This window comes from Schistocerca serialis, chromosome 3 (genome assembly GCF_023864345.2).
Source record: "Schistocerca serialis cubense isolate TAMUIC-IGC-003099 chromosome 3, iqSchSeri2.2, whole genome shotgun sequence".
In the NCBI taxonomy this organism is placed as follows: Eukaryota; Metazoa; Arthropoda; class Insecta; order Orthoptera; family Acrididae; genus Schistocerca; species Schistocerca serialis.
In genome coordinates, this window is record NC_064640.1 from 448,215,472 (window position 1) to 448,359,650 (window position 144,179).

Genomic DNA, 144,179 nt, shown 5'->3' on the forward strand with positions numbered 1-144,179 from the left:
TACTATCATACGATTTTGTGTGTGTGTGTGTGTGTGTGTGTGTGTGTGTGTGTGTGTGTGTGTGTGTGTGTGTGTGTGTGTGTGTGTGTGTGTGTTTGTAAGGTACCAAACTGCTTACGTCATCGGGTCATCGGTCCCTAGACTAACACACAACTTAAACTAACTTATACTAAGAACACACACACACACACACACACACACACACACACACACACACACACACAATAACTCACACATGCCCGAGGGAGAACTCGTATCTCCGGCGGGAGTGGCACCGCAGTCCGTGACACGACGCGTCAAACCTTGCGGCCACTCCGCGCGGCTTACCATTTAGTCTCCACTAAACTGTGTTGTTAGTATTTTGTTTATATGTTATAGATTTCGACAGCAGACCGGTATTCAAAATAGACTGTGCAGCGTTCCTACTGTCAGCTTTATTGTTTTGCTATGAGGTTCAAAATAGTTCAAATGGCTCTGAGCACTATGGGACTTACCATCTGAGGTCATCAGTCCCCTATAACTTAGAACTACTTAAACCTAACTAACCTAAGGACATCACACACATCCATGCCCGAGGCAGGAGTCGAACCTGCGACCGTAGCGGTCGCGCGATTCCAAACTGAAGCGCCTAGACCCGCTCGTCCACGCAGGCCGGCTTTGCTATGAGGAATATAGAGGATTCTCATACTGTTCACTCTTCACTCAGCTCTGTTATTTGTTTATTTCTTTTTAATTTTTTTATTTACTATCGATTCCAAAGCACTGCGTTCACCTGCAGGTACTATAGCTGTTTGAGAGGTGTGATATACATATGAAATATATACACGTAACTTGCTCCAGTGTTCTTTGTTGTAGAAAGTATGGGACTGCCACATAAGAAGCACATATACTTGCAGTGGTATAACACATCTGTCACAGAGCTATAGTGTCCGAAGATGAACACGTAATGGCTTCAGAATAGACAGTAAATAGAAAAATGACACTTAGGTTGGAGAGTAAATAATATAAGAATACTTTTTATTGTCAACATATTAATTTCTCTCCCTGCCCCACGAACCTCAGTCCGTATTTGACCACGTCAAGCAGCCTCCTCCACAGCGGTCTGCACTTGCCACCTTCTTCTCATGCTATAAGTATCTGAAGTTACTTGGCCACCTCGACACTTCTTTTCGGTCTCCTGAAGGGTCTTCGTCCCTCAGATTTGTTGTCTGACACTTCTCTCAATCTTAATCCCTCTTGTATTCTATGGACTTGGCCGGCCTATCTCAGTCTCTCTATCCTGGCTTCCGCAACAATATGTGGTTCATTATACTTATCCACGAGCTCCTTGTGCTTCCTTCTTCTCCATTTTCCACCATCAAAGAATGGTCCAAATATCTTCTGTGAATTTTATTGCTAAAAACCCCTATCTTTCTCCCTGTATATACACTGGTGTCCAGAATTAAAGCAACAAACCGCTATTTGTCCGTCCTGTTTCTAATTCACTACACAATTATGCAAACTATCAAGACGTGTCCGTGCGATCGTGTTCTGCGGGAAAGATGGCATTCCTGTCAACGAACAACTACGTCAGTGATGATGTCAGGGCACCTACCAACGGGGCAGTGTTTGCCGGTAAGCCCCATATCCACAATCGCTGTGTATACAATCACAGATTGGGCAGTATGGCACAGAGAAGACGCCTACCACACTCTTCGCAATGGAGGGCCATAGGAAGAATGGAAGCTGGACAGTCGTAAACTGATGTGGTCCGGTGGCTTAATGTGAATCTTTCTGTTGCTTCTAGGATGTGGTGACAATTTATAGAGGCCAAAAACTGTATCACAAAGATCATAGCAGGGCCGACCATCTGTAACGTCAGAAAGAGAGGATAATTATCTACCTGTAACGGCACGACGGTACCGCCTTAGTACAGCACAGCGACTGGCATCTGAACTCTCAGCATCCACTGGACGTGTTGTATCGAGGCAGACCGTATACAGAAGGCTTCGGCAGAGTGGCCTTTATTGTCGAGTTCTGGTGTGTGTACCTCTGACGCGTCTTCACAGAAGGAAACGTCTTGAGTGGAGTCCTCAACATGCAACCTGGACGCTCGAACGCTGGGCCAATGTTCTTTTCACGAATGAGACCCGATTTGGTCCGGAAAGTGATTCTCGGCAGATTCGCAACTGGAGAAAAGATGGTACACGATTTCGGGACCCAAACATTGTCGTAATGGACCGATATCGAGAGTGATCTCCAATGGTGTGGGCAAGGACTGTGTTGACAACACCTCTTCATGAAACTATACTGGTGAATGGGCAAGGTTTAACTGCTGTCAGGTATCGTAACGAGATCTTGGAACCTTATGTGCGGTTGTTGTGAGTTGCTGTGGGCCCAGATTTCGTATTGATGAACGATAATGCGCGACCACATAGAGCACGGGAGGCTGTTTTCTTGCAAACGGAAGATATTGCACGCATGGCGTGGCCTTCTCACTCTCCCGATTTGAGTGATGTAGAGCATGTCTGGAATACACTAGGAAGACGGACTGCATCACGTAAGCGTCCATCAACCACTCTCCAAGACTCGCGAGCAATTCTGCGGGAAGAATGGGTGTTATTGCCCCAAAATGATATTGATGACATCATTCACAGCATGGCCCGTTGTTGTGCCAGAGGTAGTCACACCCTATACTGAGCACATTAACCGGTTGTCAAATGGCTCTGAGCACTATGAGACTTAACATCTGTGGTCATCTGTCCCCTAGAACTTAGAACTACTTAAACCTAACTAACCTAAGGACATCACACACATCCATGCCCGAGGCAGGATTCGAACCTGCGACCATAGCAGCCGCGCGGTTCCGGGGTACGCGCCTAGAACCGCTAGACCACCGCGGCCGGCTAACCGGTTGGCGGAACGTGTGTACAGATACGTTAAGTTGGAAAAAAAGAGAATTTTTTTCTACTATTATGCGTGTTGCAGTTGTTTACATTCTATATTGTTTACACTGTTTCTACTTTACTGTCACCTGTTTATACTATTTTGTGGCAAAATAAACGCAACCTTGCAAAATTTTCGTTTGCTGCTTTTATTTTGGACACAAATGTACCTCTGTTCTCCATATTTCTGCCCCCTTTAGTAGCACTGGTCTAAGTATGGTTTTATATATCTATAGTTAGGTTTCTTTTGAAAAATGTTGGATGACAGTAATTTATAATGTTACTTTAAATCCGTCTTGATTGAAATTTTTTTTTTTATTATTCATATGACCGGTTTCGGTTCATTCAGAACCATCTTCAGATCTGTAAAAATAATTATACTAATTTACTATTTCACGAAAGCAAATCTTTTTCATCCTATCTTATCAACATCAAATGTACCAGAACGTACCTGATATTTAAGTTACAGGAGTAACCCGTCCAATTCAGCAACTTTCACATGCTACGTCACATAAAATTGGTTGGCAGAGTGCACGTCATTTATATTAATTATAACACTATTACCGACAGGTGGCGTCTGGTACATTTGTTACATTCCATTTGCACATACTGTATTCAGTAGATCTTTTTTATATTAAAAATATTTAATTAAAATATGTAGATGTCAAAGCTAAAATGTGTACTTGTCAGGATTAAAAAACAGTAAAATTATCATTTTTATACGATCTAACAGGCATAGGGCGATTTATATATCTATGGTGCTGGTGTGAACTTGTTTTCTTCTACGGTCTGCTTCCGTGGTTCCCGCCACTTTGGTGTTGTGCCGCGGTCCGCTCAGTCGTCTGCTGTCCATCGCCGGGGGCAAGAGGGCCGCACAGGAGGGCCCCGTCAACGACGCCAGGCGTTGCACGCGTCTTCCGGCTTTTCAAGTTTTCTTTCATTATCTTTGTCCTAATATGCAAGAACTTCGTAATGTATCCCGAAGCCTGACGTGGCACAAACTTTGCAAAAACAGACATAATGTCTTATGGGATAACAGCAATCAGTAATTTGTTGAGTGAATATGCCGCTCTGGATGGCGCTTTTATCTTCGCTTCTATTTCTTGTTCATCATTTCTGTTATTTACTACAACCCCCAGATATTTAAACTTTCTTGCTTCATCAAACACGTGTTTACCAATCAGCATGGTTAGCCACCTTTGTTTCGTAATTTCTTTCTACCCTCATGAATGTTGTTTTTTCGTCATTTACCTCTAATCCAACTTTCTTTGCTTTCTGAAATAACTTTCTTGCCAGTATTTTCAGGTCATGTATATTACCAGTGATTAATGATACATCACCTGCAAAGGCCAATATATTCATTTTTATTCCTATGTTAATACCCTCTCCTGCTTCGCAAGCTGCATCCTGTGCTTCCTGCATTATTATGTTGAACAAGAGACAGTAGGAATGTCGCACGGTCTACTTCGAATACCGGTTCTGTAAATTTATCCAACAACGATGCTGCCTTCCTTCCAACGATTCGCATTTAACTTCCCTCAGCAGCTCTACTATAATACAGTTACCTTTTTACGATGCTAGCAGCGCATCTCAGAATTCCCCAGACGCCTCCTGTCAGGGTTTGTTGATAGCGATACAAAATATTCAGACAGTACTACAGAATAGTTCGCACGTGTATGGCGAATGACGTTTCCTTAATAGAAGCTATGAGCTTTCGCTCTGCTTATTCTGTGTTTTCGTTCGTGCAGTTTCGACTGCAGCCCTTAATAATTAAACAATGTGATCGCACCAAACGTTTGCTACTCATGTCGTTATCTGCTACAATAAGATTTGTTTCTCTTAGTTATACACTTTGCCTTACATTCAGTCACACTTAAAAAAAGATGTCACTTACGATAGCATAGCCAACGAACAAACTGCGACTCTGTTTACCTCACCTGTTAAATAGTTTTGTATGAAATTGGCACTGTACCATCAGCGTAAACAAATTAGTCTTCAGTCACACATCACAAAATTCGTGGAATAGTCACAGATCCTAAAAAGTACCTCATACAAATAGCTACTGACTACCTTGGCACATTAGGGCAGAGAGCATAATTTCTTGGCCTGTCATAGAACTGACACTGATATGATAGACATTGTACTTTATTTTGTTATGTTATGAAAACGTGAAACAGAAAATGCTCTGGGAATCACTAAAGGAAATGGCAGTTCCAGCAAATCTGATATCGTGACTTCAATCATTATACAAAAATAATAAAAGAAGACTCTGTGTTGTAAGAAATGAGAAGGAACCTACCGATAATAATCAAAGAATTATAAAGAGTTTGCACTGTTCCCCTCCCATTTAAGTGTTTATGTAGATGTAGACATCGAATTTGTCTCTCAAAACCGGTATATACTATTAAGCGACACATTAAGAAGTGACAGTTTTAATTTCATGACGCTGCTTTCTGCTGATGGTCGTCTTATAATAGGTAAATCTGAAGAAGATATCATATAGCTGTACATAAGTTGAATGAAATTGCCACTAAACGTGGAACTCGAAAGATAAAACGAAAGTAGTGGCATTTCAAGGGTTCCAACCCATAAGAGCCAAGTCTGTCATATATGGAAAAATAATTGTACAAGTAAGAGTTTAAATATCTAAGAGGAATTTTAAATTTTCCAAATCAGCTGATGTAGAGCTAAAATTGGCCACATTCAGAGAGTTCTGTGGAAGCGTTCATTAAAACGTAACATACGGAAAGAAAATTTAATTAAACCCTACAGAATAATAGCCTTGCCTTTGCTACTGTATGGCAATGAATGTTGAACCCTGACATCCGATCAGTTACGACAAATCGAATAATGAGAGATTAAGTTAATCCGCTTTGTAGTTGAATGCTCATTACTGGACCATAAAAGAAATACGGATATTGGACAGGAACTAAATGTAGAACCCATTACAAATATAAATGAAATACAGACGGAAACTGAAAGACAGTCCAATGTATGTCCAGTACTAGGGTAACTAAAACTGCAGAGCTGTATAAGCAAACAGGAAAGAAAAACGTTGGCCATCTATTGAAGAAATGACATAAACAATGCTGAGGTGGAAATGGCAAAAATATCTAATTCTTAAAAACAATTATAACGATGATGATGACGTTGGTAGAGGCACAGTAACGTTAGATTAGCGTGGACCTGGTGTTAAGAGCAGATTTTTGGTAATGGGAATTCGTACAAACGGTTGGTCCATAAGACTCCCTGACGTCGAGGTAATTAGAGACTGATCAAGGAATTTGCTTGAACACAGATGGGGTAGAAAATCGACCGTGACCTTCGCAATCATATCGGCAAATGAATTAAGAGATTTATGGTAACTACGGGTAAACTACATCTCAACGTGTGGATGGAATTGGAGTCACATCCTTTCTTGCACCATCGCTCTCAGTATAACACATTTAGTTACTTTCTTTGTTTTTAGTGATGATGGTTTCTGTTTTTAATGTGTTGCGACCAGTGTCCTGTATAGTCTGACATACGCATTGTAAATTATATGCAACCAAAGCAAAGCTGTGCTTTATGGCCCAGACGTGTCAGTCACGACCGATCGACTGCCTCTGGTAATCATTTGGATGCACTATTGAGGGGCATGGTGTTAGCAACAGGGCTCCCGGCCGTTGCCACCTTTCTTGACTTTGGAGCCACTACTTCTCAACCAAATGGTTCCTCGGTCGGCATCACTAGGCTGAGTGTACCCCGTTGCTGTCCTCCCAGCAACAAAAAAATCAGACTGTACAGGGAATCGAACCCAGCTCTTCTGAATAGCGTTTTCTTTTTTTGGACGTCGAAGTTGACCGTTGATTCCTTTACTCTGTTTGTTCATTACAGAGGTCTGTTCGCCCTCTGACCGAACACGCTAAGCTAGCTTGCCGGCACCACTGAGCTAGAGGTGGCCGTGGACGATATTCAGTCCTTATAGCTGAAGAGGATTTGAAATGTATTTATTGCTTTACACTGAATGCAGACGTTTGGCCTGGGATGGCTGTATGTTTCGACTGCACCGGAGACGAAAAAAGGTCCCGCACGACAGGAGTCTCGTACGCGTGAGAGTGGCTGCTAATAAAAACAACGGACTATTGAAGGGGTACCAGAAAGTACGACCAACCTGTCTATAGGACATGGAATGACACACGTGAGGCCAACAGCAACGTCATCTTGTGGTGCTCGTAGTATCAACATCACAACATACCACTGAGAGCAGCGATTACGAGTACCTTTCATATTAGGCTGTAGTAAGATGAGAGCGATGTGTACGAGAAACGCCACAGTTTTTCAGTGTAACGTAGCGTAAAATTACCACTGGCACTCCTAGCAATTTGCACAATGAACAAAATAGTGGAACGTTATGCCTTGCATATCGTTCTGTGCATTGTATGTGTTCTCTGATATACAAGAAACAACAGCATCTCTTTAAAGTTCAAACAGTGCGATTAAACTGTCATAATATTAAGATATTTCTAATGAAAGGATAAGTTGGATGTGAATAGAAAATGGCCGGACTCGTAAAAATCACGGTGTAACGTCCCGTCAGCGAAGATTTCATTAGAGATTGTGCTCTTGCTCGAAATGGAGAAAGAAATCGGCCGCATCCCTTTCAAAGGAATCATCCCAGCATTCGTCTTAAGCGATATATGGAAACCACGGGAAATCTGAGCCTGGATGGCCGAACAGAGAAATGAGTACTGGAATCTCAGTCCCTGTAGTGTCTTAGCGCTGCAAAACCTCGCTCGGTGCCGCACTTGGAAGGACATTTGTAATGAACTACGGAGGGTTATCCTAGCATTATGTGAGACTTTGTGTTTTACTGAAACAATGATGTAAATATAAACGGTTTAAAGTATAGGCTCATTTACACATGACGATAGACATTTACTGGTATTAGAGTGTAATATTCGTAGAACTTCGCCGACATTTGGCATGGACAATTCAATGAATATTACGTTAGCATAGCGCAATTAGGCATGTATGCCATCATCCGAACATACCCTTCAAAAGGATACTGGTTAATCGTTGACGGGATGCTAAACCATAATCTTCTTTTCTGTTGATGGAAGGAAATCTTTCTACGGAACAATCCGTTATTGATTTAGATAAACTAAGTCACGAAGATCAGCCAGTGTAATGAAGATGTATACACTGGAGCTAAATGCGATCATATTTTGTCAAATTTATTTTTATTAGTTTATCATTTAAGCACTACACAAGAATGCATCCTAGCTGAGTGAACACTATTGCCCTCGTAGATACAATGTGGAACATTTATAGCTGATTTTACTGTGTCGCAGTCATTGTCGGCTCTTTCGTGTTACCCAATTAGACATACCAACATCACCAATTGCTAAGCCAGAGTTCATCCTCGGTTAAATGTTAGTCATGCATCTCTTTTGTCATTCTTGCGAAATATTCGTTGCTGTGGTTTTAACTTACCTTCGAAAGAACAAATTAATCGTAGCTTTGACACACATACTGTCACTCATCTGTCTGTCCGAAGCTTCAAGAGACCTTTTCCTTCGTGACTGTGTAGATATACGTCTCTCTCGTCATAACAGCTATAAATCAAGTTACAATAATTCATTAGCAAGAAACTGATGTTATCTTTTTCATCATCTAAATTCCGAAAGCCACCATAGCAGTATATGCTGAAGAGGATATAGATAACCAGTATGAATTTATTCCATTTCAGTTCCATGCACAGGTATTCCGTGGCAAGGACTGTTGATAAGCTCTCGTTTGAGAAAGTAATCCGTTTATTGATGAGTCCTGGAATTTTATAGCGTTTACTAATAGGTTTAGACGTTTAACACTAGCATTGTCGACTGGAGAATAAGATGATAGGAATATGCGTGAACTACCACACCGTCAGTTCACAGGGAAGAGCAGAGAAAGAAAAACAACTTAAGGAGATGAATGTCACAATAAAATATGTACAATGGCTAGCTTATGATAATTTGTTCCACTTTCACTGTAGGAGCAGTGTCTAGTTTCAAATCCTATCTTTTACATTCAAATGTCTTGCAGCATATCACCATTGGGCAAGAAGATAACAGTAAAAAAATGATATTAGCTGAAGGAAGGAAGGAAGAAAATCACACTTTGACTTCCTGTCGATTTCAAGGTCATTAGAAGCGAAACGCAAATTCGAATTGAATAATGATAGGGAAGGAAATCGGCCATGGACTCAATTAGGGAACCAATCCAACATTTACCTCAAGTTACTTAAGCTATTTAGGGAAACCCCAGAGAAACTGAAGCAGGATTATTGGTACCCAATTTGAATCTCACTCTACCTGAACATGAATATTTTGTGTTAACTTCGATACTACGTCGGTCCGTGTATTCAGTGACATACGGTACAACAACATGAAGTGAAATGGCGCAAAAGGAACTCATCGAAAAATATTGTAATCAATACATAGATGTGGTGACTCTAAATGGTTAAAAAGAAAACTAAAAAGCAAGTCACTGAGCAACAAACTTACGATAATACTTCTACTCAAGTTCTACACTGCGCAACGGAATTAAAGGATCACTTATTTGAAACCTCGTAATTCCTACTCGTTGGGAAGCTTAAGTTTGAAATTTGGCTCAAAGGTGCGTACAACCTTTCTCTGTAATGGTGCTAAAGTGTGGAGTCCAGTGACATCACCCTCGAGATCGACGACGCTGCAAACGGCAGGGTGTTGACACATGTAAAACAGAGGCCACATCTCAGAAATATATGTTTTATGTATTGTCCTGCCAATGGTCACTGAAAAACTTGAGTTAGAACAACTATGTACAGTGGTTTACGGGCTATCACGGAGTACACAAGTCTTACTGTTTGTTTGATTTTAGAAAGGGTTCCAATACCCGAAACCGCTCATCAATTAAGTAAAAAGGAACTGAATTTAGCAAGTTTGGCTGTTTTCTGCATCAAACTAGTTAAGACAGTTGCTGCATGTCATTAACCCGTCATGCTGTAAATTCAAAAATTCTACAGTTTGGTTTGGCAGTGCAGAGTATACATGAGTTTAAGTTGTACCCTGCTGTGAAGTTACATAAGCTTACCAAAGGACAGGTTCCGACATAAAACAAATTTTACATTCACAGAATACCGAAACGAGTAAACAAGACGAAAATGTAACACGGACACACAGTTAGTGTGTTGTAAGTGTTCATTACACCACGCTGGCAGACATTGCATCCATGTCTAAGATAGTTGCTCCAGCACTCTTGTAGGAACAGAAACAATTCAGCGCATTTCTCATTTTCTTATCAGCGTCCCGATAGAAATTGTTCTCATCCATTCTGATTTCTGTTTCATTAATTACAGAACACCAATATGTAGGAGCATGGGACAATGTTTTGACTTTATCAAACATTGTTGTGTTTATTTGTAATACTGTGCTCAGCAGCTGCGAAGTTCTCAAGTTCTCGATTTTTTAGTGTGCCTCTGGTGTTCTGTACTGCCGTTGGTAACTTTACGGAGAGACTGACTCAAGCACCCGCTTCTGCACTCACGAGAGATCTTATAAATTTCAGGGATCCTGTCACCGAGACGGTCCTTAACGCGTCCTTTATCTTCTTGGTTTGTGGTAAAATAGGACCCTGCCTAGTTTCCTAGACATAGCACCGCAGAAATAAAGAAGTACAGCTGTTTGTGAGAAGGGCCACCTTCATTCCGAAAAAAAATCTTCTCAATACGTATTCAGAGAGATATAAAGTTAGCGCTGTCCAAGAAATGAAAACACGGAAATTTTGAACAATCAAATGGTGAGCTATCTGTTCTGCTTCTTCCTTTATGCAGTGAGAAGATTTGATTGCTGAGTTTTATTGGTGATCTAGAATTAATAACTGCATTAATTTAAATAGCCATCAGGGATCACCATTACCTTGGAATATACTGGCGAATTGTTCGAATTCTTGATCAATTACGAATTTGTCGAAGTGATAAAGTCAACTTTTAATGCTATAGTAGAAAAACTGTATTTCGAAGCGTTCAACATAAATGTACCGATGTTAATAAACATGCGTTAATCCTGCATGGGATTAGCTAACTTTGTTTTCCATAGAAACTTAGATTCTATCTCTCTTCATGTTCAAAACATTAATGACAGAATAATTGTCAGTACCACAAAGGGTTAGACATAATGTGGAGTACGAGGAAGTTTTAATTATCATCTTGAGAAAATGGAAAAATCATACTCCGTCGTCCTCCCGCATGCGAGTCCAGTGTGCTAACCACTGCGCCACATCGCTCGGTTTGTTTCTTCGGTACTGGTAAGTGGTACGATAACATTAAAATCCGAATTTTAGAGGCTGCAGACTCACATCATTATGGAAAGATAAGTGCTGGCATCATCATTCACAGACAGCAATATTTTTCCATGTAGAATGACAGCACCACCTGGTACCAATTACTGAGACCACCGACGCCATTCGAGACCTCGATATGGCCCCTCGAATCATTACAGAACCTCGAAACAGGTTTCGCAGTTGGAAGAAATCAGTCTGTCGTACGCTGTTCCTAATACTCTTCATGAGTATAGACGTCGCCCAGAAGGGAACCATATGGTAGTTGGCTTTCCGGGCCCCCTCACATGCTTTCGTTGGTAGATTCTCCAGGTTTCATTCTCCTTGCACAATGAAACCTCTTCTGTGTATTTACATGGTTTTCAAGAACTATATGCTTGATATTTAATGTATACAGCCCCGTTGCATTACACTCGTCGACAGTAACTATACCCATTTTAACATCAGTGGGCTATGGAGCAGTTATCCGAGGTTACAGCTCTTTTTGATGTTCTTCAGTTCCTCTCACTAAGGACAGTTCTTCTTGCACTACTGTGGTTAGCGGTGAAGTTCCCCTAGAACTTTGTACACCGTAATGACACTAATTACATCACTTCTAGGGAGAACTAGTAAATTTATGACAGCTTTCAAGACGCATAAACTACTGGGCACAATTTTTCCTTAGCTGAAGCTTCTAAGCTTCCATTTGTTTGTAGATCAAATAAAAGCAAACGTATCACAGACGAACTGGTTGGTCAGAAACACGGTACCAGTGGTGTTATTATACAAGAGAAAACGAAAGGCAGCGTCAGTGTGTTACATGTAAGTCCAAAATAGGGTATTTATCTCTGTATGTTCATGTTACTTTAACCAACCCCTACATACTTTTGCAGAAGAGGACTGGCAAGAACGGGATGACTCCAACGGCTTTCAACGACGTCGTTGTGACGACCGACGTACGGAGTCGCTGTTCCGCAAACAAAACAAGTATTTCTGGGAATATACTGCGACAAAGAGTGGTCCCCCGAACGAAGAAGACAAAGATAAGAGGATCGGTGCGGCTACAGGTTTTACTGCAGGAGGGGGAGGGAGAAACGCTGTGTCGAAACTGAAGATACGGATCTTGGAGCAGAGCTGCGGACGGCGTGTGACCCGACTGGGAATGGGCGGGGTGTGCCGACTGCACAGACGCCGGCCGCCGCCGCAGCACCTGTTGCGAGCTAAGACGGGCCAGCTGCACCGACCTTCAAACCCACTTTTAGGTTTATACACTTTTCCTAAACCGGTTAAGGTGGAACACCCACACCAAATTGTTACTCCATTCTTCTAAAATCCGAAACTGTGCTACGTCTGTGATAAGCGTCGTTGTCAGGCGCGGATTTAGGGTTCGCTTTTGAGGAGGGAGGGGTGTCACGGCTTGTTACTGGCTTACCCTCCTAATATAAGGTGTCATCACCACCACTTCTAAAGTGAAACAGATGCCTGGAATTTTCATAATAACAACATAGTTAACATAATGACAATTTGTAATAATTTGTTTATATCAGTAATTAGTACGCTGCTTTAAAATAATCTGCTGGAAATTAAAATCTACAGACATACATTCGTCCGAAAATTTTATATTTACGTATGTCATGCAGATGATTTAGGAATTACAATAGCTACAAACTCTTACAGCTTTGATCTTTCATAACGACATAAATTACGTAATATACAAATCAGAGTGGGCCCTCACCATTAATAATATTCACTTATCACTACGATTCTGAACACAATTACAAGACTATGGCTATGAGGACGTGTAATTTGGAGGGGGTGGGTGAGGCTGTAACTTTCAACCGTTTCCACCTATGTTTGGCAAAGTCAGTCTTTGAGTTATTTTTTCTTTGTGCAGGGTCTTTCCCCTTTTGTCTTGTCCCGCTCAACACACTGTGGTTTCGTGGCTGTACACTGTCGCCTCATAACCTGTGCTGGATGTGCTGCTGGTAGCAAGTATTGTCAGCTTGTGAATGGGTGTCCTTACCTAGCTGGTATGTCTAGTGCAGGCGATCAACCCACATTATCGTGGGTGCAGGCTAGCAATAGGGAAGTATCCTGAGAACATCATTTTTCTATCCTACTATACGTAAGTAGAACGCACTTTACGATGACTCACACTGGTCTTGAAGCAGATACCGGTGGAGTAAACAGGCAGTTCCTGGAGTCAATGACGCGGGAGTTCATGAAGTGAATATCTAACCAGAAGCAAAGTCCACAGCGCAGAGTAAGACATCGTAAACGCGCGCTGTCTCGGGGGCGATTCGTAAACACGGAAAAGATCAATCATTCTATAAATGTCACACATCGAAGGCTTCCGCGAAGAGCGAGAACTGCTGGGCAAGTACGAAGGGGCGGTATTTGTGGACTCCGTCGCGTCAGTGGATGGGCCCACGTGACATGGCTGCAGCACCCTTCACGGCACGGGAACAAGCCGCGGCCGTGGTGTGAAGTTCGAGTATCTCTCACATTTCCTCGATTCCGTTACTCGGGCTGTGACTTAGACTCCCCTTCACTCGGCACTTGTTCGTTGTCGATTGGACGTTGAACAAACATTCTTATTTCCTTCTTCCACTGGTGTGACGTCGATTCGGGAAATGCTACCACTTCCACTTACACTCCAGAAAAAGGTATCAGCTTCACGGAAACAAGAAGCTGCATCAGTAAAATAGGTACAATGACATGCTACAAAGGGCAGCCAAATGGAAATAATACAGATGGAAAAGTAAGTAAACTGTTTATTATTTCAAAATTAATCGCTATAACTGTTAATAAATTTATCCCACTGTGGGTCAAGACGGTCAACACTTTCACGGAAAATGGTTGCAGTTGCCTACGGAGCTACGCACCTCTTGGTCGGAAGCCAATCCAAGGCCACGAATGTCTCTCTTCACGGTTCTTAAGCATAAAAATCGCGTGGGAGAGATCAGGACTTTATGGAGCTTGTGTAAGGGCTTCCCAGCGAAGCGTCTGCTGCGTAATCGAAAGAATATTGTCAACTTGGGGCGCACCCACGTTCTTTGTACAGTTGCGACCTCTCCCCTTTAGAGTTCCATATCCGTTTTCATTTGACCGCCACTTACAGGTACGGTTCCCAGTGGTATGCCAGCTGAGGAGACCAAGTGTGCTGACGCAGTGCGTTAGATACTGTGTAAGTGGCCCGGTTGGTACACTAACAATAACAATAATAATAATAATAATAATAATAATAATAATAATAATAATAATACGGCATTACACTACACTTCGACAGCTGATAAGAATTCAATGCGTTCACTCCCTCCACAGGACAGAAAGGGTAAACATTTAGATCATTGTTGTATGGTACCATTTCCACTAACCTTGTAGCAGTTTCCCTCTCTGTGTTACTTTCATGGTCATCATGCGGCAACTCCGCGCTGGTTAGCCGCGCGGTTTAAGGTGCCTTGCCATGGTTCGCGCGGAACCCCCGTTGGAGGTTGGAGTCCTCCCTCGGGCATGGGTGTGCGTGTTGTCCTTAGCGTACGTAAGGATAAGTTAGATTAATTAGGGTGTAAGCCTAGAGACTGATGACCTCAGCAGTTTGGTCCCATAGTCCTTATCACAAATGTCCAATTTTTTTACTGCACCAGTTCTTAGGGCTGTTCACGTATGGAGCGCCGGATGAATGACTGTTCAAACGCCTCCGAGAGCGCTGTACTTAATTTAATCCTGTCCTATCGATCCCTACGGGAGCGCAGAGTATGGGGTTATAGTATATCCCTAGATATAAAGATCTTCTTGAAAACTTGTAAGTCGGCTTTCTCGGAAGAGTTTACGCCTGTCTTCCAGTGTCTGATAGTTCAGTATCTTCAGCATCTCCGTGACACTCTCCGACGGGTCAAACAAACACATGACGATTCATGCTACCCTTCTCTGTATACATTCAGTATGCACTGTTAGTAGTACCTGCTACCAGATCCGGCTGGCCGGGTTGGCAGAGCGGTTCTAGGCGCTACAGTCTGGAACCTCGAGACCGCTACGGTCGCAGGTTCGAATCCTGCCCCTGGCATGGATGTGTGTGATGTCCTTAGGTTAGTTAGGTTTAAGTAGTTCTAAGTTCTAGGGGACTGATGACCTCAGAAGTTAAGTTCCATGGTGTTCAGAGCTATTTGAACCATTTTGCCACCGGTTCTACACACTGGAAATATTCTAGGACGGGTCGCACGAGTGTTTTTCCATTTCCATTGTAGAATGATTGCGTTTCCCTAACATTCTACCAGTCATCCGAAGTCCGCCACCTGATTTATCTATGACTGAGCCTATGTAATCGTTTCATTTCATATCCCTACAATTTTTTGTAGCCAGGTATTTGTATGAATTAACTCATTCCAGTTCTGACTCGTTGATATTGTAATCACACGATACTACATTTTCTTGCTTTGCGAAGTGTGCGATTTTACAATCCTGAACATTTAAAGCAAATTGTCAATCTCTGCATCATTTTGAAGCCTTGTTAAGATTCAACTGAATATTTGTGCAGCTTTTCTCAGAGTGTACGTCATTATAGATAACTGCATAATGCGTAAAACATTTGCGGTTACTTTTAACACTGCCTACAAGGACATAAATACACTCCTGGAAATGGAAAAAAGAACACATTGACACCGGTGTGTCAGACTCACCATACTTGCTCCGGACACTGCAAGAGGGCTGTACAAGCAATGATCACACGCACGGCACAGCGGACACACCAGGAACAGCGGTGTTGGCCGTCGAATGGCGCTAGCTGCGCAGCATTTGTGCACCGCCGCCGTCAGTGTCAGCCAGTTTGCCGTGGCATACGGAGCTCCATCGCAGTCTTTAACACTGGTAGCATGCCGCGACAGCGTGGACGTGAACCGTATGTGCAGTTGACGGACTTTGAGCGAGGGCGTATAGTGGGCATGCGGGAGGCCGGGTGGACGTACCGCCGAATTGCTCAACACGTGGGGCGTGAGGTCTCCACAGTACATCGATGTTGTCGCCAGTGGTCGGCGGAAGGTGCACGTGCCCGTCGACCTGGGAGCGGACCGCAGCGACGCACGGATGCACGCCAAGACCGTAGGATCCTACGCAGTGCCGTAGGGGACCACACCGCCACTTCCCAGCAAATTAGGGACACTGTTGCTCCTGGGGTATCGGCGAGGACCATTCGCAACCGTCTCCATGAAGCTGGGCTACGGTCCCGCACACCGTTAGGCCGTCTTCCGCTCACGCCCCAACATCATGCAGCCCGCCTCCAGTGGTGTCGCGACAGGCGTGAATGGAGGGACGAATGGAGACGTGTCGTCTTCAGCGATGAGAGTCGCTTCTGCCTTGGTGCCAATGATGGTCGTATGCGTGTTTGGCGCCGTGCAGGTGAGCGCCACAATCAGGACTGCATACGACCGAGGCACACAGGGCCAACACCCTGCATCATGGTGTGGGGAGCGATCTCCTACACTGGCCGTACACCACTGGTGATCGTCGAGGGGACACTGAATAGTGCACGGTACATCGAAACCGTCATCGAACCCATCGTTCTACCATTCCTAGACCGGCAAGGGAACTTGCTGTTCCAACAGGACAATGCACGTCCGCATGTATCCCGTGCCACCCAACGTGCTCTAGAAGGTGTAAGTCAACTACCCTGGCCAGCAAGATCTCCGGATCTGTCCCCCATTGAGCATGTTTGGGACTGGATGAAGCGTCGTCTCACGCGGTCTGCACGTCCAGCATGAACGCTGGTCCAACTGAGGCGCCAGGTGGAAATGGCATGGCAAGCCGTTCCACAGGACTACATCCAGCATCTCTACGATCGTCTCCATGGGAGAATAGCAGCCTGGATTGCTGCGAAAGGTGGATATACACTGTACCAGTGCCGACATTGTGCATGCTCTGTTGCCTGTGTCTATGTGCCTGTGATTCTGTCAGTGTGATCATGTGATGTATCTGACCCCAGGAATGTGTCAATAAAGTTTCCCCTTCCTGGGACAATGAATTCACGGTGTTCTTATTTCAATTTCCAGGAGTGTATACAACATGAACAGCAAGTTTCCCAAGACACATCCTTGCAGCACATCTGAAGCTACTTCTACATCTGTCGTTGACTCTCCATTCAAGATAAAATTCAGCGTCCTCCAAACCAAGAAATCCTCAATTTAGTCGCAAATTTCGTTTCATATTCCATACGATCGTACCTTAGATGACAAGCGGAGTTGGGGTACGGAGGAGTAGCACTGAGTCAAATGCTTTTTGGAAGTCAAGAAATATTGCATCCACCTGACTGCCTTGATCCATGGCTTTCAGGATGTCATATGAGGAAATTGTGAGATGTTTCATATGTTTTCATATGCTGGCTGACACGGATGAGGTCATTCCGTACGAGAAACCTATTCTTCTTTACGTTTGAGAGAAGAATATGTCTTAAGATTCCACAACATGCGATGTCAAGGGTATTGGACGGCAATTCTGTAGGTCATTTCTGATATTCTTGGTGTAGACAGATGTGAAGGGCGCTTTTTTCCAGCTGCTGGACACGGTTTTTTTGATTGAGCGATCTTCAGTAGATTATGGTTAAAAGAATGGTTAACTCAGACCCAAATTCCGTGTAGAATCTGACAAGAATTCCATGGAGCCCACTAGATTTGTTCCATTTCAGCGATTTCGGCACACCACTGACGCAATACACGATGTGATCAAAAGTATCCGGACGTCCCCAAAAACATACGTTTTTCATATTAGGTGCATTGTGCTGCACGCTGCTGCCAGGTGCTCCATATCAGCGACCCCAGTAGTCATTAGACATCGTGGGTGAGCAGAATGGGGAGCTCCACGGAACTCACGGACTTCGACCGTGGTCAGGTGATTTGGTTTCACTTGTGTCACACGACCGTACACGAGATTTCCACACTCCTAAACATCCCTAGGTCCACTGTTTCCGATGTGATAGTGAAATGGAAACGTGAAATGACAAGTACAGCACAAAAACGTACAGGCCGACCTCGTCTGTTGACTGACAGAGACCGCCGACAGTTGAAGAGGGTCGTAATGTGTAATAGGCAGTCATCTATCCAGACCATCATACAGCAGTTGCAAACTGCATCAGGATCCACTGCAAGTACTATGACAGTTAGGCGGGAGGCGAGAAAACTTGGATTTCATGGTCGAGCTGCTGCTCATAAGCCACACATCACCCCAGTAAATGCCAAACGACGTCTCGCTTGGTGTAAGGAGCATAAACATTGGACAGCTGAACGATGGAAAAACGTTGCGTGGAGTGACGATTCACGGTACACAATGTGGCGATCCGATGGCAGGATGTGGGTATGGCGAATGCCCGGTGAACTCCATCTGCCAACGTGTGTAAAATTCGGATTGGTCGTGTGTGGTCATGGAGGGGGCTTGCACCCCTTGCTGTTTTGCGTGGCAATATCACAGCACAGGCCTACACTGATGTTTTAAGCACCTCCTTGTTTCCCACTGTTGAAGAGCAATTCGGAGATGGCGATTGCATCTTTCAACACGATCAAGCACTTGTTCATAATGAACGGCCTGTGGCGGAATGGCTGTACGACAATAACATCCCTGTAATGGACTGGCCTGCACAGAGTCCTGACCTGAATCCTAAAGAACACCTTTTTTTGATGTTTTGGAACGCTGACTTCATGCCAGGCCTCACCGACCGACATCGATACCTCTCCTCAGTGCAGCAATCCGTGGAGAATGGGCTGCTATTCCCCAAGAAACCTTCCAACACCTGATTGAACGTATGTCTGAGAGAGTGGAAGTTGTCATCAAGGCTAAGAGTGGGCCAACACCATAATGAATTCCAGCAATACCGATGGAGGGTGCTACGAACTTGTAGATCATTTTCAGCCAGGTGTCCGGATAATTTTGATCACATAGTGTATCTACAGGGTGTAAAAAAAGCTACATATATAACATTTTAAAGCGTTTGGGGGAGGTAAAGAGAGAGAATATTTTATGTGGCAGAAATGTCACAGGTGCACCATTTACCCATAAGATTTTGATACTAGTGATGTTCAGAGACGCTGTTCAAACTTCTGCGCGATGAATATTGTGTTAGAGATATTGCTGAAAATTTCTTCCGTTTGTTTGTTTTAATACACAAGCGGCATCTGAGGGGTATTTATTGTTTACATCGCTCAAATCTACCAGATGATTCACAAATAATGGTTGCAGATTCAATTAAATAGACAACCAACCGATATGTAGTGTCTGTCTGTGTCTGGTGCATAAACGGTTCATCTCGTCCCACAAACAGGTATCCTCAGGGGTGAGGTTGGAAGAACGTGGGATCACAGTGTTGGCCTACCACTCCTAATCCCCAACTGTTGGGGCTCACTAATTGTTGAGTGAGCCCCAAGGACTTCACCCTACTGTCAGACTGTGACGTCTCTTCTGCCATGTCAAGTTTTCTTCCGAATGCGCAGTTTAAAAAACTGTATTTGTTGCTCCGGATTGCCATCACTGCAATGTTTTCCACTATGTTGTCTTTCATGAACTCGCAGTTCGGTATTTTAGGCTTTCTTATAATTGCGTGATCGACTCTGTCTAGTAAGTCTATCCGTAACTTTCAGTCAACTATCACAATAGTCAAAGAAATAATTTTCAATGTATCACCTGACAAAAGTACTTATTTCGGTGATTTATGTGTGCTCAATTTAAGTACGTTGTGTGCTTCAGCAAAATTTTCCAGTAACATCATTTGAAGGTTATATAACAGTAGTTCACTTCCCTTGCAACACTGTTATACTGTTGAAATAGAACGATGATAACATGATCAAAACAAGTTTATGCTTTGCAGACTGAAGCACTTCACGAACACTGTTAATATTGTCATTGAGTGCTACTTTATTGAATGTATTAATTTTACCACTGTTCACGAGTTTGCATGCATAATTCAATCAGAATAATTCGACTATAAGATATTCTGACATAGAGGCACACTATACAGTGACCTCCACTGAATTTTTATATTTTTTAATTTTTAATTGTTAATTTCTAAATGTTTATTTGCGTAACAGATTTTTTAATGTCTTTTCATTTGATGTAACATGACTGCAGTGAAATGTTAGTGAGAGGATCGGTGACATGGTAACTTTCATCTTGACCACTGAAATTTCTGCGTCTCTATTTTGATGCAGTATTCTGATGCATCTTCTACTCTGAAGAAGTATTCTGCTACACATGGGTACAGTAGCTACGTGTTACCTTCAAGATCATGGTTAACACCGCTTGAGTGTGTCGATATTTTCTTGACATTAATTTGTCGGTAAATGATTAAATGAAAGAAGAGACCTACGATTATTCTTTTTGAGATACAACTCATTTCCAGGCTGTTTTACGGTACCAGCTATTACATTATTACCATTAACTGCACCATATTTTTTCACTAAATTCAACTCTTTGTTGAATATAAAATTTGTTCCATAAATCTCCTATTCAGTTGTCACACCTACATTGTGCTCTCATAATTAATACAAAAATTGTTAATTATTTCAATATTTTTACAGTAATCATTTCAATATCTCTGCAGCACTCTCATACCTTTCGTCGCCATTCACTCTTACTTCAGCCAGTCTGGACGTCTTGCGCTGCTCTACTGTGTTGTGGCGCTACCCTGGCGCCCCCTCCTACGGTTCAGCGTCCCTGTGTCGTACGCTATGCTTTTCACTGAAGGCACGACGTGTTTCATGCGATTTGACTCTTCCAAACAATTTCCTTTCTTATAAGTGCTTTTTATCACCAAACTGGTGCGTCCCCGGTAGCTGAGCGGTCGTCGGCACGGTAACTCAGCGCGTTCGGTCAGAGGGCTAGCTGCAAAAAAAAAAAAAAGTTCAAATGTGTATGAAATCTTATGGGACTTAACCGCTGAGGTCACCAGTCCCTAAGCTTACACACTACTTAACTTAAATTATCCTAAGGACAAACATACACACACACCCATGCCCGAGGGAGGACACGAACCTCCGCCGGAACCAGCCGCACAGTCCAGGTTAGCTGCCCTCTGTAATAAAAAAAACTGAGTTCACCGATCAACAACGAACTAAAACGAGTGTCTTACGACGTCCACCTTGAGCCGATACAACGAACGGAAGCGAACAAAATGAGATAAAAAAAAAGTGGTCAGCGTGGCAGAGTGTCAATTGTAAGGGCCCGGGTTAATTCCCGGCTGGGTCGCAGGTTTTCTCCGCTCAGAGATTGGGTGTTGCGTTGTCCTACTCATCATCATTTCATCCCCATAGACGTGCAAGTGGTCGATGTGGCGTCAAATCGAAAGATTTGCACCCAGCGAACGGTCTACCCGACGGGAAGCCCTAGTCACACGATATTTACATTTTCTTGTCACCAAACTGCTACATACACTATCCAGTCATATTAATGTGATCACCTTTCAAAAACCTGAGTAACCACATTTTGCAGTGTGGACCGGTGCGACATGTGCAGGAGAAGAGTCAGTAATGTTCTGGAAGGTATCGACAGGGACATGGTGCCATGCAGATTCCAGTGCTTTGCGCTAGGTTTCACGGTTGAAGAACAGTGGCATGAATAACGTGATCAAGTTGATTCCACACATTCTCGATTGACTTTAAATGTGGTGCTCTTCGAAGCGCACTCATACACTGCGATCTGCGTAAAACGTTGAACTGTCCTGCTGGCAAGGCAACCTTGCCGAGCCCCCCAGGCGATCCACAACTCTTTTGTGGATACGTGCGTAGCAAGCACGGGACCCCGAGCTAATGTGGCCTTCCTTCCTTTCCAGGCTGCATACCTTCCCTTTCCGCATCCTTCCCCATCCCCCATCTTCGCCCCCCCCCCTCACCTCTGGCTCTTTCCTTTCCTTTCTCCCCCTCTGGGAGTATGGTTTGTGCCTACGTCCAGAGACGGACGCTTGTAAATGTACCGCATTCTTCGCCTTCCTTGCTTGTATGTCTTCATCCTTCCTTTGTCCTGCGGTCCTGCGGCAGCGGTCCACTAGTATACACTCCTGGAAATTGAAATAAGAACACCGTGAATTCATTGTCCCAGGAAGGGGAAACTTTATTGACACATTCCTGGGGTCAGATACATCACATGATCACACTGACAGAACCACAGGCACATAGACACAGGAAACAGAGCATGCACAATGTCGGCACTAGTACAGTGTATATCCACCTTTCGCAGCAATGCAGGCTGCTATTCTCCCATGGAGACGATCGTAGAGATGCTGGATGTAGTCCTGTGGAACGGCTTGCCATGCCATTTCCACCTGGCGCCTCAGTTGGACCAGCGTTCTTGCTGGACGTGCAGACCGCGTGAGACGACGCTTCATCCAGTCCCAAACATGCTCAATGGGGGACAGATCCGGAGATCTTGCTGGCCAGGGTAGTTGACTTACACCTTCTAGAGCACGTTGGGTGGCACGGGATACATGCGGACGTGCATTGTCCTGTTGGAACAGCAAGTTCCCTTGCCGGTCTAGGAATGGTAGAACGATGGGTTCGATGACGGTTTGGATGTACCGTGCACTATTCAGTGTCCCCTCGACGATCACCAGTGGTGTACGGCCAGTGTAGGAGATCGCTCCCCACACCATGATGCCAGGTGTTGGCCCTGTGTGCCTCGGTCGTATGCAGGCCTGATTGTGGCGCTCACCTGCACGGCGCCAAACACGCATACGACCATCATTGGCACCAAGGCAGAAGCGACTCTCATCGCTGAAGACGACACGTCTCCATTCGTCCCTCCATTCACGCCTGTCGCGACACCACTGGAGGCGGGCTGCACGATGCTGGGGCGTGAGCGGAAGACGGCCTAACGGTGTGCGGGACCGTAGCCCAGCTTCATGGAGACGGTTGCGAATGGTCCTCGCCGATACCCCAGGAGCAACAGTGTCCCTAACTTGCTGGGATGTGGCGGTGCGGTCCCCTACGGCACTGCGTAGGATCCTACGGTCTTGGCGTGCATCCGTGCGTCGCTGCGGTCCAGTCCCAGGTCGACGGGCACGTGCACCTTCCGCCGACCACTGGCGACAACATCGATGTACTGTGGAGACCTCACGCCCCATATGTTGAGCAATTCGGCGGTACGTCCACCCGACCTCCCGCATGCCCACTATACGCCCTCGCTCAAAGTCCGTCAACTGCACATACGGTTCACGTCCACGCTGTCGCGGCGTGCTACCAGTGTTAAAGACTGCGATGGAGCTCCGTATGCCACGGCAAACTGGCTGACACTGACGGCGGCGGTGCACAAATGCTGCGCAGCTAGCGCCATTCGACGGCCAACACCGCGGTTCGTGGTGTGTCCGCTGTGCCGTGCGTGTGATCATTGCTTGTACAGCCCTCTCGCAGTGTCCGGAGCAAGTATGGTGGTTCTGACACACCGGTGTCAATGTGTTCTTTTTTCCAATTCCAGGAGTGTATTATGCTGTAGTCTCTCTTCAAAGTGTCTTTACAATGACTATACACGATGGAGAGTTCCTCCTGTCACGACCTGTTCTAGTAGGTACATTGTATGAAGTGCATGGTCAACAATTTTAAATCTGAGCCCAGTTTTCTTTTACGTGCTCCTCCGCAGAAATAAATAATTCTAGTTCCTTGTTGAGATAAGGTACTTCTGCTTCTTTATCTAGTTTTCTGAACATATAAAACCTGCTTTATGTTTTAGTAGATCTTCACAATTTCTTAATCATAGTTGCTACAACTACGACATAGTAATTGGCACCAGTTTCAATGTGGACGTCTTCAAAGAGATCAGCTCTATTTTTTGCTATTAGATCCATCATATTTTCATGATGACTGGGATTCTGAACCACCTGTTGTAGGTAGTTCTCAGATCTGGCATTTAGTTAGGTTTTGGAGGATATCTTGTGACGTCCACCGCTTGAAAAAACCGTACTTTTTTCAGTTGACCGATATATGATTAAAATTTTCTGTGATGATTGCGGTATGATCAAGGAACTTAGCTTTTACTTAGCTTAGGTTTTCTGTAAAATTTTCGCTTACATCTGGAGGTGAGTCTGATGGTCTACAAATGGATCTTGTACTGAGTCTTTCCCAAACAATGTCGCATGCAGTTTCAGTTTCTATCTCTGTGGGTTTGAGTTTCTTGCCCAATGTGACAAATACTCCACGTCCATTTACTAACAGCGCATCCTTTCGATGTACACTTAGATTTTCCCGAGGAATCTCACTCTTAACAATTTCAGGTTTTAGCCAGCTTTCAGTACGTTGTGTTATGCGAGCTGTACTGCCCTTAGGACGACCTTCCAAATATGGCGCGTTGTTGCGAATGCTTCGGCAATTAATCACTAGAATTTTATGCACGGAAATGGAAGACAGTATGCTGCTTGATATTTTATTTTCGTATTTAAACCTATTTCGGCTTTATTGCCTCCACCAGTACATAACCTTATATACTAAAATAAAATATCAAGCAGCATACTGTCTTACAATTCTCTGCATAGTGTCCTGCTGTGATATAATGTATGCAGCAGGTCCTACAATAAAGAAACTCCAGGATTTTAATACTCTTGCCTGTGATGGGACATTTCTTCGGATTTTTTACTGACACTTCTGGATCCAGGCTGGACCAAACCTGAAAAAAAGCTGACGCGCATTCCATACACTCTCAGCTACCTGGGTAGCGGCCTATGATGTGTAGTGAACACCCGATCCATTCTGGGACCCTACCGTTCTTGACCTTATTGCTCAAGCTCAAGAAGCTGCAGCTTAGCTTGTCACAACCTTATAATTTCCTCGTTCAGTCTTTTCACTCAACACAGAAGCCCCCCCCCAGGGGGTCCACAACTCTTTTGTGGAAACGTGCATGGCGAGCACGGGCCCCGAGCCATTGCAGCCTTCTTTCTCTCCAGGGCTGCATTTCCTTTCCCTGCCCCTCCTTTCCCCTCCATGCTCCTTTCCCCTTGCCCTCTCCTCTCCCTCTATTGGTGTCCTTGCTTACATTGGCCCCCGCTATCCTCCTGGTTCTGTTGGTTTTACACTCCGACTTTGTTGCATAATCATCTCTTCCTTTTGGCATTCCTTGCTCCCCCTCTGTGGTTTGACCTCCATTACAAAATTTCTCCTCCGTAGTGTGCGCCATTTGGAGAAGAGCACCTTACCTAGTGTCTCCGACGTGCGCCCTCCTAGTACATTCCACCTTTTCTTTTACGTCGTTGTCTGATGCTAGGGTGCATAGCCAGCACAGTAGCCAGCCCGTGTGGTGGGGTCGCTATGTACCCTTTTGGTTGAGCCCCCTGAACACACAGGGATCACACTTCTGATACCTGAGCTGTGACCTCCTCATGCATGCCTTGGAGTGGTTGCTCGTCATCCTGGAGCATCGGAGCTCCCGGCAATGGCCGCCGTGCCAGACGGCCCTTGCTGTGGCTGGGTGGCGCCCGTGAGGAGAGCCCCTGATCGGAGTGGGTGGTATCAGGGCGGACGCTATGCAGATGAAACGCATACGGGTCCAAAACTCTGGCCGTTCTTCTGCGGCCGTCTCTCTGCGTGGAACTGATTCCTCAAGTGCTGCTTCTCTTGCCCCTTCGGCCTTCCCTTCCATGGCTACTCCCTGGGAAGAGGGTCAGGCCCGTCGTCTAGGGGCAAAACCTTTCCCCCATTATCTAGTTTGCACCATGACTGATGGAGATACTTTCACCAGTGTGAAACCTTTATTCTTTGTGGAATACATTGAAGACAAGTTTGGCGAAGTGGACTCGCTGAGCAAGATGCGGTCGGGTTCGTTGCTGATAAAAACTGCTTCAGCCGCCCAATCTGCGGCCCTTCGTGCCTGTACCCATCTTGGCACAATTCCTGTGTCCATTACCCCTCACCAGTCTCTAAATATGGTACAAGGTGTGATTTTTCACAGGGACCTCATCCTTGAAACTGATGAGGAACTTCGGGACAATCTCGGACGGCGGGGTGTTCACTTTGTTCGGCGTGTTCAGAAGGGTCCTAAAGATAATCGTATTGATACTGGTACCTTTATCCTGGCCTTTGAAGGGGATACCCTCCCTGAGAAAGTTAAGATTATGGTCTATCGCTGTGACGTGAAGCCGTACATCCCACCTCCTATGAGGTGTTTTAAGTGCTTGCGTTTTGGCCACATGTCTTCTCGCTGTTCCCAGGCCCCTCTCTGTGGTGACTGTGGACGTCCACTCCATGAGGGGAGTCCCTGTGTTCCCCCTCCTGTATGTGTAAATTGTCATGGTAGTCATTCTCCACGTTCACCAGATTGCCCAGTATATAAGAAAGAAAAAAAGATACAGGAGTATAAGTCCCTCGATCGTTTAACCTACACAGAGGCCCGTAAGAAATATGCACGACTGCACCCTGTGTCCATGACATCTAGTTACGCCTTGGTTACATCTTCACCCCTTCCTCCCCCTTCCTTACCCCCATCCCGGACCCCTCTCCTCCCCCCCTCCCCTGCGGCTCCCACACCTTCTCCTATGGGCGCTGCTCCCCCTCCCCAGCCGGAGAACTGTCCCACTCCTTCGGCGTCTGCCGGTCAAGGGCGCCTCTCCCGGGATGCTCCTTCCCGGCACCTTCCAGGTCAAAGGTCTGCTACCGCGCGACGACCGCGAGAGTCGCGGTCTGTCGGCCCCCAGATCGCCCGGTCTCTTTCTGTTCCTGATCTTGCTGCAGCTGGCTCCTTTATGCCACACAGCCCTCCTCGATCTCAGCCTGAAAAGAAGAAGAAACATAAGTCCCGGGACAAAGAGCCTCTGGTGTCACCGGAGGCCCCTTCCCCGACTTCAAAACCGGATTCTGACCTGTCGTTCATGGATGTCGCCCCCTCCTTGTCGGTGACGGGTGGGGACCCGGCGGTATGACTGGATTTAGAGTGTTCAGCCCTCATTTAAACCATCGTTCTGTGGTTCTCCAATGGAATTGTAATGGATACTATCGTCACCTTCCGGAATTGAAATCCCTTCTTTCGTCCTACTCTGCAGCTTGTGTGGTTCTCCAGGAATCTCATTTTACTGATGCTCACTCACCGACCCTCCGTGGGTTCCGTGTTTTCTGTCGAAATCGGGTCGGACCCCTACGGGCTTCTGGTGGCGTTTGTACGTTGGTCCGTACAGACATTGCTAGCACGTGGATTCCTCTCCAAACTACATTGGAAGCGGTTGCTGTTAGGGTCCACTTAGACTCTGCAGTCACAGTTTACAATCTTTATCTCCCTCCTGACAGGACTCTTACACTTGCTGTCTTAACCACCCTTCTTCAGCAACTTCCTCCTCCCTTCCTCCTCCTTGGGGATTTTAATGCTCATCATCCTTTGTGGGGCAGTGCCTTTCCATCTAGACGAGGTCTTCTTATAGACCAATTTATTGCAGACCACGACCTGTGCCTTCTTAATGATGGCTCCCCTACTCATTTCAGTGCCGGTCATGGTACCTTTTCTGCCATTGATCTTTCTCTTTCTTCTCCGTCTCTCCTCCCTTCATTACACTGGTCGCCACACGACGACCTTTGTGATAGTGACCATTTCCCGTTGATTATCACGCTCCCTTCCCGCTCCCTGATGGACAGGTTACCTCATTGGTCTTTCCACCGCGCCGATTGGCCTCTATACACTGCACAGGTCGAGTTTTCTCCCTCTTTGTCGGGTTGTATTGATGACGTCCTACGTGACATGTCTGACGCGATTGTTCGCGCTGCTAGCCTTGCTATCCCGCGCTCATCTGGACCATTTCGTCGCCGGCAAGTCCCGTGGTGGAGTACGGTCATTGCCATTGCCATCCGTGATCGCCGTCGAGCTTTGCAACACTTTAAGAGGCACCCATCCGTAGCCAGCCTTACTACCTTTAAATGCCTCCGTGCTAAAGCCCGTTATTTAATCAAACAGGGTAAGCGGATATGTTGTGAACGATTCGTTTCTTCCCTTGGTTCTACTGTTCCTCTGTCACGGGTATGGGCTACACTTCGTTCTCTCCAAGGTTGCCATCGGCAGTCCACCCTCCCAGGCCTTCACCTCCCAGATGGCATTTGTACGGACCCATTAGTTCTTGCAGAACATCTTGCGACCCATTTTGCAGTGGCGTCAGCGTCAGCGTCAGCCTCCTATCCAGCTGCTTTCCTTCATCAAAAACAGCTGGCTGAAGCTTCCACCTTAAGTTTCACCCCTTGTGAGTCAGAATCTTACAACGAACCTTTTACTGAATGGGAATTTCTTTCTGCTCTATCTTCTTCTCATGATACGGCCCCTGGCCCAGATTCCATTCATAACCAACTGTTTCAACATCTCAGTGCTCCACAACGGCAACATCTTCTTCAGCTGTTTAACCGTATCTGGCTCCAGGGTGACTTCCCTTCTCAGTGGAGGGATAGCATTGTGGTTCCTGTCCTTAAGCCTGGTAAGAACCCCCTATCTGTTGACAGCTGTCGGCCAATTAGTTTGACCAATGTTGTTTGTAAGTTACTTGAACGGATGGTAGCCCGTCGGCTCAATTGGGTCCTCGATTCTCGGGATCTATTGTCGCCTTACCAGTGTGGCTTTCGAGAGGGACGATCTCCAATCGATCATTTACTTCGCTTGGAATCCGTAGTTCGGCAGGCTTTTTCCCAGCGCCGCCATTTGGTTGCAGTGTTTTTTGACCTTCGCAAGGCCTATGACACGGCCTGGCGCCATCATATCTTACTTACCCTTCATCAGTGGGGTCTTCGGGGCCCACTCCCGATTTTTATCCGCCAGTTCCTGATCCATCGGTCATTCAGAGTTCGAGTTGGTACTGCTTTTAGTTCTCCACGGACCCAGGAGACGGGCATCCCACAGGGTTCTGTCTTGAGTGTCCTTCTTTTCCTCATTGCTATCGATGGACTTGTAGCCTCTGTCGGTCCCTTGGTCGCCCCTGCCCTGTATGTGGATGATTTCTGCATTTGGGTTAGTTCCTCCTCGATGGCATCTGCAGAGCGGCAGCTCCAGGTCGCTATACGGCGTGCCTCTGCATGGACCCTCTCACGTGGGTTTCAATTCTCTCCTTTAAAATCGCGAGTGGTCGACCCTGATCCAGAGCTCTATCTCGCTGCACAACGATTGCCTGTGGTTACACAGTTTCGTTTCTTGGGTCTTCCTTTCGACAACAAGCTCACTTGGCTGCCCCATATCAGACTCCTGAAGGTAGGATGTTTCTGTAAACTCAATGTCCTTCGCTTCCTTGCCCACTCCTCTTGGGGTGCGGACCGTTCCCTCCTCCTCCGTCTTTATCGTGCTCTAGTTCTGTCTCGCGTGGACTATGGTTGTCAAGTTTATGGTTCAGCTGCTCCTTCCACACTGCACGTGCTGGATCCAGTCCACCGTCGTGGTATCCGTTTGGCCACCGGTGCCTTCCCTACTAGCCCTGTTGATAGTCTCCTGGTTGAAGCTGGGATCCCCACCCTTTTTGTTCGGCGGTCCCAGCTTCTGGTGTCTTATGCACTCACTATCCGTTCCTCTTCCACTCATCCTTCCTATTCTATCCTGTTCCCAGACCATGGACGTCGCCCACCCGACTCCCGCCCTCGGGCGGGTTTACCGGTTGGGCTGCGCCTTGCGTCTCTTTGCCGTGATTTTAAGCTTCCTTCTTTGTCCTGTCTTCCTCGCTCCCTCCCCTCCACCCCTCCTAGGTTAGTTCCTCGGCCTCGACTTCGGATGGATCTCCACCGCGGTCCGAAAGATTCCATCCCCCCGGTGTTGTTCCTTTTTCCGCCAAATTTTATGGGAGTTTCGGGATGCTGTTGTTTTTTACACTGATGGCTCTAAATCTGCTGATCGTGTTGGGTATGCCTTCACGTCCTCTGTTGGAACGGAAAGTCATCTGCTGCCACCTACATGTGGGGTGTTTACTGCGGAATTGATGGCAATTTCCCAGGCCCTTACCTTTATTAAACAGTCCCAACACAACAGAGTTTTGTTATGTACGGACTCGATGAGTGGCCTTCTTGCTATTGACCGGTGTTTTTCGCGCCATCCCTTGGTCTCTGCCATCCATGACCATCTCGCTGATATTCACCGTGCTGCTTGTTCTATTGACTTCTTTTGGGTCCCTGGCCATGTGGGTATCCAGGGTAATGAGCTCGCTGATCGTTTGGCTGGGGGAGCAGTTACTTACCCCCCGTTTTCTGTAGCCCCTCCTGCAGCGGATTTACGGCTTCACATCAAATCCCACTTCGCACAGTCATGGGCCAATTCTTGGGAGGCTACTCCCCTGTCTAATAAACTTCGTGCAATTAAGGTGACACCAGGCCCGTGGCGCTCTGGTGTTGGGGCAGGGCGGTGAGTGTTTGGGTGTCTCCCACTGTAAGCAGTGTTCAGAGATTCCTGATCCACCTCCCTGACCGAATTCCTCTTTTCTTCCCCTTTTACTCTGTTTTTACCCTTTTTTTAAGGCTTGGTTAGTCTTTCTATTCCCATACGTACTTTCTACATTATAGCAGTTGTACCTATGCTTCAGCATAGTGTTGGGTTCGTTCTCTTGCCGACTTCCCTCATTTTGTTTTTTACCAATGACAACATGCCTGCCTTTTTACGTTTTTTTCCCTTTTTCCGTTTTATTGTTCTGACTTTACTGAGTTGTCCCATTAGCGGAATGGCGCATATTTGAAACAAGGGACTGATGACCTTGCTGTTTGGTCCCTTAAACCTCAACCAACCAACCAACACAGAAGCGGGGGGCCACGAACTGTTCCGGGGATAATGCTGCAAAATTTTGAGCTTCACTCAAATTCCGTGAGCAAGGCTGATCCCCTCAACCTTGTCTGTCAGGCAATGGAGTGATTAAAGTATGACCTCGGAGCCCAGACGAAAGGCTTCATTTGTTTCAACATGCGCCACAACCTGCCGTTAGTGGCCCCTGTTCCCTCAGACGCTGTTGGAATTTTCTGTGTACCTCTTTGAATGTCGTCCCCAGGCATCCAAACTGAGTGCACTTGATGTTTCTTCCAATACTTTGCTGCCATTTCCCTAGGGGATACCATTATTTGCCATACGTTTGCAATGTTGATAATTAATAGACGCTTACTCTTTTATATTTGCCTCTCGTTGACACAGTACACAACAGGATTCCCAACGCTTGTTGTCACATGCTGCTCGGTATAAGGCACAGGGCCTAATTTTTCATTGTAAGTCGTTTTCGGGCTCTTAGCCGCTGTGTTCGTCGGCCGAGCTTAAGGAGCCAAAGCTGGCCACCACCAGTTCTTGCGTCCAAATGCACCCTTGCCCGTGTTGGCCACGTAAAGGCGGTCCATGTCCTTTACTTTTGTTTCTTTTTTGTTGAAGCAGCTTTTTACTTAGTTAAAGTAAAATAACAGCTTAGTTAAAGAGAAATCTAAATAAATTTCTTGATAATTTAGAACAAAAGAAAGAAGGTGGGATGGATGATAGATGTTACAGCCACTTCGGTATTTGTGATCTAGCCGTTGACCTCCAGACAGTATATGATTATGTGTTATTAGTAGGCTAATTTCACTAAGCTAGATGTAACTTGTTAGGTGTAATATACGTAGACCTAATGTTATGTACAGGTTAACAGTGCAACCGGCACTGTTGCAAGTGCTACATTATGTTCACGGGTATGTACAATTTTAAAATGACCTTTCGGAAACAATAACCGATCAGTATTTAGCGTAATGTATCTATATGCAACATATCTTTTATCGAAATGTCTGGAGTTCATTATCACTTCATATTTAATTCTCTTCTTCCTCCCTATGGACACCTCTTTCCGTAGCAAATTGAGTTACCCTGCGTACGACTTAATGCGTAGCTACGCTTTCTAAGTCGCTTGAAAGATTTCGTCCGCTAATTTGTTTAGATACTTTCATTGATCAGCGTTCTCAGTGGCTTCATACATCTGGCGTTCAGCGGTTATGTTGTGTATCTATGCGTCTCTGATGTTTATGTAATTTCCGCGGAAGAGGATTGTGTGTTATGGGGTTCCGAGATGTCTGCATGTATAAATTTTTGTCTTACTTAGACTCAAGATGTTTAATTGCGTGGGATAAGGTCTGCGTCCAGTTAATAAGTGCGTCACGCTGCTGCTAGGACCGATATGTTTCAGTCTTAACCGCTCAGAAATTTCTGGGAAAATGTATAGTCTTCATCCCCTAACGCTGACCTTTACACATTTCCAGGACTGCATGCCGCAGAGTTTAAGTTGGTACTTGTTGCTAATAGGTACAACGGTTACCAGTCTAACGTGGTCTAGTCTACCCATGTTTAACCAGCCCATCTCACCCCAATACCAGTTACAATCTGGTATATTCCAAGCACCACACACACAGTGCTACCACTGCTGTGGCGCCGAAATCCCCTGTCTGTCTATACAGAACACTTCTTTGTCCTCGTCTTACAGCTGCACTGTTTGCAACGAGAGTTAATCGGTTTGCTTATGCACTGGCTGCAGTGCAGACTAACGATTCAAAGAGTGGTACGTTCGTGCCTCCGATACACGTAGTCTGCATTCCCTTGAGCCTAACATTGCAGTTCGTGTAGTATTTTTCTGCTTTATCTGTAGTTCTTCTGATGTAACCACGAAAATTTAATCTTACATCGATGTGTACTCCCAGACAGCATGTAACGATTGTTCTTCTTTTATCTTTGTGTCTTCAATTTTTACCAAAGGATCCATTCTCAGTCGACCCTTGAATAATATGTATCTTGTTTTGGTCTGTGTTATCTTGAGTTTATTTGTAGTGCACCATTATGTTACTGTGTTTAGTTGTAACGGACTTTCTCTTCTAGTTAGGCTCTGTTGTTTACAGAGACTTCTACTGATAGACCATCTGCATATGCGACTATTCCATCTGTCCTATTATCACTATCTAGTACATACAGGAGGTCTTCATCAGTTACGTACTATACTAAGTGTCTACACACGGACCCCTGACGACAATCCAAATGGCTCTGAGCGCTACGGGACTCAACTTCTGAGGTCATTAGTCCCCTAGAACTTAGAACTAGTTAAACCTAACTAACCTAAGGACATCACACACATCCATGCCCGAGGCAGGATTCGAACCTGCGACCGTAGCGGTCTTGCGGTTCCAGACTGCAGCGCCTTTAACCGCACGGCCACTTCGGCCGGCTGACGACAATCCTGTTTCCCTGAGTTATTCTGGGTCACTGTCTCTCCCTTACAATCCACCTAGCCGCCCCACTGACACGCAACTCACAGTCAAGTGAACGATTGGTTATAGATCCTATAGTTTTCGTGGATCCATAAGAGAGGATAGTACTTGAAGTACCTTCAGTGTCTCTCGTACAAGACTATAGGAGGTCCTCTCAAAACACCCATTCGCAACGGTTTAGAGCTGTCAGCGCAATTTCCAGCTGCTTACGAGCTTCAAATAACTCATTCCCGACTTCGAGAATAGCATTCACAGTGGGGTTGCATTGTGGCAGGTGCAATGTTTTACGCGACTGTAAACAAATTTTTAAAATAATCTAATTCATTCTCTTTTCATTTCTGGATCTTTTCAGGCAAAAGTAAAAGTAATTCCCTGTAAAAAGTGAAGAAATTACTACACCAAATGAGAGTCCTATGGAGGCAACTGAATATCGTGGGGTAGGTCACAAATTTCCTGAAACTGGTTGTTGGTCATAGTTTCCAACAAACTCGAAAATAGCGCAAATTTACGTTCAGAAAGTAGACACTTCTGCTGCAATGGAAAACTAAATGTAAGACGATATGTTAGCCATAATTCATACTACAGTAACTATAAACAAAAAACGCCTATTTAATACAAAATACGTTAGGCATAAGACTCGTAATTGCAGAAAAATCTCAAATATATATGTGTACTCACTTTGATTCTAGTACACCGAAATTCGGGCTAACGAATCTTCGAAACAGGATATTACTCTCTCCTACTTCCCTAGTTTCCCAGAAGCTCTCCTAAATTATCTTCTCGAATAACTCCACAGTGTGAAAAGATATTACCCAGAATGGGCTGGTCATTTCGTGAAGTGGGCGTGGATAGCTCAGCTGTTAAATATTTAAACCTCGATAAACAACACTGACGGTTCGGACCCAGTTACGCACACAGTTTTAATCTGTCAGGAACTTTCATTACAACAGGAAATCCACTGTGGAATGGAAGATTAAAAGAAATGGTTCAAATAGCTCTGAGCACCATGGGACTTTACTTCTGAGGTCATCAGTCCCCTAGAACTTAGAACTACTTAAACCTAACTAACCTAAGGACATCACACACATCCATGCCCGGGGCAGGATTCGAACCTGCGACCGTAGCGGTCGCATGGTTCTAGACTGTAGCGGAATGGAAGATTCGTTCCCTGGAAAGTCGCACAGGTCATACCAATATTCAAGAAAGAATGCAGAAGTAATCCGATGAGTTACAGACCCATATAACAGCCATCTACATCTACATACACACTCCGCAATCCACCATACGGTGCGTGGCGGAGGGTACCTCGTACCACAACTAGCATCTTCTCTCCCTGTTCCACTCCCAAACAGAACGAGGGAAAAATGACTGCCTATATGCCTCTGTACGAGCCCTTTTCTCTCTTATCTTCGTGGTCTTTCCGCGAAACATAAGTTGGCGGCAGTAAAATTGTGCTGCAGTCAGCCTCAAATGCTGGTTCTCTAAATTTCCTCAGTAGCGATTCACGAAAAGAACGCCTTCTTTCCTCCAGAGACTCCCACCGGAATTCCTGAAGCATTTCCGTAACACTCGCGTGATGATCAAACCTACCAGTAACAAATCTAGCAGCCCGCCTCTGAATTGCTTCTGTGTCCTCCCTCAATCCGACCTGATAGGGATCCCAAACGCTCAAGCAGTACTCAAGAATAGGTCGTATTAGTGTTTTATAAGCAGTCTCCTTTACAGACGAACCACATCTTCCCAAAATTCTACCAATGAACCGAAGGCGACTATCCGCCTTCCCCACAACTGCCATTACATGCCTGTCCCACTCCATATTGCTCTGAAATGTTACGCCCAAATATTTAATCGACGTGACTGTGTCAAGCGCTACACTACTAATGGAGTATTCAAACATTACGGGATTCTTTTTCCTATTCATCTGTATTAATTTACATTTATCTATATTTAGAGTTAGCTGCCATTCTTTACACCAATCACATATCCTGTCCAAGTAATCTTGTATCCTCCTACAGTCACTCAACGACGACACCTTTCCGTACACCACAGCATCATCAGCAAACAGCCGCACATTGATATCCACCCTAATCAAAAGCAACTGGAATCGCTCAACAGAAGAAAGTCCACTGGACCTGACGGGATACCAATTCGATTCTACTCAGAGTACGCGAAAGAACTTGCCCCCCTTCTAACAGCCGTGTACCGCAAGTCTCTAGAGGAACGGAAGGTTCCAAATGATTGGAAAAGAGCACAGGTAGTCCCAGTCTTCAAGAAGGGTCGTCGAGCGGATGCGCAAAAACTATAGACCTATATCTCTGACGTCGATCTGTTGTAGAATTTTAGAACATGTTTTTTGCTCGAGTATCATGTCGTTTTTGGAAACCAAGAATCTACTATGTAGGAATCAACATGGATTCCGGAAACAGCGATCGTGTGAGACCCAACTCGCTTTATTTGTTCATGAGACCCAGAAAATATTAGATGCAGGCTCCCAGGTAGATGCTGTTTTTCTTGACTTCCGGAAGGCGTTCGATACAGTTCCGCACTGTCGCCTGATAAACAAAGTAAGAGCCTACGGAATATCAGACCAGCTGTGTGGCTGGATTGAAGAGTTTTTAGCAAACAGAACACAGCATGTTGTTATCAATGGAGAGACGTCTACAGACGTTAAAGTAACCTCTGGCGTGCCACAGGGGAGTGTTATGGGACCATTGCTTTTCACAATATATATAAATGACCCAGTAGATAGTGTCGGAAGTTCCATGCGGCTTTTCGCGGACGATGCTGTAGTATACACAGAAGTTGCAGCATTAGAAAATTGTAGTGAAATGCAGGAAGATCTGCAGCGGATAGGCACTTGGTGCAGGGAGTGGCAACTGACCTTAACATAGACAAATGTAATGTATTGCGAATACATATATTGGTTCAAATGGCTCTGAGCGCTATGGGACTTAACTGCTGTGGTCATCAGTCCGCTAGAACGTAGAACTACTTAAACCTAACTAACCTAAGGACGTCAAACACATACATGCCCGAGGCAGGATTCGAACCTGCGACCGTAGCGGTCACGCAGTTCCAGACTGTAGCGCCTAGAAACGCACGGCCACTCCGGCCGGCACAATACATAGGAAGAAGGATCCTTTATTGTATGACTATATGATAGCGGAACAAACACTGGTAGCAGTTACTTCTGTAAAATATCTGGGAGTATGCGCGCGAAACTATTTGAAGTGGAATGATCATATAAAATTAATTGTTGGTAAGGCGGGTACCAGGCTGAGATTCATTGGGAGAGTCCTTAGAAAATGTAGCCCATCAACAAAGGAGGTGGCTTACAAAACATTCGTTTGACCTATACTTGAGTTTGCTCATCAGTGTGGGATCCGTACCAGATCGGGTTGACGGAGGAGATAGAGAAGATCCAAAGAAGAGCGGCGCGTTTTGTCACAGGGTTATTTGGTAAGCGTGATAGCGTTACGGATATGTTTATAAACTCAAGTGGCAGACTCTGCAAGAGAGGCGCTCTGCATCGCGGTGTAGCTTGCTCGCCAGGTTTCGAGAGGGTGCGTTTCTGGATGAGGTATCGAATATATTACTTCTCTCTACTTATACCTCCCGAGGAGATCACGAATGTAAAATTAGAGAGATTCGAGCGCGCACGGAGGCTTTCAGACAGTCGTTCTTCCCGCGAACCATACGCGACGGGAACAGAAAAGGGAGGTAATGACGGTGGCACGTAAAGTGCCCTCCGCCACACACCGTTGGGTGGCTTGCGGAGTATAAATGTAGCTGTAGATGTATATGAACCAAAAGATCATTTATGTAGATAGAAAACAACAACGGATCTACCACACTTCCCTGGGGCACTCCAGATGATACCCTCACCTCCGATGAACACTCACCATGGAGGAAAACGTACTGGGTTCTATTACTTAAGAAGTCAATTTGCAGTAGAATTTGAAAGCTATACTGTGTTCGAGCATTATGAATTACCTTGAGGAAAACGATCTGGTGACACACAATCTGCGTGGATACAGAAAATGTCATTAGTGTGGAACACAACTAGTTCTTTGCTCTCGCGATGGGTGCTACCCACAGGGGATCTCAAATTGTTTCCATATTTTTAGATTTCCAAAAGCCTTTTGATATCGTTCCTCACAATCAGCCTCTAACCAAATTGTGTTCCTATGGAGTATCGTTTTGGTTGTGCGACTGGATTCGTGATTCTCCTTACGAAAGATCACAGTTGGTAGTAATTGACGGAAAGTCAGAGAACAAAACAGAACTGAAGTCTGACGTTCCCCAGGGAAGTGTTACATAGATCTCTGCTATTCCTAATCTATAAAACCGATCTGGGAGACAATCTGAAAAGCCCTGTTGGATTGTCTGCAGATGATAATGTCGTTTAGCGTCTACTAAAATCTTCAGGAGATCAAAACCAGACGTATGTTAAAGCAAACACGGAAGAAAAGAGCTTCAACCCCAAGATGATTAGATCAAAACCAATTGAAAAATGATTTAGACAAGGTATCTGTGTAGTACGAAAAGCGACAATAGGCCCTACATAATGAAAAGTGTGAGGCCACCCCACATAAAAGCTAAAAGGAATACGTTAAATTTCGGTTACATGATAAATTACACAAATCTAAAGGCTTTCTTTTCGACTAAATATCTGGGAATCACAATTACGAACAACTAAAATTGTTACAATCACGTAGATACTGTTCTGGGTAAGGCAAATCAATGACTGCGTTTTATTGGCAGAACGTTTAGAAGATGGTACAAGTCTATTAAAGAGACTACCTTCACTACTCTTGTTCGTCCTCTGCTAGAGGGTTTCTGTACTGTGTGGGATCCATACAGTACAGTGGATCCGTCGCTCTCATAGGCAGTGGAACGGTAAGGAAATAGAGTGGAAGTGGTTCGATGAAACTTCTGCCAACTGTGAATTGCAGAGTAGTGATATAGATGTAGAAGTAAAAAGTCTATTGTATTCGTCGTGTGCCAGGGAGTAAAATAACTGATGCTGGTCAAAGTAGAGAGGATATAAAATGTAGACTGGCAATGGCAAGGAAAGCGTTTCTGAAGAAGAGAAATTTGTTAACATCGAGTATAGATTTAAGTGTCAGGAAGTCGTTTCTGAAAGTATTTGTATGGAGTGTAGACGTGTCTGGAAGTGAAACATGGACGATAAATAGTTTGGACAAGAAGCAAATAGAAGCTTTCGAAATGTGGTGCTACAGAAGAATGCTGAAGATAAGGTGGGTAGATCACGTAACTAGTGAGGAGGTATTGAATAGGATTGGGGAGAAGAGAAGTTCGTGGCACAACTTGCTAGAAGAATGGATCGGTTGGTAGGACCTATCCTGAGGCATCAAGGGATCGCAAATTTAGCATTGGAGGGCAGCGTGGAGGGTAAAAATCGTAGAGGGAGACCAAGAGATGAATACACTAAGCAGATTCAGAAGGATGTAGGTTGCAGCAGGTACTGGGAGATGTAGAAGCTTGCACAGGATAGAGTAGCATGGAGAGCTGCATCAAACCAGTCTCAGGACTGAAGACAACAACAACAACAACATGGGATCCATAACAGATGATATTAACGAAAGACACCGATAAAGTTCAAAGAAGGGCAACTCGTTTTTCATTATTGCAAAATAGGGGAGAGAGTGTCCCTGGTATGATGCGCGGGTTGAGATGCCAGTCATTCAAGAAAAGGCATTTTTCGTTGCGGCGAGATCTTTTCACGAAACTAGAATCTCCAACGTTCTCCCACCTACAGAGGAAAAGTGATCATTTTAATAAAATGAAGAAATCAGAGCTTGCACGGAATGATTCAAGTGGTCGTTTTTCTGTCGCTCTCATAGGCAGTGGAACGGTAAGGAAATAGAGTGGAAGTGGTTCGATGAAACTTCTGCCAACTGTGGATTGCAGAGTAGTGATATAGATGTAGAAGTAAAAAGTCTATTGTATTTGTCGTGTGACTAGATCAGGTCTTCTGGTACATCAGTTCCGTCGCAGTGGCGCTGAAGTGAGGCGAGATGTTAGAGGTCAGATTTTTGTCTGGCAGAGTAAGTCGTGGTGGTCTTGCTTTCCTTACGCTGTATCCGAAGCCGGGGAATCTACATTCACAACCCGATTCTGCGGTCAGTGACGTATCTCTTCTGGTGCGTAACAACCCGCACGTGACGGATCGAGCCGGAAATGGAGCCGGTGCTGCTACTTGCCGCTATTTCCAGAGAAAATTAACGACGCCGGCCATGTTGAAATGCGACGTACCGCTGCGGCGCCGGCGGCTAGCTGCCGACTCTTTTATTGCGGCTGTGTACGAGCGCGCTGACTCGTTTTGTCCCTTCCCGACGCCAGCCTCGCCGGCGTGCGGTATTCCTTAATTTGACCTAATTCGTGAGCGATCGCCCTCGGGAGACAAGAAAGGCGGCCGCGGGCTGTCATTTGCGGCTTAATGGCGCCCGGCGTTACCAGTGGCAAGCCGATTCGCGCTCGGTTTATTTGGGCGCAGCGGCGCGCGCCGCCTCGGACCGTGGAAGGCACCGACATCTTTTTGTACGGTATTCCGCCGGGAAGTCGAGACGAGTATGCAAATGCCAAGTTATTAGAGGCCACCGTGCTTAAACAACGCCATCGCTTTCGTCCGAGAGCGTACGACGTGGAGTACTCCGTAAATATTTTTCTCACCGCATTTCTCACGGAGCTGCTGCAACCGAGCTGCCTCCCACGGCGATCCTTAATAAGATTTCCCAAATGTCCGTTTCGTTCTCCCTAAAGCGTACGACATGTGCTCCAAAAGTACTGGCAATAATTCTGTTAAAAGTCCCCGGCATTTATTGTTTCACTGGCATCCATAAACAAAAAAGTTTCAAAACTACGTTAAGAGCAATTCTGTTCATGACTTGTGCAATGCGTGACGGAATTGATACTGAATAAGAACCTATAACAGGACACAGTATTCTATTTTGAAAGGAATTTTATTTCTGTTGTAACGGGCAAAGAGGACATGATCGTATAGTTTAACGTGCAGTGCACAATCTTGAGAGACAAGGATATGAGGCAGACCCGGATAGAATACGTGCGAAGTAGGCTGGTACACCGGCCAGCATGATTGTGGTTTTTAGGCGATTTCCCACGCTCGTGTAGGCAAATGCTCGGGTGGTCCCCAAATTTCGCTTCAGATGAAGTGATACACAGTTAATTCAAAGAGTATTCGTCATGCACGAGTCTATTTTGAGGGTGTATAGATAATAGTAAACTGTCAGAATGAAGTAGGCCTACAGCAGGGACATGTTTATTAATTATGATTGTTAATCATAGTTCATTAATCAGTGGAAAGAGAATCAATAAAAAACACAAGTTTCTGTTTACGTAAACATTGTTAAATATTCAAAAGTAAAGACAGGCAATTTAGGATGCAAAATTGTAAGTAGACTGTTTAGTTTTTGTGTTGGTAATGCCACGTAGCGCTCTTCATGAAAATCACTGGGTGTGCTGTGGGCAGTCTGTGGCTGGTTTGCATTGTTGTAATATTCGCCATTGCAGTGTTGGGCAGTTGGCTGTGAACAGCGCGTAGCGTTGCGCAGTTGGAGGTGAGCTGCCAGCGGTGGTGGATGTGGGGAGAGAAATAGCGGAGTTTTGAAATTTGTAACACTGGATGTCATGAACTGCTATGTATATTATGATTTTTCAACACTGTTAAGGTAAATACATTGTTTGTTCTCTATTAAAATCTTTCATTTGCTAACTATGCCTATCAGTAGTTAGTGCATTCCGTAGTTTGAATCTTTTATTTAGCTTGCAGTAGTGGCGCTCGCTGTATTGCAGTAGTTCGAGTAACGAAGATTTTGTGAGGTAAGTGATTTGTGAAAGGTATAGGTTAATGTTAGTCAGGGCCATTCTTTTATAGGGATTTTTGAAAGTCAGATTGAGTTGTGCTAAAAATATTGTGTGTCAGTTTAAGCACAGTCATGTATAATTTTTCAAAAGGGGACGTTTCATATGTCGACCCTTAGCCGAGGATACCTCACTGGAATCTTCTGATTTTTTTCTTGTAGTTTGTGTAATTAGTGTAGCCTTTGTTTATTGCTAGCGCGTAATCATAGAGAGATTTTCCTTTGTAATTGTAGTTTTTCATTGTTGTACAGTAAAACAGTTCTGACATGCATGTAGATTTGCACCAAGTATTTCGCAGCTGCGCTTGCAATTAAGTAGACATTATTTCCATTGCTATGTTATCTTATTTTGCTCTTCAAATTGTGCTTTTCTGTGTTATCGTGTGAAATATTGTGACAATTATGGCGTGTGAAAAACGTAATACTAGGCTCCAAAGTAAACTGAGAAATGACAGTGAAGACGAAAGCAGTGTGTTAGCACCACCGTGTAATGAATTAACTAATGTTCAACATAGTAATTTGGTAATTGTGCATAGGGAAATGGAGCGGGCGCAAACAATGGCGTAGGCAGTGAAACAATTAGGAACAGCGAAGCAATATCGATCGATTACTCGACAACAGCTCGCTTCAGTAATCCGAAATGACAGGACACAATTTTGCAAATACTGTAGATTCAGGTTTTGCGTCCTCACCGTTTTCTCAAATAAGTCAAGACACATTTTCTGCTTGTCAAAATTTTAATGTTGCCGGTGCAAATGCACTGCCGAAAAGCGTAGAGGAACAGATTCCAGACACTAATGCACTGTTACTACAGCTAATGCTACAAATGGAACAAAATCAGAGACAAACACAGCAAAAGCTTCAAAAGTTAGACACCACACTTGAACAAACACGTGAAGATTTAACTACTGAGTTACATAACATTGAATCGAAATGTCAAAAAGTCTGTAATGAAGTAAAAACACAAATTTGTGAGCATTTCCAACCTATTTTTTCGCGGCATGAAAATGCATTATAGAATCACGAAGCAGCCATAAAAGAACTGCAAACCATTGTTCATGAAAATCACGACACCTTGCAAGCTAAAATTGACTCAGTTGCATCTACCGATTCGGTTACGCAACTTGCAAAAAGTCAGGAAAACTTAAAGGACACAGTAGATACTCTGAAACTTGGTTCAGAAAAACACACTGAGGAAATAAGTACACTATCGGAGAAAGTAGCCGAACTTTCGGATCAGTTCACTAACTTATCTACAAAGGTAGATGATGATCTGAATGACACAAGACCTGTAGCCATCACTGACACAGAAGAGTATGAACAAATTAAGAAATTCAAACAAAATCAGAATCAAATTAATACGCAACACAAAAGAGAAATCCGGGAAGTACAAGATCAGTTGGCACAAGTAATACAAAAATTACGTATTTCAGAGGACACTCGCGCTCCAACACGGGAAGGGGGACTTAGAAATACGGAACAACCACAAAATAATAACACAGAACACTTCGGAAATTATGAAAGAAATTGGCAAGGCACACCGAATTTTGAGATGGAACCGCCGAAACGACGTAACAATGACCGACATGCGACTCGCCGGCATGATGATTTTGACTTTAAGCTGTTCATTACTACACGTAAATTCAAAACATTGAAGAATTCTGGCAACGACATTCATCCAGAAACAAGGCTCCATCAATTCTCTCATTGTTTTCCTCCCAACTGGTCGTTAGAACACAGATTAGAATTTATGTGTGGCTACTTAGAGAATGAACCAGCTGTAAGAATGCGATCGGTCATTCACGATTGTCACAGTGAAGGAGAATTTTATCATGCCTTCCTCTCAGCATATTGGTCTCAAGCTACACAAGACCGAGTAAAACATAGCATCATAATGATGAAACATTTCGAACAATCTGAATATTCCAGTCTTGTGAAATATTTTGAAGACATGTTGCACATGAATCAGTACCTGTCAAACCCATACAGCCACTCAGAACTCATCCGCATTTGCTTAATCAAATTACCTGAACATTTACGACATATTATTTTGGCAGGACGTTGCAAAGACGACATTGAAGCTTTCCAGGGACTCTTACAAGAATTAGAAATTGACACTGACAATCGCGGAACGCGAAAACAGGAACACAACAATTACAGGTCAAAAAGATTGATTCAAATGGCTCTGAGCACTATGGGACTCAACTGCTGAGGTCATTAGTCCCCTAGAACTTAGAACTAGCTAAACCTAACTAACCTAAGGACATCACAAACATCCATGCCCGAGGCAGGATTCGAACCTGCGACCGTAGCGGTCTTGCGGTTCCAGACTGCAGCGCCTTTAACCGCACGGCCACTTCGGCCGGCAATTACAGGTCACATCCGTCGCAATTCCGCGATGAAAGAAATAATAACTGGACACGACAAGGCTATTCTCACAACACAAATCGTGACCAAAACAGACACCACCCGTATGACAACCGTTGGCAGAGTAGTAATAATTACAGGGAAAGATCACCTCTCTGCGGTAATGACTATCACAGAGACAATCAGAGAAACAGACAATATGGGAACCAAAATAAATATTATCAAGGGAGACGGAATAACTTTAGACGCAACGGTCCAGCGCGCAGTTACGATTCAGGGAGAAATTCTCCACCACGTGACCGACAAGAAAGAAACTATGGAATCTACCGACATGACGACGGACGATATGATGGTAACGACAGACCTGAATTGCATCAGAACTGGCGGGATTTAAACAGGGCAGGGTCCTCTCGACAAGGTGAATTTGTAGAAGTTAGATCTCCAAACCCCAATAACGACGCGCGCCAACAAAGAGACAGTAGGCAATGACTCATACCGCTGGCAGCCCACAAAACGTACGTATGAAACTAACAACGCAGCTGTCGCAGCTAATAATTAAGTAAAAATGGAAGACATTAGGGACATCTTACTCCAAGAACACGACGTAAAACATAACAACATTGCATATCCTGTGATTCACATTACAGTGAATGACGTAAAATTTACGGCAGTACTTGACTCTGGCAGTCCCATTTCAGTAATTAGTGAAACAGCCTTTAGCAAATGCAACAAATCGAACGATTGCCCCACACTTCCGTTAAGTAAGATTAAATTACAAGGTGCAATCTTTGGAAAAAGTGTAGATGTACACCAACAAACCAACTTAGAATTCTTTTGTCAAAGCCACAGCTTCTCTATGAACTTTCTTATTGCTCCATTATTGTCGACGGAAATTATACTGGGAGTAGACTTTTTGAATGAATACAAAGCAATCTTAAACTTTCACGATGCTGAAATAAGTTTAGAAAAAGAAGGTAAGTCAGTAGCTTTGAAATTTGAAGATTGCCTCTCAAACCATGACGAAGAAATTAATCGGCTTTACCTCCTGTTAGACAACAGTTCGGAATTTTCGACGGAACTTGACACCAACAATCACTCTGCAAGTACTGACATGGATGATATCGACGGCGCATTTGATACTAATGAGTTAATTCAGAATAAAATTCAAACAATTGAGAATTGTAATGACACTGATAGGCAGGACCTTTTTGAGATTGTACAAGCACATTCCACTGTTTTTACTCACAAAACAGGAACAATCAAGGGATTTCAATACCAATTTTGTGTTCGTGAGCATACTAAATTTTGTGTTAGACCATACGTAGTTCCGGCGCATTATAGGGACCGTGTTAGAACAGAAATAGAGTCTATGCTTGACGAGGGAATTATTGAGCCTGCAGTAAGCTCATACAACAATCCATTACATGTTGTTGAGAAGAAAAATGGATCGATCAGGCTTGTCTTAGATTCGAGACAAATCAATACTATCTTCATTCCTGAAACAGACAGGCCGCAAACGTTGGAAGAACTTCTTCAAAATTTTAATGGTGTAAAAGTGTTGTCTTCCATTGATCTCAGATCCAGCTTTTATCAGATCGAACTTCATCCAGAATGTAGAAAATACACAGCTTTCCTTTGTTTCGGCGTTTGTTATGAGTTTCGGAAACTTCCTTTTGGTTTGAAAATTTCTTTGGCAGCATTCATTTGCGGGCTAAATTCCATATTACCTGAGTTCTTAAAACGTCACATCACCTTATATGTGGATGATATTCTAATAGCAGAAGCATTATGGGAACAACATAATCGCATCCTCAACAGTTTGTTACGTATTTTTGCAGAATCTGGAATTACAGTTAACTTGGAAAAGTCTGAGTTTGGTAAGTCAAAGGTGAGGTTTTTGGGACATATTATTTCTTCTGAAGGCATTCAGCCGGATCCTGAAAAGTTAGAAGCAATCAGAGCCATTCCAGTTCCATCCACAAAAAGACAAGTCCGCATTTTTCTAGGTCTCGTAAATTTTTACCATCGTTATCTGAATATGCAAATTCTAGTTACACCAAAACTTTGTTCTCTCACTGGAAAAAATACTATTTGGAACTGGGACGAACAAGCACAGTTGGAATTCAATTCTTTGAAAGAATCGCTACTTAACGCGCCAATACTAGCTCCAGATCTTTCACAAGATTTCTGCCTAACCACGGATTCTTCTAAAGTCGGTCTTGGTGCCCATTTATTTCAAGAAGCCACAGAAAATGACACTACTGTTCAGAAAGCCATTGCTTTTGCTAGCCGAGTGCTAACAAAATCTGAAAAAAATTATTCCATTACTGAATTAGAAGCTTTAGCTATCGTTTGGGCATTTAACAAATTCTGTTTCTTTCTTTCTGGTAAGCTCGTAAAAGTGTACAGTGATCATCGTGCATTACAATTTCTTGTGTATTCAAAACTAAATCATGACAGGTTAAAACGTTGGGCATTGTTTCTGCAAGAATTCCACTTCACAATAGTCTACATTCCCGGCAAGGAGAACATTGTTGCGGACGCACTGTCACACGCACTGGCTGGGCTTGAGAAAAGTAACACAGAAGGCAACCTCGAGAAAAATTTCAGTATTCTTTACATTCAGAAAGTCGCCTTTGAAAACTTCATCACCACATCTTTAAAGGACATTGCTCATGAACAAGATAAAGATCCGATTTGGAAAGACATCAAAAGAAAATGCATGAAAAGACACACACAGATTCGGCATTATTATCTGGTTAGGAACAACATACTGTTCAAACGCTGCACTGTTGATGACAAGCTATGGGTACTTTGCATTCCTGACGATTTTGTTAATAAGCTCATTTGGTACATTCATTTCAGCTATGCACATTTTGGTCCACGAAAATGTTATCATATTCTTAGGACGACTTGTTATTTTAACAATATGGAAAAGAGAATTCGAAGAGTCTTGTCTATTTGTAAACTTTGTCAAAAGGCGAAACCATCTACTATCTCACATCATGCTCCATTGTTTCCTGTTATTCCTTCTAAATTAAAAGAATTTGCTGCTGTTGATCTCTTGGGACCCCTTGTCAGAACATCAAATGGATTTTCGTACATTCTAGTCGCTGTTGAACTTACTTCAAAATTTGTTTCTTTCACTCCGTTACGTAAAGCCACTGGACGGTCTGTATCCAACGCCTTTATTAAAAATTTCTTACGTGAAGTTGGCCACGTTGCTAAAGTCATTTCAGATAACGGACCGCAATTCAGATCTGCTGTTTGGTCATGCATGCTTCGGAATCATAAAATCAAACCTGTTTTTATTTCATTGTACTCACCACATTGTAACCCGTCTGAAAGGATTATGAAAGAAATCAACAAGCTTTGCAGACTTCATTGTCACAGAAAGCATCAGCATTGGGACAGATATTTATACTTATTTCAAAACGTGCTGAATGAAATGCCTCATGACTCCACTGCTTTACCACCTACTCTTGTACTGAAGAATGAAGAACCACCGAACAGAATCAGAGAGCTTGTACCTTTCCCGAATACACGTAAATTTCGACACATGGACATAATTGATTTGGCTATTAAAAATATAAAATCTGCAGCAGACAAAAGGAGAAAACTACACGGTAAAGCAAATGCAAAGAAATTATACATTGGTCCAAAAGTTCTCATTAAAGCTCATTCATTATCCCTTACAGAATCCGACGTATACCACATAATAATTGCGTTGAAGTTGAAACTCTGCATGCTAGGAAAAGTAAAGGATTGCACCACATTTCACATGTAAAACCGTTTATTGAAAGATGATCTGCTTTTTAACTTTGTCTTTGCAATATAACTTTTCACGTTACATTACCAGTATGCTTGTCAGACTTAGAATCTGTTAATGTGCAACAATGTTTGAAGTTAAATATCTAGTCAAGAACCAAGAGAACTTATTGAAACAGAAATTACGAATGCATTGTTATAGTGAACAGACATCAGTGTTATTGTGTGTGTACATTCTTGCTTGTTAGTTGCACGATTACATAATGACTACAAGGCTTACATACTTAGAACATACACTGGTACTGCTAATGAGATTTTAATGCAACATTTTGGTTTACTTGACAATACATTCTGGATTTAAAGTACTTTCTGTGAGATACCAGATGACACAGTGGTTAGTTTATGTGACAGCTACACGATTTTATCACGACGCTACTAATGAGTGTCAGTTTACAATGTTGCTTTTGCGGTGTTTCTGTTTTATATCTGCACAGTTTTTCTGCATTATTCTGGAAAGTAAAACATGTTTTAGTAGTAACTTTTGTGGTATAGCAACAATGAGACAGCCTTTTTCGTGGCACAACAATACGTTACTGTACAGTACTTTCTTCATCACGCCAATAAGCATAATAACTACGATATCTATACGCAAAGCATTTCGCTTCTGTTTATCATGAGGTAAGTACGTTGACTTCTGCAGAACTTAGCTTTCGGAGGACGATAACTACGACACTTCCACAGAGATTATGTTGCAACAAGATGCACAGTTTAGCGCTACAGTACACGTATTTGAGTGATTAATTTTATACTTAAAACATTTATTTTTAAAGATTTTTGAATTACAAAGAAAGTTTTCCGTGATACATTTCATTCCATTGCTGTAATCTGTAACACCTGAGGGTATAAGTACATTAATCCTCAGGAGGGTATACGCTTACTTTGTGTACCATGTGTTTGGCAAGCACAAGGAGCCCTAGCTAATATGGCATTTGCTTATACAACTTTACACATCGGTACCATATTTCTCTAACACGTAAATCTGATCATTTAACTGAGAGACAAACATTTTTTTTACTGCATCAGTGACACATGTTTACGTAATTACACAGTTGGATAATTTCATACTTATGAAATTGTATTTTGTCTGTACTTTGTGAACTGTTCATATTTTTTCGGAACCATTGTGATACTATGAGAGCTTTGAATGATATATTTGATATGGGATCATGATTTTTATAGTACGTTTGAGGTAGATTACACTATTCAAATGAGCAGGGAATTTTCTTTAGGTTTTGAAATTATTGCAGAAAGCTACGACGTTTTCAAGATTTGACTGAGGTGTTATGATGTTATTATTAAGATGACGATGTGTATTATGCTGCTGAGGTATGTGTATGATCAATAAGATGATGATATATGAGGAATTTATTATGATGAAATATTGAAGAAATGTCGACGAATATGTATATGTGTAATAAGGTAAGGAATAATTAGTAGTGGTTAGAGACTCTGACTTGTGAAAAAGGATGTTGGAAACCAAGAATCGTACTTTAAGAGTTATGAAATGTATGTAAATGCGTGAATGTATTACAATGCCGACAAAAATTTTTTGGACACTGTTATATCAATAGGATTTTGTTTCTACACATTTGTAACGCAAATTCTCAACCTGTGAATTTTTTTTATATGAGACTGCCACTGTAGCGGAAACTGCTGTCGTAAATATTTCAGTAAGAAAGGTAAGTGACCTTGACGTAATGCGTTTTGGGCGCCCAGCTGAGAGGTAGTCGTCTGACAAAAGAAAGCCATTAGGTGCAAAAAAAAAAAAGAGGCCATTATCCTCGCTATTGACATTTCTTTGTCGAAAGCATCGCAAATAAGACACGCTCAAACTTGAAAACATATGATAACACTGTGGCGCTCTTAATTTATTATATTTACTGAAATGTCCAATGAAATGATGAGAAATATTTTATGTCTATACACCTGATTATGACTGTCTTTCTAGTTGAGAGATTTTTTTTACTACCTTATGAAATGCCATATGGCTAATGAATGATGTTTCGTGCCTTCCTTTGTACATATTTGCTCATTTTCTTTAATATCTAGTTTCTAGCTGCACTGCAGCATTGGTTATTATAAAATTTAATAGATGTACTAATATCACTATTTTCTGTCTACAGACTCAGTAAAGAATATGTTTCTCATATACTTTCTTAGAAAAGAGAGCACAAATAGACATTTCCCTTCACAGGAATTGCATAAATAATTTTTTTAGTGACTTGGTAACTTTCTTGCAGAGTAAGTTTTTGTGATGCATCACTCTAGTGTTAAGATGTGACGTAGGTATTAGATATGGCCATTTTTAGTGTAATATTTTTTCTGCTTGAGCTATGTCATGTTTAGATATAAGTTATTGCATTTGCTGCTGCTGTTTGCCAGGCATAGTGCTACTAAATTTCACTTTACATTACTCTGTTAAGCCAGTTTTACTACGAATTTATTTTTCTTGTTTGCTGCGCATTGCCTTATATTAGTTGTAATATTGCATTTGCTTTGCTGATTTATGCTGCTTGCTTAGCCATTTGTATTTTTTATTATTGCTGTTTGTGTTAATTGTTTTGTGCTGCTGCATTGCCTCATTCCTTAGTTTAGCATCTGAGCTCAGTAGATTTAAGTTAGCTTAAGATGGGGTAGGCTATATGAGAGAACGAGTTGTGATGAATTGGAAGAAATGCATTGAGAAGCTGTAAGAAAATGGTTTGGCCAAAAAAGTATTTTGAAAGAGGATATGAACCAAAAAAGTAGGGTTTAGGGACAACAAACATGTTTAGGTAGGATTTTCTTGGAAATAAATGATGAGGTAAGATAATGGAAAATAAATAATGAAGTAAGAAATATATGAACATATAAATACAGAAAGCATGCTTTTATAGGATTTTTTTGGTGGAAACAAATGTTGAAATAAGACGAAAGATCTATGGAATGAAGTTCTTAGGTTGGACTGCAGTACCAAATGTTACACTGAAAACAAACCCTGCCCTTTCCTCTTGTGTTATTCTGCTGTGTGTTTGTGCACTCTTGTATATTTGTTTTTTTCCTGTCTTTGTGTTTATCTGATGAGAGTTACGTTTTAGAATTTTTCTGATAATATGTTATTTACTTTGTAAAGATGTTGAGACATTATTTATTCTGTTTTGTTTCAATGCTCATGTGTGAAGTTGATGTTTAAAAAGTTATTTTGATCTTTTATGTATTTACTTATGTCATAATTCCTGTAACACTGATGTATATGTTATTTCGATTCTTCTGTAAAGCCTGCATTACCACAAATATTATCTGTATTATGTTCTTTAATGATGAATTTTGTACCTTTGTTATTGTATTCTTATGTTATAAAATTGCAAATGACACCAGTTCATCAAATTAAGTAACTTGTAAGTTACATTTCACTGCACACGTTTCTGTTGGTCATAGTATATGACAATATGCGAGAAGTAGGGACTGATGGTGTTTGCACGTGTGTTAATAATTCAGCAAGGGACTGGATAACAGCATTACTGGTTCTAAGGACAATTCCAAAAACTTAGTGAGTGCACAAGTGGTGGTTTATGGACTTGCTATATTGTCTGCAAGACTCTTCGATGGTGATTGTGCAACTGCACAGTTGCAACAGATGGCTGCTGGCCGTCTCTACAAGGACTACAGTGGGTCTGCATCTTTGATGGCCCACCAATACCGTAATCTCTACCAGGACTACAGTGGGTCTACTCTGTGATGACCTACCTACCAATATTCTTCAAAACTTTGACTGACTCTGCGGTGGGTTTGCTCTTTTGTGGCCCATTACCTGTCTGCATGTCAAGAGTCAGCACTGTCTTTCCATTGGAAGGACAACACTACTTCTTCAAGACTGCATTGAAATCCACTACTTCCGTGTGCATTTTCTTTTACTGCTCAGACATTGAGAAAAACACTGCTATTTTACTGTGATGAACGATCAGGACTGTCTTTATGGACTGTGAGAAAATTTTAGCTTTTGACCAACATTGTATCAATAACTGTGTGCATTTGATATCTTTGTTATTGTAATTATGAAAAATTTCATCAAATCTGTATTGGCCACTGCCCAAAACAATTTGTAAAATTTTTTGTAGGGAGCATTGGGGCTATGGAAGTAGACTGTTTAGTTTTTTTAGCGCTCTTTATGAAAATCACTGGGTGTGCTGTGTGCAGTCTGTGGCTCGTTTGCATTGTTGTAATATTCGCCATTGTTGTGTTGGGCAGTTGGCTGTGAACTGCGCGTAGCGTTGTGCAGTTGGAGGTGAGCCGCCAGCAGTGGTGGATGTGGGGAGAGAAATGGCGGAGTTTTGAAATTTGTAACACGGGATGTCATGAACTGCTATGTATATTATGATTTTTCAACACTGTTAAGGTAAATACGTTGTTTGTTCTCTATTAAAATTTTTCATTTGCTAACTATGCCTATCAGTAGTTAGTGCATTCCGTAGTTTGAATCTTTTATTTAGCTGGCAGTAGTGGCGCTCGCTGTATTGCAGTAGTTCGAGTAACGAAGATTTTGTGAGGTAAGTGATTTGTGAAAGGTATAGGTTAACGTTAGTCAGGGCCATTCTTTTGTAGGGATTTTTGAAAGTCAGATTGAGTTGCGCTAAAAATATTGTGTGTCAGTTTAAGCACAGTCATGTATAATTTTTCTAAGGGGACGTTTCAAAATAAGTACCCATGTACAATACTGAAAATGATACTCTGAACATACAATGTTATGGTTAATATTTATCTCTTTATAATCCTTTGTATTCTCCTTGGCATTGATTTCACCACTCATTCTGTTGCGTGCACTGTAATTTTACGCCGTTTCTCTATTAGAGGTTTCTTTGGATTATTTCTCATATTCTTGTCGAGTACATTCCACAAATTCATTGTCGGATTGATGTCTGGGAGTTGTGGTGTTGACGGCATCCAGAGGGGACTGTTACGTAACAGCCACAGCGTCGCATCTAGAGCTGTATGTTTTGGATCATTGTCTTGTATGACAACATAATTCACAGAAAAACCCGCATTATTCACACTTGTGGATGTCTGTTTTGTAGATGTTTATGTAAACTTTAGGGTCCATAATTCCGTCCAACACAAATCCTCTACACCCGTTGCACTCATGCAGCCCCAGACTAGTACTGTACCGCCGCTCATGTTTGACTGAGGCTGTTATATTTCACTCTTCAAGCTCACAATTCTTTTTTTCTACACTCTGTTACTCACCCATTTCACTTAAACATCTGTCATCGATTCTCTTCGGTAAATACAATCTTCTTCCAGAAATCAAACACGTCGAATTTATGTTCTCTTGCAAATGAAATTTGGTTCCTCCTGTTGAGTTTACTGACTTACGATTTTCTACGGGCTCTTCGCTCTCCATATACAGCTTCATAAAGCACATTTTTAAAGTGTGTGCTGAAACAGGCTTTCCTGCATGCATCTAAATTGCAGTAGCAAGTTTCGGAGCACGTACTTTTGAATTTTTCTTGAGTCCTGTTGTGTTTCCATCTCGGACAGAACTGCAGTACGATAGCTTCGTGACTGGTTATCGTACGTTTTTTCTGATTAAATCTATTATAACAGTTTTCCCTGTGCTGTTAGATTCGCCAATGGTTTCTCCAATCTCTGGAAAAGTTTTTCCTTTTCGAAAAATCGTGAAACTGATTTCTCTCTCTTTTTTGTAGTTTCGCGAAATTTATGCCCATATTATGTAAATATCACCCAACGGATTCGAAAACGGAGAGATAACTGTCCCTACAGTGGATGAAACACAATTGAATAAGTAGAGGGAGGGATTGGGTCGGGGGGGGGGGGGGGGGGAAGGGGAGCTTCAGTTAGTTGTACACTTTACCTGGCGTCTTGTTTATTAGATGAATGTTTGTTTGATATCAACTTGGGCATGATTTTAGATAACTTGGATTTGTTCACAAATGAAGCGACATATGAACCCAAAATATTGTTTCATTTCTCCTCACAGGAGAACTTCTGTAAAGTTTGGAAAGTAGGAGACGTGGTACTGGCAGAAGTACAGCTGTGAGGTCGGGGCGTGAGTCATGTTTGGGTAGCTCAGATGGTAGAGCACTTGCCTGTGAAAGGCGAAGGTCCCGAGTTCGAGTCTCGGTCCAGCACACAGTTTTACTCTGCCAGGAAGTTTTAGTGCAGTCGTTATCGTAACGCCGAAATGGAGCGATCTGTCTAACATCCAAAACGGCAAGATCATTGGCTTTCGTACCAAGGGTGAAAGCATTTCCGAAACAACCAAATTGGTAAGCTGCTCGCATGCCGCCTTGGCCCCCCTGCGGGTCCGGGGATTAGAATAGGCCCGCGGTATTCCTGCCTGTCGTAAGAGGCGACTAAAAGGAGTCTCAAATGTTTTGGCCTTAATGTGATGGTCCCCCTTGGGGTTTGACCTCCATTTTTCAAAATTTTACAGAAGTACGAGCCTTTTGGGGAAGGACACCTTACATGGTGTACCACTGGTCCTAAGTGCACTAAGACCTTGGCACTCAGCATTGCACCGGCGTTGTCACCATACCCATTATTCCTCAAATTGGGCCTAAACGCCTGATGGGTTGTCCACGTTACGCCCATAGTGCCTCTCCATCCGCACCAGCGATCATGATGGACTTTCCATGGCACCAGAAATCCAGCACGGTAGCCAGCCCGTTGTGGTGGGGTCGTCATGTACCCTCTAGGTTGTAGCCCCCTGACAACACAGGGATCGTACTGCCGATACCTGAGCTGCACCCTCCCCACGTTGGCCAAGGAGTAGATGCCCGTCTCCTTGGGGCATCAGGACTCCCGGCAATGGTCATCCTGCCAGGTGGCCCTTGCTGCGGCTGGGTGGCGCCCGTGGGGAGAGCCCCTGGTCGGAGTGGGTGGTATCGGGGCGGACGTTTCGCACATGAAACGTCAGCATGTATCAGGTCGCTCTGCGGCCGAGTCTTCCAAAAGAAAAGGTACGGTTTCTAGTTCTGGTTCTCCTGCCCTTTCCCCCTTGGCCAGTCCATGGGAGGAGGGACAGGCCCGCCGGCTTGGGGCGAAGTACTTCCCCCGCTATTTGGTCTGTTCTCGAACAGATGGGGGGACGTTCGCCACCTCCAAGCCCATGTTCTTTGTTCAGCACATTGAGGACGTCTTCGGGGAAATCGAGGCTCTCAGCAAGATGAGATCGGGGTCCGTTCTTATCAAGACCACCTCTGCCACACAATCGGCGGCACTCCAGGCGTGCGACCGCCTAGGGGACATCCCAGTCTCCATTGTCCCACATCTGGCACTCAATAGGACGCAGGGGGTCATTTTTCATCGTGACCTCCTGCTACAATCTGATGAGGAGCTCAGGGCCAACCTGGAGCGCCGCGGCGTGCATTTCGTCCGGCGAGTCCAGCGCGGCCCCAAGGACCGTCGCATCGACACCGGGGCCTTTATCCTCGCCTTCGAGGGGGACGTTCTCCCGGAGAAGGTAAAGGTGATGTGCTACCGGTGCGACGTGCGACCTTACGTCCCGCCTCCTATGCGCTGTTTTAGGTGTTTGCGCTTTGGGCACATGTCGTCCCGGTGTGAGGCTGAGCCCCTTTGTGGCGACTGTGGACGTCCTCTTCGTGAGGAACATACTTGCACCCCACCACCTCGGTGCCCTAATTGTCCTGGCGTCCACTCGCCTAGGTCCCCGGACTGCCCCGCCTATCAGAAGGAGAAAAAGATACAGGAACTCAAAACTTTGGATCGGCTCTCTTATTCTGAGGCCAGGAAGAAGTATGACCGCCTTCATCCCGTGTCACTGGCCACTTCGTTTGCCTCCGTTGTGTCCACTCCTTCCGCTGTATCCTCACCTCTATCCTGTCCCCCCTCCGCCTCCTCTGCCCGTCAGGGGGCTCTGCCTCCGCCTCCCAAATCCCTCCCTTCCAAATCCTCCTCCCCCGTGGCCCCCACCCCCCCTGCCCCAGGGGCCACCCTTCCTCCTCCTCCTCCCCCCACGCCACCTGAGAAGCGATCCTCTTCTCAGGCGTCCATCGGGGAAACGTTCCGGACCCCGGCTTCCGAGGTCCGGCGTTCCAAAACGGACCCCGCGCGTGAGGACCTTCTTCGGGTCCAGCCCACCATCCCTGTACCTCCTCGGCCTTCCAAGAAGGCCTCCAAGAAGAAATCTCTATCCCCCTCTCCACCCCGGCGCGTTTCATCTGACGCTTCATCCGTGAGTCGCTGCTCCCGGCCGTCCTCAGTTTCGCCGGGACGCTCTGCTGCCAGGCGTTCCGCCGGCCTTTTGTCGGCAAATGATGCGGCCCCTCCTACACAATCAGGGACAGCGGCCGCAGCTGGCGACGAGTCGATGGAACCGGATCCGCCTGCCGTCAGTTGTAGCGTTGTTGCCTCGCAACCTGGCCCTCCGCGGCCATCGAGGTGACCAGCTCTTCCCCGTCTCGTTCCCCCAACTTTTTGACTAGCAATGGCGTTGTTTCATTGGAACATAAGGGGTATTCGATCTAATCGGGAGGAATTACAACTGCTCCTCCGCCTGCACTGTCCGCTCGTCCTTGGTCTCCAGGAAACCAAGTTGCGCCCGACTGACCGTATTGCCTTTTCCCACTATACCTCGGAGCGGTATGACCTCGCCCCTGTGGACGGTATCCCAGCTCATGGTGGGGTCATGTTGCTCGTTCGGGACGATGTATATTACCATCCCATCCCATTGACCACCCCACTCCAAGCAATAGCTATCCGCATTACTCTTTCTGCTTTTACTTTTTCCGTTTGTACCGTCTACACTCCACCGTCATCTGCTGTTAGTCGGGCTGACCTGATGCACCTGATCGATCAGCTTCCCCCGCCGTTCTTATTGTTTGGCGACTTCAATGCCCATCATCCCCTTTGGGGCTCTCCTGCATCCTGTCAAAGAGGCTCACTCTTGGCGGATGTCTTCAACCATCTCAATCTTGTCTGCCTCAATACCGGCGCCCCGACTTTCCTCTCGGACTCTACTCATACCTACTCCCACTTGGACCTCTCGATCTGTTCTACCACTCTTGCCCGTCGGTTCGAGTGGTATGTCCTTTCTGACACCTATTCGAGCGACCACTTCCCCTGTGTCGTTCGTCTCCTGCACCACACCCCATCCCCACGTCCTTCGCGCTGGAACATACTGAAAGCTGACTGGGGACTTTACTCCTCCCTGGCGACCTTTCCGGACCGCGATTTTTCCAGTTGTGACAGTCAGGTCGAATACCTCACGGCTGTTATCATCAATGCTGCCGAACGTTCCATACCTCGTACTACTTCTTCTTCCCGTCGCGTTTCCGTCCCCTGGTGGAACGAGGCTTGTAGGGACGCTATCCGTGCTCGACGACGTGCTTTACGCACCTTTCGCCGCCATCCTACGTTGGCGAATTGTATTGAATACAAACGACTCCGAGCGCAATGCCGTAGAGTCATCAAAGACAGCAAAAAAGCTTGCTGGGCCTCTTTCACGAGCTCCTTTACCAGTTTTACTCCCTCTTCCGTAGTTTGGGGTAGCCTGCGCCGGCTGTCGGGCATTAAGGCCCACTCCTCAGTACCTGGCCTGACCTCAGGTAATGAGGTCCTTGTTGATCCTGTGGCTGTCTCCAACGCCTTTGGCCGCTTTTTCGCGGAGGTTTCAAGCTCCGCCCATTACCATCCTGCCTTCCTTCCCAGGAAAGAGGCAGACGAGGCTCGGCGACCTTCCTTCCACTCGCTGAATCTGGAGACTTACAATGCCCCCTTTACCATGCGGGAACTCGAACGTGCGCTTGCACTGTCCCGGTCCTCTGCTCCGGGGCCAGATGCCATTCACGTTCAGATGCTGGCACACCTTTCTCCGGCGGGCAAAAGCTTCCTTCTTCGTACCTACAATCGCGTCTGGACCGAAGGTCAGGTCCCCATGCGTTGGCGTGACGCCGTTGTTGTTCCTATACCCAAACCCGGGAAGGATAGACACCTTCCTTCTAGTTACCGCCCCATTTCTCTTACAAGCTGTGTCTGTAAGGTGATGGAGCGCATGGTTAATGCTCGGTTAGTTTGGATTCTTGAATCTCGACGACTACTTACTAATGTCCAATGCGGCTTTCGTCGCCGCCGCTCCGCTGTTGACCACCTTGTGACCTTGTCGACATTCATCATGAACAACTTTTTGCGAAGGCGCCAAACGGTCGCCGTGTTCTTCGACTTGGAGAAGGCTTATGATACCTGTTGGAGAGGAGGTATCCTCCGCACTATGCACAAGTGGGGCCTACGCGGTCGTCTGCCCCTTTTTATTGATTCCTTTTTAACGGATCGAAAGTTTAGGGTACGTGTGGGTTCCGTATTGTCCGACGTCTTCCTCCAGGAGAACGGAGTGCCTCAGGGCTCCGTCTTGAGCGTAGCCCTTTTTGCCATCGCGATCAATCCAATTATGGATTGCATTCCACCTAATGTCTCAGGCTCTCTCTTTGTCGATGACTTCGCGATCTACTGCAGTGCCCAGAGAACATGCCTCCTGGAGCGCTGCCTCCAGCGTTGTCTAGACAGCCTCTACTCATGGAGCGTGGCAAATGGCTTCCGGTTCTCTGAAGAGAAGACGGTTTGTATCAACTTTTGGCGATATAAAGCGTTCCTTCCGCCATCCTTACATCTTGGTCCCGTTGTTCTCCCATTTGTGGACACAACTAAGTTTCTAGGGCTCACGTTGGACCGGAAACTGTGTTGGTCTCCACATGTCTCTTATTTGGCGGCCCGTTGTACACGTTCCCTTAATGTCCTCAGAGTTCTTAGCGGTTCATCTTGGGGAGCGGATCGCACTGTCCTGCTTCGCTTGTATCGGTCCATAGTCCGATCGAAGCTGGATTATGGGAGCTTCGTCTACTCGTCCGCTCGGCCATCCCTCTTACGCCGGCTCAACTCCATCCACCATCGGGGGATACGTCTTGCGACCGGAGCCTTCTACACTAGTCCTGTCGAGAGTCTTTACGCTGAAGCTGCCGAGTTACCGTTGACCTACCGGCGCGACATACTGCTGTGTCGGTATGCCTGCCGGCTGTTGTCTATGCCCGACCACCCCTCTTACAAGTCCTTCTTCACTGATTCTCTCGACCGTCAGTACGGGTTATATGTGTCTGCCCTGCTGCCCCCCGGAGTCCGCTTCCGTCGCCTGCTTCGACAATTGGATTTTGCCCTCCCTACCACCTTCAGAGAGGGTGAGAGCCCGACACCACCTTGGCTCCAGGCTCCGGTTCGTATTTATCTCGACCTCAGCTCACTCCCGAAGGAGGGTACTCCGGCTGCTGTGTATTGCTCACGGTTTGTCGAACTTCGTGCTCGACTTGCTGGTCACACCTTTATTTACACCGATGGCTCCAAAACTGACGATGGTGTCGGCTGTGCCTTTGTCGTCGGGACCGCCACCTTTAAATACCGGCTCCTTGACCAATGTTCCAGCTTTACGGCCGAGCTTTTTGCTCTCCATCAGGCCATTCAGTATGCCCGCCGCCACCGCCATTCATCGTATGTCCTCTGCACTGACTCACTCAGTGCTCTTCAGAGCCTTGGGGCTCCCTATCCGGTCCATCCCTTGATTCACCGAATACAGCAGTCCCTCCATTGTTTCGCTGATAATGGCGGTTCTGTCAGCCTTCTGTGGGTCCCCGGACATGTAGGAGTGCCTGGGAATGAGGCTGCGGATGCTGCAGCCAAGGCTGCAGTCCTCCAGCCTCGCCCAGCCTCCCATTGTGTCCCGTCATCTGACGTTTGTGGGGATGTCTGTAAGAGGCTTGTGTCCTTGTGGTGGGATGCTTGGTCATCCCTCCAAGGAAACAAGCTCCGGGCAGTCAAACCGCTCCCAACTGCTTGGTCAACTTCCTCCCGACCATCTCGGCGCGAGGAGGTCCTTCTGACCAGGTTGCGGATTGGGCATTGCCGGTTTAGCCACCGCTACCTGCTCTCTGGTGACCCAGCCCCACAGTGCCCTTGTGGTCAGGCATTAACGGTGCGCCATGTTTTATTGTCGTGTCCCCGATTTAGTCAATTTCGTGTTGTCCTGTCCCTGCCATCTACCTTACCGGATGTTTTAGCTGATGACGCTCGAGCAGCTGCTCGTCTTCTGCGTTTTATAACTTTAACTGGCTTGACCAAAGACATTTAACCTTTTACTTATTTCATCTGCATCTTTGTCCGGTCCTTTTGATGTCCCCCCATCCCCTTGAGTTTTAGCAGGTTCCTTGTGCTCTGACACCAGTGACTGGGCGCTAATGACCTCAGCAGTTGAGCGCCCTTAAACCCTACCAAAAAAAAAAAAAAAATGCCGCCTTGGTTAAGGCATACCGTGCATGGGAAAATGGCGCTAATCCAGAACCGGCCCCAAGGCAACTTCAGTGTACCACGGGATATACGCGCATCAAAAAAAGTTTTGCATCACCTCGGATCCGAGAGTTGCGGAACCTGTACAGAAAATTCGAATGGTGATCAATATAAACATCATTTCCGCCCTTTTTATTGATCATGAAAACTATACATTGCATGTTGTACCACCATATACCGAGACCTTCAGATGTGGTGGTCAATATTTCTGTTCACACCAGTACCTCTAATACCCAGTAGCACGTCCTCTTGCATTGATTCATGCCTGTATTCGTCGTGGCATACTATCCACAAGTTCATCAAGGCACTGTTGGTCCAGATTATCCCACTCCTCAATGGTGATTCTGCGTAGATCCCTCAGAGTGGTTGGTGGGTCACGTCGTCATTAACAGCCCTTTTAAATCTCTCCCAGGCATGTTCGATAGGGTCCATGTTTGGAGAACATGCGTGCCACTCTAGTTGAGCGATATTATTAGTCTGAAGGAAGTCATTCACAAGATGTGCACGATGGGGGCGCGAATTATCGTCCATGAAGGCGAATGCCTCGCCAATATGCTGCCGATAAAGTTGCTCTATCTGTCGGAGGATGGCATTCACGTATCGTACAGCCGTTACGGCGCCTTCCATGACCACCAACGGCGTACGTCGGCCCCACATAATACCACCCAAAAACAGGAGGGAACCTCCACCTTGCTGCACTCGCTGGACAGTGTGTCTAAGGCGTTCAGCGTGACCGGGTTGCCTCCAAACACGTCTCCGACGATTGTGTGGTTGAAGGCATATGCGACATTCATGGGTAAAGAGAACGTGATGCCAATCCTGAGCGGTCTATTCGGCATGTTGTTGGGCCCATCTGTACCGCGCTGCATAGTGTCGTGGTTGGCAAAAATTGACCTCGCCATGGACGTCGGGAGTGAAGATGTCCATCACACAGCCTATTGCCACAGTTTGAGGCGCTGCACGAAAAGCATTATTCAACATGGTGGCATTGCCGTCAAGGTTCCTCCGAGCCATAATCCGTAGGTAGCGATCATCCACTGCAGTAGTAGCCTTTGGGCGGCTTGAGCGAGGCATGTCATCGACAGTTCCTGTCTCTCTGTGAGTGCTCCATGTCCGAACAACATCGCTTTGGTTCACTCAGAGACACCTGGGCACTTCCCTTGCTGAGAGCCCTTCCTGGCATGAAGTAACAATGCGGACGCGATCGAACCGCGGTATTGACCGTCTAGGCATGGTTGAACTACAGACAACACGAGCCGTGTACATCCTTCCTGCCGGCCGCGTTGGCCGTGCGGTTCTAGGCGCTGCAGTCTGGAACCGCGGGACTGCTACGGTCGCAGGTTCGAATCCTGCCTTGGGCATGGATGTGTGTGATGTCCTTAGGTTAGTTAGGTTTAAGTAGTTCTAAGTTCTAGGGGACTGATGACCTCAGATGTTACGTCCCATAGTGCTCAGAGCAATTTTCTACATCCTTCCTGGTGGAATGACTGGAACTGATCGGCTGTCGGACCCCCTCCGTCTAAAAGGCGCTGCTTATGTATGGTTGGTTACATCTTTGGGCGTGTTTAGTGACATCCCTGAAGAGTCAGATTGAATGTGTCTGTGATAAAATATCCACAGTCAACGTCTGCCTTCAGGAGTTCTAGGAATTGGGGATGTTAAGCTGTTTTTGATGTGTATAGATGGCAGGGGTGAAAGACGGCTGCGGAAATGCGTGCAGGTGAATAGATCTACAACTGTTGAGCAACCAACCACCCAGAGTACCAAGGAGCTACCAACAGTATCTTTTCAACGACTTTTCGGTGAAGGTTGCTGTGTAAGAGCCTCCGCAGCAGGCGCCTGGTTCATGCACCGATGCTGACTGCCGTTCATCGGCAACGAAAGATAGCCTGGACGTCCACAGAGTGGGAACAGGCGGCCTTTCCAGATGAATCACGTTTTATGCTCCATCGGTCAGATGGCCGTGGGAGTGTACGGAGTGAAACGTCCGAAAGCAAACACTTTGCAACAATTGTGGGAAGTGTTTAGGCCGGTGGAGGAAGAGATATGCTCGGGAGAATGTTTTCATGGCGTTCCCTGGGTGATACCGTCATTCTGGAAGGCGTAATGGATCAACACAAGTATGCATCTGTCCTTGGGGACCATATGAACGCTACATACTGTTAATTTTTCCTCGACACGGTGGTTTCTAGCAGCATCACAATGCAACTCCTCACACAGCTCGCGGTGTACACTCGTGGTTCGAAGAGCAACAGGGTGAATTAAACGGTCCTGGCCACAAATCTCCCCGGATTTAGACACTATCGAGAATGTGTGGGACCACCTCGATCTAGCTATTCGCACCATGGATCCTCAACCAAGAAATCCAGCGCAGCTGACCACGGCTCTGGAGCCGGCATGGCTCCATATCCCTGTCGTTACCTTGCACAACCTCACTGACTCCATTCCTGCATGTCGCACAGCAGTCCACGCTGCAAAAATGTGGTCAGTTATTCAAGCTTTTGACAGGTGTTTTTGGGGCTTCCCTATTTCTAAAATGTATGGTTTGTAAATATTCTATAGACTGATCGATCGTGTCTGTTGAACCTACCCACTCCCTTCCCCCCGCCCTCTCGCACTCCACCTCCACCCTCTTAGTATATGGCACGTACATTCATCAGCCAGAACATTAATACCACCTACCTAATATAACAGCGGTGATGCGTCGTGGCATGGAAGCAAATGAGGCCTTGGTAGCTCGCTGAAGGGAGCTGGCAGTACGTCTGCACACACAAAACATCTCATTCCTATAAATTTCGGGGAGGGGCGATGAGCTCTGGCGCCACATTTAATCACATTCTAGATGTGTTCGATCGGGTTCAAATCTGTCGAGATAGGGAAGAGGGGGGGGTCAACATATTAATTGGAACTCTTCACTGTGTTCCTCGAATCACTCCATCACACTCCAGGCCTTGTGACATGGCGCATTATCTTGCTGAAAAATGGCACTGCCGTCGGGAAACATGATCGTCGTGAAGCGGTGTACCTCATCTTCAACCAGTATACGATACTACTTGGTCGTCAGGATGCCTTGCACGAGCTCCACTGGACCCATGGATGCCCACGCGAATGTTTCCCAGAGCATAATGGAGCCGCCGCCAGCTTGTCTCCGTTCTGCAGTACAGGTGTCAAGGCACTATTCCCCTGGAAGAAGACGGATTCGCGCCCTTCCATCGACATGATGAAAAAGGTATCGCGATTCATCAGACCATGCAACGCTTTGCCACTGCGGCAACGTCCAGTGCCGATGGTCACGTGCCCATTTCAGTCGTAGTTGTTGATGTCGTGGTGTTAACATTGGCACATGGGTGGGTCGTTGGCTGTGGGGGCCCATCGTTGGGAGTGTTCGCTACACTGTGTCTTCAGACACACTTCTAGTCTACCCATCATTTAAGTCTGATGTGAGTTCCGCCACATTTCGCCGCCTGTCATGTTTTACCAGACCGCCCAGCCTACGACGTCCGACATTCGTAATGAGGGGTGGCACGCTATCCCGCGATGTCTGAACGTGGTTTCGCCTCGGTTCCATCATCGAAGCCACTCAGCACAACACTCCTCGAACACCCGCCCAGTCGTGAAGTTTCAGTAATGATCGTGCTGCGCCTGGTGCCTGTTCTTCAACCCTGGTGCGGAAAGAGACATCTCCGTTATCCTTTAACGCGTCGATACTTGCGAAGAACAGCAGCACTTTTGCTGTAGCTTTGATAAAACAGTTCAACGAGAGAAGCCCTGTTCACCTTTTCCAGTCTCACCTTCACTGCTTACAACTGCAGTGCACACCGACGCTTGTATTTCAGCCCTATGTCGCCGCACCACTACCGGAGCCTAACGGCAAGTCGTGACACACTTCTGACGACGCAAATCCTCCACCTCACAGCCTGAAAATCATTTCTTTAAAGTTGGGTACCATATGGTAAATAGTTTAACATCTATACGGGCTCAAGTAGGGAACGTTTACTTATAAATACACTGTATCTTTAATGAGTCACGATTATGTGAGATGTCACCCTGAGTGGAACCCACATGCCTTGCTCATACTGTGGCATCAAGCAGTCAGGCCTGCAAGATGAGTGGTCTGCCAAGGGAGTGGATTTGTTCTTATTTTTCGAGTAACATCAATGACTGATTATGAGCTATAGTACTCAAAATTAAGCTACAAATTATTCTCCTGTTTGGATATTATGCAACGGAAATGGATAACGCACATCTGACTATTAGTAATTTACACAACTCTGATTGTTCACAACGCACTGGCAATACCACATTTTCTTTCTTACCCAACGGCTTTGATAAACACGTGGTCATCGCACTGAATATGAATGGCGCACACATTATAAGTTCTGGATATCATGAGTACACACTATTCGAAGAACAAGGCCACCAATCTTTTTCTTTTCACTATCTCTTTATTCTGATAAATTCTATTATGATTCAAAGATAACCTAAACACACCATTACATTTTATACAATAATTACACATGAGAAACTCCGCCCAGTGGGCATAGCTTTACATTGGTGATTCTCTATCTTATTGTCTCGTAATTATCTAACGCTACAGTGCACTTTCTGGATAGGACGGTGGATCTTTTGCTATGTCTCACACTTCGACTCTCAAACCCATCATCACGAAAATTTCCTCCAGACCGAGCGGTGCAAAAAGGAACATGCATAACCCACTGCCTCTGAACCTATCTTGCTACTCTCCCATGGAGACCACACACACTTCAATTACATGAAATACGTCACACTGGGAACATACAATACAACACAAAGGATAGTCACAAAGTTAGAATCACTTCGCTTTCAGCTTCCCCACTTCAATTATTATTCATCCCAGTTTCACACGACACTGCCCCACTTCGTAACTTTTCTTTCCTACTACGAACTCTGGGGGATATATGCACGTCTTCCTGTGCAATTCAAGCCAAGTGGCGTTGCTGTATAGACGGCTGACTCACCTTGCTTCTCTCTGAGTATTAGAGTTTGAATCTAGCGTCACACGGAAACGAAACACGCAAAGTAATATTAAGATCACATTCGTCACACACGCGAGTCCTCAACTGATACCTTGGACGACTACTTCTCTTTATCCTTTGTCTCATACACAGATTGAGACTCACACAGTACTTACCACGTGGAAGTGCTCGTCTCTAATTTCAAGTCCTGCACACGCCATTTCTTAAATATTTCCAACTTACAGTACACACGCCAGTAATTCAGCTTAACTTTAGCACTCGGAAGTATTTCAACTTAATACTAGCACTCGCAAGTATTTCAACTTATTGCTACACGTGGTTTCATTGTGACCGTTGGTCACTTCCGAAGATTACTACGATCCCCTAATATTACCTGCCTGTCATTTAATTTCCCCCTAAAAGTTTCTGAAATAGAGAAATAATTATTCCAAACTGCTCTTAAGTATTTCACATGCATCCCATTCTCTCCACTCTTTTGTCTTTACGGAGCACACCTAAGACAGGTCTTACCAACACAAGATCCAGCGCCAGAGTGCTGAAACATGGCCATTCTTCAGGTCATCTCGCACCTCCGCCGAGGTGGGGGAGCACCATGCTACCGTATTGGTCAGCCACATTTCAGGCGCTCAAAGCTCAGGTAAATTTCGTCTCTTTGGTTCCACCAAAGGTGACTGAAGGCCCGTCTCAAAGATGATCATACATTGCACATTCACTATCTGCGGTTAGAAGATGACCACACATTCATTCATTTCACAGATCTCACCAAATTGGATGTAGGGATTTGTTTTGTGGGAGTGCACATGTGATCAATTAAATAAATAGTTCTTCTTTACTACACTGGTATCCAGCTTCGGTGTATTAAGTGAAATTGAGTTATTATTACAAAAAATATGTTGTTCTGACAAGAACATATTTTCAATGTGGGGCGGTACTGTACCCTTTCAACCCTATATACCTACATAGGTCGCCACTACTTGTTGTTTTTTCTTTTTGTTTTTTTTTTTTCAACTAGAAAATAATCACTGAGCAATTATACAAATGATTTCGAGAATCTGTGTAGTTATTGACAGTTTTGTCTTCAAAAGCGTCTTTATAAACAACGAATTTGTGAAAAATGACACCGTTACTAAGTGTTCGATGACGAATAGCTCCCACTTTCCTGTTTTGATATATAAAATAAGGCAATTTGGGATACTGTGAGCTGTCTCACTTCTACGAGCTGCCATTGGGTATGTTAATATCGAACCACGAATCGTGTCTCAGGTAGTGTAAATATCATAACACATCACAAAGGAAACGATTCCAGTGAAAAGCTCTCTTCACTGGCTATTTTTACAGGTTGTGTTATACTCAGAATACTCGGCAACGAATATCAGAAACCTGAGTCCAGTCTTGGTTCATAGAAGGCAGTTGGTATCACACGCGAGTCCAAACTCAGCTCACTACATGTAGCATCGCACCACAGGCCTCTGGTTAGGACCCGGGTGAAAGATCTAAACCAGAGGCTCAGAGGAATTTGCGGCATACCGTTCCGAATTTCTCGACCTCCGCTGTAGGACAGAGAATTGTGAGGCTGCCCTCAATACATGAGGCTTGCGTTACACGCAGGAAACGGCTAATAGCATAGTGGAGTAAGTGTGGGGTAAACATGGCGTGTTTTGATTAGAGGAACCCGTTCTTGGTATTAGTGAAAAACTGCCTACCGAAATTGGTGATAGGTCAGCCACATTACTCACAGGGAACAATTTGTCCTCGGAGACTGGAGACAGAAAATGTCAGGGGCCGATCAAAAAGTTTACGTTCGAAGGCTGTACAGACTAGAGTCGATATGCCAATCTGGCAAAATTTCCGTGAGCATTGAGGCAATTATCCCATTGACGCAGCCGGCTGAAGACACCCGTTTTGGAAAACACCGGATACTGCTGCATGAAGAAGTCTGTAATTACCTGCTGCACATCCTCGTCAGACAGGAATCGTCGCTCCTTCAAGGACTTTTCTAAGGACCTGAAGGCGTAATAACTGCATGGGTTGACATCAGGACTGTAGGGTGAGTGCTCGAATGTTTCCCACTTGAGTTAGCGTGAGTTCCGTGTTACGACATTTACCGCGTTGTGTCGAATCGCGACCAGCGTGGAACTTGACTCACCATTTCAGAACGGTGATTTTCGACAGACATTTTGCCCCATACACATCCGTAATTCTACAATGAACGTCTACTGGTGTTTTTCCTTCGGCAGCCAAGAAAAGAATATCAGCTCGTTGGTAATGTTTGGACGCATTTGTTAATAACGTTGCCATACTTCACGTTTTCGCATTTTCCACGCGCAGGTCGGAAAGACACGAATGCCGCACTGATCTCTTGCCTACACATCCGAATAGCGCTACCTTGCATATACGCTGCAGCGCAGTTTTCGAATGGAAAATTGTTGATGGCCCTTATATTAGTGAACTTCAAGGGAGCTCTGGTAAGTTCCCAATATTAATATCGCTTATTGAAGGTAGCAATACACAGGACAGTAAGAGGAACAGAAAGTTGGTTGAAGCCAAAAGTGAATAGCAAAGAAATCCTAAATTCAGATTGGAATATACAGGGTGTTTCAAAGTCGCTGCATGAAACACCTACGGGTGACGGATCAAGTCGTGGGAAGCAACTTCTGTTGAAGACAATCGAATGAATCCACCACAGTAAACTGATAGTGATATTCATTAAATAAGTGTCTCTAAGAGGAAAAGAGTTTTAGAAGCGAATCAGGAACTTTAATTGGCTCTGTCTACCCGCTTTCGCGTGCAGCGGGTGAATTGGTTACAGGCAAAATACACTCCTGGAAATGGAAAAAAGAACACATTGACACCGGTGTGTCAGACCCACCATACTTGCTCCGCACACTGCGAGAGGGCTGTACAAGCAATAATCACACGCACGGCACAGCGGACACACCAGGAACCTCGGTGTCGGCCGTCGAATGGCGCTAGCTGCGCAGCATTTGTGCACCGCCGCCGTCAGTGTCAGCCAGTTTGCCGTGGCATACGGAGCTCCATCGCAGTCTTTAACACTGGTAGCATGCCGCGACAGCGTGGACGTGAACGGTATGTGCAGTTGACGGACTTTGAGCGAGGGCGTATAGTGGGCATGCGGGAGGCCGGGTGGACGTACCGCCGAATTACTCAACACGTGGGGCGTGAGGTCTCCACAGTACATCGATGTTGTCGCCAGTGGTCGGCGGAAGGTACACGTGCCCGTCGACCTGGGACCGGACCGCAGCGACGCACGGATGCACGCCAAGACCATAGGATCCTACGCAGTGCCGTAGGGGACCGCACCGCCACTTCCCAGCAAATTAGGGACACTGTTGCTCTTGGGGTATCGGCGAGGACCATTCGCAACCGTCTCCATGAAGCTGGGCTACGGTCCCGCACACCGTTAGGCCGTCTTCCGCCATGCCCCAACATCGTGCTGCCCGCCTCCAGTGGTGTCGCGACAGGCGTGAATGGAGGGACGAATGGAGACGTGTCGTCTTCAGCGATGAGAGTCGCTTCTGCCTTGGTGCCAATGATGGTCGTATGCGTGTTTGGCGCCGTGCAGGTGAGCGCCACAATCAGGACTGCATACGACCGAGGCACACAGGGCCAACACCCGGCATCAAGGTGTGGGGAGCGATCTCCTACACTGGCCGTACACCACTGGTGATCGTCGAGGGGACACTGAATAGTGCACGGTATATCCAAACCGTCATCGAACCCATCGTTCTACCATTCCTAGACCGGCATGGGAACTTGCTGTTCCAACAGGACAATGCACGTCCGCATGTATCCCGTGCCACCCAACGTGCTCTAGAAGGTGTAAGTCAACTACCCTGGCCAGCAAGATCTCCGGATCTGTCCCCCATTGAGCATGTTTGGGACTGGATGAAGCGTCGTCTCACGCGGTCTGCACGTCCAGCACGAACGCTGGTCCAACTGAGGCGCCAGGTGGAAATGGCATGGCAAGACGTTCCACAGGACTACATCCAGCATCTCTACGATCGTCTCCATGGGAGAATAGCAGCCTGCAATGCTGCGAAAGGTGGATATACACTGTACTAGTGCCGACATTGTGCATGCTCTGTTGCCTGTGTCTATGTGCCTGTGGTTCTGTCAGTGTGATCATGTGATGTATCTGACCCCAGGAATGTGTCAATAAAGTTTCCCCTTCCTGGGACAATGAATTCACGGTGTTCTTATTTCAATTTCCAGGAGTGTACAATGCATACGCACGTCGCAGAGAGCTTACGCCGTGACGACTCTCAGCGGCATAAACCATACAAAAGGACGGGCAGTGTCTTCTCGACGTGTCAGCGAACATGTTGTTTCTAACGAAAATGAAAACGAGACAGACGGAAAGAAAGTAAGCAAACTGTTTATTACGAGAATTTATACTTTCATAGTGGCAACAATTTATTTACTGCTCGTACAAAATAGAAACGTGTTTCGAAGTCTTACTGACCTTCAAAGTAGTCACCAGCATTGTGTATAACCCGTTTCCAGCGATGTGGAAGTCGTACGATACTCTTAGCAGTGCTAGTTGTGTTGACAGTCCGAGCGGCGCGGTCTATTGCCCGACGAATTTGTAGCAGTTCTGAAGTGCATGCCGCGAAGTGTTTCTTTCAGTTTAGAAATCGAATTGAACTTACGAAGGCTTAAGTCAGGAGTGTGCAGTAGGTGATATAGCACTTATCAGCCCCATTAGTCAAACAAATCACTGACAGCTTGCACTGTACATGCTTGAGCATTGTCCTGCAAAATGATGGTCAGGTCCTGCAGGAAGTGTCATCCCTTCTGTGTCTATGCTGCTCATTTTTGGAACGCATCCTACGACCAGCTTAGAGACAGAAGTGATGACAATTTCTCCAGAACCTGACCATCATTTTGCAGGACAATGCTCAAGCATGACAGTGCAGACTGTTACTGATTTGTTTGACTGATGGGGCTGCTAAGTGCTGTAACCACCTACTGCACAGCCCTGAATTAAGAGCTCGTAAGTTCAACCCGATTTCTAAACTGAAGGAAACACTTCACGGAATTCGCTTCAGAGCTGCTACAAATTAGTCGGGCAATAGACCGCGCCCCTCGAACTGTCAACACAACCAGCACTGCTAAGAGTATCGTACGACTTCCACATCGCTGGCAACGTGTTCTACACAATACTGGTGACTACTTTGAAGGTCAGTAAGACTTTGAAACACGTTTCAATTTTGTACGAGCTGTAAATCAATAGTTGCCACTATTAAAGTTCCAACCCTCGTACTTGAAAAGTAATCACCGTAATTGTTAATATATTATCCCACTTTGAGACAAGGAAAAATGGTTGCGGTTGCCTACGGAACCATGATTGTACTCGGCCGTGCACCTCTTCGTCCGAAGCAAATCGACTGCCACGAATGTCTTTCTTCAGGGCTCCAAAAATGTGGAAATAGCATGGGGAGAGGTCCGGACTGTATGGAGGCTGTGGATGGGCCAACATATTGCCAAGGTTGTTTCGAACATGCTACGTAAGTTTCGCTGGCAATCCCTAACAGTGGGTTTACTTTTGAAATAATAAACGGTTAAAAATGGTTCAAATGGCTCTGAGCACTATGGGACTTAACTTCTAAGGTCATCAGTCCCCTAGAACTCAGAACTAATTAAACCTAACTAACCTAAGGACATCACACACATCCATGCCCGAGGCAGGATTCGAACCTGCGACTGTAGCGGTCGCGCGGTTCCAGACTGTAGCGCCTCGAACCGCTCGGCCACCCGGCCGGCTACTAGACGGTTAGTTTACTCACTTTTTCTCTTCTGTCTACTTTTCATTTGACTATCCTTTATAGTTCGAGAACCAGCTTGTGAAGATAAGATCCTGGACCTCTTAGCAGCAAACAAACCTGAACTTCTCGAATGAGCTAACGTACAGGAAGGCATCAGTTGTCATTGGGCAATGGTAACGTCAGTGAGTAAGGGCGCTACAAGGATTGTTATGAAAGGCAGGAAAACATTTTTGGCTAGCGAGAGTGACGGGATGCAAATTGCTGAGTGTATGAGTAGTCAACATCAATCATTTCCGAGGACGAAGATGTGGAGCAGAAATGGGTAAAATTCAAAAGCGTCATTCAGTATACCACAGACACGCATATTCCGATGAAAGTTTTAAGAGATGTAAAAGACCCACCGTGATTTAACAGCCATGTTAGAAAATTCCTATGGAAGCAAAGAGAGGATCATCGCAGATTTAAGCGAAGTCGAAGCTTAGCTACAAGCAAAAGCTAAAGAAAGCGAAAATGAGCGTAATGAGGGTAAAGAGATAAGCGTTCAATCAATTTGAAAGTAAAATTTGGTCAACCGATCTGACTTAAAGCGCTAGGAAGTTTGATCTTAGGTAAAGTCACTAAGCGAATCGAATTCATCTAATTTGTCGCTCACTGACCATACCGCTATTGAGTTTCTTAGTAGGTTGTTAGCGACTGCTTGAATTCGACATAGCAGATGTATTATTAACAGTGATATGGCTATTGAATTGGGCCTTGTGGAAGATTAGGATTTAACGTCACGTCGACACTGAGGTAGTTACAGACGGATACTAGTTACGAGCAGTAAGGTAGGAGCTATGTTGCGACTCCGAGTTTCACATTCTCCCATCCATATATATTTCAATAATATCGACAATGATAAGAAAACCACCACACCAGGTTTTACAAGCACTCATCACAGCCGAGCACAAGACACATATACACACTAGATTCGCCATCCAGAGAAACACTAAACAAAGTTTTTATCGACGTATCCAATATCTCACATAATCACCAAAACAAGAATTGAGTCAGTGAGGCAAGAGATCCGTTCTCGAAATAACTTTTCGTTTGAAGTTCACCCATAAAATATATTGACAATACGTAAACGATACTTATTGTATGTTCCTCTCTCTTGAGGTTACACAGCTAACTCCGGCCGTACAGATCTTGAAGGCGCTACCGTACCTACCGACTGCGGTGTCATCCTCGGCTCACAGGCGTCACTGGATGCGGATATGGAGGGGCATATGGTTATCGCACCGCATTCCCGACCGTTGTCAATTTTCGTGACCGAAAAAGCCATCTAATACAACCGTATGTCGTACGAATGGGTTCAAAGGCTTATAGAGAATTTCTAACCGTCAGTGGCATCGCGAGGAAACTCATGGATGAATTTTATCCCTATGCAAAGGACTACAAAATACTAATAGGACAGTTTTACTATGCTGTTGTTTAAAACGCTTGCGTAGGTATTTCCCTCTCACTGTCTTTTTGGTTACCTGCCTCCCTTCTACTGGCTCTCTTTGCAGAATAATATAGCGACACTAACTGAATCCTCTACTTTGCGAGCCATGAAAACCAATCGATTTGAAACACTTTCATATTTGATCATATTTGGAATATCGTGATTATGGCTGGTAACTACGCTTTTGTTCCTGTTATATCACCGAACATTCACGGATGTCTTGTTTTCATTTTGTTTTGTTTTAGGGCGCAAAAACAACTAGGGATTCACGGATCTCTGCAGCCACAATGAGTAAATTATTGTCACTTTTGTTTCTTCTTTGTCTTTATCCTGCATGAGAGCAGGGTCGGTATGGTTATTTACGGTATGGGACACGTCTAGTTTAAGGGGTGGCCGGATGCCCTCCCTGTCACCACCCCGTTAGGGTACACGTATTGCGTCCCGGGGGAGCCCCCGGGACGGAATACGTATACTCTGACTGGCTGCATGCGGAAGTGAGCGAAAGTTTGCTAAGTATTTCCGAATCGCGAGAGAGAGGCGGGTCTTGGGTACCAGCCCACTATCCAACTAGTGGGATGTGGGAAACTGCCTGAAAACCACAGCCAGGGGTGCGGCCCACTGACCCTCGTCACTGATCGGTCGGGCAGATTCGGTCCAGGGTTGGTGCACCTCCCAGTCTCGGAAGCGGCGCTTTAACACGCGCGACTATCCGGGCGGGTGGGTACATTGCAGCCACAGTAGACAGAATATAGTCACGTTTTGATTCGTGTATACTACAAGTCCGTACAGAATAACACCAGACCAGTAATGACCTATAGACAAGGAACATAAAATATTTCCTCTCTTATAATGGCAAGATAGGATTATGCCACCATCAGAGTCATTTCACTTCCCTCCTTTAAGTCTGGAAATAAAGTGTACTCTATTACCTATGCGCATGGCCCTGTAAATAAAAACAAGAGAAACCAAGAAAAAGCGGACAGTGTTTGGGAAGCTTCGAAGATGCTGAATCCAAAATTCCTCACAATCGTGGTGAAATCTTGCTCGGCGTCTTGAATGCCCAACTAGGTAGGGAAAAGAAAAACAGAACAATAATGGGGGACTAGCCGGCACATATTAGAACCAACGAAAGTGAAGAAAGACTTAATGCCTTCTACACACAATTCAACCTGCAGCTGATGTCCACACACCTCGAAGCCCTCCCAAGGAAGAAGAAAACGTTTGTTTCTCCCAAGGCAAGCCTAGAGGAGTTCCAAATTGACCATGTACAATAACAGCCCAAAATCGAAAAGAAAAACTAAGTGTCAAAGTAAGAAAGAGCGCCAACTTCGGCTCTCAGAGATCAAAGTAAGATTTCAGCCGAACACACCCAAGCCGAAGATAAACGTGAAACCTAGAATCAACACAGAGACACTGAAGCAAAATAAAGAGTATCCCAAAAACCAGTCTAATATGGAGATGAACAGCTTGGAAAAAATCAAAGAAGCCTTAACAAAGGCATCCGAAGGTTGGGTAGAAGCCGCCCTCCTCCCCCCCCCCCTTTCCCCCCTCTCCCTCCCCAACCCCTCTCCCCTCCTCCCCCCTCCCCGACAAAACTGAAACACAAACGGTGGACTGAAAAGTGTCACGAAGCACTTGATAGAAGATTAAAATCCTGGAAGAGGCGGAAATCTAATAAGATCGAGGAAAAATGGGGAGATTGCAAGAATAAAAGGAAAGAGACATCCACGATTATAAAAAGCAGAGGAAGCGAAAGATGACAAAAGTAGAGGGGAAAAGTGGAAGAATACGTCAAGAACAACACCAGAGAATTTAACAGAACCTTCAAAGAGGAGCTGCGAGGGTAACAACCACCAAGTCTGAGCTGTAGGCGAATGGATTGGAGCATAGTTACAAACGACAACAAACTGTCAGCTCTTGGTAGACTATTTCAAAGTTTGCTACACAATGAAGAGCCTCAGTAAAGACTGGATACTCAGAAACAAATCCACAATAAGTCATATTCCAAAACACCGAGCCTAATGAAATCTGCAGATAATCAAGGAAATCAAAGATAATAAAGCACCAGGTGAAGATAGTATTGTAGCAGAAATGTGGAAGATTGGAGAGAAAGCCACTGCAGCTGGAATTCACCGGCTTATAGAAGAAATACGGAAAATCGAAACGATACCGACAGACTGGAAATGTGCACTCATATACCCACTTCACAAAAAGGCATTGGAACGGGTCTGAACAACTAGAGCGACATCCTTACTTTCAGTTGCGTATAAGTTACTCTCCGAAGCCCCGCTGAGAAGAGTTGAAGAACAAACTTATCAGTTTTTCGAGAATATCAGGCTGGCCTCCGAAAAGGCGAGCCATGCATGGAACAGATATTCAACGTCAGTAGAGCAATAATCCAGGAAAGAGTAGTAATTTATGTCGACTTCAAAAAAGCATACTCCTTGACAGACAATTTATTCAGCGTTTTAGAGCAAAATCGTGAAACAAACTCTGTTAGACACCATCTTGAAAGTTATGTTTCTTCATAGAGCAGGTTTGGAAGCTGGCCTGAAAAATCAATCATAATGGGACTCCAATAATCTATAAGGAACATCAGCAAAAAAGTGGGAAATGCATTTATGGAATTACTTGGATAGTCAACAAATCAAACAAATGGGTTTAGGCAGTCGCCTGGAAGACTTAACTAAGACAAGGCGTAAAAATGGAATAGAGGTGAGTAAGCGATGTACCTAGAGGAATGGTTGGTAGATGGACCAAGGAAGTTGTCTGGTAGATTTGAAGAGATAAGGGAAGACTGAGGTGACGATCGAATAGGAAAACGTGGAGGAACAAGGATGCGTATTCTGAAGACAGTATTGCAAGGACCAAGTTTTTCGCAGGTTGCTGTGAAATGGCTGATAACAGAAGTAAAAGAAATGATTAAATGGCTCTGAGCACTGTGGGACTTAACAGCTATGGTCATCAGTCCCCTAGAACTTAGAACTACTTAAACCTAACTACAGCACACAACACCCAACCATCACGAGGCAGAGAAAATCCCTGACCCCGCCGGGAATCGAACCCGGGAACCCGGGCGTGGGAAGCGAGAACGCTACCGCACGACCACGAGTTGCGGGCGATGATTAAATCACAAATCTGACTGCATACAGTGATACATTGCGCCACAGTAATGAATTTCAGATATCTGTATGCTCATAATAGTATTTTCCTTTCATTTACTCGGTCCCTGACAGGAATATAAGGAGACAGACGTTAGACATGTCTTCACCGCTTATTGCTGAAGAGCTGTAATTCATGGAAAGAAAATTAAGGGACTTGAATGTTTCAGTTGAAGTCGTTACACCAACTTTTATGGAATTACTTCGTCATCCAAAGAACTGAACACCAAGAGAAATTAAAATTTAGGCGAGGGATAAATCCAGAGAGAAAATCTGGATCTGGTAGAGACGGGGTTCCCATTTCATCTCATTGACAATCTCGTAATCAGTTGTTCAGAGACAACGACATTTATTTTGTGTAACACAGAAGTTCTTTACCTGTGCCGGTCTCCTTAGAGATGCTGATCTTCTGTGTAACAACTACCATACCCTAACATATCTGAGCGAACAATTTCCAGTTTTCATAGCAATTAATTTATTCACAAATCAAGGTAAATTTCAAAATACATACACAGTAGTTTAAATTTTCCTCTATTTCCGAATTTAAACCGTTCTAGTGTTCGTTGTATATGGTGGGCTAAACGCTAAACTTCCTTCCATGTTCTTTTGTAATGGCAACGTCTAAGTGACTGTAAAATACTCTGTGTTTCAGTACACAGAAATGATCTACGAATCAAGAAACTATACATTGTTATATTTCATGGGACAGAGGATACTTCATTAAGAGAGAAAAGATCGTTTAGTCATTTCTGCTGAAGACTGACTGCAATGCTTGTGCCTATGTTGCATCGAACTGACACATAAAGAAAGAAAGGGAAGATAGAGTTTAACGTTCCGTCGGCAACGCGACCATTGGAGACAAAGCACACGCTCGGATTAAGGTTCAAAATGGTTCAAATGGCTCTGAGAACTATGGGACTTAACATCTGTGGTCATCAGTCCCCTAGAACTTAGAACTACTTAAACCTAACTAACCTAAGGACATCACACATAGCCGGCCGGTGTGGCCGTGCGGTTCTAGGCGCTTCAGTCTGGAACCGCGTGATCACTACGGTCGCAGGTTCGAATCCTGCCTCGGGCATGGATGTGTGTGATGGCCTTAGGTTAGTTAGGTTTAAGTAGTTCTAAGTTCTAGGGGACTGCTGACCACAGATGTTTAGTCCCATAGTGCTCAGAGCCATTTGAACCATTTGAACATCACACACATCCATGCCCGAAGCAGGATTCGAACCTGCGACCGTAGCGGTCACGCGGTTCCAGACTGAAGCGGCTAGAACCGCACGGCCACACTGACCGGCTCGGATTAAGGGAAATAACGGAAAACCTAAATTGGATGGCCAGAAGCGGATTTGAACCGTTTTCCATCCGAATGTGATTTCAGCGTGCTGGCCCCTTGACCACGTCACTCGGTGTGGATAAAGAATGAATATCTGCCGTATTGCGTTGAGAAATAACGCTGCCAAAAGTATAAATTTAAATAATGGGATGTATTCATGGCGGTAAATAGAATAATATGCACTGTAACATATTTCCATTACCAAGTAAGACCAAATTTCGGTAGCTCTTTCAGGGCAGTGGCAAACAGGGAATTCACTGGAAATAACTGTCTATTAACAAACATTTTCTTATGATATCTTGGCAGAATAGCCACCAGGATATAAGCGCTAAGCAAAGTAACGTACAGAACGGGTATACACTCCTGGAAATGGAAAAAAGAACACATTGACACCGGTGTGTCAGACCCACCATACTTGCTCCGGACACTGCGAGAGGGCTGTACAAGCAATGATCACACGCACGGCACAGCGGACACACCACGAACCGCGGTGTTGGCCGTCGAATGGCGCTAGCTGCGCAGCATTTGTGCACCGCCGCCGTCAGTGTCAGCCAGTTTGCCGTGGCATACGGAGCTGCATTGCAGTCTTTAACACTGGTAGCATGCCGCGACAGCGTGGACGTGAACCGTATGTGCAGTTGACGGACTTTGAGCGAGGGCGTATAGTGGGCATGCGGGAGGCCGGGTGGACGTACCGCCGAATTGCTCAACACGTGGGGCGTGAGGTCTCCACAGTACATCGATGCTGTCGCCAGTGGTCGGCGGAAGGTGCACGTGCCCGTCGACCTGGGACCGGACCGCAGCGACGCACGGATGCACGCCAAGACCGTAGGATCCTACGCAGTGCCGTAGGGGACCGCACCGCCACTTCCCAGCAAATTAGGGACACTGTTGCTCCTGGGGTATCGGCGAGGACCATTCGCAACCGTCTCCATGAAGCTGGGCTACGGTCCCGCACACCGTTAGGCCGTCTTCCGCTCACGCCCCAACATCGTACAGCCCGCCTCCAGTGGTGTCGCGACAGGCGTGAATGGAGGGACGAATGGAGACGTGTCGTCTTCAGCGATGAGAGTCGCTTCTGCCTTGGTGCCAATGATGGTCGTATGCGTGTTTGGCGCCGTGCAGGTGAGCGCCACAATCAGGACTGCATACGACCGAGGCACACAGGGCCAACACCCTGCATCATGGTGTGGGGAGCGATCTCCTACACTGGCCGTACACCACTGGTGATCGTCGAGGGGACACTGAATAGTGCACGGTACATCCAAACCGTCATCGAACCAATCGTTCTACCATTCCTAGACCGGCAAGGGAACTTGCTGTTCCAACAGGACAATGCACGTCCGCATGTATCCCGTGCCACCCAACGTGCTCTAGAAGGTGTAAGTCAACTACCCTGGCCAGCAAGATCTCCGGATCTGTCCCCCATTGAGCATGTTTGGGACTGGATGAAGCGTCGTCTCACGCGGTCTGCACGTCCAGCAAGAACGCTGGTCCAACTGAGGCGCCAGGTGGAAATGGCATGGCAAGCCGTTCCACAGGACTACATCCAGCATCTCTACGATCGTCTCCATGGGAGAATAGCAGCCTTCATTGCTGCGAAAGGTGGATATACACTGTACTAGTGCCGACATTGTGCATGCTCTGTTTCCTGTGTCTATGTGCCTGTGGTTCTGTCAGTGTGATCATGTGATGTATCTGACCCCAGGAATGTGTCAATAAAGTTTCCCCTTCCTGGGACAATGAATTCACGGTGTTCTTATTTCAATTTCCAGGAGTGTATGTTAGGATAGCATGCTACTGGTTCTTCCAAAACGTGCCTAGAACCACGCAACACTCTGGGTCGAACTAAATATCAACAATGAATGTTGGTCTGGTGAATATAGAAAACTTAGAAATATACACTGATAAGCCAAAACATTATGACCACTGTCCAGCCGGAGGTTGGATGGCACCTGGTTACGTTGCAGGCACGTGACGCACTACGAAAAGTATGCAGCGCAGCCGAGACGGATAAAGGATTACCCTAGCGGAGATATGGGTTGCAAATAAGTAAATCCACTGAGATAAACCAATTTGTCAAAGGACAGATTTTTTAGCAAAGTCTGTGAATGAGTAACTCGAAAACGGCGAGAGTTGTCGAATGTCCACGTGCTACTGTCTTGATCATCTAAGGAAAGAGGTAGAAAGACTGTGAACTATCACTAGGCGCTAAATGCCTGGACGTCGACGACTCTTCACAGAACGTGGGTTTCGAACGCTTGTCTGATCTGTAAGCTTGTCTGGTCTGTAAAGGACAGGTGGTGATCTGTGGTACCTCTGCCGAAAGAGCACAATGCTGGTGCGTACACAAGTGTTTTGGAGCACACCGTTCATCGTACATTGTTGAACATGGAGCTCTGCAGCAGACCACCACCAAGTCTTCACATGTTAACCTAACATCATCTTCAATTACCATTGCAGTGGGCACGGGACCATCGAGATTCGACCATCGATCCATCGAAACGTGTCGGCTCTTCGGGTGAACCACATTTTAGCTACACTAGATCGGTGGTCGTGTCTACAGATACCCTTGTCGAGGTGAACGGCGGCTCGAAAAGTGCAGCGCCCTACGGACGTAGACTGGCGGGAGCAGTATAACGCTATGGAAGACATTCTCCCGCGCTTACATGGAACCTGTGGCAGTACTCGATGACACACTGACAGCTGTGAACCAAATGCATCCCTTCATGCTCTCTCTGAGCCAGAACGGTGCTACACTTGTTCGAGGATCACTATTGTGAACTCAGGCTCATGTCTCGGCTACCAAATTCGCCTGATGTGTATCCTATGGAACCCGCCGGGATCACTATCGGGCACCATCAGTGCAAATGCAAGTCAGAGACCCGTTATTTATGCAAATTACATGAACTGCGCCTTGACATCTAATTCCACATACCTCCATGAACCTACCGACAATCTGTAGGATCCCTGATACGCATAATCAGTAAGGTACTTCGTTCCAAAGACGGACAAACAAACTATTAAGCAAGTGATCATAATGTTTTGGCTCGTCAGTGAACATATACCTAACAATGATCAGCCTATTTCAGAACTCAGCATAGTACTTTCGGAGACTCCAGATTCCTCTGCAATTATGCTCGAGACTGTACATGATCCGTACCGGCCACGGAAGGCGTACCTTGGCGTTAAACCGTCGCTATCCTCGATAAAATACTGCACACCGACCTTGAGCCGAGGAAATAACTGTAGACGTACCGTAGAGGATGGTCAATTCTATGCATATGAGAATGACTGGAAGCTCAGCCATATATTTATTCCAGGTTCTGCAACCTCATTGTCAAACTTGGATGTCAAACATAATTATTGTGCAATTAAATTAGAGGGAAATACCTCCAACTCCTCTTCCTCTGGTTTCCTCACAATATAAATTTCCCTTCAGACAGAGTTTGGTATGAACATCTCAACTGGGTAGGAAACACTGTTGCTACATGGAGGAAGACTTCTGCTTTTCTCTCCACCTTCAAAAATTAAGACGTACACTGTCTGACAACTGCTAACGGAGACATTGCTGGACGGGAATAGTCACAGACGGTGATCGACGACGTGAAACACAGTACATACACTGATGAGCCAAAGCAAAATGACCAGCTACTTAATAGCTTGTTTGTCGATCTTTCTAACGAAATACATCACTGATTCTGCGTATTAGGGATCGGACAGTTTGTTGGTAAGTTTGTGGAGGTTTGTGGCATTAGATATCTATCCACAGGTCATGTAATTCGCGTAAATAACGGGCCTCTGATTTGAGTGCGCGGTGATGGCAGCCGATAGCTACCCAGATGGGTTCCATACGATTTACATCAGGCGAATTTGGTCACCGAGACTGTGGTGTCACCGCCAGACACCACACTTGCTAGGTGGTAGCCTTTAAATCGGCCGCGGTCCGTTAGTTTACGTCGGACCCGCGTGTCGCCACTGTCAGTGATTGCAGACCGAGCGCCGCCACACGGCAGGTCTAGTCTAGAGACTCCCTAGCACTCGCCCCAGTTGTACAGCCGACTTTGCTAGCGATGGTTCACTGTCTACATACGCTCTCATTTGCAGGGACGACAGTTTAGCATAGCCTTCAGCTACGTCATTTACTACGACCTAGCAAGGCGCCATATTCAGCTACTACACTTACTATATTCAAGAATGTATTCTGAACTGATAATATTGTGAATCATGTACCGTCAAGAGCGACGTTCATCATTAATGGATTAAAGTTAAGTATCAAACTAATTATGTCCGCTTTCTGAATTCTCATTCCTTGTCATGTTCGAGACCTCACGTCAGTATAGTTCTTCCCTCTTCACGCCAGCCTGCGTGAGCTAAAACGCGTGCATTTTGGCCTCCGCTCGTAACACGGTGTTGGCTCTTCTGCTAACACAAAAGAGACATCAACTTGAGTTCACTATAATGCACCTCAAAGCACTGCAGCACGTTTCTGTCTCGGAGGCACGGACAATTTACCTCTGAAAGATGACATCGCCGTCGGGGAAGACATCAAGCATGAAGGTATGCAGGTGGTTCGCAGCCGTCAGCGTGTCATCGAGTACTACCACAGGTGCCACATAAACGCAGGAGAAAGTTTCCTATAGCACAATACTGCTCCCACCAGTCTGCGTCCGTGACGCGCTGCTCGTTTCGAGCCGCCGTGCACCAAACACTTGTGCGTGCACCATCATTATGCTCTTTCGGCAGAGATGCCACAGATCACCATCTATCCCACTTTACAGTTCACGTTCTGTGAAAGGTCGTGGACATCCAACCATTTAGCGCCTAGTAGTAGTTTCATTGTCCATCTACCCCTTTCGGTAGATGCTCACGACAGTAGCACGTGCACAGTCGACCATCTTCGCCGTTTTCGAGATACTCGTTCACAGGCTTTGCGTAATAATAATCTGCCCTTTGTCAAAGTCGCTTATCTCAATGGATTTCCCCATTTGCAGTGATATCCCCCGTACGTGTCATGACTCACGTACTTTTCATAGTGTGTCACGTGCCCGCAACCCCAGCAGACGACATCGAACGTCGCGGTGGGGAGTGGTCATAACGTGTTGGCTTACCAATGTACGCAACGGAGGTGGAATGGTACATTTATAACGAAAAATGGTACAGGATTACAAACACACATAGCGTTCATGTTTGACACAAGTCAGACTCCCATTCGTGACAAACTGAACTAAAAAGTCAAGAACCCATTCTCCATTGCTGATTTCAGCAACTGGGATATGGTACTCTGCAGTCATCTCCCACACCTTGATGCATTTAAGACAAATCTGAATCACGTCCTTTAGTTATACCAGTAACTGCTTTACGTAAAACGAGCCATGTCCAACAGTAAAGAAAATTCTCATTACCGCTTCTAAGCTCTCTACTTTTCCTCTATCTTTATCTTTTCTCTTCTGTCTTCACCACAGGTATTTTACTTTATCATCCATTGCTGTCTTTCCCCCTCCTACCTATTTTCCCGCGATCACTGATGAACAGCTCACCTGTACATATTCTCTCCTCTTAACAAACCTACAAAACTGGACTTGTTTCTGCTGAATGTATTACTGTTCTCTATATTATTAATCTTTCTGCAGTTCAGAATCCATACCAAATAAGCTCAGTGGACAAACACCGCTCCCTGAAAGAGCACTCCAGTCACTTTGGAGCGCTGTGACTGGCGTAGAGCTGGCACCAGTCCAGGTGGTCATGTAACCCTCCAACTATGACGTACGTAACGTCGGTGAGGTTGCCTTTATGTGCCAATCGATTACATGGAATCAACTCAGTAAGCGGGGTTGACATGAAGACGTGACCGAATGGCAGAAGTGATCTATTGTGTTTGGATGCGCCCACGACCACGCCGTAAAGAAGTTGCCAGATTTGTTATTGTATCATCGCGGACTGTCCAATGTCTCTCCAATGAATGGTGTACCACTCGTAGCCATGTATGGCGGCGTAGAACAGTGGTCGTAAAAAGATCCTAACTGACAGGGGCCGGAGGCGAGTGCCACGCCATTGTCAGTGATAGGCGGTCTCAAACCTGACAGGAATTGCTGCTGCCAGTGTATTCAGGTTCATCTCAACAAGCTTCTGATCCAAAACTGGGGCGGGAATTGGATATTTTTATGAGGTACGTGTTTTAGCTACAAAACCCTATTTTTCAACATTATCTGCATTCAATGCTACTGCCTTACACCCCATTACTAGGCATGGTACCACCCTAATGGTCGTGGGTGGAGCCAACGTCCTGGTGCACCAGTAACCTTCCTGTTAACCACGCACTGCTTTCCGTGGAGAGCATCCTTCATTGAGCCAAACAGATGGAAGTCGGAAGGTGCGGGGGGGCTGTAGGATAGATGAGGAAGAACAGTCCTATGAAGTTTCTGAGCTCCTCTCCGGTTCGCAGACCCCGTGTGCCTTGTGTTGTCAAGGAGAAGAAGTTCGTTTGCAGTTTTTTGGCGGCGTTTCCTTAGAGCGGCACGTTACACATCAGTTGATTGTTGCACCATGAAGGAGGGCATCAAACAGAATAACCCCTTCAGAATCCCAGAAGACCATCGGCATGACTTTATCGGCTGAGGGTGCATCTTCGAACTTGTTCTTCGGAGGAGAGGTGCCACTCCACTGATTTCCACTTCGTTTCCGGTTCAAAATGATGAACCCACGATTCATCCCATGTTGTGGACGCTCTCATCTTCCAAGATGACAACATTTACGTACATGGGGCTGCACTAATACATCCCTGGTCTGACAAAGAATCAGCCACCGTTTTGTGTCTCGACTGGCCCCCTTAGTCACCGGTTGTCAATCCCCTAGCGCATAGATAATATCTGGAATTTTTCAGGAAAACGGATAAATGTAGCAACGAATATTCCCAGAATTTGGTAACTGTGCGAGATCTCATCATCAACGGCTGGGTTCCTCATACCTCAAGAAACTTGTGGACTCTACTCCTCGCCAAACTGAGCACATTATCAAGACTAGAGAGCGAGTTGCACGTTCTTATCGTGATGTCTGTTGTGGGTGATTTACGTTTTGGTCAGGTGCCTGTAAAATACTTGTATCGTATGTGTTACAATGAATGTACTGGTAACATACGCAGTGTGCTTGTTCAGATGCAACGGATGGTGTTATTATCTCAGTCTTGCCACGACACATGACTCCATAAATATGTGTTTCACGCTGGTAAATTTACTTCGTTTGCAGAAAGTATTCCCACATTCTCAGACTTTTTCTCATTTGCTTCAACCATTTTCAATAGTTCTGCCTCTTTCCCAATTTATTCCATAGCTAAGTTGTCATTTGGTCGTTATTATAGTATGTTTTTCTCAATAGAGGGCAGGCGCATTCTCTATGGTATTTCAGCAGAAAATTGCAATCTTGTTTTTGCATTGTCTAGCTCGAGTCAGCCCAAACAAATAATGCTCTTCGTATCTGTTATGCGAAGCCAGTGTCGACGGGATTGGCTTCTTTTCCATTACAAATGAAATTATTTTTAAAGCACAATTTTACGTTCCCATTCGACAGAGTGGTCCCAGATTAACTCGATATTCATTTTGTCGACATTAATTAACAGGAACAGTAAAACGCGAAGAATAAACAGCGATCCAGCAGCAACTCAGCATGCTTGGCGGCAACAGCGAGCGCGGACCAGGTCGGTGCTGTCGTTACCAATGGATGTTTGATGTCTAATGATAAATGGAAGTCAGTTTCCAAACTTAAGTCATTTTGTGACACCTGACGAATTTGTTCTTGCTACAATCTTAGAACTCTCTGGATATGAATAACAGCTGTACAAAATTTGCGTTGTATGAGTGTGTGGAAGCAAAATAAATACTCAGGTAAATCGTAAACCGTGGATTAACGGTTTTCATCGATTTTTCAGTGGTAAACAGTAAACCGTAGATTAATGGTTTACATTGATTTTTCAGTAATTTTCGTGGTTCGAGGGCACTAGAATGCATTCAGGAGGCAGAGTGCTAAAAGCTCCGCACGATCATTCAAATTTAGGTTTTCCTACATAGATTAAAAAAAAGTACTCGGACGGTTCTCTTGAAAAAAACAATGCCGATTTGCCTTTATTGCTTGTCATACTTGAGCTTGTATCCCGTTTTTAACAACCTTGTCGTGACGGCACTTTCAAAGCTTATCTTCTTCCATTCCTAATATGAGCTATGAATATTAGACGCTTTCTTCGGTGGATTATTAGACTAGATACAGATTAAGCAGATTGGGTCTCCTACCTCCGTGACAGTAACTTTGTTTTGAAGATTTCAGTCGGCCTTATTTCTAATACTACGGCAGTTGCAGACGTCTGCTAGTTCCCTGGGATGCTAAAAAAATTGACACCTACGCGTCAGTAAAGCTACGCACTTCACACACTAGTCTGCAGCTGTGGTTTGAATTGAAGCTTAAGTCCCTTACATCGCTATCGCACACCTTGTGGCTCTCACCACTGCGTTATTCAACTACGCCATGTGAGTGCTTGCTGTAGACACTGGTGATGCCCGGAGTTTCAGGTTTTATTGAGACGGCGGGGCCGAGTGTAATAGGCTGCGGGCACCGCGGCCGGTGCGTGTCCACGCATGGCTCGTTGTCATGTGAGGAGCGTCTGCAGCGTGCCAGCACGCAACTCCCACACGGCCACTGCTTAATATTTATATCTGCGGACAAAGGTAAAACTGGGAAGAAGTTTACGGCTGTCATCAGTGTTGCTGCAGAATTCAGAACAGTTAACATACACGTAAAGGCGACGAATCTATTGCTGCTCCAAGGGTTCTCTTTGTTGTCAGTCCCGGCACCTCTACTCTCCGTAGAAACTATCTCAAGTTGACCGTCGTGTTACAGTTCTACCTGAGCAAACACTTCCTCTTATAATGTTCAGATTGGTGTTTCCTTTTCACTGAGAAATGTAGGCAGCGAAATGTGCTGTTTTTCGATATTGTAATCATTGAAACAACTAGTAGCCTACACTCGTATTTCATAGTTTTATATTCATTTATTCAGAATGGAAAGATATGTTGTCGTTTCTCCTCATTCATATTGTTCGAGATACGTGACAGGACGCTGGCAACACGTTTCATACACTTTCAAAACGTTTACCGTCGTTGCGACGGAAAGGATAGACTTCAAAGCATCTGAATCCTTGTACATTGAGAACGTAGGGGAAGGCATACGTAGCATTTTGTGCTTGCTTTTCAAGAAAGTAGATCCAATAGTAATATTTTATTAGGAGTCAATGAACAGAAAACTTAATTTCTAATGTTGCATTAGCAGGATAGACTGGAGATTTTCATCATTACACATACATTTAGAATTTTCGTACATTTAAATGGATTTCCTGCAAATCAGACTTTAGTGCCTCGCAAAGGATTCATCAAACCACCGTCACAATAATTCTCTATTATTCCAATCTCGAACAGCGTGCGGAAAAAACTAATACCTATATCTTTCGGTGCGAGCTCTGATTTCCCTTATTTCATTATGATGATCGTTTCTTCCTATGGATGTCGGTGTCAACTAAGCATTTTCGCATTCGAAGGAGAAATATGGCGGCTGAAATTTTGGGAGAAGATTCCGCCACAAAGAGAAGCCGTTGTTTTAATATCGTCCACCCCAAATCCTGTGTCATGTCAGTGACACTCTCTCCCCTATTTCGAGATAATACAAAACGTGTTGCACTTCTTTGAACTTTATCGATATACTCCATTAATCCTATCTGGTAAGGATCCCAGACCGCTGAGCAATACTCCATAAGAGGACGGACAAGCGTAGTGTAGGCAGTCACTTTAGAAGATCTGTTACATTTTTAAGTATTCTGCCAATAAAACAGTCTCTGGTTTGCCTTTCACCCAACATTTTGTGTTCTCCCCAATTTAAGTTATTCGTAATTTAATTGATAAGTATTTAGTTGAATTTACGGCCTTTGGATTTGACTGATTTATTGCGTAACCGAAGTTTAACAAACTACTTTTACCACTCATGTGGATGACCTCACACTTTTCAGTTGGCAATTTTCGTACCATACAGAAACCTTTTCTAAGTCTTTTTGCAATTTTTGATCTTCTGATGGGTTTACTAGGCGATAAACGACTGTATCGTCTGCATAAAATCTAAATCTAAAATATTGCCTCCTAAATCGTTTATATAAACATAGAACAGCGGAGGGCCTATGATACTACCTCGGAGAACGCCAGAAATCTCTGTTTTACCCGATCACTTTCCATCAGTTGCTACAAACTGTGGTCCGTCTGACAGGAAATCATGAATCCAGTCACATAACAGAGACGATATTCCATAAACATGCAATTTCACTTCAAGCCGCTTGTGTGGTACAGTGTCAAAAGCCTTCTGGAAATCTAGAAATACTGCATCGCAGATATTATTTTCCTAATTCCTTTGAGTTTGAAAAATGTGTAAAATGACTAAGAAGCCTAGCCGAAGAAAGAAATAATGTATACTATATACGTAGCTGTATGCGAAATACAGAAATTTATTTTTGAAAAGTCATTAAATTCTGGTGATGCGATGACATTTGACTCACGAGAATCAATCCGAATACTTGTAGACTCAAAATTTTATTTACTTACACACTAAGACAAGAAAACACGCCCCACGAAGGAATATCCGAATCGGACGGAAAGCGGCAGATGTTATGTACATGGGGGCGGTAACTGTCTTTCTCGTTTAGTTTGATGGGCTGTGCCGCTTGCGTGCTTGAATGTGCGTGATAATATTTTGTGTGAGTACGACCCTGATTTTCAGTTATTGATAAAACACTAGTGCACGCGACGGATAATAAGACACACGTACAAATCCAACGCACTCGGCAACTGGGGCGGTAACCGATGACATTTTTTTCAGGTCTACGCCCATATTCCTACCGTATTATCAAACGGGGGGGATACTAGTTGGTTTGGCATTACTTATTAAGGTAATAAGGGGGTTCTTACTCTTATAATTAAGGATTTGAGCTTTGGGAGACGAGACGTAATTGTCTGAAAATTCCAAATCTGTTTTCTTTTGGGTGACTGAAATTTTATCACGAATTTAGATGTTGTAATTGAACATAATCTGGAATCACTGGCCTGTACTATTATCAGTGCTGACAAATATTGAAATAGCTAATTGGTCTCGTATTATCAGCCGACCAATAGTCACACTATAGAAAGGCTGAAGGGAATTCATCACACCACCCCACAACCCTTCCACACGTCGCCACGCTGAAGCACACCGCGAAGCTCTACGCAAACTGCCGCTGCTATATAAATTAATGCACAATCGCTACAGCACAGAGCTGGGAAGCTACCCATACAGATGCTTGAGCACAAAATTTTTCAAGTACGCTCGTGAGAAGAGCCAAAGAGGGGAAGTTGGTTTGCGAACTGTATCTGCTGTGATACACTGCATTTCACATCTTACCACCTTCCAGACGGAGCGCTCCATCCTACGACCTCTCCTCAGAATGTTCCGGCTACCATCTCTCAGCCACGATACCGACCGGCCACCCCGGCCGTTGTTCGAACTGCCACATATCTGTTAGCTGAAGGCCAACCTCCGCCCCCTACACTCCTCAGAACCGATCTTTCCGGAGTGCTTCAAGCAATGCCTGCGTTTAGCTTCCCTAGTTTCTCTTTTGAGAAGTCTACCGCATCTACTGACAATCCTTTTGAACAGCCCTTCACCTTTCTAAGCCCAACACACTCACACAGAATTCCCTCATATATGCTGGAAAGGTACAGAGATGACGGGGAAGTGTAACATATTGTAAAGTAATCGAAATAAAAATCTTAGTGGCCTTCTACATGTCCATTAACTGGGTTATTCGTGAAGCGTACTCACAGTACTGATTCATATGTATAAATTCAAGAGAAAGAGCTTCACAAAATGAGCAAGTCCATAACGCGCTTGTCCACCTGTGGCCCTTACGCACGCGTAAGAGCATTTTATTAGAGTCATGGCATGTTCTTCTAAAATGGTTCAAATGGCTCTGAGCACTATGGGACAACATCTGACGTCATCAGTCCCCTAGAACCTACACTACTGGCCATTAAAATTGCTACACCAAGAAGAAACGCAGATGATAAACGGGTATTCATTGGACAAATATATTATACTAGAACTGACATGTGATTACATTTCCACGCAATTTGGGTGCATATATCCTGAGAAATCAGTTCCCAAAACTACCACCTCTGGCCGTAATAACGGCTTTGTTACGCCTGGGCATTGAGTCAAACAGAGCTTGGATGGCGTTTACAGGTACAGCTGCCCATGCAGCTTCAGCACGATACCACAGTCCATCAGGAGTAGTGACTGGCGTATTGTGACGAGCCAGTTGCTCGGTCGCAATTGACCAGACGTTTTCAGTTGGTGAGAGATCTGGAAAATGTGCTGGCCAGGGCAGCAGTCGAACATTTTCTATATCCAGAAATGCTCGTACAGAACTTGCAACATGCGGTCGTGCATTATCCTGCTGAAATGTAGGGTTTCGCAGCGATCGAATGAAGGGTAGAACTACGGGTCGTAACACATCTGAAATGTAACGTCCACTGTTCAAAGTGCCGTCAATGCGAACAAGAGGTGACCGAGACGTGTAACCAATGGCACCCCATAACATCACGCCAGGTGATACGCCAGTATGGCGATGACGAATACACCCTTCCAATGTGCGTTCACCGCGATGTCGCCAAACACAGATGAGACCATCATGATGCTGTAAACAGAACCGGGATTCATCTGAAAAAATGACGTTTTGCCATTCGTGCACCCAGGTTCGTCGATGAGTACACTATCGCAGGCGCTCCTGTCTGTGATGCAGCGTCAAGGGTAACCGCAGCCGTTGTCTCCGAGCTGATAGTCCATTCTGTTGCAAACGTCGTCAAACTGTTCGTGCAGATGGTTGTTGTCTTGTAAACATTCCCATCTGTTGACTCGCGGATCGAGACGTGGCTGCACGATCCGTTACAGCCATGCGAATAAGATGGCTTTCATCTCGACTGCTAGTGATATGAGGCCGTTGGGATCCAGCACCGCGTTCCGTATTACCCTCGGAAATGTGGTGGTACGCATTTCTCCTCCTTACCCGAGGCATCACAACAACGTTTCTCCAGGCAATGCCGGTCAACTGCTGTTTATCAGAAATCATTGGAAACTTTCCTCATGTCAGCACGTTGTAGGTGTCGCCACCGGCGCCAATCTTGTGTGAATGCTCTGAAAAGCTAAACATTTGCATCTCACAGCATCTTCTTCTAGTCGGTTAAATTTCGCATCTATAGCACGTCATCTTCGTGGTGTAGCAGTTTTAATGGCAAGTAGTGTACATAATCCTAACTATCCTAAGGACATCACACGCATCCATGCCTGAGGCCGGATTCGAACCTGCGACCGTTGCCGTTGCGCGGTTCCAGACTGAAGCGCCTAGAACCGCTTGGCCACAAAGGCCGGCCATGGCATGTTCTCCCTGAGGGATATCGCACCATATTCTGTCCAATTACGGCGTCAGATACTCGGAATTCCAGCTGGTTGCACGGCACAGCACATTATTGGGGAGAGATCTGACGACATTGTTGGCCAAGGAAGGGTTTGGCAAGCACAAAGACAAGCATTAGAAACTCTCGCCGCCTGGGGAAGGGAAATGTAAGCCCAGTACGCCTTGCCATGAAGGGCAAAAAACGGAGGGTAAAATATCGTCGACGTACGTCTGCGCTGTCAGTGTGCCGAGGATGACAACCAACGGGGACCCGCTATGAAATGAAATGGCACCCCAGACCATGACTCGTGGTTGTCGGTCCATATGGCTGGCGACAGTCCGCTGCTGTCCAGGGAGTCTCCAGGCACGTATTCGTCGGTCATCGGGGCTCATTTGGACGCGGGACTCGTCACTAAAGACAGTTCTACGTCTGTCAATGAGATTCCAGTCTGAATGTGTCCGACTTCACTGAAAAAGGGTCGTTGTTGTACAGAAATCAATGGTGGTAGGTGCAGGTTGTGCAGTGAGCTCATCCTCCTTTCTGTGAGCCGCCTGTTAATGGTCCTTGTTGTCACTAAAGCACCAGTTGCACGTCGGATTGATATAAAGATGAATCCGGGGCTGTGAGTAACTCTCTGACAACTGCTCGGTCCTAAAGTTCTGTCGTCTCTCTCTAGGTCGACCGCTTCGTTCTTGACGCTGTGTTGGCCATGGTTCACACATTCTTGTCAACATCGTCGAATAGTTGCATCGTTCGTATTCAGATGTTGAGCTATTCAGTCCGGAACCGCGCGACTGCTACGGTCGCAGGTTCGAATCCTACCTCGGGCATGGATGTGTGTGATGTCCTTAGGTTAGTTAGGTTTAAGTAGTTCTAAGTTCTAGGGGACTGATGACCACAGATGTTAAGTCCCATAGTGCTCAGAGCCATCTGAACCATTTTTGTTGAGCTATTCGCCGACAATTTAACCAGCTTCTCTGAGGCTAACCACATGTTGCCTTCAAATGCTGATATGTGCGTATTTTATACACGTGCCTCTCTGCGAGGCATAATTACTGTCGAAGAGTACGCTGAATGAAATTCACAGACTGTATGCCCTGGTATCGACATGTCTGCTCTTTACTATATTTGCCAGATGCGCGGTGAAAATGCGCTGCAGCGTCACTCATTCATCGGCCGGCAGAGTCTAGAATTTTGTATTATCTGTCGATACCTATATGAATATCAATATTTCACTAATTTGAATAACTCCCTCTTGGTGCGTGCCTCTTTTTTTTGTCTTAGAGAGTGTTTATCCTTACATAACTGATGTCTTACGCACTCTCAAACATCTAACCAGACCTTTTTATTAATTTACATTAAAGTCATTATAACACTAACGTTCTAAGAGGTCTCACAGTTAGAATGTTTTACATAAATGGAGAAAATGGTAATAGCTATTGCAGTAAAACTACAGAGTTTATACTTTTTGCGAAAAGTAGAATAATGAAGATAAATTACAAGCAAGCGCGTTTAGACTGTGTGCCGTGGCAGTTACGGTCGTGGGAGAAGGCATAGGACGCGGCAAAACGTAAGTAACGAAGAGAGAAGAGAAAAATGGCAAAGCGAAAAGTGAAATAAGCATAGTTAAAGGAAGAAGTGGCCATTTGATACTCCATTTGACAGATAGCAATGGTCATACGTGTTAACTTGTAAGCGAATAGCTATAGATTTGAAAAAAAAATGAAGTTCTTCAGGTAGTGAATTGAATGTGAAGTTCAGGACAGCTTGTTCAATAATATTGACTGCAGTAATGGAGAACAGGTTTGCGAATGTTTTTGTCTTATGTATGGACACACATATGACAATGAATACGTGTAATCTTGCGTTGCGATTAAGATGAGATGTTACACACTTGATCTGTGGTGCAAGATGCTTGGTTCGTGCACGATGGGGAGCAGATGTAATATACTTAGAATATGGTATTCATGTAACTTGTCCAGCAACAAGCTAAACAGATTAGCACTTCAGGCCTAACGTACACAAGCGTTCGTAGTTATTTCCAAACGCCTTGAGTTTTCACGACCCCTGCCGTGTTACATTACAATGCATTAGAGTAGTGAAGGTTCGATAGAGCATGTGAGGTTACATTTCGCATCATGAGTAAATACGTTCTGAAGGTCCTGGAGAAATATAGGCAAGTAGAAGTCTTCCCACACGTGACGATGGTATTTTATGCCGATGTGAGGTCCTATTCAATGTTACATTTCATTCTTTCGCCATTTTCTAATACAGTATTCATCTACATCTACACTATTACTCTGCACTTCACAATTAATTGCCTGGCAGAAGGTTCACCCAGTAATCTGTAAGTTACTTCTCTACCTTTCACCGCCGTCCGGAGCGCGGAGCCGTTCTAGGCGCTACAGTCTCGAACTGCGCGACCGCTACGGTCGCAGGTTCGAATCCTGCCTCGGGCATGGATGTGTGTGATGTCTTAGGTTAGTTAGGTTTAAGTAGTTGTAAGTTCTAGGGGACTGATGACCACAGCAGTTACGTCCCATAGTGCTCAGAGCCATTTGAACCATTCTACCTTGCACCCTCGAAAAGCACACGGGAAAAACGAACACTTAAATCTTTTCGTGCGGGCTCTGATTTCTCTTATATTATTATGATGATCATTTCTCCATATGTAGCTGGCGCCGCGAAACACGCCTTTGTTATAATCACTGCCACTTCAGTCAGTGTATCATAGTTGTGAAACGCTCTCCCTTATTTCGTGATAATTCAAAACGAGCTACCCTGCTTTGTACTTTTTCGATGTCCTCCGTCAGTCCTCCTTGATGCGAATCCCACACAGCGCAGCAGTACTCCAGAAGATGGCCGACAAGCGTATTGTAAGCAGTCTCTTTAGTAGATCTGTTATTTATTCTAAGCGTTCTGCCAATAAATCGCAACATTTGGTCTTCTTTCCCCACAGCATTGTCTATATCATCGGTCCGACTTCAGCTAAAAAAAAATGGCTCTGAGCACTATGGGACTTAACATATGAGGTCATCAGTCCCCTAGAACTTAGAACTACTTAAACCTAGCTAACCTAAGAAAATTGTAGCGAAATGCAGGAAAATCTGCAGCGGATAGGCACTTGGTGCAGGGAGTGGCAACTGACCCTTAACATAGACAAATGTAATGTATTGCGAATACATAGAAAGAAGGATCCTTTATTGTATGATTATATGATAGCGGAACAAATACTGGTAGCAGTTACTTCTGTAAAATATCTGGGAGTATGCATGCGAAACGATTTGAAGTGGAATGATCATATAAAATTAATTGTTGGTAAGGCGGGTATCAGGTTGAGATTCATTGGGAGAGTCCTTAGAAAATGTAGCCCATCAACAAAGGAGGTGGCCTACAAAACACTCGTTCGACCTATACTTGAGTATTGCTCATCAGTGTGGGATCCGTACCAGATCGGGTTGACGGAGGAGATAGAGAATATCCAAAGAAGAGCGGCGCGTTTCGTCACAGGGTTATTTGGTAACCGTGATAGCGTTACGGAGATGTTTAACAAACTCAAGTGGCAGACTCTGCAAGAGAGGCGCTCTGCATCGCGGTGTAGCTTGCTCGCTAGGTTTCGAGAGGGTGCGTTTCTGGATGAGGTATCGAATATATTGCTTCCCCCTACTTATACCTCCCGAGGAGATCACGAATGTAAAATTAGAGGGATTAGAGCGCGCACGGAGGCTTTCAGACAGTCGTTCTTTCCGCGAACCATACGCGACTGGAACAGGAAAGGGAGGTAATGACAGTGGCACGTAAAGTGCCCTGCGCCACACACCGTTGGGTGGCTTGCGGAGTATAAATGTAGATGTAGATCACACATTCCCGAGGCATGATTCGAACCTGCGACCGTAGCGGTCGTGCGGTTTCGGACTGAAGCCCCTAGAACCGCTTGGTCACCGCGGTCGGCCGACTTAAGTTATTCATAATTGTAATCCATACATATTTAGTTGAGTTTACATCCTTTAGATTTGTGTGATTTATCGTGTGAAATATCGCCAAGAAAAATGTAGGGAATTTCTTCTCGAAAGCTAGAATTTACAACTCCGTAAACCGACATCTAAAAGTTTATCGTTATGAAATTATTCTCCATTGCCTTGGTCTGAATCTCTGCGAGATGTCTTCTTTCAACTTGTAGTTGCGTAAGGCATCTATCAAAGTCACGCAGGTTTCCATGCATGTGCGTTTGTCGAATATAATACGATGCTTGCACGGGTGTGGGTATACGTCAGTACAATATGTGATGAATACATTGAAAGACGACATAATTGTGTAGACGTTTAGCTAAAAGACGAGTTTAAAGGAAAAGACAATGTTGTCATTTACCATCCAGCCTGGTTGAAAAATAATCTATTTGGCGTTTTCTGCAGCAGTAAGCCCTGTACTGGCACTTTCTTCCTTCTATTCCTTTCTGTTTATAACCATAATGACGTAAACATAAGTGCACATTATGTTGTGGACATACACACTCACGGCGAATGGGGGAGGTCCACTTCAAACACTGCTAATTTGGGTCTCACTAATTTGATGTTTCCGCACCGTTATGGTTTTTTCAGTATTAATACAGATAAAGCTTTGTTCTGTTAGTAACAAAGGTGTCCCAGAATTATTTTTATAACTGTAATGACATATATTTCAGAAATGAGGATACGAAGAAAGGTGCTGTTTGCGATATAATTTTCACACACACCTATAGTTTTCTGTTTTTGCAAGCTAGTCAGTGACAAAAATGTGTCGAGTTCACTTAGGAGCTAGGTAGCATACGGAGAGGATCAGGCTGTGTCGTTCGACCTATACTTGAGTATTGCTCATCAGTGTGGGATCCGTACCAGATCGGGTTGACGGAGGAGATAGAGAAGATCCAAAGAAGAGCGGCGCGTTTCGTCACTTCTGCTAATTCATGTCACTTGAATTCTATTTGTTAATAATAATTTAACATTTCGTCATATAAGGCACCAGCAAAAACGAAACCTATGTAATTATGTATTTTCTAACATTTTCGTATTCCGCGACTTACATAATCATTTTCACATTTTTTACAAATTTTAAATCACTTATGTTAGTTCAGACCCACTGCTTTTGACGTCATGTCGCGGCACGGCGTTGTCGCCATGATGCCCTCAGCCAATAACAAGTCATTATGGACCTGATTTACTTATCGTTGCTAACCCACAACTTCATTACTAATGTGTATGTCATGCTGTGTGATCTCACAGCAGATTTCTTCTGCTTCCAACCAAAGATAGTGTGTATGTATGAGAATTAATACAGCTCTACAAAATACACACCTAGAGATAGAACTGACGAGTAACTGGAACCTCCAGAGCGAAAAGCATATCGCCTGCAGGTTAGCTCACTCCTCTAACACCGACGTGTGTGTATAGCCTTGAACGCTGCCCTCCCCCCCCCCCCCCCACCCCCCCTCCGCCGCCAACCTTCCTACCAACCGATGAACGAGGAAGCTTTGTTATAATAGTTTTTCGGTACATGGGAGTAAAAGTATGCGTAGGGGAAGAATACACATCAAGTTTTCAGGTTCCTAAAGCAGAAGTTCACGGTACTCCCACTAGGCAGCGCATACGTCGTCATCTCCTCAGACCTATTCTGGAACGTCGTGGCAGTCAGACGCTTACAGCTGGAGAAAATGCAGAAAGTTAATTCAGTACGTTTTCTATGTCAAATTTGTTTAGTTTTGATTAAGTGTTAGATGAACCTAAGTCTATTTAAAAATTTGATAAACTGGGCACCGGAACTGACAGCTATGGTGGTTTCCAATATCTACCTTTATCTCCACGACTTTATCTGCAGACTGCAGAAAAAGAAAATGGTGGAATGCGGTAAAAGTACACAGGACTAATGGGGTAGAAGGTCGCAAGGCGTACTTTTACTCCAAGAAACTATTTGCCAACTTTTGCCCCTATAACCGTACTTTCTCCTAACGTATTCATGCATTCTTTTGTTTATTTACTTTAGGTGGCTAGTTATTCATCTCAGAGAAGTTAAACCAATTTCTATTTCCTGTGTTTCTCTTTCATTGGGTAGTGAACTTTTCAAACACACCTAACTCTGAAACACACTTAGAGTATAATCACATCTTCCGTAGTGGCACCCTCCCCTTTCTTTTTTTAAAAAAAAAAGAAACCTAATGTGAACATCAGGTCGACAGCCATTAACAGAGCCGCTGTACACTTAAGCGCTTGGGCTTTGGAAACGGGAGCTCAATAAGGCAAGAAGCATGCAAAGCTACCGGGTTTTCAGAGGCTGCCTAACGTCTTAGAACCGACAAAAGTAGTGAGCACATCGACCGATTCACAAAAACGTCTTCATGGGAAGATGAACAAGCAACAGTGCAGCACTGAATTTCCGTCGACAAACGTTTTTTCAGCCTTACTCTCAGATCGTCACATTTATTTTTTGAAAACGCCGAGAAACAAAGAGTACTTAGTCTGTTTTTCCATCTATTTATTTGTAATACTTTATATTTTCCTCAGTTAAAGGTAAAAGAACGCACTGCGCACTCTTGCCCAGGCCCACGTATTCGTATCCCACAGCATGGAGTAAGAGTACGCAAAATTATTATTAGGAATACTTTTATTAATCCCCTAATAATAACTTTATGGCAAAGAAACTGCAAGTTTCTTATAAATATTTACTAAAGCCAAAAATGATTATCGTTATCACTACCTACCCTAATCCTCTCCAGACTGGTAGCTGACACAAGACACTGCTGTTGTATCAGTTCTAAGGAACAGATCCCCCACCTATGGTAATAATGGCAAAGAGATCCCAACATGTCGGTGGAAATATCAAAGACTGCAACAAATACCCACTTAGAGTACCGAGAGAGCTCCACATGTCAGTCCAACACTAAGGCAGGTCATCCTCGCAGGCATGATAGGAAAAGTTGCATAATTATAGGTGTAAAAATCTCCGACTTGGTGGCTGGCCTAAAAGGCATTGCAACGAAAATCTGATATTCAGGGAGAGAGCCTCCCACCCCAGTAAACCTGTCATAACTCGCAGATACCTGCATGCTCACCAGAGGAAATCTGAGAACGCCGTTGAGCATAAACGTTACTAACAGATTAAGTATCAAACACTCCACTCCCATCAACTCTTCTCCTCTGGCCCAGTTAGAAACAAGCTCCCCTCCTCTCCCAACCGTCATGCTTTTAAAAGTCGCACTTACGCGTGACTAACCCATTTGTAGCCATCCAGTACTCCCAAGGTGGAATGAAGGCATGTAATTATAATTACGATGCATAAATAAAATAAGGTCTGTGAAGTGGACTGACAAGGCAGCCAGTCCACAGTGACGGGTAGCCGATAGAAAGGCACGCGTACACACTCACGCCGACGGGCGTCAATTCTGGAACAGGATAACTATTGAATGGTAGCATGAAAAGTACGTAGCTGCTTTATACTTAACTTTATTATTTGATGACTACAGCATTCTTCTTGAGACATTTATACTATAACTCTCAAAGTAGGTAAGGCTAATGGCGCCTTGCTAGGTCGTAGCCATGGACTTAGCAGAAGGCTATTCTAACTGGCTCTCGGCAAATGAGAGGAAGGCATCGTCCGTATGGTCGCTAGCAATCTCCTCGTACAACTGGGGCGAGTGCTATATCGTCTCTCGAGACCTGCCTTGTGGTGGCGCTAGGTCTGCGATCACACAGTGGCGACACGCGGGTCCGACATGTACTAAATGGACCGCGGCCGATTTAAAACTACCACGTAGCAAGTGTGGTGTCTGGCGGTGACACCACAGTCTGCAATATGACTCATATATACAACACTACTATAAATATCTCATCTTATATACAGGGAAATCCGAGTATTGACATCGCTATTGACTAATTTAAACTGATCCAAAGCAGCACGCTCGACAGCTAGCACATTGCAGTGCTTAAAAAAATTGTTAGCACGAAAATTTATCACAGTACTAGAAATGAGTGACGTCGTGTACATATGTACGTTTTCCATAGCGGAAAGCCAAGGCATTATTAATAACCTGACACAACAAGATACGAACAAAACCTGCAATATCATTAGTTTGCATAATAACCTGACACAACAAGATACGAACAAACCCTGCAATATTATTAGTTTGCAGTGATCCTATAAGACTTGTAAATACAATTCAGTAAGAACACTCACTGGGACGAGATCTACCAGGGCTCCCAGGCATAATAAAAAGACCTTTAACCTTCCCAATGTTTGAGATACGATATTACTATAAGAGTCGTAAACAGTTACAGAAATAATCCGAAGTATATATGTCAACACCACATAAACAGCAGAGACTGAGCAATGTTCTGAGAGAGGTGCAGAGATCCAGCGCGATCTGTTAATAAACAAATTCTTCCTAGACACAGTTACAATTAATCTACCATCATGTGGATTTCAAACTGCCAACAATAGATGCACAATGACCGCTGAAAAAAAAAAGGGGGCTGCGCGTACCTGGTAACCACAGCCGTATTTACAACGAGATGTTGCGCATCCCTGTCTGTGCTACCGCAGCAACGGACCACTGGGGGCCCGTAGGCACCAACACCCGCCGCTTCTGGTGCTGCCGCCGCCGCCGCCGCCGCCCCGGGCCGCCACCTCTGCTGCTACCCCAACTGCCGCCTCCACCGCTGACATATCCACCCGCCCCGGCACTGGCCCCGCTGCTACTCGCCACCACCACCACCACCACCACCACCACCACCACCACCACCCCTTCTAGCACCCACCGCCTCCGGCCACAACCGAGAAAAATTGTCTTTGCTTGTGATCGCTCAACATATCTTAGTGCATGCGGCAGCCAGTCTCTGGAAAGAGCCATCTCACTGGCTCCAAGTAACCAAGAGAAATAATTTTATGCACTCTTATAAATCGTCAGGGGACCTCCGATATGTGCATCAACTGCATTAACGGTCGAGAGTTCTTTTCAACGGCTCGCAACACGAGCTACACCTTTCGTCAGATAACGGAGCCCACTCCCTCGCAAGGACAGTCCACGACTTACTTCAGACTTTGTACATTTTGAGTAGTCCATTAAGGAAACACAATGTGCAAATAGTAAGGCATACTACTCTCGACAAAATTGCAAGAGAAGTTTTGCATGGCGAATATGCACCGGTGCATTGCAAGCACGAACTGACGGCAGTCAAGTGGTTAGCGTTAAAACTCCGCAATCAGTGGATCGCTGGATTATGTCATGCTATTTCTTTTATTTTAATTTTTATTTTTATTTTTTTCAACACTGGTCATATTAGTTCATGTACACTGAGGTCACAAAAGTCATTGGATAGCCGTAGGCACATATATAGGTGGTGGTAGTATCGTGTACGAAAGGTATAAAAGGGCGCATTGGCGAAGCTGCCATTTTGTACTCACATGATTCATGTGAAAGCATTTCCGAACTGATTATGGTTGGACGGCTGGAATTAAGACTCTGAACACAGAATAGTAGTTGGAGCTAGATGCATGGTACATTCAGTTTCGGAAATCGTTAGGGATTTCAATATTCCGAGACCCACAGTGTCAAGAGTGTGCCGAGGATACCAAATTTCAGGCATTATCTCCCATCATGGACAACGGCCTTCACTTAACGACAGAGAGCAGCGGCGTTTGCGAAGAGATGTCAGTGCTAACAGACAAGCAACACTGCGTGAAATAACAGCGGAAATCATTATGGGATATACGTCGAACATATCCATTACGACAGTGCGGAGAACTTTTGTGTTAATGTGCTATGGCAGAAGACGACCGATGCGAGTTCCTTTCCTAAAAATATATCATCTGCAGCACTTCCCCGTGGCTCGTGACCAAATCGATTGGACCCTAGACGACTGAAGAACAGTGTCCTTGTCAGACGAGTCCAGATTTCAGTTTCTAAGAGCTGATGGCAGGATTCGAGTGTGACACAGACCCCACGAAGCCATGAACCCAAATTGTCAGCAAGACACTGTGCAAGTTGGTGGTGGCCTCGTAATGGTGTGGGCTGTGTTTACATGAAATTGAATGGGTCCTTTCGTCCAACTGAACCGATCATTGACTGTAAACGGTTATGTTCGGCGACTTGGAGACCATTTTCAGCCAGTCACGGACTTCATGTTCCCAAACAACGATGTCCTGTCACCTTGTCACAAGTGTTCGTGATTGGTTTGAAGGACATTCTGGACAATTTGAGTGAATGATTTGGCCACTCAGATCGTCCGACATAATTCCCGTCGAACGTTTATGGGCCATAATCGACAGATCAGTTCGTGGACAACATCTGTACCGTTAACACTTTCGCAGTTGAGGACGGCTGTAGAGGCAGCGTCGCTCAATGTTTCTGCAAGGGACGTCCAACCACTTATTGAGTCCATGCCACGTCGAGCTGCTGCACTACGTAGGGCAAAAGGAGGTCCGATACTATGTTAGGCGGTATCTCATAACTTTTGTCACCTCACTGTGGAGGACAATTGAAAAGTAACATAAAAGAACGTATGTGTTGTGGCCAAACAAGCGCTGTATCATTGGAGAGATACAGAGGCGTGCAAGCGTGCCAGGAGTTACCCCCAGTTCGCTGCTAGTTGTGCCACATCACCTCAACTCGTCGGTGCGTACCACACAAGCAGTGCACCATAATTTAACAATGGAATTAAAAATTAAAGTTGCTTTTCCAAGCTTTGTTAGCATGTGCTTAAGTATATTAATTTGTGAGCGGTAAAATCTCAGAATACATGGTTTAAAAAAAAAGTGGCGCTAAATAATAAAGCTAGAAACCCAACAATTGGTCGTAATAAGCATATGTATGTCAAGATTAACTGCTGCAAGTATCAATGTGATTAAACAAACATTTCGGTCAGAATCCGAATGTTTAAGAAAAATTGAAGGCGCTAAATATTAGACAAAGAAATATGGAAATTTGTTTGAAGCTTCAGTAAAACATAAAAATTTTAATTATGTACCCCCACTGAGCTATCTCTAATAGTTTTCGAGTAGTTTGCAGAAAAATTTGGAACTAAAACGTCCTTATTTGTTATAGATTAAGTAGATGTTATATTAATGCTGGAAAGTTTTGGTTACAGCAAGTGATGAAACCAATTAAATAATAGAACTATAACAAGTTTCAAGGCCAGGATGTAAATAATAACAAATACAAGGTCTCTTAAAGTAGTAGTTCAGAGGTCAGGTTCAAATGTCAGTTATGTTCTGAAAAATCTAGATGTCAAAGTTTAAATGCAGGCGAGCTGAAACTTTTTCTGTGATTTTAACCAATTTACTTACATGCATACAAAAATTACGAAATTTGAAAATTAATACGCAACTGTGTTATAAATTATTGTGTGCCCGAGAAAGTGGCCGTTTAGAGGCTCCTACCGTGGACATTGAGGTCCTTTGGCCGTCCACTACGCCACATACTGAAAGGTCTCTGCTGGATTCCTTTCATGTTAATTTCTTAAATCTGTTGTAATTTACGGCATAAATTCCTCTTCTAAATTTACTGTGGCGTTTCTGACTATCTGGGAGGAGACTGAGTAGTGGAACATGTTACTTTTACACATAAACAAGAACGATCTGTCACACTACTACACTTTAAAACACAGTTTATATGTAATTCATGTCACACAGTCGCATACGGAACCTACATCCGCTTTCTTTTATATACTGTATATGATAAGATACTGTCATCCCCCTTCCCTTCTGTGTGAGAGGATGAATGAGCAAATGTATTTCTAGTTGCATGCTTGAGGGTAGCAGACAAGCCTGTCTGCTAGAGAGCAGTAGGACCAACGTCGGAACAGGTAGCTACGCTTCCTAAAAGCAGAGAGGTTTCTATTCTTAGTATGGTCCTGTCCGTCCGTCCCTTGTCATGTTGGTATAGGAAGCTGCCCCTCTGGCCACTTCCGTTTGTATTTGTGAGCCACCCTCAGGAAGGGATCACCTCAGTCTGTCCGCGGCGAGCGTCTGAAGTGGTAAGATCTCCCGCTAAGCGCGTGTCTGCTAAGTCCGTAGGACTATGGATTTCTTAAGTTCAGCCTAACTGAAAATTTAATCACCTTTATTTCAGGTTTAGCTCTAAAATATCTAATGTTACCTTAAATTGCAACGCAGTGTGATTCGAGTGTACAGTTCAGAATATCTTCCAGTAGTTGCTTTGCCACTACTTTGTGAGTAAAGTGGAACCACGTGTTGATCAGTAACTCTAACTAAGATCATCAATCTTAAATGCGAATGTGCGTGAGATTATAACGACTCGTCTTGACAATATTTTTCAATATAGCAACTTTTCTTTATGTTCAACCCACCTGGGGTGTACTTTGTGAGACCAGTACCACGTGCTTATACAATTGCTTTACCCATCAGGTTAATAGTAAGACGATAGTAACCAGTTTGAGGTTTTTCTTTTGTAAATTGCTTTTCGATCTAATTTATTTTAAGTATCAAAATTATTGTGGAGTTACACTCTTTGTGTAAACCAAGTTGACCACGTGAAGCATGTGGTGTAATCATCAAAGTAGCCCTCAGCTATTCTTTTCGGGAAGATTTCACAGAGAGTTAGTATGAATTTAGTATACTAGTGTGTGGTAATTACATGACGGACAGGATTGCGCTACGAACATAACTTCTTTGGGTGAAAATTGAATCGGTTGGTTGTGGTTAATTTCCTCTTGCATATGTTACAACGTTCTTCGTGTGTTATTTTATGAATGCAGTGTTGTATGCAGTCTCCCAATCTTGGCTCCATATTTGATGTTTCATAAGATTACAAACTCACATTTTCACAGTCCTAAATAAGGCACCAGCTTAGTTATGACTCACGTTTAATATGCTGAAATTTCAATGATCAATGTTAAAATAAATTTCCAAATATAAACTGACTTATTTGTTTTTATTTAAATTCTCTTATATATATATATACATATATATATATATACACTCCTGGAAATGGAAAAAAGAACACATTGACACCGGTGTGTCAGACCCACCATACTTGCTCCGGACACTGCGAGAGGGCTGTACAAGCAATGATCACACGCACGGCACAGCGGACACACCAGGAACCGCGGTGTTGGCCGTCGAATGGCGCTAGCTGCGCAGCATTTATGCACCGCCGCCGTCAGTGTCAGCCAGTTTACCGTGGCATACGGAGCTCCATCGCAGTCTTTAACACTGGTAGCATGCCGCGACAGCGTGGACGTGAACCGTATGTGCAGTTGACGGACTTTGAGCGAGGGCGTATAGTGGGCATGCGGGAGGCCGGGTGGACGTACCGCCGAATTGCTCAACATGTGGGGCGTGAGGTCTCCACAGTACATCGATGTTGTCGCCAGTGGTCGGCGGAAGGTGCACGTGCCCGTCGACCTGGGACCGGACCGCAGCGACGCACGGATGCACGCCAAGACCGTAGGATCCTTCTCAGTGCCGTAGGGGACCGCACCGCCACTTCCCAGCAAATTAGGGACACTGTTGCTCCTGGGGTATAGGCGAGGACCATTCGCAACCGTCTCCATGAAGCTGGGCTACGGTCCCGCACACCGTTAGGCCGTCTTCCGCTCACGCCCCAACATCGTGCAGCCCGCCTCCAGTGGTGTCGCGACAGGCGTGAATGGAGGGACGAATGGAGACGTGTCGTCTTCAGCGATGAGAGTCGCTTCTGCCTTGGTGCCAATGATGGTCGTATGCGTGTTTGGCGCCGTGCAGGTGAGCGCCACAATCAGGACTGCATACGACCGAGGCACACAGGGCCAACACCCGGCATCATGGTGTGGGGAGCGATCTCCTACACTGGCCGTACACCACTGGTGATCGTCGAGGGGACACTGAATAGTGCACGGTACATCCAAACCGTCATCGAACCCATCGTTCTACCATTCCTAGACCGGCAAGGGAACTTGCTGTTCCAACAGGACAATGCACGTCCGCATGTACCCCGTGGCACCCAACGTGCTCTAGAAGGTGTAAGTCAACTACCCTGGCCAGCAAGATCTCCGGATCTGTCCCCCATTGAGCATGTTTGGGACTGGATGAAGCGTCGTCTCACGCGGTCTGCACGTCCAGCACGAACGCTGGTCCAACTGAGGCGCCAGGTGGAAATGGCATGGCAAGCCGTTCCACAGGACTACATCCAGCATCTCTACGATCGTCTCCATGGGAGAATAGCAGCCTGCATTGCTGCGAAAGGTGGATATACATTGTACTAGTGCCGACATTGTGCATGCTCTGTTGCCTGTGTCTATGTGCCTGTGGTTCTGCCAGTGTGATCATGTGATGTATCTGACCCCAGGAATGTGTCAATAAAGTTTCCCCTTCCTGGGACAATGAATTCACGGTGTTCTTATTTCAATTTCCAGGAGTGTATATATATATATATATATATCACCGGTTGTGGTATGACTATTAAGATTATAATTAATGTTAGTCTGGTTGGGAATTTGGTAAGCTAGACTGGATACCTGGTGAAACAGTTGCGCAGTAATGCAAGGTTAACTTCCCCAGACAGCTCACAGCTTTTAACCCGCTTTTATTGTCTGTCAGTACCGCTTTCATAGCAAATTAAAGCAACAACGTTACAATACATAAATACAGCCTGAGAGGCAAGACTAGGCTTTACTTCGCACCCAGCCAGTATATGATCCGCATCAGCCGAACGCCGGAGTGCGCGCTGCCTCGTATGACGTCAGAGATAGGCTGTTAATAAACGTATATTTTCGGTAATAATATAAAAGACAACTCGCGAAGACTGTACATTGTCCTGGATCGCTTAGATTTCGCGAAAATAACTGTTAGTGAGCCGGCCGTATGGTTAAAAAATCCTTGTTGCAAGTGGTGATACTTATTTTCTTCTTTTGTGGTGAGCAATTATTTTGCTTAGCAGAAGTCAGGGCGAAAAACAATTTAATAGTAACTTACAGTAGAGGTCGCCTCTGAAATGCTTATAGGGCTGTTTAGGGTAGAGAGATGTACTGTCAGTACGAAAAATAATGAATATTACAATGTTGTGCATATGAACCTTTAGCAAATATATGTATCAATTAGAACTCCAAATCTTCATTTATAATCATAGTCCTGATCCCGCTGAATAAATAGAGAATAGAAGCATTTCTTTCAGTGGGCTGGACAAGAATATGGACTTGCAGACTGGGAACCATGGTCAGTATGTTCTCCATCGCCTACTGGCTGACCACAGAAATAGTTTCCAGGCTCTCGTAAAAGACGGCGAGCAATATTCCAATATTCATATATTTCCGATTTCCTACTACTTATGACTGACATATTATTATCAACCCGCTGCCCCACAGTGTACATTACCTTTTACTAAATTTATTGAACTCTTATTTGGCTGTCTACTAATTTAAATTATTACAACAAGTACTATATTCATAACTATCGACAAGTAAACGAAGAAATGCGTGTTTTTCTGAAAATTTATGGCTGTAGTGATCTGCGAAATCCCTCATATCTGTAATCGAGTAAGGTACCCGGAACTGCTTTGCACCTGGACGCTTTGACCTTCACTCAGAGGTTTGAGCGACGAAGGAAAAGAACAAGCCAAACATCGGTAAATAAAGATGAAAATAAATTAATTGAATAATACATTGAGTTTCAGAATGCGAGAATATAAGAGTAATATGCAGTTATTTGTCGGATGTGCTGTCGACTATACAAGTTGAGGGACGATATTTTTCATGCACGTAAAGAAAGTATGAATTATAATTGACCTCCTACACTGAATGAATGCAAATTTCCCGCAGGCACAGGGAATCTTCAGAGCTTCTAAGGAAAAATTAAGTGTAAACCATGCTTAACACAACATTTTCGTAAACATCTGTGCTAATAACTGATGATGGACGATAGTATGTATTTTAATAGAATCTTCCGGAGAATAAATTTCTCGGTCATTGTCAAACAAATACGAGCACTTGCCCGCAAAAGGCAAAGGTCCTGAATTCGAGTCTCGGTCTGGCACACAATTTTAATCCGTCAGCAAGTTTCATATCAGCACACACTCCGCTGCAGAGTGAAAATCTCATTCTACATACGACCAATTTTGAAGGCGAAAGTTTTTTTACTTGCCTATAGAAATAAACGTCGAGCGGTTGGCAGATTGGGGTACATTTTGGTGGTTAGATGTTAATCATGCAAGTTCCAAGATCAGCGTCATCGTTAAAGACGTCATCGTACAAACCAGGATTCCTTTGACTACTCCAAGAATCTGTTATTAGCAAGAAGTTTCCTTTTCCCACATAAGAGAGCCTAACGCTGGTTAAAAACGAAGTGTAGAGCTGTGGTGTGGGGAGAGGGTGGTATGGGGAGAGGGGTGGGGCGGGGAGAGAGGATGGGGGTGTGGGGAGAGAGGGGGGTTGGGGGTGGGGGGAGGGGAGAGAGGGGGAGAAATAGAGAACTTCAGACTGTATTTTTTGAATCTAAGAAGTAACACTATTCTTCCTTGTATGAGTTCTACGAGCCCTACAATAGGTGGTCAGTTCCCAAATGGAAAAAAATCATATACTACACAAAAACACGCTAGCAAATTGTAATTTATGAAGATAAGAACTGACACTATTCTGACTCGTATGATTTCTGCGAGTACTACATGATGGAAATATTGTTCAGAATAGTGATGAACTGCAACTACCAAAACTTCAATCTAGAATGTATAGGCAGTTGGACAAAAAAATAACAATAATTTTCGAGTCGAGAAACTGACTTTTTCCGATATAAATACACAAACGTCAGTTTCACCATTTTTTAGAGCAGGAGCTTGTGATAACGAAACAGGCTAACAGGTTCTCTCAATGGATTTGTTAATAAACACCAGTTAAATGCGCATCGTCAACGGCTGTAATGATGCTCAGACCACGTCTTAGAGTGCTATAAAAAACGATAGCATAAACCATTACTATTATGCAACAAATAATTAACTTCTGCAACGTTACACCTATGTTATTACTAGTGTGCGTGCCGTCATAGTTTGTTCAAATTGACGTTAGCAATATACCTATAACTGTTACCTACAAGTTTGAATGATTTTATCTAAGGAACACCAGCACAAAAAATGATCAATGTTATATTGAAACAAATTACGGTGATACCACACGCTTTGAACAAACAGCACAGTGTGATATTTTTTAACAAAAGCATCCACATCCCAAGTTTAGTTACAATACTAAGGCTGTTCAGAGAGTAAGGACCGATCGGTCACGAAATGGAAATCACAGTGAAAATCAAAACTGTTTTATTCGGAACAGTTAGCTACACCTTCTATTCACTTCCCTACAAAGTCGCCGCTCCGACTGAGACTTTTGTCACAACACTGTACTATTTTTCCAATACCCTCGTCAAAAAAGGCAGCAGCCTGTGCTTTCTGCTGTCTCTCTACGCTGATCTGCAGCTTGTTGCCTGTGCCAAAATGTTGTCTTCATAGAAAGCAGTTCATATGAGCAGGGGTGAAAACCAGAGGGATTCAAGTCTGAGCTGTATGGTGCGCGCCGACATGAGCAAGAACTTGCAGAAGACTGCATCCTGAAGGTTCGATCGTCACAGGCAAGGCCTCCTCCACATCTCGTATGAGGCTCCCCGGTTGACTTACCGAGTACACGCTGACTTTGTTTGTGGCCCTGAACACTGTTTCCCTAAGAGACTCCATAACGCGTCTAACGTGAGAGATCGTGATGACTAGCAAATCCCTCCTCCCGTGTGCCTGCTCAGACCCGGCTAAACAAGCGGTTATCTGTCCAATCACAGGGTGAATAGGCGAGGCCAGACGGCCAGCCTCAACACTGATACTCCACCTTGAGTGATGCGAACGCATTACCACCTGCCATCACCCTGCAGTGAGGGCGTGTCCTCTGCGTCAGATCCCCTAAAATGTGCCTCAGGAGCAGAGTCCGCGGACGAATCAACACCTGAGGTACGGTATCCGATGCACCAGATGCGCCGCCACCACTACACCTCGAGCTTGCAGCCTGAACACGACTGACCGTAGCCAACAGCCCCTTCAGTTGTTCGCGAACTGCGGCCAACTCCTCCTGCGTCCACACACAGCATGCACACATCCCAGTCATCCTAGCATTACTAAGAAAGAAAGACCTAATGCATAACTTGGTGCTCTGCGGGTGTGTAGCGGACGACAGTTCGAACCTGACTGGGCTGAAACGAGTGGGCTCAGTACCTCTACTGTGTTTACGCTGCACCAGGTTCATCACTAGATCGTAAATACAGCCACTCATGTTGAAACCAACAGTTTCAGCAACATTTTCCGAATCCTACCGTGTTACTAGTTCTTGTAGATGGCCACTATGCGAAAATAATTCAGTGCTTACAGAATCAAGTGGAAAGTACACAATCCATAGCCGAGGCAGCTGGTGAATGTCGATGCGGACGAACAAGTAAACGAATGTTTCGAACAGGCTGTAATGAATGTTTCTAAAAGGCTGTAATCTACCTCGAGGAAGTCAGAATTCTTACCCAGTGTGGAGCATTATTTGTTACGACAAAAACCTGAAACAACTATACACTGACCAGCTAGAACATTATGACCATCGACCTACCATCAATATAAAACCGTCCAGGCTGCAGCAGTGTCACCTGGCGAGAAATGACTGCTAGTCAGACGCACGTACGGTGCATGTAGTATCAGTTACCGTGCAGTCCGTGTATACAATGCGGAAGACGCACGATCTATCAGAGTTTGAGCGAGACAAAATTGCGATTAGACGGAGGCTCGGCACGAGTATTTCGGACACTTCACGACTTGTAGGGTATTCGAGGAGTGCTGTAGTTAGTGTCTTCAACACGTGGTAAAACCAAGGTGAAACCACGTCTAGACGTCGTGGCGTTGGATGGCCATCCCTCATTACAAATGTTGGATTTCGAAGGCTGAGCAGACTAGTAAAACAGGATAGCCGGCGAACTGTGGCGGAACTAACTTCAGACTTTAATGCTGGGCAGAGTACAAGTGTGTCTGAGCACACACTTCACCGAACACTTCTAATGATGGGCCCCCAGAGCCAACGACCCAGGCATGTGCCAATGTTAACTCCGCGACATCAGCAACTATGGCTGAAATGGGCACGTGACCATCGGCACTGGACATTGGCGCAGTGACAGAGTGCTGCATGGTCTGATGAATCCCTATACTTTCATCATCATACCGATGGGAGGGCGTGAAACCGTAGTCTTCCAGGGGAACAGCTCCTTGGCACCTGTTTTATGGGATGAAGATAAGCTGGCGGCGGCTCCATTATGCTCTGAGGAACATCGACGTGGGCATCCATGGGTCCAGTGGAGCTCGTGCAAGGCACCATGGCGAACAAGGCGTAGCGTACACGGGTTGCAGATCACATATCCCTTCTTGACGATCATGTTTTCCGACGGCATTTTTCATCAAGATAATGCGTCATGTCACAAGGCTAGTAGTGTGATGAGCTGCTTCGAGAAACACAGTGGCGAGTTCCAGTGGACGTAATGACCCCCCAACTTGCCATATCTGAAGCCGATCGAACATTTCTGGGATGTGACTGAACGAGGCGTCAGAGTTCATCGTTGCCCTCCCTGGAATTTACGAGAATTAGGTAACTTGTGTGTACAGATGTGGTGCTAACTCCTTCCAGTGACCTAGAAAGGCCACATTGCTCCCATGCGACGACGCGAAGCCTCTGTTACCCGCGCCGAAGATTGACGTACCAGCTCTTAGGTATGTGTAGCACGGTGGTCTGAGCCATAGTTCCAGTTTCATACGCATAAGGTCTAGCTTCGATTCACAGTTCAGCCAACCATGTTTAACAAGGATGAACAGACTCACTTCAACTCTGGTAACACCGGCTGAATAACGTGTGGTTTGAAACCCATAATAAATATGATGTCCGGTTGCTACCGATTGGTATAAAGTCTGTGTACTAGGCTGGACCATGACAGAGGTAGGATTCTTGGCATGTAGTAACTCTGTCACCAATAAGCTCCTTCGCACCAGAAATGTTATTTTATTAATAAATCAATCGTTATCTAAGGCCACTGAACACTAACTTTAATTGTATTTGACCATACGATGTTGAAAATATTGGCGTTGGACTGGGATTCGACTTCAGAGCACCCCCCTTCGCGGGATTTGACACCTTCGGGACGATACATTACCGTCGTGTCTTGTTTCCCCAAAATTTCAAACTCTTCAAGGTGTCCACGAAAGTCTCGTGCCTCGGTTCGAATCCTGGTCCGGTAGAAAATTTTCATCGTGTCATTTCAAGCTGTAGCATGCACTCAGTAAATTACAGGAGAAAAATAATTGATTCGTAATGTCTCTCCGTGTGTTGTCGGCAATAACGACTCCGTCAGGTTTTATTCATATCATTTTAGGTTCAACCATGCCACTAACAGCTACTGGTGAAAACGAATTCGGAAGTCAACGTATCTTAGTGTGTAGTCAACGTAGATGATATGCTCAGGTTCAACTCCTTGTCTTCACTAAACTTTTCGTCTCGTTATTTCCAGTTCAAACGTACGCACATCTCGATACAGGTTTAATAAAGCGATGTATAAGTTATGTTCGTGACTACAAAATATCGGTGACAAGCGCCGGACTCTAATCCCATTAAGGCAAGACTGGTTCGTCTCGTTATTTCAGTTTCAGTGATCTCACTACCGGTGACAATTTCGATTTGATTATGATTAAGAAACAATCAGTTAGGGGCTTGATTTGAATACTAGAGCAGCACAAAACTTTAAGTCACGTCATTTCAAGTTTAAACATACATACACTTCGTTATTTGTGAGTGAAACAATATTTAAGATCTTTCGTGGTTAGTTAACACGGACAGTAGTTACTGGATAGTAGTCCCTGGTTTCGGTCCAGTACAGAAATTGTCATGTAAAAATGGTTCAAATGGCTCTGAGCACTATGGGACTTAACTTCTGAGGTCATCAGTCCCCTAGAACTTAGAACTACTTAAATCTAACTAACCTAAAGACATCACACACATCCATGCCCGAGGCAGGATTCGAACCTGCGACCGTAGCGGTCGCGCAGTTCCAGACTGTAGCGCCTAGAACCGCTCGGCCACCCCGGCCGGCGATGAATTAAGGGGTTTTTGTTAAAAAAAAGCCTGACATGGTTGGTTTGCTGAAGTGTCTTTTACTGGCTGTTTATTAACTATATGGACTAGAGACCTTCCTTAAAGAAATTCAACTCATGAATGTTAAGCACAGTTGGCAACCTGCAGTAGTGCCTTAGGAGGGAGACTAAAAATCAACCACGTCAACTCCGGAATGAGTAAGATTTTTGGCAGAACGCGGCCCATATCCCCAAAAATTACACAGAATAGGAAAGAGACTATGAGCATTGTGAGATTGCGTTAGCTGACGATCCCCTTATCATGTAGTTTTCAGATACCATCTCAAAGTGTAAACTACGAGACACGGACCCTTTGGGAGGGAACTCAAGCATTCGGTAAGACGACGGTTCAAATCTCCTTCCGGCCATCCTGATTGCGATTTTCCGTAATTTCTCTAAACCGCTTTTGGCAAATGCCGGTATGGCCATCTAAGAAGTATAGGGCCGATATCATTCCCCATCCTTTCATAATCCGAACTTGCGCTCTGTCTGTAATAACCGCGCAGCTGACTTGGCGTTAAACTCTAATTCTCCTTTCTTCCTTATTGTGAAACATATTTATTGATAAGGAAGACCTTCGCGTTGCTGAACCTTGTAACAAATAAGAGACGGAGACAATGCACCCTACCCAAAAGATGTTTTGACACTGGGAAAACTGAGTGATTCGAAGTTGTGGTTGTTTGAACACCTGCCCTATACACCTGCTTTAGCATCTTCTGATCTCCATCTAGTTCAACATTTAAATAGATTAATGGCTGAAAAACGTCCCGAATCCAATGAAGAGGTAATGGCTGTTGCGCCAGAGACATTACAGTGGTCACGGAAGTTAATTGTAGCCGAGGTCACGGCATTACCGCCGCAATGAAAGATGATCTTCAGCGTCTTGCAAGAAGAGAGGTAGCGATGACAGTGCGCAGCAGATAAAGTATGCAGGTGAAACCCAAGATCGCGACGCGGTTGGCAAGAGGCGTGGTGCGGCAGAAGCCCCTGTAGCGTGGCCGTGACTCACCGTGACGCGGACTATTTGCCAGCCTGCAGACGGCACAAGGCTGCCCCTTAACGGTAGCGGCCAGCGGGCAGCGGCTAACCCGCGGCCTGCCCGAGCGACGTTCATTTAGGGCGCCCACGTCGGAGGCAGTCCCAGACAGCGCTCCTGCGGCTCCGGTTTCCTCGTATCCGGCTACAAGTGCACTGCAGTAGATCAGCGTTTCACCCTCATTTACTATCGTCACAAACGGAGTGGAGCTGCAGCATGCACCCAATTATTTGCACTGCAAACGCTGGAAATTACAGATGATAAGAAATCAAACGGTTGTGACTTTTCGATAAAGATAGTACCTAAAGTAATGAATAAAAATTTGTACGACAGTTGGGACCTGACTCCAGGTATTTTCCTTCATAAACAGAGGCGCTAACCACTACACCACCGTCTGTCCGCAGCTCGTGGTCGTGCGGTAGCGTTCTCGCTTCCCACGCCCGGTTTCCCGGGTTCGATTCCCGGCGGGGTAGGGATTTTCTCTGCCTCGTGATGACTGAGTGTTGTGTGATGTCCTTAGGTTAGCTAGATTTAAGTAGTTCTAAGTTCTAGGGGACTGATGACCATAGATGTTAAGTTCCATAGTGCTCAGAGCCATTTTTGAACACCACCGTTGCACCCTGGCTCTCAGAGCTGCACAGCCTACGGAAGTCCAATACCCCCGCTAACACAATGCAACGGTCGTTTAGTTATTTGCACATCTGCCTAGTAAGAAGGAGACCTGCATTCTAGTCCTGGTAGTGGCACAAATTTTGATTCATTACTTCGTCTTCTATCTTCGTTGACAAAAAGTTGAAACTAATATGTCTCCAGGAAAATGTAATTCCATCGATCAACTGATTGTGACTTTTTACTGTGTTGATATTTAAAACACCTACATCGACATTACAGTAAACTACACTTTTTGTACGAGGCGTACTGAAAAGCAATTCCACCGAATTATTCATGCGAAAACTCTCAAAGATTTTTAAATAAAATAAACGTTATTAACATTCTACATCTTTGTTTTTCTTGTGTACATATTTGCAGCACTCTGCGTCTACAAGGGCTCCGAAATGTAGCGCGCAACATAGCAGTGTGTAACGTAATATCGGTGCGTCAGAAACAGCGTTCTGTACCCGACTTTCGAATTCGAAGAGTTCGTTCACACATGTAGCACCCTCTCCTGCAGCATGTCAATGTCAGATCACACACGACCGCTGCGACGTGTGCAACAATATGACGCCTTTGGTTCACTGTCATCGATCATCCTCTGTACAGAGCCGAACTGGTCCCATCCGATTTTCATCTATTTCCAAAACTTAAAGAACACCTTAGAGGACTTGAATTTGATAGTGGTGAAGCGGTGCGAGTAGAGACGAGGTTGTGGATTAGTCAAAAATGTCAAACATACTACTAGTACAATGACTGTGTCAACAAAGTTGTCACTCGTTGGGAGAAATGAATTCGTCAACAGGGTAACTATGTTGAGAAATAAATACGTACACATGAAAAATAAAGATGTATAATGTTAATAAATTCTGTTTTATTTAAAAAGTTTTAAGAGTTTTCGCGTATAAAATTCGGAAGCACTACTTTTCAGCTCGACCTTGTGCATTGCATTAGTATTACGGAGAGAGAAGTATCGGTGGGATGCAGTGGAGAACGGTCCGTGAAATCCAGAAAAAAGTCAAAGACGTACGTTTTATTTAAGTGCAACAAGTCGACAGGTTTTCATACTGCGATAATTTATTGCGTTATAGCGCTAACTTTGATTATAAAATAATCGAAATATTTAATTTTAAGAGCTTCTGCGCAGATACTCTTCGATCAACAAGGAGGAGGAGCCAAACACAAAGTTCTTTAATTCAGTCTTAAGTTCCAGTACTTACAAAACATGTACAGTAATACTCTGCGGCATATTGTTGAATACGTATGTATAGTCCCCCCCCCCCCCCCCCCGAGTACAACGTGCGGAATGTTCATACAACCATGTGCAACAGTCAGAAAAGTCCTTCTTTGGAATGTTGTTTAACTCGCAACTCACACTGGCTTGAATGTCTGAATGTCTGTTATATAATCATTATCCCTTCATGTGAATTTCTCTACTTTGTCGGATTGTATCTCTCGTTCTAAATGTAATACAACCTTTTACTTGTGATGGCTGCAGCTTTGCCACACACATTTTTTAACGTAACGACTACTCACTCGTGTGTCTACTGTTTGCTTCTTATTCTGCACATTTGGGGAAGGTCAAGAACGAAAATGAATTCTTGGCTAAAAACGTAGGTAACACAGCAAAAACAAAAAGACATCGTATTTCCCAATGTCACTGACGGCAAACCAAGCTGTGAGACGATGTACAGGGTTGGAAAAACTTGTGGAAACCCCAAAGACACAGAATATCAACATGCCTAATTCGATGGAGGAAAACCGTTGGCATTCAAAACAACTTCTAGTCGTCTCGGAATGGATAAATACAGTTCGTGTTGGTTATCAAGAGAATCTCATAGCTTTACTCCCGCAAAATGGTTGCATGTTCAGGTAACGGTAAACAAGGGAAGGAGGATTATGGTTTAGCGCCCCATCGACAGCGAGGTCATTACAGATGGATCACAAGCTCGGATTACAAAATAATGGAGAAGGAAATCTGTCTTGCCCTTTTTAAAGGAACCATAGTGAAATTTTCTTGGAGAGGTTTAGGGACATCAAGGGAAAACGTAAATCTGGACGGCCGGATGTGGTTTTGAAACGTCGTCTTTCCGAATGCAAGTCCTGTGTGCTAACCACTGCGTCACCTGACTCGGAGGATAAGGATGATGGAGGTAGAGGGAGATAACGCACCCTTTTTGCAAATTAGACCACAGAAGCTCAATAACATCGAGATCTGGTGGCTGGTGGCTAGACGAGATGTAACATTCATCCTCGCACTCACAAAACCAGTCCTGGACGATGCGGGCTGTGTGAACGGGGGCTCTGTCGTCTCGGAACACAGCATTACCATTGAGGAACGAACTTTGTACCATGGGATGGATCTGATCTGTCAAAGTGGTCACATAACCCTTGGCAGTAATGCAGCCATTCACACTATCGATGGGGGCCCATGTAATACTACGATATGGGCCCCGAAATCATCACCGAACCCCCGCCATGTTTCACTCTTCGGACGTAAACCCGACCAAAAGTTGGAAACGGTGTGAAACAAGACTCATCGGATCAAATGACATACTTCCTTTGCTCCATAGTCCAGGGTTTATGGCTTCGAATCCACATTTTTCTGTTATGCTCATTTGTATCACTGCTGAGTGGTTTTGGAATTCCAGCTCGCTCAGTAATTCTCAGCTTATGGAGCTCCCTTCCCCTTGTTTTGATACTGACGGTGTTCGTCAGTGTGACGTTCAGTCCTACAGTGACTTTTGAAGCTCTCATCCGCTTTGTGACTTAGCTGATGTTTCACCGCCTTCCCTGTACGCGTTATACATCTTCGACACGGTGCGTCTTGAAACGTCGAATACTTCGGCTGCCTTGGTTATGGAAGCACCAACAATTTGCCAACCTGCGAATTCACTTAGCTCCGACATAATGCACTCAAAATTCACACTGTGGGAACTGGGAAAGAGCCGACCAGAAACTGGGCTGGTGTACTGGGAATTTACTCCTTAAAATTACTCTTCGTCCCTCCTACTACGAGAGGGATTCGTACCATAAATCCGTTCTTTCATCATACCACAGAGAATATAGTCTAGAGAGATAGGTAACCAGTGCCCCACTATAACAACCTTGTCGTCGAATAAAATATGCTGTGTATGCACATGTCTACTGAGGTTCTATTACCTTGGAAGTAATGATCTTTCAACCGGATTATCAATAAGTGGAAAATTTGCTGGGATATCCGTATTTGCATCGAATTACACGCTCAAAAACACAGGTAACACAGTGAAAAAAAAAAACGTATCACCTTGCTATGTCTACATGTGTACTACGCAAGCCACCTTAAGGTATGTGACAGAGGTTGCTTTTCGTACCACTATAGCTCCCTCACCCATCCCACACTTTTGCCTACTTCAATGACTGTCCATGCACCTGCGTATGGGCTGCAATAGCTCTGAATTTCTCGGCGTGGTCATTTTGTGAGACTTATACGGGAGGAAGTGCTATGGATGACACGGCGGACGGTCGGTACCGTTGGGCCTTGCAAGGCCTATTGAAATGGTTCAAATGGCTCTAAGCACTGTGGGGCTTAACATCTGAGGTCATCAGTCCCGTAGACTTACGAACGACTTAAACCTAACTAACCTAAGGACATCACACACGTCCATGCCCGAGGCAGGATTCGAACCTGCGACCGCAGCAGCCGCGTGGTTCCGGACTGAAGCACCTAGAACCGCTCCGCCACCGCGGCAGGCAATGCCTGTTCGGACGGAGTTTAGTTTAGTACGGGAGGGGGTAATACGTTTTCCCGATTCCTTTTGAAGCTCTCTGAATTTCAACAGTAATCATATCCATGTAGCACAACGCCGCTCCTGTAGCTTCAGCCACTGGAGTTTGTTGATAATTTCCGTGACGCTCTCGCGCTTACTAAATGATCCCGTAACGAAACGCACCGCTCTTCGTTGGATCTTTTGTTTCTCTCTCTCTCTCTCTCTCTCTCTCTCTCTCTCTGTGTGTGTGTGTGTGTGTGTGTGTGTGTGTGTGTGTGTGTTCCATTAATCCAACCTGCTGAGGTTTCCAGATTGATGAGCAATACTCGAGAACTTACACTCCTGGAAATGGAAAAAAGAACACATTGACACCGGTGTGTCAGACCCACCATACTTGCTCCGGACACTGCGAGAGGGCTGTACAAGCAATGATCACACGCACGGCACAGCGGACACACCAGGAACCGCGGTGTTGGCCGTCGAATGGCGCTAGCTGCGCAGCATTTGTGCACCGCCGCCGTCAGTGTCAGCCAGTTTACCGTGGCATACGGAGCTCCATCGCAGTCTTTAACACTGGTAGCATGCCGCGACAGCGTGGACGTGAACCGTATGGGCAGTTGACGGACTTTGAGCGAGGGCGTATAGTGGGCATGCGGGAGGCCGGGTGGACGTACCGCCGAATTGCTCAACACGTGGGGCGTGAGGTCTCCACAGTACATCGATGTTGTCGCCAGTGGTCGGCGGAAGGTGCACGTGCCCGTCGACCTGGGACCGGACCGCAGCGACGCACGGATGCACACCAAGACCGTAGGATCCTACGCAGTGCCGTAGGGGACCGCACCGCCACTTCCCAGCAAATTAGGGACACTGTTGCTCCTGGGGTATCGGCGAGGACCATTCGCAACCGTCTCCATGAAGCTGGGCTACGGTCCCGCACACCGTTAGGCCGTCTTCCGCTCACGCCCCAACATCGTGCAGCCCGCCTCCAGTGGTGTCGCGACAGGCGTGAATGGAGGGACGAATGGAGACGTGTCGTCTTCAGCGATGAGAGTCGCTTCTGCCTTGGTGCCAATGATGGTCGTATGCGTGTTTGGCGCCGTGCAGGTGAGCGCCACAATCAGGACTGCATACGACCGAGGCACACAGGGCCAACACCCGGCATCATGGTGTGGGGAGCGATCTCCTACAATGGCCGTACACCACTGGTGATCGTCGAGGGGACACTGAATAGTGCACGGTACATCCAAACCGTCATCGAACCCATCGTTCTACCATTCCTAGACCGGCAAGGGAACTTGCTGTTCCAACAGGACAATGCACGTCCGCATGTATCCCGTGCCATCCAACGTGCTCTAGAAGGTGTAAGTCAACTACCCTGGCCAGCAAGATCTCCGGATCTGTCCCCCATTGAGCATGTTTGGGACTGGATGAAGCGTCGTCTCACGCGGTCTGCACGTCCAGCACGAACGCTGGTCCAACTGATGCGCCAGGTGGAAATGGCATGGCAAGCTGTTCCACAGGACTACATCCAGCATCTCTACGATCGTCTCCATGGGAGAATAGCAGCCTGCATTGCTGCGAAAGGTGGATATACACTGTACTAGTGCCGACATTGTACATGCTCTGTTGCCTGTGTCTATGTGCCTGTGGGTCTGTCAGTGTGATCATGTGATGTATCTGACCCCGGGAATGTGTCAATAAAGTTTCCCCTTCCTGGGACAATGAATTCACGGTGTTCTTATTTCAATTTCCAGGAGTGTATTTCGAGGATGAATGTGTCTCAATGAATATCAGTCTGGCATTTGCTTTTCCTACAAATAGGTTTATATGGCCATAACGCTTTAGATCACTCCGTATGGTTACTCCTAGTTATTTTCCGAATGCTTTTGCTTCCAGTACTTTATCGCTCATAGTGCACTGGAACAGCAACTGACCTCTTCGCCTATTTATGCGCAACACGGTTCGTTTATTTAGGTTTGGGATTAACAGCCATTCGCTGCACCAATCGTCCTCTGCAGGTCTTCCTGCACTTCGTTGCAGGCTTCTAGCTTTGTTTACAAAAAACCGTATGGTTTACGAACAGCGTCGCGTAGCTTACGACGTTATCCACTACATCAGTTTCATACACTGTAAACGGCGCTATTACCCTCTTGGGTCAAACCGGATGTTACTTTTACATTTTTAGTTTTCGTCCCAGTGTCCGTGGTTAGCACTTGGACGAAGAAAACTTCACACAAGTCGCGACGGAAAAATAGGACTCCGGATACCTATCTTTAAAATCAGTAAGTGAACGATGAGAGTTGGAGTTTTTTGTTGGACGTCTAAGGATTAATGTCTTGGTAGCTGGCCTTAGCTGGAAAAGGAAAGCTGTGTCTGTCGTATAAAAAGTAATTTATAACAAATCACTATCGTTCTTTTTTTATCCATACCCATCTTTAGGCCGAAGCTCACTCTTATGCCCGTGTTTGCACGCAAATAAATTTGTTTTAGAATAGGTGTGGAAAAACAGTTCTTTTCTTTTCCACCGAGACATGTTTCGCTGAAGTTATAGCAAAATCAGTAGGTTTTTTATTTTCTTTTAACTAAATAACGGGGAAATTGGTTTTTAATATCTGTACATGTATAATTTCCGTTTTTAAGCGCAGTATCCATAAATTTGAATACGGAAAAAAATTGTGTCTTGTTAAAACATGCTGTGGCTTCTGTGGCTTTGTATTTTGTGTTCTTACTGCTGTTTTTATTTTACATTTTGTAATTTGTAGCCATAAATAATTTAATATAGAAGGCTTATTTACATCGGAAATTTACAAGTGAGAATGTTAGACTGTTATGATTAACACTGTTTTTTTTCCGTATGTGAAAGGTTGTGTTTGTGTTTGTGTGTGTGTGTGTGTGTGTGTGTGTGTGTGTGTGTGTGTGTGTGTGTGTGTGTGTGTGTGTGTGTGTGTGTGTTTATGTATTTATGTATCTTAGTCTTCTGACAGTTCCTTGAAGGCAGAGAAGAGATCATCAGGGTGTGAATACATCTGATCTAGAGTACATCCGGGCGTCCCCTGGTAATGGTGTAACATCCGGTTAATCCTTCCACTCCATCGAAATGGCAACCCAGCGTGTCTCAAAATTGCCCGTATCAGGACCAGCTTTGACTATAGTCTCTGTCAATATAGAGGGCTTAAGAAACCAGGAGGAGGAACTCCTTAAGGAGCTGTGACAGCGCAGCGGTTGTGACATACTCTGCATCCAGGAGACACATCGGGGCTTTCAATACAGGGGCCCCGAAATACTTGACATGACACTTGTCGCAGAACGACCTCATAGTCAGTATGGCAGCGCCATTTTTGCAAAATCAAGTTTAGAAATTTACTCTACTGGAATTACTGCAAAGAACAATATTGAAATCATAACAGTTGAGCTACATGGTGTCACGGTAACATCAGTTTATAAACGTCCCATAGAAGCCTTTATTTTTCAAGAAGAACCTAATTTCCATAGTCAGCCAGCTAAGCTTGTAATAGGCGACTTTAACAGCCATGGTACCAGTTGGCGTTATAGTGAAGATGACAATGGAGATGCAGTCCTAAATTGGGCGGATTCTGGGTCTATGACACTTATACACGATAGTAAGCTGCCACCATCTTTCAGCTGTGCGCGATGGAAGCGTGGATATAATCCTGACCTCATATTTGCCAGCGACACCATCACACAGCTGTGCAGAAAGACAATATGCTCGCCGATCCCTAAATATCAACATAGACCAATCATGTGTCAGATCTCGCCTGCAGTAAGTCCACAGTCTGTTCCATTTCACCGCCGGTATAACTTTAAAAAGGCAAACTGTAAGAAGTTTACAACTCTTCTTGATCAAGAGGTGACACATATCAGCCCGTAGCCTGAGCAATACGATCGTTTCGTAAGAGCTGTGAACAAATGTTCTAGGATGTCCATCCATCGTGGATTTAGAAATACATAAGTACAAGGACTGTCCCCTGAGAGAGCACCATATCTTGATCGCTACTACACAGGATTTGAGCAAGACCCTTTTGGCGAAGAAACAATATCTCGTGGATTGCAATTACTTGTATCAATATCAGCCACTAAGTTGGATCAGTGGATAAAGCTTATGGAGGAAACTGACTTCAGCAAGAACAGCCAGAAAGCCTGTAAACTTCTCAGACGCCCTGCTAGTGCGACCCTCCTTGCAAGCATAACAGCCAACGATATTGCCCATCAACTATTATTAGATGGGAAATCGGATAACCGAAACATCAAGCCAAAGTCTAATAACATGCGTACTTCTGTTGCCGACTGTCTAGACCTTTTTGCTCGGAAGAGCTGCAGAGGGCGATTAGTAAGTGTAAAACAGGAAACGCTGCTGGGCTGGATGGTCTTAGGAATGAGCAAATGAAACGTTTTGGTCCTGCAACACTAAAATGGATTCTAGATCTTTTTAACAATTGCTTATGCTCTGGTAGGATCCCCAAAGTCTGGCGGAAAGCTCATGTCATCGCTAACCTTAAACCCGGTAAAGAGAACAATGACCCTAAGAACTACCGTCCCATACCTTTTCTTTGCCATTTGTATGAAATCTTGGAGAGAATGATTCTGAACCGCTTCACAGAAGCTATTGAATCTGCTCTCGTACCTCAACAGACTGGTTTTAGACCGAGAAAAAGCTGCATATCACAGATCTTCAGTCTCACCCAGTACAGTGAAGACGGTTTTGAATCACGTATATAACCGGTGTGACCTTTACTGACCTGTCAGCTGCGTACGACACTGTGAATACGACGCTGTGAACCATAAATTACTCCTAAAAAATGTTATGACATTACTAATGACTCTAATTTAACCACATTAATAGCCAACTTCCTTAGCAACAGGAGATTTTTCGTGGAATTTCAAGGACGGCGCAGTAGATGGAGACCACAGAGGAATGGGCTACCCCAGGGCAGTGTTCTGGCCTCTATACTCTTTAATATGTATATGAATGGTCAACCAGTCCCGCTGTACACCAGGACTTTTCTGTATGCGGATGGACGGACGGTGTGGCCGAGCGGTTCTATGCGCTTCAGTCTGGAACAGCGCGACCGCTACGGTCGCAGGTTCGAATCCTGCCTCGGGCATGGATGTGTGTGACGTCCTTAGGTTATTTAGGTTTAGGTAGCTCTAAGTTCTAGGGGACTGATGACTTCAGATGTTACGTCCCATAGTGCTCAGAGCCATTTGAACCATTTTGAATGCGGATGATCTCGCATTGGCCACCCAGGGAAAGGATTTCCATGAGATCGAAAATAAGCCTTCTGAAGCACTGGAGGAAATAGAACGGTTCTACAAAAATAATAACTTAAGGCCTAACCCTACGAAAACGCACCTAAAAAACAGACAGGCCAACCAACAACTAAAATCCCATGGAATGGCATTCAACTTGAACATTTATTTTCCCCAAAGTATCTTGGGGTCACCTTAGATCGGACCGTAACATTCAAAACGCATTGTCAAAACACCAAAATGAAAGTGTCCGCAAGGAATACGAAAACCAAAGTGATCTAACTGGGGTGCACAGACAGTCTCTATTCGGACTTCGGCTTTGGCGTTGTGCTACTCTGCGGGCGAATATGCAGCGCCTGTCTGGCATAACTTCTGCCATGTGAGGTACGTGGACACCACTCTGAATGAGACGTGCCGCATAATCATTGGGTGCCTGAGATCCACTAAAGTGGAGCAGCTGTATCATCTAGCAGGTATAGCTGTTGTGGACTGGCAAGACAGCCAATCCACTAGTAGGAAGCCGAAAGGCACGCGTTTAAGCTCACGCAGGCTGGCGTGAGGTCTGGAACAGGTAAAGTAATTGAGACTAGCAAATAAAGTACGTAGCTGCTGGAATACTTAACTTTAATCCATAATTGGTGAACATCGCTCTTGACGGTACATGTTTTACAGCATCAATAGTAACTGGTAATGGCGCCTTGCTAGGTCGTAGCAAATGACGTAGCTGAAGGCTATGCTAACTATCGTCTCGGCAAATGAGAGCGTAATTTGTCAGTGAATTGCTAGCAAAGTCGGCTGTACAACTGGGGCGAGTGCTAGGAAGTCTCTCTAGACCTGCCGTGTGGCGGCGCTCGGTCTGTAATCACTGATAGTGGGGACACGCGGGTCCGACGTATACTAACGGACCGCGGCCGATTTAAAGGCTACCACCTAGCAAGTGTGGTGTCTGGCGGTGACACCACAATAGCTCCGCCCGACATCAGGCGTGATGCAGGGCGTAGAGCCTTGACATCTGACACTCACCCATTACTTGGCCATTCGCCAGCACCGTCTCGCTTGAAGTCCAGAAAAAGTTTTGCAAGGGTCTGTGTAAAAAAACATCAACACAAACCAAAGGCTAGACATGTGGAGAAAGAGTAGAAACTGCTCCTCTAGGCTGGAGGCAAACTAAAGAAGAACTACCTCCCGATGATATTGAGAGCTGGTTTACCCGGAAGTACCTCAACAGATAACGAACTGGTGTTGGGCGGTGTAAAAGAACTCTTGAAAAATGGGGATACACTAGAGGACCCTCAACTTGAGTGAGTGTGGAGAGGAGCAGACCTGCGCAACTACTGTCTGTGCCCGTCATCATGCACCGAAGAAGAGTTGACGTTGGCCAGGTCTAATGCCTTGGACATTTCCCGTTTCTGGGCGAAGACAATTTAATTCAATGACTGTTAGTCTATACTTAAGTGTATTTATGAATGTTCATTTATGTACAATTATTTCTAACTGTTTAATAACTGTAATGCTTCGAACGCAGCTCACTTTTGGGCAAAAGGAAGTTAATTATAGATTTCTTTGTCCATTTTCATGTTTACATGTTAATGTCCATTGTCTACTCACATGTTTTATAACTGTTAATTTCTGTTAATTCCCTTGTAATTGATTCCTTTGACACGAATATATATATACGTACACAGAACACATTAGAGCACTAAAAAGTGACCACTGCCATTTTGTATTCGTAAAACTCTTTATGGATATGGACCAAAGATCAACACTGACCTAAAAATTTTGAAATGCAACAAATAGGCCCACGAGAAACCACAGTACACAGATCTCTGCAAGGGAACTGTTTTCTGTTCTCAAAGAGCTGTCAGACGACCCAAACCCATGAACACACACACACACACACACACACACACACACACACACACACACACACACACACACACAAACACCTTTTTTTTAAGTGGAAAAAAAAAATACTAACCACAACAGTCTAACGTCTTCAGCCGTAAATTTTCCATGTAAATAAATTTTCTGTGCAATGTTCTGTATGATTTCAGATGAAAAACTGCAAAAGGAAAACAGCTATAATAAAGAAAACACAAAGCTACAGAAGTCACAGCATTTGTTAACCTCGTATACAACAAAATATTTTTCTTGTTTCAAATGGTTCAAATGGCTCTGAGCACTATGGGACTTAACATTTGAGGTCATCAGTCCCCTAGAACTTAGAACTACTTAAACCTAACTAACCTAAGTACATCACACACATCCATGCCCGAGGCAGGATTCGAACCTGCAACCGTAGCGATCGCGTGGTTCCAGACTGAAGCGCCTAGAACCACTCGGTCACACCGGCGGGCTTTCTTGTTTCAAATTTGTGAAAATTTTGCTTAAGAACTGAGAGTCTATGTGTACAGATAGTAAACAGCAGCTTTTTTCTTTTATTTAATAGAAATAAAATTAAAGGAAAATCAAAATAAAACACGGACAATGCTGTAACTTCAGGAGACATATCTGTGTAGGAAAGAAGAAAAAATAGTGTTTGGACAAGTGTAGACCTATCCAAAAACAAATCTGTCTTGCAAGTTTTGGAATCATTTCCTTCACCACGGTACGTTGCTAGATTCGCGTTTTCACTGCTTTTCTGCCATTTGACGCGTGCAATGGAAGCTCTCTATTTGCTTTCAATAGAGAAACTGGGACGACGGGTCCAGACAGCACACGTGTCCCAAAAGTTCCGTCGACTTGCTTAGATTAGATACAGAAAGCGAGAAAATCCTATATTATACGCGTAAATTGGTAAGCTTAGATTTAATATTAAGTCATCAGACGCTCGTAAGTGAATTCATTCTTAAGAATGTGGACTAAAATAAAACATTGGCAAATTTTTTTTATTTACAAATGAATCTGACAATATACTGGGAAAGATTCGACTCTTAAAAAAAAAAAAAAAAAAAAAAAAAAAAGGAAAGACGTATGTCAGTGCCACTGTGTCCTCTTCAGTGAGTCATGTTTGTTTACAGATCTGAAATATTGTTCGAGAATGGTGTGTGAGACAGAAGCAAGAATATTTTTCTTAAAAACAAATTAGTGGTTGAAAAACAATTCTTTCACTCGTGGTTGGCATTGATAATCCTTTTGAGCCACAACGTCGCTTCTTTTTGAATTCTTTTGCTTATTACAGTATCTCGTATGCAGTTACATCGATTTATTTAATGTTATTTAGACGATAAAAAGTGTCTACACAAATTTCAAATCGAATAACTGATAAAACATTCGAAATTTAGTAAGTTATATGAGTACTGTTTGGGAACGAATATATGTGCATAAAATTGTTTTTCCTCTTGATTTGTCAGCTAACATTGGAAAAATATCTGGTAGAACACAGAATATTTTAAGCAACTTTCGACATTTCTCAGTAATAGTCTAATTGTGTGTCAGATCTCCAGTAAATTGCTGCCCAAGACTTTTTGAATGTTTGTCAAATGTTAGTTGTGTGAGTCTGCAATAATTTCCTCAATTTTTAATTGCTGGTATAACCACTTATCATGTTTTATAACCTGAGATCTGTTCTAATGCTTTTAGTCCTGACGTTTCTCCACGTCTGCCTTATACCTGATTTTCGGATTAAATGACATATTACAGATTTTCTACATTTGTAGTGGATGTCTCATTCCCTTCTCTAGTTAAATGCTGGTTTTGTGTGCTACAGGAATTCTGTGTTTTGAATATGTGCCCTATTCTACCGGCTGTGTTTATGTTGTTTATCTTCGTGTGTCACAGTTTTCACTGTTGGGGATTTCCTGTTCTTCAGGAAGTTATTTATTATTATGTTCCATTAGGATGTAGGTGAGAACTACACTCCTGGAAATGGAAAAAAGAACACATTGACACCGGTGTGTCAGACCCACCATACTTGCTCCGGACACTGCGAGAGGGCTGTACAAGCAATGATCACACGCACGGCACAGCGGACACACCAGGAACCGCGGTGTTGGCCGTCGAATGGCGCTAGCTGCGCAGCATTTGTGCACCGCCGCCGTCAGTGTCAGCCAGTTTGCCGTGGCATACTGAGCTCCATCGCAGTCTTTAACACTGGTAGCATGCCGCGACAGCGTGGACGTGAACCGTATGTGCAGTTGACGGACTTTGAGCGAGGGCGTATAGTGGGCATGCGGGAGGCCGGGTGGACGTACCGCCGAATTGCTCAACACGTGGGGCGTGAGGTCTCCACAGTAGATCGATGTTGTCGCCAGTGGTCGGCGGAAGGTGCACGTGCCCGTCGACCTGGGACCGGACCGCAGCGACGCACGGATGCACGCCAAGACCGTAGGATCCTACGCAGTGCCGTAGGGGACCGCACCGCCACTTCCCAGCAAATTAGGGACACTGTTGCTCCTGGGGTATCGGTGAGGACCATTCGCAACCGTCTCCATGAAGCTGGGCTACGGTCCCGCACACCGTTAGGCCGTCTTCCGCTCACGCCCCAACATCGAGCAGCCCACCTCCAGTGGTGTCGCGACAGGCGTGAATGGAGGGACGAATGGAGACGTGTCGTCTTCAGCGATGAGAGTCGCTTCTGCCTTGGTGCCAATGATGGTCGTATGCGTGTTTGGCGCCGTGCAGGTGAGCGCCACAATCAGGACTGCATACGACCGAGGCACACAGGGCCAACACCCGGCATCATGGTGTGGGGAGCGATCTCCTACACTGGCCGTACACCACTGGTGATCGTCGAGGGGACACTGAATAGTGCACGGTACATCCAAACCGTCATCGAACCAATCGTTCTACCATTCCTAGACCGGCAAGGGAACTTGCTGTTCCAACAGGACAATGCACGTCCGCATGTATCCCGTGCCACCCAACGTGCTCTAGAAGGTGTAAGTCAACTACCCTGGCCAGCAAGATCTCCGGATCTGTCCCCCATTGAGCATGTTTGGGACTGGATGAAGCGTCGTCTCACGCGGTCTGCACGTCCAGCAAGAACGCTGGTCCAACTGAGGCGCCAGGTGGAAATGGCGTGGCAAGCCGTTCCACAGGACTACATCCAGCATCTCTACGATCGTCTCCATGGGAGAATAGCAGCCTGCATTGCTGCGAAAGGTGGATATACACTGTACTAGTGCCGACATTGTGCATGCTCTGTTGCCTGTGTCTATGTGCCTGTGGTTCTGTCAGTGTGATCATGTGATGTATCTGAGCCCAGGAATGTGTCAATAAAGTTTCCCCTTCCTGGGACAATGAATTCACGGTGTTCTTATTTCAATTTCCAGGAGTGTAAAATGATTTGTTATATTTTTAAGTCAAAGTATTTCTATTTTCGCCTTACAAACAATTCTTGGTCAAAATTAAGTCAGCAAATAAAATACACATACCCTCCTTTATACGCCTTAGATCATCGCGATAGTATTCTTTGCTGACCGCCTGACTAGGTGGGACGGACTCCATATAAATAAATCAACTGTGAGTGTTACACTTGACTTGTCAAGGTTGTTTTGGCCCAGGTGACGGAGTACTCTTCCATTGCGACGACTGCTGCTTAGCTGCACGGCCATAGCCATAAAACCAAGTAGCGTCGTCAGTGATGAACTTTGCAAGAATTTTGTACTTAGCGGTGTGTTTCGTACGTACCTTTAATGTTATAGTGAGATTAAAACTACAGGAGGTAGACGAAAATATGGCAATACCAAAAATGCAACACATTACCATGCCCAAAGTGGTGTAGGGAACCCGTTGACATTCAAAACAAATTTTGTCGTTCCGGAATGGATAAATACAGGTCCTGTGAAGATTTCAAGAGCGTCATATACTATTCTGCCTGTCCAATAGTGGCAAGTTTAGGTAACGACAATTAAAGTGGATAGTGATCACACACTCTTTTCTCCAAAGTAGACCATAAAGGCTCAGTAATATTGATATCAGGTGACTGCCTGTCAGGGGAGAAGCGACAGTTCATTCTTGCTCTCACAAAACCGGTCCTGGACGATGCAAACAATGTCTTGGAACGCAACACCACTATTGGGGAACGGACATTGTACCATGCGATGGACATGATCTGCTTAAATGGTCGCATAATCTTTGGCAGTAATGCGTCTTTACAGAGTAACGACGGGGCCCGTGGAATACCACGATATGGCTGCACGAATCATCACCGTACCCGCGTCACGTTTCAGTCGTGGAATGTAAGCTAGGTCAGGTGTTGGAAACAATGTGGAATAAGACTCATCCGACCAAATGACAAATCTTCCACTGCTCCACAGTCCTGGTTTTATGGCTTCGGTAACATGTTTTCCCGTCAATGGCATTTACATCACTGACGTGTGGTTTTGAAACTGCTGCCCGCCCTCCAGTTCCCAAATTCTGAAGCTCCCTAGGTGTTGTTTCGGCGCTGACAAGGTTCGCGAGGGCGGCATTCAGGCCTGTAGTGACTTTTGCAAATGTTTTCGTCTTATTTTTCATCAAAATCCTCTTCAGCATCCGTCCATCATAATCACTTACACTTGCGCTCTCGTTGTGACTTAGCGGATGCTGTTTTTCAACTTTCTCTGTATGCGGTATAAATCTTCGATACGAGGTTTCTAGAAGCATCAAACGCTTCTTCTACCTCGGTTACGGAAGCAACAGCATTTGTCCACGTTCGAATTCACTTAGCTCCGACATCATCCACGCCGAACTACACAGAACACTACTGACACTTGCAGCGTATTGAGGACATTGCACAGGTGCAGTCTGAAGGCTTGGCTAGCATCTGCAATTATGCTCAAGTATGCATTTTTCGCGATGTTTCCATATTTTGTCCAACTTTTTGTTTTCTGAACATACGTACTTGCAGTTGATGATCGTTTTATGTACACACACTAAAACACTTAGGTGGAGGGGGGAGGGGGGAGGGGCAGTGTTACATTACTACTAAACCATTGTAAAGTTCACTACTCCCCATTCTATTCAAAGAAAGACCTAATTTGTAAAAGCACTCCGTCTTCAGGCCACGAGTTGCCTACCAGGACGATCCGACCGCCGTGTCATCCTCATGGAGGATGCGGATAGGAGGGGCGTGGGGTCAGCACACCGCTCTCCTTGTCGTTATGATGGTATTCTTGACCGAAGCCACTACTATTCGGTCGAGTAGCTCCTCAGTTGGCATCACGATGCTGAGTGCGTCGCGCGGGGTTAGCCGAGCGGTGTAAGGCGTTGCAGTCATGAACTGTGCGGCTGGTCTCGGCGGTGGTTCGAGTCCTCCCTCGGGCATGTTTGTGTGTGTTTGTCCTTAGGATAATTTAGGTTAAATAGTGTGTAAGCTTAGGGACTGATGACCTTAGCAGTTAAGTCCCATAAGATTCCACATACATTTGAACATTTTTTGAGGCTGAGTGCACTTCGAAAAATGGCAACAGCGCATGGTGGCCTAGATGGTCATCCATCCAAGTTCCGACCACGCCCGACAGCGCTTAACTCTTTTTGTTTTTTTTTCATTTTTTTTTAAATTTTTTTTTTTAACAGTAAGGAACTGAAAACTAGTAAGTGCACTCTTTGCGTCGAGTTGGGGACGCACATAACTAAAACCATGCTAATAGTTGTAGAAAAAGGCATAAAGAAAGAGAACAAAGTGCGGGGCGAAGGAAACCATGAAACAAAACTGAAGGGTGGAATCCATACCACCATTAACCAGTGCTACATCTTGCACCGGATGGGGAAACTAAAACTGGGAAGACCTTTTCGCACCGGGGACAAAAAGAGGAAATGGGGCAAATACTGCTACAGAGTGTGAGGGTTCACAACGAAACTCTCCATCTGCTGTATCATCCAGGTATGACTTCTCGTAATGATGAAAGTAGATCCCACGTCGTACCGTGTAGTGTTCTATCATCGTATTGTAATTTTAGCTTCTCTTACCCGTGATGTTCCAGCTACGTGGAGGGTCGTGGAACGCACTCCACAAAAAATTGGAAAAATATTGTCGATACTTAGGGTTACGGAGGATTTTGCAATGTCGTTCCTGCAAATAGTTCCAAAAGTCTAAAGTGTCCTTAGTGCCGTCTTGAAACAAATAATGCACTGCATGTCCACGAAGCCACGTCATTGCATTAGTTTTAGTGCGTGGGTAATACGTTTCATCCGGGAATAAGATAGTCTTGGGGTCGATATGATTCGGCGTTACCCGAAGGAAGTGTGCTGACATTTGCCTCACTAAGTGCCACACTGCCGTAGACTCGCCACAGCTAAGACGGTGTTCATCGTCGTCTTGAACGCCACAGTACGTGCACGTGGGTGAGTCCACCATGTGGATCGCATGTAGCCTTGATCTGGTCACCTGCTTACCGTTGACAGTGATATACCACATCGACGTGACGTCAGTGTCCAGTGTTACGTGGTGAATTGTCCTCCACACTACTCGCCAGTTGACGTTCGGGTGCTTACTCTCCACGACGTTATCGGGTCGTCCACGTTGTAGGACCCTATAAACCGTCTTTGCCGTCGCCAGTTGAGTCGCTGGTAAGGCAAGTCGAACGTAACTGAGTTCGAGGTAAAAGACACCGATGTAGAAGAGCGAGGAGGGGACGTGGTGTATCGGCACAGGCGGCAACAGGGAGGGCGGTGCTAGTTCTTCTATTAACAAACTGGTCAGACTGTCCGGACGGCGGTGCCGTAGTTTGACTAATGTGCTCACAAATAGGGCGACCGCTCTGTCATAAACGTGATAAAGGCCAAGCCCTCCCCGATCCGGAGGAAGGGTGAGAGTCTCATATTTGATCTTGAAAAGCATTCTTGAACTCACGAAGGACCCAAAAGCCGCATGTATACGGCGTGCTAACATCACCGGTATAGGTAATATCTGGGCGATGTGCGGAATGCGTGACGCTAAATGTGAGTTAACATACTGGGTCCGTTGGACGATGTCCAGGGCTCGTAGGCGGTTGTTGGCAATTCCAGTCCGAACATTCCGTAAAAGCCGTCGATAGTTGTGAGCAGCGGTCCGTCGTATATCGTCTGTAAAGTCAATGCCGAGACATTTCAAACTATCTCTGAGCTGTAAGGGGGTGACACTGTTCGCAGACAATCCGACCCCGATGTTCATCGCCACCGATTTTGCGACGTTGATACGACTACCAGCGGCCATGCCATATTTCGTTATCCAATTTAGTGCGCTAGCGGTGTCGTCACCGTGGCGGATGACAATCACCAGGTCGTCAGCGTACGCTTTACACCGGAAAGTGTGGCCTCGTAACGTCATACCCGTTAGTCGTTGGCGCAGGCCGCAGAGGAGAGGTTCCATGGCCACAGCGTAAAGTAAAGTGGACAGAGGGCACCCTTGGCGTATCGATCGAGAAATGGTGAGGGGCTGCGAAGGTCGGCCGTTGACGATCACCTTGGACGTCGCGCCACGGAGGAGTCGCATGACGACAGTGACGAATGGCTGTGGGTACCGCATATGTTGGAGGACCGCTTCCAAATAGCTGTGGTCCACTCGGTCGAAAGCTTGACTAAAATCGATTGCCGCCAGTGCACCCTTCAGACGACATGCCCTTGCCTAACTTCGGTGATCTCACCGGAACCGTTGTATGCACTGCGGCAAGGCCGTTGCCTTACATAACTTGTAGGTTATGCGTTTTTAATTACCCTTATTATATCTCCAATGGTATACATACTAAATTAAATACAATGCGCCTTGTTTTATACCCTATTGCAATCGAAAATTTTACAATGGTTTAGTAATCTAGGGTTAAATACTTTTCATCACCCACTGTGGACGAGCGGTTCTAGGCGCTTCAGTCCGGAACCGCGCTGCTGCTGCGGTCGCAGGTTTGAATCCTGCCTCGGGCATGGATGTGTGTGCTGTGCTTAGGTTAGTTACGTTTAAGTAGTTCTAAGTCTGTGGTACTGATGATCTCAGATGTTAAGTCCCATAGTACTTAGAGCTATTTGAACCATTTTTGAACTTTTCATCATCTTTCTGCGAGTTAAGCTATTTAAGATAATAATTTACCTTTTTTAAAAAGTTTTGTTGAAACGTTATAGTTTTCTGTATCTTAATGTTGCGCCAATCCTTGCAATACGGGTCACTGACGAGTTGTCGGGAGTGACCAAGACAAATTCGCAATTATGCAGCTAGTTGCTTACTTTCGGTGCTAGGTGTAATGCCATTTTCGGCCAAGTTGTGTAGTTCGGGTACTGAGCAGGTAAAAGTTGTGAAGTTCGTGTGAGACAGTGTATCGTTGTCGGTTAACGGAAGGGTGCGTAGTAGCTTGTGGTGCGCGGTGAGCCGCGAGCGGCGCCGGCAGGACCAACGTGAACAGGGCAGGCGGCAGCGGCGGCGACGCACACAATGGCAGCGCAGGCGGCGCGCCGATTGCGTATGCGTGCTGCAGGCGCTCGGCCACAATCCCTCATAAAGGCGGCGCTGGCACGCGCATGCTTATTACGGGAACGCGCCGGCGTGGCGCGGCCGCGCGTGTCGTCGCTCGTTAATCAGCGCACCGGCACACACACTCTCCATCACTCGGTTTTTTAGCTCACACTTTGTTTCGCACTGAGGCTTCTCGCGAGAGCTGAAAAGCCGGAAGTCGTATGCGCATCTCGTACTGCCGCTGCCCACCGACAGATGACTTTATTCCGCGCGTCGCACTAGGGATGGACTCCAGGCTCATGCCGGATACAGACATATAACCGCTTCTGAAGCGTAGATTTGAAAATTACGACTGCTCTAACTTCTTTTACGGAGTTGAACAATTTCAGTTATAGTTTGTAACACCACCAGCAAAATTGGCTGATAATGCGCCTAGTACCAGACTTGTCCGCAATGTCTTACGAATAGAGGGCATGTGACACGTGACACAGTTGAGGGTGAGCCCCTTGGTGCTATTCACGAGGAATAAGCTATGTGCTAGCACCGGGATTCACCTTCTTCCTTCTCTCATAATCATCATCAAAACATACATTCACACACACACACACACACACACACACACACACACACAAGCACACACACACACACACACACACACACACACACACACACACACACACACACACAATTCATACATGCAGTATTACAGATGTAATGGAGCACGTTACATGATAGCCTAATACAAACGGTGTTTCAGAATGTACAAAATATGAGATGAGGAACCTTCACTTACGTACTGGAATTAGTCAGAATGGAGATAAAGAGTACGTAAATTAAAATGTTCTAATCGGATATTAAAATCGAATCTAAGAGGGCATGCTGAAAAGTAATGCATCGGGATTTTTTACGTGGAAACTCTATGGCCTATGGGGTATCGTCTCAGTTGTGCGACTGGATTCGTGATTTCCTGTCAGGAAGGTCGCAGTTCGTAGTAATAGACGGCAAATCATCGAGTAAAACTGAAGTGATATCAGGTGTTCCCCAGGGAAGCGTCCTAGGACCTCTGCTGTTCCTGTTCTATATAAATGACCTGGGTGACAATCTGAACAGTTCTCTTAGGTTGTTCGCAGATGATGCTGTAATTTACCGTCTAGTAAGGTCATCCGAAGATCAGTATCAGTTGCAAAGCGATTTAGAAAAGATTGCGGTATGGTGTGGCAGGTGGCAGTTGACGCTAAATAACGAAAAGTGTGAGGTGATCCACATGAGTTCCAAAAGAAATCCGTTGGAATTCGATTACTCGATAAATAGTACAATTCTCAAGGCTGTCAATTCAACTAACTACATAGGTGCTAAAATTACGAACAACTTCAGTTGGAAAGACCACATAGATAATATTGTGGGGAAGGCGATCCAAGGGTTGCGTTTCATTGGCAGGACAATTAGAAGATGCAACGAGTCCACTAAAGAGACAACTTACACTATACTCGTTCGTCCTCTGTTGGAATATTGCTGCGCGGTGTGGGATCCTCACCAGGTGGGATTGACGGAGGACACCGAAAGGGTGCAAAAAATGGCAGCTCGTTTTGTATTATCACGTAATAGGGGGGAGAGAGTGTGGCGGATATGATACGCGAGTTGGGATGGAAGTCATTAAAGCAAAGACGTTTTTCGTCGCGGCGAGAAATTTCAGTCACCAATTTTCTCTTCCGAATGCGAAAATATTTTGTTGAGTCCAACCTACGTAGGTAGGAATGATCATCAAAATAAAATAAGAGAAATCAGAGCTCGAACAGAAAGGTTTAGGTGTTCGTTTTTCCCGCGCGCTGTTCGGGAATGGAATGGTAGAGAGATAGTATGATTGTGGTTCGATGCCAAGCACTTAAATGTGAATTGCAGAGTAATCATGTAGATGTAGATAGCGTTTTAAATAAAATAAAAGTGTTATTAACATTCTATATCTATTCTGTTGTTGTTTTTGGGGAAGGAGACCAGACAGCGAGGTCATCGGTCTCATCGGATTAGGGAAGGACGGGGAAGGAAGTCGGCCGTGCCCTTTGAAAGGAACCATCCCGGCATTTGCCTGGAGCGATTTAGGGAGATCACGGAAAACCTAAATCAGGATGACCGGACGCGGGATTGAACCGTCGTCCTCCCGAATGCGAGTCCAGTGTCTAACCACTGCGCCACCACGCTCGGTATATCTTTTCTCTTCATGTCTATATTCTCATAGCCCTCTGCATCTGGAGAGCTTCGAACTGTAGTATGTAATATGGCAGTCTGTAATGTAGCTATATCGATGCGTGAGAAACAGCATTCTGTAATAGAGTTTCGAATTCGAAGAGTTCGTCCACACGTGCGGCACCTTCTCCTTCGGCATGACGATGCCAGACCACACACGGGGGCTGCGACATCTTCAATAATCCGACGCTTTAGGTTCACGGCATCGATCAACCTTCATACAGTCCCGACTTGGCCCCACCCGATTTTTATCGGTTTCCAAAACTAGAAGGACACTTTCGAGGACTTCACCTGAATAGCAATGAAGCGGCACGAGCAGAGGTGAGGTTGTGGCTCCGTCAACGAATTCACACATTTCACAGTGATGGTATCAACAAACTGGTATGTCTTTGAGACAAATGTGTTCAACTCCCGGTTGACCATTATGGAAATGAATATACAGACACGAAGAATAAAGATGTCGAATGTTAATAACGTTTGTTTTATTTAAAAAGTTTTAAGAATTTTCAAATAAAAAATTTGGGGGCATTACTTTTCAGCACGGCCTCGAACGTTGTGCAAATGGTACACACAGCACATAAATATTTCTAGAAAGTCATATTTAAGAACAGCCAAGAGCTTCTGATGAAATAGATCTTTTGATCGAAACTTATAGTGAATAAAGATTTATCTCATCAGCAGTTGATGATGTTTCTTAAATATGACCTTCTCCCGATAGGAATACTGCAGAAGACCATCCCGGCATGATTTTACTGCACTGTCTCCACCTATACATGTGGCACTAGACAGTTCTGTAAAATTCTGACTGACGGTGGTTACCGCTGAAGTAACCGGTTTTCGGTGCTATTGTTTTTTTTTTCACGCCAATTTGACTTTTAAAACCACGCAAAACAACCGATTTCTGAAGTAACCGATTTTCCATTTTTTATTCCCATTATTTCCTGTAACAAATGCAGAAATCAAACAAAGACTGAAAAATTTTGGCTCTCTCAGTTTCAAGATAGATAGGATTAAAGTATTATATTAAATAGGCAAATAAAAGAAAACTTTGTCCGTCCACCATTCGCTGCTTTTCTCGAAAAGTAATAAGTGGTTGAAAAATTATATTGCAATCGGGGATCAGACCACTATTTGGCATTACGAATAGTCAGTGATAAAGGGTGAAAAGTGACGTTGAAAATTTCTGTTTTTCGTGTTAATTTGTCCGTTTCCAAGGGTTACAAGCAGGTAAAGGCGTAATTACGTAGACACAGACAGCAAATCATCTACTTTCTATTTTTATTGTATACTTTGAGTGAACTGTGTCTAAGTTTGTAATTTATTACTGTTTCCATGATTTCTTTCCTCTTTATTATTTCATAGAAACGGAACACAAATCTTTAATGTTTTAAAGAAAATGAAGCATTGTACTTCATTGCTACGTTACTCCGTAAAAATATTTCCAGACTAGGGTTGGTGCCATTCTGCAACGCAATGGATGCAAGTCTTGCTCACTGCACGTACACACGCATCTTAAGCCACGACACATGGCAACGGGAACGTCATTGTCCCAGCCATGCTGTACCAATCCTATGCCGTTTCTGTCAGCAGTGTTTTTAAAATAGCACTAATCGATTTACCCATTTTCTATAAGACTGCAGTATTTAAAACCAATGCAGGTTTCAGGAATAAAACTTACTCAATTTAAAAAAAAAATTATTTAAGAAGGAAAAATTTTTGGCACTGCTGTAATAGCTAATTGATATTTCCGTGTTTTACTCGGTTATTAGTAAAAAAAATTAAAAACATCTGTTGTAATCGAGACCGAATAAATACCGAAAATTCCGATTATAGAAAACTAAAATACCGTATCAAATTTAACCGGTCGGTTTTTCCCATTCCTATTTCAGACGTCTCTCGTTTTCTATTAAATCAGTAATTTAACTCCTCATTTTCCCTTTATGATGCATGCAATACAAATTTTACCGTAGTGATAATTTAGTATAACCCACATTTAACTTCTTCCAAGGTCCTTGAGGAGCTATATGATTTAAGGGCCAATAATACTACGAACCATGGCCGTTGGTTACCGAGATGGACTGGCCTCCGTGCCTCTATGGTACAGATAGCCGCACTGTAGATGAAACCGCAATGGAGAGGTATCTGTGAAGAGGCCAGATAAACATGTCATTCCTGAAAAGTGGAAGCAGCCTTTTTAGTTGTTGAAGAGGCAACAGTGTGGATGATTGATTGATCGGCCCTCGTAACTTTAATCAACAAATCAACATGCCATGCTACGTTGATACTGCGAAAGAACGAAAGTGAGGCATTATGTTTCTCGAGAACATGCAGCTCTATTGAATGGCTTAATGACAATGGTATCCTCCCGGGTAAAATATTCCGGAGGTAAAATATTCTTCCGGGTGGGGTTATTCAGGAGGGTGTTGTCACTCGGAGAAAAAAAAAAAAACTAGCCTTCTATGGGCCACAGGGTGGAATGTTAGGCCCCTGTAATTGGGTAGGTAGGTTAGAGGGTTTGAAAACGGAAATGGATATGCTGAAGTTAGCTGTAGTTGGAATTAGTAAAGTGTGGCGGCAGTAGTAACAAGATTTCTTGCCAGGACAGTACAGCGTTATCAACAAAATATCAAATAGGGGTAATTGAGTAGTAGACATAATAATGAATGAGAAAATAGGAATGCAGATGAACTGCTATGAACAACGTAGTGAACACATTTTACTGGCAAAGATAGAAACAACACCCACCACAGCCGTAGAAGTTTATGTGCCTACTACCTCAGAGATTGGAAGAATGTACGGTGAGAAGAAATGAAATTGAAAGCCATCTGGTAGAAAATTTATTTCATATTAAATATCAATAAGGGAGTAATACGTCACTAGCTAGATACAAAGGCACTCTGTGCACTGTTCTCCTGTGCTACGGAAGTCACATCTTTGGGTGCATAGTAAGTATATATCTGTACGCTGTACTTTGAGGCGGAGCCCTACGGACCATTCAGGTAACTGGGCTATTAACAAGTGAGTTAGCTTGGCCATATGGACGGTCAGAAGAAGTATGAGTTCTCTACCGCTGACCAATGCGTCTAGTTAGGTACTTCTCTTAGTGTAGACTATGCGTGCAGCCAACATGATTCGCTCTGTTAGGTTCAGACGATTTTGTCTTATGTACTGCCGATGTGGTCATTTCTGAACAGCGATATCCAGGAATTCATAGTAACGGGTTGCTCGCTAGTGTGCTTTGGTGTAATATTCTATTACGTGATTTTCAGCTCTACAGATGCTTTTTCTTCGTGACCAAGGTTAAATCTATTTGCTCCGATCGAAACGTTGTCCCATCTCCAAAAATTAAATTCTGACAACTGGTTAATGTGCTCAGTATGAGATGTGACCACCTCTGTCACCAATACAGGCCTGACAAAGACGGGACAAGCTGTGAATGATGTCATCAATCTCAAGTTGAGGCAATAACGCCCGTTCTTCCTGCAGAGCTGCTCACAAGTCTTTGAAAGTGGTTGGTGGATGCTGACGTGATAACCATGTCACACATGGTCGGCCCTGTCCTGGCCTCTAGGATACGGTGCATCCCAGATATGTTCTATGGGATTCAAATCGGAAGAGCGAGCAGGCCACGCCATGTGTGCAATATCTTCCGTTTCCAAAAAAACATCAACCACCCGTGCTCTATGAGGTCGAGCATTATCGTCCATCAGTACGACCTCTGGGCCCACAGCACCTCGCAAGAACTGCGCATGAGATCCTAAGATCTCACCATGCCTGACAGCAGTTACATCTTACAGATTCACCAGTAAAATTTCATGAAGAGGTTTTCGAATGGTCAATGTAATTCCTGTCCACGCCATTAGGAATCCTCCTCGATATCGCTCTCTTTCCACAATGTTTGGGTCCCGAAATCGTTTTACAAATGCACTCCCGGTCGAGATCATTCTCCAGACAAAATCGGGACTCATATGTGAAAAGAATATTGGCCCACCGTTCGACCATGCAGGTGGCTCCACTCTAGACGTTCCCTTCTGTGAAAACACGCCAGCGGTAAACAGGTAGCAGGTCTCAAAGCAGAAAGCAGGAAACAACAAAGGCCACTCTGCTGAAGTCTTCTGTACACCGTTTGCCGCGATACACACGTCCCGGGGATGCTGCGGCGTCAGATCCTAGTTGCAGTGAAGTACAAATGCCGTACTCGCGTGCCCTTATAGCCATATATCGGTCCTATCTTTCTGATGTCACACATGGTCGGTCCCGTCCTTGTCCACAGTTTCTGTCTCTAAACCTGTCGCCTCACCCGAGAAACAACAGAACGATTCATGTTAAGCCATCGGGCCGCATCAGTTTGCAACTCTCCTGATTCCATTCTTCCTATGACCCACCACAGCAGAGTCTCTGTAGGCGTCTTGTCTGTGCCATACTGAACCGTCTGTGACTGTGCACACAGCGATTATGGATGTGGGACTATCCTTTAAACACTACCCCGCTTGATGGGTGCCCTGACGTCATTGCTGGAATGGTTGGCCGTTGATCGGAATGCCGATTTCCGTGCAGTACACGATCGTAACGACATCTGTTGACAGTTTGTATGATTACATCGTGAAATAGACACAGGACGGGGAAATAGCAGTTTGTTGCTGTAATTTTGACCACCACTGTAACAACAACAATATTCGGTTACACAATGGAATATAGCGAACCTATCACATAAGTATCCTCTGGTGGTCACGAGTTGCTGCGCACTGCAACACTGACTTGCTGATATTGTGTTTGTGATTCCCAACAGTTGGCAGCACTTGCGCATAATGAAAAGCTTAAAGCTTCACAAATGTGTACCTCAGGTTTCCGTTGGGAAAAAATACTTCTGTTGCAGCTAAGACACAGTAAAAGTTAATGTACACATTAATGTACGTTAACTCTTACAAAGAAGAAAACAGCAACCAGCCACTATTAATACTGCTATTTATATAGGTAAATAGCACCGTTACCGGTTTCAAACTGGCAAGTTCATCATCAGACAGCTGTTCACATGATTTCCAAGATACATTTTACATTATCGTCCGTTTTTGATTTTTATTATTCCACTGTGGCGAAGTATTTTTGGTGTGTTGTTGCCCTACGGAAGAGAACAGTGTTAGAAGCGCCCTATGTGAAAATAACTAACCTGCAAATGATGAAATACAGCGTAAATAAATATGTGAGGTTAAGTGGTTATGGTACTTACGTCTAAAATTCCGCGCGATTTTGTTGCGAAGTTACAGGATATATTTAGGAATATTCGAAAAATAAAATTCTGCAACTTCGCAACAAAATCGCGCGGAATTTTAGACGTAAGTACCATAACCACTTAACCTGACCACTGACCTAGTAGATAGTGTCGGAAGTTCCATGCGGATGATGCTGTAGTATACAGAGAAGTTGCAGCATTAGAAAATTGTAGCGAAATGCAGGAAGATCTGCAGCGGATAGGCACTTGGTGCAGGGAGTGGCAACTGTCCCTTAACATAGACAAATGTAATGTATTGCGAATACATAGAAAGAAGGATCCTTTATTGTATGATTATATGATAGCGGAACAAACACTGGTAGCAGTTACTTCTGTAAAATATCTGGGAGTATGCGTGCGGAACGATTTGAAGTGGAATGATCATAGAAAATTAATTGTTGGTAAGGTGGGTACCAGGTTGAGATTCATTGGGAGAGTGCTTAGAAAATGTAGTCCATCAACAAAGGAGGTGACTTACAGAACTCTCGTTCGACCTATACTTGAGTATTGCTCATCAGTGTGGGATCCATACCAGACCGCTTTGACGGAGGAGATAGAGAAGACCCAAAGAAGAGAGGCGCGTTTCGTCACAGGGTTATTTGGTAACCGTGATAGCGTTACGGAGATGTTTAATAAACTCAAGTGGCAGACTCTGCAAGAGAGGCGCTCTGCATCGCGGTGTAGATTGCTCCCCAGGTTTCGAGAGGGTGCGTTTCTGGATGAGGTATCGAATATATTGCTTCCCCCTACTTATACCTCCCGAGGAGATCACGAATGTAAAATGAGAGAGATTAGAGCGCGCACGGAGGCTTTCAGACAGTCGTTCTTCCCGCGAACCATACGCGACTGGAACAGGAAAGGGAGGTAATGACAGTGGCACGTAAAATGCCCTCCGCCACACGCCTTTGGGTGGCTTGCGGAGTATAAATGTAGATGTAGATGTAGAACCTCACATATTTATTTACGCTGTATTTCATCATTTGCAGGTTAGTTATTTTCACATAGGGCGCTTCTAACACTGTTTTCTACCGTAGGGCAACAACACACCAAAAACACTTCGCCACCGTGGAATAGTAAAAATCAAAAACGGACGATAATGTAAAATGTATCTTGAAAAACATGTGAACAGCCGTCTGATGATGAACTTGCCAGTTCGAAACCGGTAACGGTGCTATTTACCTAAATAAATAGCAGTATTAATAGTGGCCGGTTGCTGCTTTCTTCTTTTTAAGAATTAACCTACATTAATTGTACACAGCCACGGTGTCACCATGTCAGTTTTAGACAAAATAGCGTTAATGTGCAAAATTGTAGCCAGAGGGTTTGAAAGGGTTAAGGGCCGCGCGGCGTGGCCGCGTGGTCTCAGGCGCCTTGTCACGGATTGCGCGGCCCGTCCCGCCGGAAGTTCAGAGTCCTCCCTCGAGCATGGGTGTATGTATTGTTTTTAGCATACGTTAGTTTAAGTAGTGTGCAAGTCTTGGAATCGATGACCTCTACAGTTTGGTCCCTTAGGAATTCACACACACACACACACACACACACACACACACACACACACACACACACACACACACAAAGGATTAAGGGCATATACGACCATATGTTTCCCGTGTTGTCTGTCGAAGTGACTTCACTGGGCTGGACCACAACTCTTGGCAGCCTTTTTCTACCTATTTAAGTGAAGTGCGACATTCCACTGAATGCTCTTTACACACAGCTTTGCCGTCCAGAAATTATTTACTCAACGTTTTTATGTTTTCGTTATCTGATTGCTTCTGATAAACACTAAAAATTTGATATACGGCATAGCCATGGACGAAAATTCGGAGCATCAGTACATTACTTGTTGCTCTGCCCCGGACAGACGCTATTTTATTAATATACACGTCTTGGCTTTGTACCCTCGTCGGAATTAAAACAAGCCAAAGGAAAAAAAAAATCTCAGTCAAATGATTTATTTATGTGAGTGACAGGTTCATATCTCTGTTAGTAAACAAATTCTTAGAAACACATTCCAAAGAAGGCTATTGTTCTTTGTTTCAGAAAAAAGAGTATTCGAGATGCTTTTAATAATGCTGAAGTAGGCAGGTATAGATTTCCCATTAGCGTAAAAGGCTATATAGTGTAAAAGCTCATACACTCGCAGTTACGTAACGCTAACCATAGATAAATTTCATGAATGTGGAGGAAATTAAGTAGTGAAGATAAAACAACATTGTATGTAGATTTATAAAACTCCACTACACAGACTGCCATGTATACCATTAAAATAGATAATCGTAAGGCCTTTAAAGTGTTCCATTTGAAAACTTTAGCACTGATTGCACCTACGATTCTTTCACGCGTAGCACGAAATGATTATTGTAGACTTTACACTGTGTAAACTGTTACGAAAATCGTAACAGCCTGAATAAAGTCTCTTTGCGGCTTCTAATTAAAAAAGAAATTTAATTGCAATGAAGTGTGAATCATTACGCCAAAACATCATTCTGTGAGATAAAAATGTCTCAAAATAAACGATGAGTTGTGTTGTCTTCAGCGGGTCACTTTACGATATTGTACTGCGTGACATTGCTAAGGACGTGTATTCATCTTGCTATTCCTTCAACGACGATTTTCGTATTCTAAATGTACCACGTTCGATTCCATAAGCAGCTCGGCTTTCCTCAAGTTCATCGTGCTAGTTTAACTGCAACGAGATGCAAATTTCTTACACTGAAAACTTTCAGACTGACAATATATTTCGTGGTAAGCTTCGGCACGGTTAACGACCTCTCTCACTACTAAGTTTGTCATTATAAACTCCATGCTACGAAACTTCTTAGGAGACATGAGATTACGTATAATATATTTTTACCATATCACGAAAGTCGCCACAATTTTGTGTGAACAAAAAAATGGCGTATTTGCTATTCAAAAAATGGTTCAAATGGCTCTGAGCACTATGGGACTTAACATCTATGGTCATCAGTCCCCTAGAACCTAGAACTAATTAAACCTAACTAACCTAAGGACAGCACACAACATCCAGCCATCACGAGGCAGAGAAAATCCCTGACCTCGCCGGGAATCGAACCCGGGAACCCGGGCGTGGGAAGCGAGAACGCTACCGCACGACCACGAGATGCGGGCATACTTGCTATTACATTCTAGATCACTGAAGAAGAGAGCTAGAGTTGGATTGGATTGGATTATTTAGGGGAAGAGACCAAACAGCGAGGTCATCGAGGGAAGGACGGGGAAGGAAGTCGGCCGTTCCCTTTCAAAGGAACCATCCCGTCATTTGCCTGGAGCGATTTAGAGAAATCATGGAAAACCTAAATCAGGATGGCCGGACGCGGGATTGTACCGTCGTCCTCCCGAATGCGACTCCAGTGTGCTACAGTTGGACTGTAAGACATATTGCTTACTAAAAACGCAAAGTGGAACAGAAATGATGCCTCACATTACGAGCACATATCTGCTACAAAATACCATCAGTTATAAATATAATGATGCAATCTGAAAAGAGTGTTCTTCATACTAACCCTCACGGTACCGCACCCTGGGTGTTGCAAAATGACAAAATCTCAGACAGTTTATCAGCATTCGTAGTGTAGTGGTTCACACAAGCCAAGAGCTGATAAAGCAAGCCGGTGCTTTGTTACAATAAAGCACATTATTCTGTTTTGGTAGTATCGGTGGAACATGTTGGATCAGGTCAATGTTCTCCTGAGTGCATATCACGTACCACATGCGCTCTATCCAGTCATCATCTGATGTACGAAGTTTCCTTAGAGCTTCGAAGAACTTGAGGAGATCTTTGTGTTAAGGAGAAATTAGAACAGATGTAGCTGCATTCAGCAATGAAAAAAGGAAACATTTTCAAAGGAGCGACTTACGGTTGGTCACCTATGATAGTCAGGAGAGAAGGAGACATGGTCGACCGAGCAAAAACTCGGGCTTCGATGAGTTTGAGGTGTCCTGGAAAATGCAGCTTCCATTCCAGGAACAAGAAAATATGCAATTTCGTATGTAACGAACGTATGTCTCTCAACTATCTCTCAGGTTCTACAAGGAAAACATGGGCCTCCGTCTAATAAGTAACTTCTTTAAAACATGACCCAGCCTGATTTCGGAACTAGTTAACGTTTTCCACTGTAGTTTCTACATCTGTATGATGATGTCCCAAAATTTAAAGTCAAACACGATCATTAATTTCACCTATGACTACTGCGAAAAAATCAAATCTCCGCGTTCTAGCCCAGAGGAGCCAGTCGGGACCGGCCAATCGCATGGTCAACCTCCGCCAATAAGGTAAGGAGTACGTAGGGACGAGGGCTCCGCACACCGCTCTCCCGGCCATTGTCGACTTTCTTGATCT